We start from the raw sequence: 121,896 nt of genomic DNA on the forward strand, positions 1-121,896 counted from the left end.
TTTATTCAGTGCTGTTGGTTTATTGCACTCTTAATTGTTTTGATCTTGTATGCATTTAAGAAGTGGGAAATCTGTTCCACACTTAACGGATTTTAAAACTCGTACAAGGATGGCTAGACCACCCCCAAATAATCAAAACAATGACCTTCCAAATATGGAGGGGCAACCAACGCAGACATCTGTCAGTAATGCCAATATAAATTCTGGCATAGGAGCAATTCCTGAACAAACTGTTGGCACGATAAGTTCAACCGCTTCGACGGTTATGAATCAGACAGGGGTAACTTCTCCCATGACCAGCATGACGTTGGCAAGTTCGACCACGTCAGCGTCTGCTTTTGCCCCATGGAATAACCCCAGTTTAGGGAATCCCAGTGGAAGTCCTTTTCGACCGCTTCAAAACCCTCTATATGGCATGCCTACATCTTTGATGGCAGGGCTGCAAAACTCTCAACCAAATGTAGAGAATCTTAATATGTTCTCTCCATCAGGGTCTGTAGCGGGCAATCAAGGTAGGGTAATTCCTCAAAATTTAACCAATACATCCGTTTTGTCACTCTGACAACAAATGGATGAAAGTAACCATGATATGGTTAACATGTTAACACAACAAATAGGAACTGTCATTAACCCCTTAATTCAAAATACAAATGACAGTTACCAAATGTTAACAAATCAAATAAGTCGAATTGCTGACTTTTTTGGGGCACCACCCATACAGCAACCACCAATTCGACAGATCCAAATACAGGCGCCTGTCCAAGAGATACAGATGCCTAACAACCCAGGGATGCAAATGGCTCAAGCACCACAACCAGTGGCACGCATAGAGCCACCAGCCCAACAGGTCGAACCAAACCCTGGTATAGTATTGGTAAATAGAAACCAAAATGCTGATGAAGTAATAGGGAATGTTCAACAAAACCGTTTCGATAGGCAGAATAACCTGGCCCAAATGGTCGAAACAATTCTAGTACAGAATGGTTTGAACTTGGGCTTACACAGGCCCAATTTTGTGTCTCCACTATCTGAGTATGTGTTACAGACAGAATTACCAAGGGGTGTGAAAATCCCTAAGTTTACTAAGTTTGCAGGAGAGACAAATGAGTCCACTGTCGAACACGTTGCTAGATATTTGGTCGAGGCAGGGGACTTGGCTAATAATGAAAATTTAAGAATGAAATATTTCCCTAATTCCTTAACTAAAAATGCTTTCACATGGTTTACAACCCTTCCTCCTCATTCCATACATAATTGGAACCAATTGGAGAGGATTTTCCATGAGCAATTCTATATGGGACAGTCTAAGATAAGCCTTAAAGAGTTAGCCAGCGTTCGACGTAAGGCACCTGAATCAATTGATGATTATTTGAACAGATTCAGACTCTTAAAGGCAAGGTGTTTCACCCAAGTCCCTGAACATGAATTAGTCGAAATGGCTGCTGGTGGCCTAGATTATTCGATTAGAAAGAAATTAGATACCCAGTATTTAAGGGATATGGCTCAATTGGCTGATAGAGTTCGACAACTCGAACGATTGAAGGCTGAAAAGGCTAGAAATTCTAAGTTCCACAAGAAGGAAAAGGTTGCATATGTCGAAACCAATGACAGTGACCAGGAGTTCGATATTATTTATGAAGATATCGAAGACAATGAGGTTGATTTAGCAGAATTAAAACCTGGACCTCCTTATGTTTGTAAACTCCTTCGACCTTCCAATGGAAAAAACCCTGTTGAACCTAAAAATGATAAATTTGTGTCTAAAACTTATACATTTGACATAACTAAATGTGATGAAATATTTGATTTATTAGTCACAGATGGCCAAATTGTTGTTCCTAAGGGCTTGAAAGTACCCCCGATCGAACAACAGAAGAAAAGGGGTTATTGTAAATTTCATAATTTCCTTGGCCATAAAACCTCACGTTGTGTTCTTTTCAGGGATTTGGTTCAAAAGGATCTCAACGAAGGGAGGCTCAAATTTGGTGAGAAACCAAAGGTTGCCCAGGCAAATGCTGAAACATCCAAAGCTGCTGAAACTCTCTATGCAGAGCCCCAAGAAATAATGATGGTCGAAGCAATGGAGTTGTCTCAGGTGCAAGTTCAGGGCATATCTGAAGAGGATTACAACGAACAAATGAAGGTTGTGTATCCTCAGGCTGAGGAGGATCTAATTGATTTCTTGAACAGATGCAAACTCGAAGGCAAGAGTGTGATGCTCTGCCCTCGCTGCAGTGCAGTATGTGATTGGGAGGCTACTGAGGGCCTCAAAAAATACCAAGTTGTTAACAAGGGGGCAAAGCAGAACCAACGTTTCGATAAAGGCAAAAGGGTTATGATGCAGTCGAACAGTAATCAGAAGTCTGGTCGAAGGAATACTTTCGCTCCTCCTGGTTCAGTTCCGGTCGAAAAATGGATGCACCAGGGACTCATAAGGTTCAACAAAGGGGCCATGGAAGTAGGTGGTTCGAGTGGAACGAAGCAAATTGGCCCACAGGAGGCTAATAGGTACTCTTATAGGAACAATTACAAAGGAAAGAATCCTATGACGAGGACCCAATGGCGCAGGTTCCAGCGTCAGAAGAAATTGGCCCAACAGAATCTGCAAACGGGCCAGTATAAAGAAGTGTCTAGGAGGCCAGTAAAAGAGAGACTCCTGCCTCCAGTGGATGAAGATAAGATGGAGGATGAGGATCTACTGGATTCTGAACCAGACTTTGATGTCATCTGTGTGGTATCCATCTTGCCATCTGAATATGATGTCCAGTCTGAGGTTACTGAGATCGAAGGTGAGTTCGATCATTTTGATATGGCTGACCCAAAGCCAGTGTGCTATTATGTTATGAACAATGGCTGCGTGGAAGAACAATTAGCTTATTTCGAAAAGCCAGATTTTGGGATGAAAAGTCATCTCAAACCTCTTTTCATTAGGGCAAAAGTTGAGAATGTTGGAATCAACAAAGTGCTCATAGATGGAGGAGCGGCTGTCAACTTAATGCCTCAATCTATGCTCTACAAGATCGGGAAACATGACACTGATCTATCTGCCCACAACATTGTGCTCTCTAATTATGAGGGCAAAACTGGCTATTCTTTGGGAGCCATTCAAGTAGATGTTGCTGTAGGCAGTATAGTTCGACCAACTCTATTCCTGGTGATACAGTCCAAGGCTAATTTTAACTTGCTATTAGGAAGGGAATGGATCCATGGAGTTGGGGCTGTACCATCTACTCTCCACCAGAAACTCATTATCTGGAGGGAGGATGGGATTGTTGAAAATATAGAGGCAGATCAAAGCTTCTATAAGTCAGAGGTTGACAATGTTACTCCACAAACCTTTGACAAAAATTTGGCTAACATAGCACCTTGTGGTGACAAGGAGACTGCTTTTGAGCCAAGTGACAATGTTATCCACTCTGTCAAACTCCATCCTACCCATGGGTTTATATGGGAGAGGGAAGAAATTGATGTTGTTTCCTCTGAAGATGGAGTCATTCCACCAACTGGGTGGAATATATATTAAGATTAATATGCCTGAGGCCACTGCATGGGCCAGAATTACGGCTTATATGGCCGAAAATAGACTAAATACGGCCCTTGAGGCTGAATTCCAACAAAATATGGCAGTTGAAGCCAAGATCGAAGATCATGAAAACAAAGAAACAAAGGATCGAAGACTGGACTGCATTTATGATGATGAGCCACTGGGTTTTGAAAAAAATCCCATAAGTGAGGCGCCAAAGATGCAGGCTCAAGATCCTTTGGAGGAGATCGACATTGGAGATGGCTCGATAAAAAGGCCAACCTATATCAGTGCCAATATCACCTCAAGTCTAAAAGAAAAGCTGGTGCCTCTTCTTAGAGAATTTAAAGACTGCTTTGCTTGGGATTACCACGAAATGCCTAGGTTAAGCAGGGAAATGGTCGAACTGAAATTACCTATTAAGGAGGGAAAAAGACCAGTAAAACAACTACCAAGAAGATTCGCACCAGAAATCATGTCCAAGATTAAGGAAGAGATCGAAAGGCTGCTGAGGAGTAAATTCATCAGATCTGCCAGGTATGTTGAATGGTTAGCAAATATAGTCCCTGTCATTAAAAAGAATGGAACTCTTAGAGTATGCATAGATTTTAGGGATTTAAATAATGCTACACCTAAAGATGAATATGCTATGCCAGTAGCAGAAATGTTGGTAGATTCAGCAGCTGGCTTCGAATTTTTAAGCATGTTAGATGGTTATTCTGGTTATAACCAAATATTTATTGCTGAAAGTGATGTGTCAAAAACAGCATTTCGATGCCCTGGTGCTTTAGGCACTTATGAATGGGTAGTTATGCCTTTTGGGTTGAAAAATGCTGGGGCCACTTATCAAAGGGCCATGAATTCCATGTTTCATGATTTTATTGACACATTTATGCAAGTTTATATTGATGATATAATCATCAAATCCTCCTCGGAAGATAGCCATTTGGATTACCTTAGGCAATCTTTCGAACGAATGAGGAAACATGGATTAAAAATGAATCCATTAAAGTGTGCTTTTTGTGTGCATGCAGGAGATTTCCTTGGTTTTGTGGTGCATAAAAAAGGCATTGAGATAAATCAAAACAAGACAAAGGCTATTCTTGAGACGAAGCCTCCTTCGACCAAAAAACAGCTTCAGTCTTTGCTAGGAAAAATTAACTTCTTGAGGCGATTCATCTCGAATCTAAGTGGCAAAGCTCAAACTTTTTCGCCATTACTTCGACTCAAGAAAGATGAACCATTCAAATGGGATGAAGAGCATCAAAAGGCTTTCGATGAAATTAAAGAGTATCTGATCAAGCCTCCTGTGTTAATGCCTCCTAGTCGAAACAAGACTATGAAGTTGTATATTGCTGCGTCTGACAAGACCATTGGTAGCATGTTGGCTCAGGAATATGATGATGGCGTAGAGCATGCAATTTATTATCTTAGTCGTGTACTAAATGATGCAGAAACTAGATATACTGCCATAGAAAAACTTTGTCTTTGTTTGTATTTCTCTTGTGCAAAACTTAAGCAATATATAAAGCCTGTTGATGTTTATGTGTATTCTCATTATGATATTATTAAGCACATGTTGTCAAAACCTATTTTACACAGTAGAATTGGAAAATGGGCTTTAGCATTAACAGAATATTCTTTAACGTACAAGCCTTTGAAATCTGTTAAGGGTCAAATTGTGGCAGATTTTATTGTAGATCACTCAGTGATCGAAATGCCGCAAGACTATGTCGATATAGAGCCTTGGATTTTGTATTTCGATGGTTCGAAACACAAACACGGAACTGGAATTGGAGTTTTAATAATATCCCCCAATAAAGTTCCAACTAAATTCAAATATAAAATCAAAGGGCTTTGTTCTAATAATGAGGCTGAGTATGAGGCTCTAATTGCAGGCCTTGAAATTTTAATTAGCTTGGGGGCAAGAAATGTTAACATAAGGGGTGATTCAGAATTAGTGTTGAGGCAATTAACACAAGAATACAAATGTGTTAATGAACACTTAGCAAAATATTTTGTTATGGCAAGTTCTCTTCTGAATCATTTCGATTACATTAACATTGAACATATACCTCGACTAGAAAACCAAGAAGCAAATGATTTAGCCCAAATAGCTTCAGGGTACAAAATGTCGAAGGAAAAGTTAACTCAGTTGATCGAAATAAAAGATAAACTGGTGTTACCAGAGCCATTAAGCACTAAATTGCCAATGCCAAAACTTGTGGGGGCAAGTACACCACAAAATAATGAAGATGAAAGCATGGATGATCTCCAGGAAAAAATTCAAATTTTGGCCATTGACAATATGTTAGATAATGATTGGAGAAAGTCCATTGTTGAATATTTGGAAAATCCAATAGGCAATGTGGCTCGAAAGGTCAAATATAGGGCTTTAAATTACGTGGTTGTGGGAAATGATTTGTTTAAAAAGACTGCAGAAGGAGTGTTGCTAAAATGTCTAAGTGAATCAGAAGCATACTTGGCAGTTTCCCATGTTCACAGTGGGGCCTGTGGATCACATCAAGCAGGCCATAAAATGAAATGGCTTTTATTTCGACAAGGTTTGTATTGGCCTTCGATGTTAAAAGACTGCATAGAATTTGCTAAAGGCTGTCAGGAATGCCAAAAGCATGCAGGGATACAGCATGTACCTGCTAGTGAGTTACACTCCATAATCAAACCTTGGCCTTTCAGAGGATGGGCTTTGGACCTAATTGGTGAAATCAAGCCTGCTTCTTCTAAGAACCAGCGTTATATCATAGTTGGTGTCGATTACTTTACAAAATGGATCGAAGCAGTCCCTTTGCCAAATGTTGATCAGGAAACAGTAATTAGTTTCATTCAAAATCATATTATTTATAGGTATGGTATTCCTGAAACAATTACCACTGATCAAGGTTCAGTTTTTACTGGACGAAAAATGCAAGAATTTGCCCAAGAAACTGGCTTTCGATTATTAACCTCAACACCATATTACGCGCAAGCAAATGGTCAGGTCGAAGCAGCCAATAAGATTGTAATTAACTTGATTAAAAAACACATTGCCCAAAAGCCAAGAAATTGGAATAAAACGTTAGATCAAGTTCTATGGGCATGTAGAAATTCTCCTAAGGAATCAACTAATACTACCCCATTTCGACTGACTTATGGGCATGATGCTGTACTTCCGGTCGAAATACATTTGCAATCAGTCAGGGTACAAAAACAAATGGACATTCCAATCGACCATTATTGGAAAATGATGTCAGATGAATTGGTTGATTTAGATGAGGAGAGATTAAGAGCATTAGAAGTTTTGACTAAACAAAAAGAAAGAGTTGCTAAAACTTATAATAAGAAAGTGAAGTCAAAAACTTTTAATATTGGAGATTTAGTTTGGAAGGTTATCCTGCCCATGGATAGTAAGGATCGAGCCTTGGGCAAATGGTCCCCAAATTGGGAAGGACCGTTTAAAATAATTCAGATCTATTCGAATGGTGCTTATGAGTTGGAGGAGCTAACCCCTCAGAAACGTACTTTGAGTATAAATGGTAAGTATTTGAAAAAATATAAACCAACACTGCTCGAAGTTAAAATAAGCATAGAATAAGAGAAATACTGGAAACATAAAAATGGCGATAACAGTAAATTGCCACAAAAGGGCATTTGTCAATATTACATCAAAAGTAGAATCGAAATACAGAATTCGAAATAAAGAAATCACAAGTTCTACAAATTCTTGACCAAATCCCCATACAGCTTTTTCAAGGAGGCCATCTCTTTAGTTAAGACCTGGTCAGCACTCTCCATAACCTTTGCCTCATCTGCTACAGCCTGAGATGCGCTAAAGGCCTTCAGGCCTTCCCTCCCTTTTTCATCAACCAGTTTCTGGATCGAGTTAGCAGCCTTCTCTTGGAGTTCCTTGCGTTTGGCCTGCTCTGTCACAATTTTCTGCCTTAGATCATCGACATGAAACAGCAGATCCATAATAGTTGCCTCCCAGGAGGAGATGTTATCATCACAGTCTTTGATCTCAGAAGACCCTTCTTTCGCCTCTTTGGTGAGACGTTCGACTTCATGTTGAGCAGCTCGGGCTTTCTCGAGCAGAAGGGTATGTGCCTGTTTCTGGGCATCTAGTCTTGTGCCATTTTCGCGTTTTTTCTGCACAGCACTTGCAAACTGGTCAATGATGGCCTCGATTTGGATAACTTTGCCTAGAGTCTCATCAGAGGTAAGGGGGTTGTGCAATTTCTTCAAAAAGTTCAGGTGCCCAAAGGCAGCAGAGGGGTTCTCTTCAATGGATTTAAGCACATCTTTCAGTGCGTATTCCGTTGATAACTTCAAGAGCAGAGAATCTTGGCGTACTGAAGAGTTTATTTCAGCATCAGATGGGGTCGAAGCACCAGGAATTTTCTCACTTGAGGTGTTGGCTTGACTTGTGTTCAGCAGGAGTCGAAGGGCTGCAGCAGGGTCTTCATTTTGCATTTGAATGAATGTATCTTCTGCGATCCCTATGCTAGCGGAAAGTTTAGATGTTGAGGACACCGGGTAAATGTCTGAGCCTCCAGCTTCAGCCTCTTTTATGGCGTCTTCATCGAAAAAGTTTCCTTCAGATGAACTTTTCTGACTTGATTCATGAGGAATGGTATTATCTGACTGGTTCGGCTCATGATGGTCATCAACCTCTGCCCAACCATGAGGACTACTGGATCCAATGCCTTGACCTTCACCCCATTCCTCAACATTCACTGCATCCGCCTCAGGAGCGGGAGATGTTCGCGCCCATGAGGGTATTTCTTCTGCAGAAACATTTTGTTGCACCTGATTCGAATTGTCATGAAAAAAAAGGTTAACAACTGGTTTCGTATAAGCCATGATTAAAATCACATTAAGAGAATGATACCTCGACGACAGGTTGTTCTTGTGGTAAGTTCGGTTGCTCGATAGGGTTGCCCATCTCAGCAACAGAAGGAGCAGCTTCTACCTCAGTGCCGCCAATATCGGTCGAAGGTGGTTGGACGTCAACAGGTTGATTGTCACCTTGTTCTTTTGAAGACTTGGTCTTTTTCTTTTTCTTCTTGGCTGGCTCACCATCCTCGACAGCCACAGAAGGTTCAGGCTCGACCTGCTTCACTTTCTTTTTCTTCTTAGGCATTTGAGCCTGGGAATTGCCTGCCTCTGTTTGGTCAGCAGATTTGGTCGAAGTCGTAGGTAACTTTCTTTTTCTTATGAGAGGTCTCTCCTCTTCTTCCTGCATTACGAGGGTAAAGAAATGTCAGAATATAGACTTAAAAGAAAGCTATAATATTGACATTAGAAATAAAACTTGCATCTTTCTCTTCGTCTAATTCGACGCCCGCATGCTTCGAGCGTTTTGAAGTCGTGGTAGTCTCAGTGCTATCATCTTTCTTTTGACTCTGAAAAAATAAAGAAATATGAGGCAAGACGTTAAGATTAAAAGATAAGTTCGGAAGAGTTACCTTCTCTTCTTGTTTCCCTTCCTGGATTTTCACCCCAGTGGGTTTCTTGGGTCTCACGTCAGCTCGAGACGTTTCAGCACTCCTCTTCGTCATGGGTGCTTTGCCTGAAAGTAATAATATTAGAAAAGGCAAAAATACATATCAATTTAGAAAGTCAAAAGTAAGTAAATACCTCGAGCTTGAAGGCTTGAGCGAATATTCTCGACCGTTGGTTGCGCAAAGCCACTCTCAAGCCTGGAGATCATGGTAGTAGTGTCTCCAACCGAACGGGTCGAATAATATTTTTCCCACCAGGTAACAAACCCCATGGTGCAGAAGTGGGAATGGTTGAACTCAAAAGGATGCAAGTCATAGTTTTCATCAAGAGAAATCTTCAAAAACTTCTTGAAGGTCTTTTCCGAAAGATTGGCCCCTCTTATGACGTCTTGAGGATCTTCGAACAAGCTTTTAGGACGAATTTGCGAGAGGCCAAATTGTCTTGAAACCAAATTAGGCTGGTATCCAACCAAGCCTAAATAGTTCGATTGAACACCTGTACGACAAGACAGGATCTGTGGATTCAAGTAAAATGACCATATTTCGTTCACCTCTTCTTCATTGTCCGGATCGACAGTAGGGAAATAGTCAGTGAACCAGGCTGGGCCAACCTCTCGACTAATGAATGGAGCATGTTGGGGAAGAAACTTGTCAAAGCTCAGGAAAATCCTCATATACTTTAGGAACAGCTTTTGTGAGCTTGGATCCAAGGTCTTGGGCGTTAGTCGAAGTGCTCTCTGGCCTTCGATCGAGCGATTTGCAACTTCTTCAGCATAATCTTGTGGGATTATTAATCCCATTTCCTGTTCAAAAGTGGCATTAAGCCACAACTGGAGAAGCCACATAGGCCCAGACACTAAGAAGGAAGACCCATCCTTCGATTTCTTCAGATCATCGCATGCCTCACCAAGCGATTCGTATAGCACTGCTAACAAGAGGCGTCCAAATCCAAAGTTCTGACCTTCATGAATTTGTAATGCCATTGGAATAAATCTTTTGGCTACTTGCAAGGATTTCGTGCAGAAGACATAGTGAGATAGCCACAGGGTTAAGAAGGCTACATGCTCTTCATCAGAGACTTCCTCTTCGACCGGTCCTTTGTGTTCAACTATATATTTGGAAAAGGTGTTCTCCTTATATACTAGCTTGATATTATCACTAGAATTAGTGGGGTCGTAAGTTTCTCCGCTAGGCCTAAGGCCTGTGAGGGCAGCCACATCTAAGAGAGTGGGGGTCATCATCCCACACTTAAACTGAAAGGTGTTGGTAGAAGATTCGAAGAAGTGCATAGCTGCTATCAGCATTTCTGGTCGATATTCAGGACCAGATCGAGAGAATTGTATCAAATCGAAGATGCCATATGTCTTCCAGAAATCCTCATACGCTTGTTCGACTCGATCAAGCCAAGGCAGGTAATCCCTATGGGCTATTGACGGGGCGGATCGAAAGAGTTTGTTGGGTTTGCTTAAACAATTAAAGTTGTAAGGCTCACTATCAAAAATCCTAGGTTCGCAAGTTTGGTAGCAGGGAAATACCTTATTCATTTTACTCGAAAGTGATGCTTTGTCTGGCAGGGGTCCACCAAAAGCGTAAACTGTTCTTTCCACTGCAAAAGGGATCATCACCTCTGATTCCCAGGTTTCTGTCTGTTCTGCGTCACCATGTGGTTCTGGGACCACCTTTTCTCCATCATTCCTGACTGTAAAGTGTTGCCACTTCCCAGCAAACGGAACTGATTGTCCTTGCGACATCGTAAGAAATCTGAAAAGGGATGATTCTTGCGAAGGGTTTGGTAACTGGTAGAATTAGTGAGTAAAAGCTTGGATTCACGGAGAACAGTTGAAAAGTTCAGAGATACGGTGAGGTTGATGATGAAAGGAGTAACAAGTTGATATGAATATCTGAAAATAAGAAGGTTTCGCAGGAGGTAGTAGATACGAATTAGAAGAAGAAGGGTTTTGGAAGCAAAGAAACTGAAGGGGTTTTTTCTGGAGTTTTTGGTGCTATTTATGGAGTTTCACTTAAAAAAAAAAAAAAAAAAAAAAAACAATATAATAGTAATCAATTGTCAAAAATCAATCAAATCAGGTTTCCCTTCCGACTTCCCAGCGTGACACGTGTCCCACTCTGCCTAGAAAAGTGGAATTAATGATGGGTAGTGGGAGATCGAGGCGACGATTACACAGTAAACGTGCAATCATGACGCCATTTCAGGAAAACTGGTAGAAAAAGAGAAAAAATGTCAACTTCTAATCTTCCTTCGATCTCGAATCGAAGCAGACATTTTTTGGGGGCAATTTGTTAGCCCATATTTTTGATGAGCTAAAAATATGCTCTAAATACGCATTAGATGTCGTCTTGAATTTTGAAGCATATTAAAGAGCAAGAATCTTGTCAGATTCTGTTGAATCGAAAAGAAAGAAGATTCTATTGGAAAGGATTCACAGGTTCAAGGAAGTATTTACAAAATACAAGGCTAAGACAAGAAAGAGGGCTTCGAACCATTGGGCGAATCGAGCTGGCGTATGGTCGAATCAAAGTCAAGGCAACAAGATTTCTGGATTTAGCGCAATTTCTGACAAAACTTCACAAAATTAGTTCGACTTCGAGCAATATGGATAACCATTCTAAGGAGCAGTTATGTGCATGCAAGGTGTACGTAGCAGGACACTTGGCATTAGGATAGTGTTCGACCGTTAGGGCAGTTTATTTTCGAATGTCTATATATAGCAGTTTTTTAGTCAGATTTCGAGGTCGCAAATCATTTCTACAAATCCTTATACACTCAAAGTACCCAGCGCAGAGAGAAACGAGTACGCAAGGAGAATGTATGATTGTGAACCATTTTAAGTTTCTGTAAACTTTACATTTCAAGTGCAATGCAATTTACGTTTCACTTTATAATTCCTGTCTTTTAAATGGTTCATTCGATCGAATGAACTCGCTGATCCTTTAAATTCTGCAATTTACCTTTCCCTTGTCAATTTACTTCCAGCATTTCGTTTCTTTCAAAGAACTTTACTTTCTGCAAATCTCAAACCAATGAATGTTTGTTGCAACGATGAACATTAAAGGCTTTACATTTAATGAAAACACACAAATGGCATGCTCCTGAGATTCACTAGTTGATCTCGCAAGCAATTAACTTAGACTAGCGATTGTTTACCAAATTTTAGCGTAAACAAAGCATGGTTACTTTTGTGTAATGGGGTTAGTTCTTTTTTTATGCTAATGTTTATCCGTGGTTTTTTAATATAACCCATCTTCATTTTGCCAAATATATGACATTTGTGGCACCCTCTACCTCACACATATATGTACTAATAATAAAAGAAATAATTAAAAAAAATTAAACTTAATTCAAGTTTTTAAAACATATTTAAATACAAGCCTTTCAAGAGGGTAGCAGGCTCACATTCACCTTTCTAACACCATCATAAAACTTTTCTAAAATACATAATAAATTCACTTTGGCTCAAACAAGGTCGTCTATAAAATCCTATACCCCAATGTCACATCCTACCAGAGCGTTGTGTCCTAACGTCTTTCAGCACATGGTTCCTTAAAGCAATTCACCTAGTCATCTGCTCCCCCGAACACAAAGTTCAAGATCATCACAAGATCCAAACACAAACAACACACGGGGAGTGAGTTATCACATTCCTAACTAATAGAGAAACAAGACAACTAGATTACATGTCATATAAACCAAATAAAACTTAGTTACACGTAATTCACGTAATTCCACCACTTTGTCATTCAAAGTTCACTTTTCAATCATCAATCACATTACACAAGAATCACACGCTCTGATCAAGACATAATAACACATCAATTTCATAATAAACAATTAACAAGGGCATGAGACAGTTATGCTAAGACTCAAGCCTATATGCAATGTGGTACCATGTCAGTGAAAAACCACCATGGGGCGCTTAGGAGTACATAACAAGACGCACCAAACAATGGGTTTATCAGGTCACTCTCACTAAGTAAGATCATAGGGAGATCAGTTAGGGTCACGATGTTTTGCGAGAATGCTCCAACCATATGGGATCAGCATAGGTTTAAAGGAGCACTCAAACCCGGTGACCCCCAAGGCCTACACTCCGAAGAGTCTATCAGGGCCTCTCCCTCCTGATTCAGGTCCAACCCCTAAAATCATTTTAGCACACAGACACTGCTCGTGAATTATACAATACCCATGACCTCACACTCGTGTGTTAAACACGTACAACATATTACGCTACAATTTAACACTGGTTCCTAAATAGGAAACCTACACTTTCTCTTTAACACTGCGCATTTACACTTTTCTCAAGATAACATTGGTCAGATTATTGTACAATTCACAGCTTACAACACAAATAATGTCACATCAAGAGTTAATCACACACTTATTCACAACCAAAACTCATTCACAATTTCACATCTCATAATGTCACAATCCACCATCACATGTTTTCACGTATCTCACAATTCAACACATGTTCTACTTTACACTTTTACTCAATCCTAATAATAATATTATAATCTCAAGGCAACATATTATTCCATAATTCATCACATATTTCATTTATAAACACTGCTCATGAATTATACAATACCACGACCTCACACTCATGTTTCAAACATGTTTAACACAATTGCGCTACCATTTAACACTGGTTCCTAACTAGGAACCTACACTTTCTCTTTAACACTACGTATAAACACTGGTTGGATTATTGTATAATTTATAGCTCACAATATAATTAATGTAACATCAAGTGTTAAACACATCCACTTATTCATAATCGAATATCATGTCCACACTTTAATATCTCATAACATCACATCAACCATCTCATAACATTCCTAATGATATTCATAAGGTACAACACACACATGTGGATAAAATGAAAATTACAAAAACACCCCAAAACTCATTCCAATTGATATCTCTAAGGATCCCTACACATGTTCTCACTAATCCCCAATTGTGAATAACTCATCCCTTACCTCTGAGCGGACTCACGTGTCTCCAGCCAGCGATAGTAGCATCTTTAGCGGTTCCCTGAGATTCCTTCAGTTATTCCTCTGACTGCTCCGATAGAATTCTCAAACGTCAGAGAGATAGAGAAGAGATTGAAACCTCCACTTGTACTATCTTCATGCGATTCCTTTTTCTCCCTTCACGAATATTATCTCGCAAATCTCAACGGTGGAATTGTGTGCAATTGAATTTCGAACAACATATCCAAATTTCATAAAAATCCAACGGTTAACGAAACCGGGATCATAGTTTTACCGAGACAGTTTTGGGTTTCTGTGGGAAATTAAAAGGCTACAATGCGAAGGGTTTTCCTATAAGCTCATACATGATTTTGAAATTCCCAACGGTGAGAATTCTCAGAATTGGGTTTTGAACCTGGTGTTTAAATTTCACGACGATCCAACGGTGAATGAGTCTTAGATCGTCATTTTTCTGAGACAAGTTTAGTGAGCTGCGGAAAAAAGAAAGAGTTTTGAGGGGAGAAGGGGAAAAACGAAAATGAGAGGCTGAAGAGTCAGTCTAAAAAACCTAACATGTTGTTATTCATAACTTGGGACATTTACGACCTATTATTTACTCTATTTATTTATTTTTATTATTTTTACTAAAAAAAACTTTTTAAATTTATTTTTGAAAAAAAAAATGGGATGTTACAACATTGGTCCAGATTATTATTTTGGTTTCCATTATTTCCAACATACCTATTAAGCGTTAATAAATTTCATACTCATGAGGATATTCTGCTTTGAATGAGTATTGTTAAAGTGCTTATAAAAGTAAAATTGTAATTCAGTCAAGGAGAAAAGAGTGTCTAATTAAATATTAAACTTTTAAATCTGTTTCTAACATATTGATTATAATGATAAGTATAAATCATTAATAAAGAATAGATTTACTAATTCCAAATTCGACCAAAAGTTTTTGATTGTTAACGTGGCCCCTACTGCAAAGTTTTTGAGTGTTATTGGCTATCTTTTGAGTTCTATGTTTCATCATGGGGTTTGGTTCCATTATTTTTATATGTCTCGTTGCCGTGTTTACCAGTGTGAACCCAAGACAAATGAGAGCCACTGAATACACTCCAAAATCAAAAGTTCATCAATTTGTAACTTTTTAGAGAAGAAAAATGCTGTTGTGCTACGTTTTTTTTTAATATATTCTATTATTCATTGAAATTTATGTAGATTTTATTAAATGAAAAGTGAGAGTCATATGGGTTTTATTTATAATTAAAAAGAATATTTCATATCATTCATCTTTCAAACAAATTAATCTTAGATGCTGTGTGAAAAAATCTTTAATTATGTGATATATTGTAATTAATTTGTGTAAACAGAATGGTATACCGTAAGAACATTTTTTCTCGAGGGAAGGGAATTAATACATGTTCTTCGGCATTAATTAGAAATATTTTAAGAGGAAAATGGTTATATGTTGAAACTGTAAAAAAAAAATTACACAATCCACCAAAATAATTTTATTAATTTTTAAAATAAAAATCTTAAAATAATTCAAACGATAATTTATGATTAAATATAATATAAAATTATTTTACACGATTAATACATAAATATTAAACTCATATTTTAAAATCATTTCATATTAAGAAAAAAAGTTTTATAGAAATGATTAGACATTTTTATCTTCATTTTAGGATAGTCTTTGTTTAATATATAAAATTTAAATTATTATTATAATTAAATGTTGCAGGTCAATACTGAAAACATGATATATTTAGCAATAGATAATTTCGTTACCATAAAAATAGATATTATTAAATTACTAGTATAGCATGCATACTGTTAATCTCTAAAAAATATACTGTTAATCTAGAATAATAACTAATATACTGTTCATAATTGTTCCTACCAAAAATAAATATCCTAAAATTTTATTATGATATGATATTTTTAAAATGATTTTATTTTAAAACTAAAAATTGGAGATGAAACTAAAATTAAAAAAATATTGTTTTTAAATTTTTTTGAAACTCAACTAAAACCACTTGAAATGAGACCTATATTTTATTTAAAATTGAAAACGAGGCTTTAATTTCTACACCTAATTAGTGTAAAAAAAAAGCTTTTATATTGTCAATTAATATAAGAAATAAGCTTTTTGAGTTAATATTTGCTAAAAAAAATCCTATAAGAAGATCATATCTCTATTTTATTCACAAAATTAATAATAAATTTAGTTTTAAATTTATTATTTATTAAATAATTATTTTTAAAATTTAAATATTTAAATAATTATGTCAAGAAAAAATCCGACCCCTTTGATACACTTCTGGATTTGCCCCTTATATATATATATAACAATCTATGATACCAAATCACTGTAGCAAACTTTTAGACTCTCAATATATATATAAATTAAATAAATGAAGTTCCTCGTTAAGGATACGAGTTTTTTTCAGATGAGGTCATTTTTTCGCAAACAAAAGGAAGTTATTCAACAAGAACATCAGTACAAATCAAGAATACATATTTATGCTATGTTACATATGCTACACCCGATCTTGCTGTGGTTGCAGCTCCAAATTTGACATCTGATCAACATTTGAACCTGAAACTTGGCGCAGCAGCTGACTGATGTATTTGAAGAAGTAAACGACCAGCTGAGCAACTTGGTTGAAGAAGAAGAATTTGGCTAGGAGTAAAAGAAGCAAGTTGACCATACAGTAGCACATAAAGTCATGAATGAGAATCCACAGGAGTGTTTCACATCCAGTTATCCCTGAGATGTGAAATGTTATGATGATAATTTGTTTGGTCATATCAGCGGTGGATGCAAGGACATGGGAAAATATAGCAGTGAGGAAAAGCATAAGAAGGCTTGATTGTTGAAAAGGATTATTGGTGTTGGAGACTCCATACTTAATTCCAATACAAGTTAACTCCAAGGCTATAAGGACAAGGTACGCTTTGTGGATTTTCATACTGAAGTTGAGAAACAAATATAATTGTTTGTAGTTTAGAGAGAGAACTCAATTGTGAAGAGAGAACTGAATTGTGAAGAACTATTTATAGTCAAGTTGGGGGCAGGGAAGCTTCGTGATCTTATCAATTGTGTCAGGGGAGCTTTGTCGTTTTTCTTTTCTTCTTGTCTGTCTTTCCAGATTTGTCCCTAATCTTTTGTGTCAAGTCTGGGAGTTGTCTGCGTCTCTCACATTCCAAACAGATGCTTTTAGTTCAGTTCTCTTGGCACCCTATACAAGCTGCTCCAACCGAAACCGAAACCGAATGTTGATTGAATAAACATTTTAAAATATTCTTTTATAACAAAGAAGACACATGTCAAAAAGTGCTTGCTTTGTTCACCCAACCAACCAAAAAGAGAACAGAGCATATGTTTCTGCAAACTTGTCACTGCTGAATATTATTTACTTGAGTTTTAATGGGCACACAGACGAACTTCTGCATAAACATTAACAAACCCCAAACTCAGTCCTAAACTTAAGGATCTAACATCTTTTGCTGCTGGAATGTCTGTCACAAAATTTCCCACAATATATAAATACAACTCTTATCGAGGTTTATCCTTAAAAATGCAAGTTTTTTCATAAGATATTCAAGTGTATTTTTGGTTACAACCTTAATCATTATATGTGCTAACTGGTTTTCAGAGTTGCTATGAGCTAGACTAAGCCAGCCTTTTCTCTTTCTTAGATTAATGAAACTTAACTTTTATGTGCCTAGTCCTATCATGCTTGACTGGAGTGTTAGGGATGGCAATGGTTGACTTATGATGATCCCACGATAAAATAGCTTCATTTCAATTTTGTCTCAATTTTATTTTATTTTTCCTAGCCAAATACCTTGATTTGTTGCTAAGATATTTTCTATTTCAGCAGAGAATCAAGTTGAGCGTCACTATTTGTTTTTGTCTATCATATTTATTATCAAGTATCAACGAAGTGTTTCTTCATGGATCAAATGTGATGCATCTTGTATGACTTATCATTAAAAATATGGAGATTATAGTTTTTCAAGCATTTGACTCACTCAATAAGTTTGACTAATTCCAGGTACTAAAGAGTATCAATGTTTAGCTTTGCACCTGTTGAAGTCTCAACTACAATTTGTTCCTTTCCTTTGACATCAAGTATTCTCCATTACCCTTGGCCTCATGAAATTGTTTGCATGAGAAGCAATGATATTGGTGCTGCCTTTGTTTATTAGCCATGCATCCATGCTGCTCTTTATCATGCTCTTGATGTTCTTCAACTTATCTATATGTCCTTGCTGATTTTTGTTTTGTTTCGCTGACCTTCTCTACATCCTTGGGGATTGCGGGCAATGACATTTATTATATCAGTAAGGACAAGGAGGCAACTTTCCATTTCTCCTAACATCATTGTGCCTTTCACAATATTTTCTTCTTTATTTCTGTTTTGTCCAAGTTTCTTTCTTCAGTTGCAGGCAATTATATTGTTGTTGCATTAGTTGTAGCTTAGACTTCATAATTAAGCTATTAATGAATGTAGTTCTGAAATTTTCTTAGATCAGCTAAAATATTATAACAAACATTTATTCAATTAACTTTTTGTGAAGATGTTTCTTGTCTGATTCTGTATTTTCATTTCTTTCTCCCTTGGAAATGAAAGAATATACATACCATCTTTGCTTGAACTCTGCTCCATGTCAATCTGATCTTGCCATGGTCACTTCAGATTAGTAAATGAGGAACACTGCTGTGGAACTGAAAATGAATGAGCTTGTATTGGCACACTGCTTCTTACATGATGAAGAATCAGTTGTAGAGCAAATGTCTTGGTCAATGCTTGACATGCCAGTATCTTTGTTATGATTTTGAGAGTTATCCTTGTTCTTCCCCTCCTCTACCATATGTTTTGGCCTCTTCCGCCTAGGTGGTTCTGTTTTGGAATCCTGAAGTGCTGGCACCTTTTGATCATTAGCTGAAATAGTAGCTGATGGAGCCTTTCCTAGAACCACAACTTTTCGAGTGTCCAAATTTTCAACAGTGTTAGAGTTGTCTACAACAACTTCATCCCTTGGTTCAGAGTCAGATGCTTTTGTTGCTGCTTCAGATTCCCACATCTTGAATATAGCTTCAGTGAGTCTTTCTCTGGCCAAATCTATATCAATTATTTGTTGGGGAGATTCGAGGGGTACACCTGTGGACCACGAGCCACCACATAAGGGAAGCCTAACACCACACTCTAACCCAAAATCTTAAGGCTCAGGTTTATGGGTCTTCTCCTCACTTATATGGTGCTCAACCTTTCCACTTCTACCCGATGTGGGACTTCACTTCACACTTGTAACCCAACACATCTCCCCCTCAAGTGTGAGTCTCTTCCACATGGTAGTCTCCCCCTCGAGCGAAAGTCTTTATCATTCACGAGTATAGCCATGGCCACCTGCGATACTTGCCCTGCCCGCTAGCCATTCTGGCCACCTCGCTCCACCTGCGGGGCACGCTGTACCGCTGGCCATTCTGGCTACCTGCGGTACTTGCATACTCGTCTGAGTCGGTCACCAACTTGAACCATCGGCTCTAATATCAATTGTTGGGGAGATTCGAGGGGTACACCTGTGGATCACGAGCCACCACATAAGGAGACCTGACACCACACTCTAACCCAAAACCTTAAGGCTCTGATGCAAGTAACGTCACTTTGAAATTTTCTCTGACCTTTCCCTCTTGACTTTGATCTGCCTTGACCATTCTGACCCTTCTGGGTAGTCCTTCCCCTGCCTTCAGTATTCAATGCTGAATTGGAAACATGACTGGAAGATTCTCTTGAATCTCTCTTGCGAACATCTTCGCTTAAGATCAAGTCACGAATGTCACTAAGCTTTAATGTGTTCTCCAATGTAGAACTACTAACTGCAGTAACTGTTGCAGCTCAACTATCCGGTAGTCATGACAATAGAATCAATGCCTTCACCTCATCCTCAAATTTAATCTGCACAGATTCCAATTGGGCAAGAATAGTATTAAATTCATTAATATGATCAGTTATAGAGATACCTTTTCCCATCTTAAGGTTGAATCACTGGTGCATCAAGTATACTTTGTTGGCTGCTGACGGCTTCTCGTACATATCTGATAATGCCTTCATTAAGCCTGCAGTAGTCTTCTCGTTCACGATATTGAACGCGACGTTCTTGGCTAATGTCAATCTGATCACGCCAAGAGCCTGTCGATCTAGCAAGTTTCATTCTTCTTGCTTCATGTCTTTTGGCTTAACCCCTGATAAGGGCTGATACAACTTCTTCTAATATAGATAATCCTCTATCTGCATCTTCCAAAAGCTGAAATCTCTGCCATCGAACTTCTCGATCTTCACCTTCCCCTCTTCTAATGCCATTGCTCCCACTGCCTCCTCTAAACTGAGAATACTCCCACTAATTCCTTTAAACTAAGGAAATCCCGTGGAGTAACCAAAAGCTCTTGATACCAGTTGTTAGTATAGAGAAATAAAAGAAGAGAAAGAAATAAAGGGAAGAAAGAAAAAGACACAAAGTTTAACGTGGTTCAGCACACAATGTATGTGCCTACGTCCATGGCTACACTAGGAGAACTTTTTATTACTTGCACATAAAAGCTTACAAGGTGTCTCTATATATAACACTAATGAGACACAAGTTTTTACAAACCAAGCGATGTGGGACTAAGACCACACAAGTTTTATAGACCAAGCGATGTGGGACAAAGGAACTAAGACCACAAACTCTAACAATTCTCCCACTTGGGGTCTAAGTTCCAAACTCTAGCAGCTCCTTGTAAGCAATGAGTTCATCGACTCTTTACCTAGTGTAGCGCCTTCATCTTCAATTATCCTTGAAGGCCAACTAAGGCAATGCAAAGCCTCAGTTTGTCAGTTGTAATAGCTTTAGTCAACATATCTGCTGGATTCTCTGATCCTAAGATCTTCAATAAAGATAAGTCTCCATCATTTATCAACTCCCTGATAAAATGGTATCTTAATTGAATATGCTTGCATCTAGAATGGAAGACTGGATTCTTAGCAAGACTTATAGCACTTTGACTATCACTAAACATTGGAGCATTATCTTGTTCTTTCCCCAATTCATTGAGAAAATTCTTTAGCCAAATCATCTCCTTAGCTGCTTCTGAGATAGCTATGTACTCGGCTTCCGTGGTTGAGAGAGAAACTCTATCTTGAAGTTTAGACTTCCAACTCACAGCAGTACCTCCCAAGGTAAAAATGTAGTCTGTGGTGCTTTTCTTGGTATCAAAATCTCCTCCCAAGTCTGCATCTGAAAATCCCTATAAAGTGAGATTGCATTTTCTAAAACACAAACACATCTCTGAAGTACCCTTCAGATATCTGAGTATCCACTTTACGCCTTCCCAATGCTCCTTTGCTGGATTTGATAAGAACCTACTGACAACTCTCACTACATGTGCTATGTCAGGTTTGGTACACACCATAGCATACATCAAACTCCCAACTGCTGATGCATATGGTACTCTTGACATGTAACATTTTTCTTCATCTGTCTGCAAAGATTGCTTCTTTGAAAACTTCAAATGAGATCCTAAAGGGGTATTCCTGGTCTTAGAATCTCCAAGGTAAAACCTGTCAAGCAACTTGTGTATATATTTCTCCTGAGACAGCTTCAAAATTCCTTCTGATATGTTTCTAAGAATTCTCATACCAAGGATTTGTTTAGCTGGACCATGATCCTTCATTTCAAAGTTTTCTGCCAACTGCTGCTTCAACTTGTTAATTTCTGCCATACTAGATCCTGCAATCAACATGTCATCAACATACACGACAAGGATAACATAACTATTAGTATATTTTTTAACATAGCAGCAATGGTCCATGTCACATCTTTTGAATCCTAAGTTGCTCATAAACTCATTAAACTTCTTGTACCACTGCCTCGGTGCTTGTTTCAAGCCATATAAACTTTTGTGAAGCTTGCACACAAGATTCTCCTTGCCTGGTACTTCAAAACCTTCTAGTTGGGTCATATAAATGTCTTCCTCAGACGAGTATGCAAGTACCGCAGGTGGCCAGAATGGCTAGCGGTACAGCGTGCCCCGCAGGTGAAGCGGGGTGGCCAGAATGGCTAGCGGGCAGGGCAAGTACCGCAGGTGGCCATGGCTATACTCGTAGATGATAAAAGCTTCCGCTTGAGGGGAAGGCCACGATGTGGAAGAGACTCACACTTGAGGGGGAGATGTGTTGAGTACAAGTGTGAGGTGAAGTCCCACATCGGGTAGAAGTGGAAAGGTTGAGCACCATATAAGTGAGGAGAAGACCCATAAACCTGAGCCTTAAGGTTTTGGGTTAGAGTGTGGTGTCAGGTCTCCTTATGTGGCTCGTGGTCCATAGGTGTACCCCTCGAATCTCGCCAACATTATTGGCTTGGGATAACTCCTGCTGCTCTAAGCACAGGAAGCAGTGCGTCCGAAGGATGATAGATCCACTCGGTTGGCATTCTTGCCATCTCAGGTAGCCAATGCCTCACATATCCACCTTCTGGATCAAATTGAACCCCTTTAATTTGTCACCAAAATTAGAGATGTGAGACTGCTAACTTTTATTTTGATTATATTTTCAAAATTCTATTCCGGTGAACGACTCTAATGTGTTGGAGATAAGAAAGACCAAGGGGGTGAAGATTTTGAGGCGTAATTCTGCTCTAGGAGCTGCGAGTAGTGGTGGCTCTGTGGCATAATTCAAGCACTAGAGTTTGGACCTACTGTGAGATGGAGATAGTTGAAGTGGATGTTGCCCTGTCTCATGCGTTTGTTCTTGAAGAGTCTCAGCTAATGAGACAGAATATGGAAGAGTGAAACTGAGAACTGCAACAGGCTTAAAAGAACGCAACGATGGCCAACCAAGCAATGAAGTCGTTTGAGAATGTCATGAGCCATGGAATGTGGAGGGCTATGCATTGTATTCTAGGGATGCTGTCATTGTTTCAAGAGGATAATTTGTGGTCTGAGCAGAAGATTATTGGTGATATAATGTTGAAAGTTGGCCATGTGTTCTCCTCTCCAGTTTGATTAATAATGCAATGGAAATTGCAGAAAACGAAAAGGGAGGCTTTCGGTTAGAGATGAAACCTTTCATTCGATGATGAGGGAAGCTGCTTCCACTACCAAGTGCTTGTGTGTTTATGAAGGCTTTGGTTTTGAAATTGATGTCCAGAAGTCTTTGCCTGAAACAGTTATGGGTGATGAGGCAAGGGCTTTTCAAGAAATTTTACACATGATTGGCTATTTATTGAACATGAATGACAAAGGGACTCTCAATTTTTGAGTTTTTCTTGAAAGTGATGGTGGAGACAGGGATGATAAAAATATTGGAATCTGGAGATCAAGCAGTCAAAATGAGTATGTACATATAAAATTTGATTTTCAGATTACTAACCAACAAAGTCAAGTAGTGGGAGTTTGTACTTGTTTTTTTTTTTAGGTACTATCTATCAAAAACATCAAATTACATGCATTGCATAACTTCACTGCATCAGGATAACTCCAAAACATTTCACATACCACATCTTCATCCTTTAATCTATGCCAATGAACATATTGATCCCGCTCAAGAAGTTTCATTAGATATTTTATTTCAGTATCACTTCCTCTAATGGAAGACGATATGCACTTTTTGCATTGTATATTTATTTGATTGTTGTATAGCTATTGACACTGTGCTCCTTCAACGGCTCTTTCAACGTTAGCAGAATGTTTCTTGGTTTCACCATTGACTTGGTCTTATCAGCAATAATTGTCTTTTCATCCATAGTCAATCGCCCAACGTATGGATGTCCAACTAATGACTTGGCTAATTCATGATTTTGAATCCCACACATCAACTTCACCATCCAACCTTGCTCTCCAATCACTGGTTTCCCATGAAACTTGAAGGGACACCCACATTTCCTACTCCCAGTATCTCTTCTAACACAATCTTTCTTTCTACATCTATACTGACCACTCCTTTCACAACCAATTAACACAAATGAAGTCCTTCCTCTACTACCAGCTTGTGTGTCAGACCTCATAATGACTGCAACAAATCCATTTTCATGAGCAACTGATCAAGCCCACTACAAAACATCATCTCGGGTACCAAACACCTACAACGCAACCCAAACAATTTTAGTCTTCTACAACACATTCATTTTATCAAATCACTCACAATAATGAACATTGTTACCTGAGAAGTATTGAACGCATCCGAACTATCAATATGTTGTTCATTCACACCACATTCTTGTTTATTTTGATCATCCATATCAACTTCTTCAGACATTATACTGTCATACATCCATTGATCTTTGTCCATCTTAACAACAAATCAAAATTTTCCACATCATACAAAACTCTACATAATCTTTTAGTGCACACCATTTTATACAAACTACAATTCATAGTCATATATATCAATAAACAAAAACCCTATATCAATCCCTATACTTTATATTTTAATTCCATTTTAGTCCTTACCATCAAAATTTGATTAATATTATCAATAACAATTAACTATATAAATATTAGCAAGTAATTCGTAACTAATTTATCATAAGATAATTTGTAATGAAAAAATAATTGATAATTTATAATTAATTTGTAGCTAAATAATTAAATTATATACTAATAATATATATAATTTGTAATAAAAAATAATTCAGAATTTGTAATAAAATGTAAACTATAGGGACAAAAAAAACTACTATCAAACTATAGAGACTAAAAAGATAAGAATAATGAAACTATAGGGACCAAATGAATAATTTAACATATTAATAATTAAAAAAACATGTAACCAATACGGATCAAGTTCATCTGTATAAAGCATACGAATCAAGTTAATCTGTATGGTTTATACGGACGAACTTCATACTTATGGATCAACTTCATCCATATAATTCATACAGATCAAGGTTCAAATTTGCTTACAGATCACCACTCAGCCAGCAAAAGCGTACCTGGTGTACCTCTGATGAAAACGAACCAACAACCACAACAATCACCAACCGATAACACTTTCACCTCCACCGAAGCGCCACCTCTCTCAACAATGGAAAACCAACACGAAAGGGAGAAAGGGAAGCACAAAACCATAAACATGTGAAGAAAAACAACAAAAAAATAACTTAAAAAGAAATAAGAAGCTAAGGGCATTTTGGACATTAAAAAAATATTGGGTACACAAATAATAATGTTGGTGCACCTAGCATGTCCCTAATAATTAGTAATTAGTCATGAGTGATATTTTCAATTTTCTACAATAACCTACCCACAATTTTAAGAAAATGGAAGAAGGACCTTCAACTTTTTGTCTTCCCTTATAATGTGGTAATAAATTTCGTGAACATTGAAACTTATATGAAAAATTATAGTTATTATGATTTTGATGGTGGAATTTTATTTAAAGAATTAAAATTTGTTAGAGAATTTTTAACCATTCAATGAAAATGTAGCAGCATGATATTGAGTTGTTTAAATGCATAATATTAACTATTTTTTGTTACTATTCCATGTAAGAAAAGTTGTGGCGGAGCTTGGACGTGATACCTAGAAGTAGGGGTGGAAATGAGTCAAGTCAAGCCAAGTTTTACTAGACTTGAGCTTGGCTTGAGTTAAATACGCAAGACTTGAGCTTGACTCATTACCTGTTATAGGCTTTTTTTAAAGGCTCGGCTCAGTTTACATAAAAGTCTGGCTTGGCATACGAGCCTATTTAAAAGTCTGCTTAAAGACATCTTTAACCAATTAATTGTTTTAAAACCTAGTGAAATACTAACAAAAAAAAACTTATAAAATTTCGTATAAGTAATGTACAAATCCAAAAATAATTGATAAACAAAATCATATTGAATTCAAGTTATTAAAACACAAAGTATATCAAAAGAAAATGAAAAAAAAGAACATAATATTAAAAAATATATGGATTAGAGATGATTTATACTAATATAGCCAAATAAAAATATTTAAATTGTCTGAAAATATCTTTACAAAACATTTTTTTCTTTGGAAGTATTAATCTGGTTGCATTATCCTTTTAACTTAAGTCTTTTTCTTTTTGAAAATATTTCACATGCAAGTGAACTCTCTAAACACTTTATGTCACTTCATCCTGTCATTCATAATGCCATAAAAATGGTATAGATAATAGTTATTATTATTCTTCTTACTATTATTATTACTTAAACAAGCTGGCTTATCAAGCTTAACAAGCTTTTTTTATAGTTTGACTTTGGCTTTTTTATCTAAAAAAACTTTTTAAAAAGCTTGAGCTTGGGCTTTATAGTAAACAAGTCAAGCCGAGCCGAGCCTTAAATAGGCCGAGTCATAGGCCCTTGACAAGCGGTTCGGCTCATTTCCATCCCTACCTAAAAGTCATGGTTTTCCCAAAACTTTGTAGAAGTGCATACGCACATGTAATAAGATATGAATCGGTTTGGTCGGGATTTCAAGTGTTTTCTTTTTCCTAATTTGAACCAAATCAACCTTAGGAAAGTAAATTGGTTTGATTCTGGTGGCCGATATCCAACCAAGAAAACTAAAATAAAAAATTAATTTAAAAAAAACATGATTTTGTTTCTAATTTGATAAATAATGGTGTCATAAAATAATATAAGTAATATATTTGAATGTAATTGATTTATACCAACTAAATAATACAATATATTTTTAAAAAAACTGTGCATAATTAATTGATTAAATACTAAAACTCCATGTATTTATAGTTTCACTGTTCATAATTTAAAAAGTTGTAATTATAATTTTTTGGTAGAATTTGGAATTACTAAATATATTCTTTATTGATGATTTATAATTATCCATTATAATTAATATGTTAGAAGCAGATTTAAAAGTTGAACAGTTAAAGATACTCATTCATAGCAGAATATCCTGATGAGTATGAAATTTATTAACGCTTAATAGGTAATTGGAAATAATGGAAACCAAAATAATAATCTGGACCAATGTCACATATTTGGCAAAATGAAGATGCTTTGTATTAAAAAACCACTGATAAACATTAGCATAAAAAAGAACTAACCCCCATTACACACAGGTAACCATGCTTCGACCATGGTTAAAAATTGCTTCAATTGTATAGATCTAATAACAAGATAGGGAAATCTCAGCACTGCCGTCAATTCTCTCAATTAAAAATCACACGATACGGTTTATATTTCGCACGCACAGTGTAGGAACAGTTTCCAAACTTGATTCTTTGTTTGTTTAATTTTGTTGCAATGATTTTTGGTGCAGTGAATGGAAGCATCCACGAAAACCACAAGCATCCACGAAAAACGTTGTTGTAAGCGCTGGAACGATGTGGGCCCCAACGTTCCAAGGAAGAGAATTAATTTTATTTAAAAAGTACAAATATCGTTACACCTTTTCTCGCGTACTGGTTTTATTATTAAATAAAATTATACAATTGGTTTCAACTTTTTTGTGGTCCCGTGATTTTCCGATACAAAATTGCCTTACTAATTCACCCAATCTAATCTTATTGTATAACAATAAAATAATATTGTACAAGCTACTTAATTTGGTTGGCCATTGTTTTGGAATTGGATTGGATAAGCACCTAGGAGTAGTACTTTATTTAGAGAAAAATACAAATTGTTTTTTTTTAGTTATACTTTTTTTTTGTCATACTTCGGGGGTTTATTGTACTTTTCCATTTGTGGGGCATGAGGAGCCGCCTAAGACTACCACGCAACATAAAAGCTCGACAGAAAAAAAAATTAATATAAAACTGAGGTTTATTATATTTCTAAGCAACGCTAAATTTTGAAATTAATAGGATGTTTATTTCAAAATAACTAATATTAGTAACACTTGTATAGCAGACATTTTTATGACTTGTTAAGAAATTCAACTACTATAAAAATAAGAATACCAAAAGATATAAAGTATATTTGTTCTTTTCAAATTAATATTTTCTAAAAATATAATTTAAGTGACATGGTTTTTATATGCTTAATCCCGTGTTTACCTGTGATCTTGATGTTATATATGGTGGTGTGATTTTGAATAAAATGACTAAAAATATATAACCTTTTAAATAAAATATTTTTTATATTTTTATTTATTTATACCATTGACTTTTTTCATTCATGTGTGTTGTTAAAAAAAATACTATAAACTTGTATTATTTTTTTCTTATGACAGATAACATGAAGATTGGTACAAAATAACTACGATGAGTAAATACTATAAACGTGTGAAGACAAGGAACAAGTGTATTAATCTCTATCTCTATCTTATGTACAAAGAAGGTTCTGACTACCTGTTGTTTGTCCTGTTGATACCTGTCCAATAAAAAATAATAAACCCTTCAATCCTTCTTGCTCACTTCAGTCCAAGTTCAAGGCTTCCTCCTTTTCCCGCTTCAATTCTCAAGGTTTGTGTTTTAGAAGACTCATTCTCTCTTCCTTAGCGCCAGCTGTTGCAATTCTCTTTTTTTAATTTATTTATTTATTTATTACCCACAAAAATCCCTCCTCAGTGTCAGTTGTTGTAATTACGTTTTCCCTTCTCTTCTTTTTCTCTCTCTCATGAAATTATGTTTCCACTCTTTCTTTTCTGATCTTTCTTTTCTTTCTCTTTGTCTGTCATTACCTTTTCTCTCTCTCTTCCCCTTCCCATCTCTATTACTATTCAAAAAACTTTGTTGTGTGTGTTATGCCTTTTTTTTACGTCTTCGTTAATCTTCCGTTCCTCTCTCTTTCTTTTCCTCATCTTCTCCTCTTTTCTTTCGCTTAAGTGCCTTCTTTGTTAGATTTTTTTTCCACTTTGGTTTTTATATTACTTTGGACGGAAAAAAGGTGCGACCTTTGTCTTTTTTATTCCTTTTTTTGTCTAATTTTTTGTGGTGATTTTTGGGACAGGCTAACGACGATGCTGAAGGTCACGACGCGTTGCCCATGCAAGGGCCTTCTTTGTTCGGTTTTTTCCCCCTTTGGTTTTTATATTGCTTTGGATGGGAATCTGACGAGATTCCACGGAAAAAAGGTGTGACCTTTTGCAGCAATATGATTCACGGGGTAGTGTTAAAGAATAAAGGTTCCATTTTTATCTATTTTATTTCTTTTTTTTGTCTAATTTTTTGTGGTGATTCTTGGGACAGGCTAACGGCGGTTCTAAAGGTGACGGTGCTTTGTCATGCAAGGGCCTTCTTTGTTTGATTTTTTTCGCTTTGGTTTTAATACTGCTTTGGACGGGAAAAAGGTGTGACCTTTGTCTGATTCCGACGAGGTTCCACGCAAAAAAAGGTGTGACCTGATTCACGGGGCAGTGTTGAAGAATAAAGGTTCCATTTTTAACAATTTTATTTCTTTTTTTGTCTAATTTTTTGGACAAGCTAACGGCGGTGCTGAAGGTCACGGCGCTTTGCCCATGCAAGGGCCTTCTTTGTTCGATTTTTTTTCCGCTTTGGTTTTAATATTGCTTTGGACGGGAAAAAGGTGTGACCTTTGTCTGATTCCGACGAGGTTCCACGTAAAAAAAGTGTGACCTGATTCACGGGACAGTGTTGAAGAATAAAGGTTCCATTTTTATCTATTTTATTTCTTTTTTTGTCTAATTTTTTGTGGTGATTTTTGGGACAGGCTAACGGCGGTGCTGAAGGTCACGGCGCTTTGCCCATGCAAGGGCCTTCTTTGTTTGATTTTTTTTTTCGCTTTGGTTTTAATATTGCTTTGGACGGGAAAAAGCTGTGACCTTTGTCTGATTTCGACGAGGTTCCACGAATAAAAGGTGCGACCTTTTGCAACAATATCATTCACGGGGCCGTGTTGAAGAATAAAGGTTCCATTTTTATCTTCTTTTTTTTGCCTAATTTTTTGTGGTGATTTTTTGGACAGGCTAACAGCGGTGCTGAAGGTGACGGCGCTTTGCCATGCAAGGGCCTTCTTTGTTTGATTTTTTTTTGCCTTGGTTTTAATATTGCTTTGGATGGGAAAGAGGTGTGACCTTTGTATAATTCCGACGAGGTTCCATTTTTATCTATTTTCCCCTTGGACAGAAAAAAGGTGTGACCTTTCACAGCAATATGATTCACAGGTCAGTGTTAAAAAATAAAGGTTCCATTTATATCTATTTTATTCCTTTTTGTTGTCTAATTTTTTGTGGTGATTTTTGGGACAGGCTAACGGCAGTGCTAAAGGTGACGACGCTTTGCCATGCAAGGGCCTTCTTTGTTTGGTTTTTTTTTTTTTTTTGCTTTGGTTTTTATATTGCTTTGGACAGGAAAAAGGTGTGACCTTTGTCTGATTCTGATGAGGTTCCCTTTTTATCTATTTTCTCCTTGGACAGAAAAAAGGTGTGACCTTTCGCAACAATATAATTCACAGGGCAGTGTTGAAGAATAAAGGTTCCATTTTTATCTATTTTATTCGTTTTTTTGTCAAATTTTTTGTGGTGATTTTTGGGACAGGCTAATCGCGGTGCTGAAGGCGACGACACTTTGCTGGATTTGTTCTTTATTTCTGAGAATATTTGTGATTTTTCTTATTTCCCAGGAAACTCCTCTTTTTCTGGAAGACTAAAGGTGTCATTTTTATCTTCCACCACGAATCTATTCCAAGCACATTATTTTTCCTATTTTTCCCGAAACCTAATCAATTTTTTTGCCTCATTTTTCGTGGTCGATTTTTGGGACAGGCTGTAATGTTGTTGTAAATCTAACATGTTGAGGCAACCCTTCACAAGGCAATAAAACGTTGTCATCCAAACCTGTGTTGTTTCATACTCTGGCATAGCCTTTAGTGGTACCTTCTTTATTTCACTTTATTCTATGTCTTTGTGAATGTGTTAATGTTGCTGTCATAGTTGTAGTGTTTTGAATTGGTTAGTTTTTGTGATTTGTTACCCTTTTTTTTGTTTCATGAGCTCGATATTGTTGGTTTTGAATTTAACAATTTTTTTTTCAAAGTGGATTTTTGTTTCTGTTTCAGATTCTGTAGTGTGATAGTTTGTGGGAGATTTGGATTTTATTCGTTGTGATTTTCTTTATTAAAGTTCTTTTTTTCTTGCAATTTTTATTATAACCTTAGATTGTTTCTTACAGGATGGTGAAGCTGCATCTGAGAAGGTCTGAGACAAATAGAGTGATGATGACCCCATTTTGATTGATGAGAAATTTTTATGTTACTTTGTTTTAACAGTTTAAAGTTGTAATTTAATCATTATTGTTTTTGAGGCAATGCATTTTATTGTTTACAATTGGCTGAAAAACGTAAATTGAAAACACATTTTTAATATTACTTACACTGAGTTATTTAATATTAGTAATTTTATTGATTTCACTTTGATATAAAAATATTTTTTCCATTAAAAGTATGATATGATTTTTTCGTTTTGATAATAATGAAGTTACGAAAATTGATTCCAACATTATAAACTCTCTCATTCTATCTACTTCTAACAATTTTTCCTCTTTAAATTTAGAATCAATTGTGGGTAACATTTTCATAATTTTATGGATCATATACTTGAAAATATATTATTTATGGTATAATAATATTATTAAGCGTGCAATGATTGCTTATAAGAAATTGTTATTATATAAACAATTACTTCATATTATACACTTCAATAATAAATTAAAAAATTTAGTAACTTTATTCAACATTAAACAACTCATGTAAATATCCCATTAAAATTCCTCTAAGCAATCAACCCATATCTAAAATTAATAGCAAATTCGATTATATTAATGAGCCCATTTTTACATTATTTTGCACTGTATTGTACAATTCCTTTATTTGTGGGATTTATAGAATTGATTTTAGCCTATGTCTAGATCTTAGATAAATTAAAATTTTATTAATAAAACCTTTTCAATTGTGGCCAATATCTTATTACGAATAATTTCGATAATTTCAGGAGAAAAAAGGGCATTCAATTATTACAGGTATGATTTGATTCTCATAATCTATGTTTTGCCAATTGAGAAATTCTAATCCTATTATTTAATTTGAGCCCATCACCAATAACATACCTAGATTATAGATAAAAAGGGATATTTTTGGTAAAAGTAATTATTGATAATTTGTAATCAACGATTTTACTCTTACTACAAATCCTTTTGTTTGGATAAAACCCAGCTCACTAAAAATGAAACAAAAACGTTAGGAAAATTGAAAAAAACATTTCCATTAATAGGTACTTGCCAATTAATTTTAAATATTCATAACGGTCATGATATTCAAATTAGTAAGAGTATTCCGTTAGGATATGAAAATAATCATAATATTATGTTACTTAACAATCAACTTTAAATATTATAATGTCAATTTTAATATATTATTAAAACCAACTTCAATTTCGTATTCCTAATTATGTAGTCATTTTTCCTTTAATCAAACAAATCATTATAATAAATATATTATTCTAAAATTTGAATATTAACATAAAATTAATGTTTGAAACGGAAAAAAAATATAATTTAAATATATCAAAGATTAAAATCAAACTTTTAGAATTCAGTTTATTCAAATTAACCAAATAATTAGATTGATAAAGAATTATAGTGAACCAACTTCAATTCAGATTAGCAGGTACTTAGCAATCAATATTAAATATATTATTAAAATCAACTTCAATTTTATTGTTGTGTTTCCCGTGATCACAATCAATTTATTAACGTTTAATTAATAAGTATATTTTATTAGTGTTTTTGTTAATTTTTATTTTGAATTAATATCTACTTAACAATAAATTTTAAATGGTCTCCTATTAAGATATGGAAATAATCATGATTTTCAAATTACTAATCATATTCTATTAGCACATGAAAGAAATGATAACTTAGATGTTAACTTATTCCTAATTAGTATATATTAACAATTAATTTTAATTATTACACTATCAATTTTAATATGTTATTAAAATCAACTTTAATTTTATATTTTTTTTTACCATACTCATGTTCAATTTGTTAACATTTAATTAGTAAGCGTATTTTGTTCATATTTTTGCAAATTTACATTTAATTTGAAGTACAGTTTTCAACCAAAGATAAAGAATAACGTACAAAAATCAATTTGTTCCATTCTACAAAATAACTAGAAAATAATTATTACAATTGTTAATGTTAATGAATTTTATTGATTTTATTTCACATTTATTATTTAATATTAATATATTATTAAAACTAGCTCCAATTTTGTATTTGTTTTTGTCATAATCGCGGTCAATTTATTAACGCTTAATTAAAAAGCATATTTTATTTGTGCTTTTGTTAATTTTCATTTCAAGATAACAGGTGCTTAACAAACAATTGTAAATATTCTGTTAGCATAGGGAAATAATCATGATTTTTTAACTGATTAACATATTTTGTTAAGATATGAAAATAATGATAATTTAGACGTTGACTTATTTCTATTTAGTAAATACTTAACAATTAATTTTAAATATTACACTATCAATTTTAACATATTATTAAAACCACCTTTAATTTCGTATTTGTTTTTGTCATCATCATGGTCAATTTATGAACATTTAATTAAGAATTTTGGTTGCAGGGTTACAAAAAGTCAACATCTTTGTGTCGCCTTATTTTAAAATTAAAAATAATCCTTCAATTGTTTAAACATGTTCAATTTTATAATTTGATAAACACTTGAATTAAAGATCATTTTAAATATATTCAAATAATTAAATTATTATTTTTAATACTTTAGATAATATGAGCCACCAGTATTAATCTTTTAAATAGGAATGATTTTCAAACTTTCAAATCAAATGAATAACTTAAGTAAATTATTTAGAAAAGATAAATAGTCAGGTTGAAAAAATCAAATTCATCATTTATCTTTCTAACCAGCGGTTTGGTTACCTCTAAAAATTCATTTGCACATGAAATTTTAATTTTATAATAACAAGACTTCAATTACTTTTTCAAAAAATTAGAGGTTAGTTTAAGAACTTTAATAGAAATATATACAAATGATAAACAAACAGACTCTTCATCCTCTAATTAAAAGCAAATACTATTATTAATCCATGTATACTCTCTAAATTAATTTTAATAATTTAAGTTGCAAATGGTATTTTTTAAAATATGTTTGTTTGAAACATTTACACTAATCCTAATATTTTAGGAGACTTTGTACTAATTTTAAAGAATAAAAAATTACTCTTTTTAAAATAAAAAAAAAAGCTCATGTGATTTCTATCACAAATTAGGTAATAAATAATAATAAAATTAGGTTCATGTGATTTCTATCACAAATTTCATGACAACCTTAAAATCATACTTTATTCCTTAAATGCAACTCAATATTAATTTTTACGCTAATTTACTGACGTTCAATTAACAAACATATTTTATTGGTATTTTTATTAATTTTCATTTCAAATTAACAAGTGCTTAATAATCAATTTTAAATATTTTGTTAGGTATGAAAATTATCATAATTTCTAAATTAATTATCATATTCTGTTATGATATCAAAATGATGGCAATTTTGGTGTTGACTTATTTTTTTTTCTCTTTTTCTATTATCTCATAAATTATATTATATTTATATATATTTATTCTTTTTTTTAGGTGTCAAATAACATATTAAATGGTCATGTAACATTTTTTTATCATAAAATATGCACCATAACAATAAAAAAATCTAAAAAGATGAACGGGAAAAGAGATGCACGATTTGGGGAAATGGATGGGTATTTTATTTAATAAATGATTTTTTAATTAATATTTTATCCACATCTTAATATGAAATATTTTATAATTTTTTATACAAAGAGATACTTATTTTAGTTAATATTTTTTAAAAGTAACATTATTTAATAATATATTTTAAAATAAAGGACAATAATTTCTATATTAAATTTTGACTGTAAATAAAATATATTTTGAAATAAATCTCTCCATCTCTTTTAAGTATAAAATATAGGACATTAACCTATTAAGAATATTCTTTTATTTGACATATTTTTAATTAATAAAGTATATGAAAATGATATATTATTAAGGATTAGATGCATGTGTCTTATCATTTCCTATCACCTAATCCAATTATATGGTAATATGTGGTCTCCTTGGAAAATTGAACTAATCTATCAATTTAAAACAAAAAATTAAATCATCCTTTTCTTTGCCAATGTCTGCCATGACCCATTTTATTGAATCAAAAATATACTTTATGACCCCAATCATTATGCTTAAAAAATTGTGGTCCCAAGTTTCAATTGATACGCTATCAGATGTCAGCCCAGATGATATGCAATTTACTTTATTATGTTTTTTTCTCTTACATGCTTCCTATTATTTACCCAATCGTTACTACTCCGGGGATTTTAAACGAAAATCCATGGATATGAACTTCCACTTATTTGTCTTGCATTTGTTTTTATTTTTTCGTTGGGTGACCTTTGTGAACATGTTAATTTTGTTTTCCTGTTTTTCCCGTTATCCATTCCTTACTGATGCACAAAAATATGATAATACTAATGTTTATCTTTACACATTCATTCTATTGATTTTTTTATAACTTTTTTTATTTATTGTTTGAATCTATTTATTTTGATGGCCATCTTTGTTTTCAATTTTTATCTATTTTCTAGGTTTGTTTCATATTATTTTGTGTGATTTTTAAAAATTTGCAACACAATCAATAATTTTTACAAATAATTTACATAGTGTTTATATGACTTACAGCAAGATACCGCCCCGTGCATCGCACGGGCATTCAGCTAGTTTATAAGAATAAAAATCACCGACCTAATAACATGATTTTCGCTTGGGAATGGTGGTTCTCTTTCAACTTTGTAACACGAATCTTTGGGCATTTTCTTTTTTATTTTTTCCGCTCTTCCAATTTTTTAACGTTTTCTTCTTTCTTTTACGTTTTTTATATGTTTTATTTTTTATTTTTATGTTTTTTTATTTCTTTTATGGTTTTTCTTTATTACAAAATTTCTTTTACGTTTTACTCCTTTATTTTTTTTATAAGAAATTGGAATAATAAATTTAGTATGATGAAATAATTTTATACACTTAAATGTATAAAATTATCCATCTGTACATTTAAATTTCATATAAATTAATTAATGTTTTGTTGTTTAATGTTTCTTTCATTTTAAAAAATGAAAATTTAACTAAATATTTCCATAATTTCCATTAAATATTGTCACATCAAGTGTGGTTGCTTTCTTGCATGGCCTTGTGTGTGATCGAGGACGATGACTAAGGTTTAAGGTGGGTAAGGCAAATTCCTTTGCACAATGAGCAAGTTTGGATAGGTATGGTACATAGCACTAATTTGACCTGTACCGTAAGATGTGTATATTATAACAGTGCTGCTTCCTTAAGTTTGGATAGCTATGGTACATTGTAGGGCAAATTCCTTTCCCCTGATTTGATATTTTAACTGTGTTGTTTTCTTAAAGTGTATATTATGTAATTAATTATAATTCTAATTAGTATAAAATTTCTGAAAAATTAAAATTTTGGTTAGAATTATCTTTTATCATATAATTAATTATATATAATTCTAACTATTATAAATTTTTTAAAAAATCAAATTTTAGTTAGAGAGTCTTATTTTTTATTATATAATTAATTATAATTATAAATATTATAAATTTTTTTATAAAAAAATTGGTTTTCAACCGAACCAAATAATATTGTGTGATCTATATAGATAATTTTATTTAATGGAATAAGATTTTATTTTTATTGTTATTATTTATTGTATTATAAAATTTAAAAATTAAACTTGATATGAAATTCACAAGTTAAGATATAGTTACATTAATTTTATAATTTTATTTAAATAGATAAATATGATAAATAATTAAACCTATATATTAATATAATTAATTTATTGTTGCTAATTTAAAAGTTAGCATTATTTTATTTAAAATAATGTTAAAATGATTTTATTTGAATGCATCTCAACTAATAAATTAATATATAAAAAAAATGACTACTTTTTTTTTTCTCAGCAAAAAAATATATATCATTAATAAGGAATAGTACCAGGGGTACTAGGGTTATAGATATAGGGGTAGATATATAGCTGGTTCAAGTGTATACACGAGAGCAAGCTAATATATATGAAAATTCAGAATTACAACATCACTCCTCCCCTCCTAGTTACTAAATGCTTCTTTTATGTTAGAGGACCATTGGTTGCTTCTTTTATGTTAGAGGACCATTGGTTACTAAATGCTTCTTTTATGTTAGAGGACCATTGGTTGCTTCTTTTATGTTAGAGGACCATTGGTTGAAAGTGTCTGGCAAATTTTGCCATTCTCCATGGATTTGACCCACTTTCAGAGTAAGAAAGTTGTTTCATCCAATATTTTACTTCCAAACGAGTGATTTTGAAATCCTATTTTATTTCTGTGATTAATGACTACTACCGTACCTATGTAAAGCTAGCTACAACCATAGTTATGCAAACTTACACGCATGCGAATGAGTTTGACTTACGCACCCAGTCGTTGTTGTGATTGAGATATAAATACCCCATTCAACTTCTTGTGTCACACCCCTCCTCCTCCTTCTTCTTCTCAATCTTCTTCTTCCAGTATTTTCATCCTTCTGATCGACACACGCAATGGAAAATGGCATAGGCTTGTACGTTTTTCTGTTTACTTTGCTGTTAGGTTCAGTTCAAATTAAGTATACAGAGGCAGAGACCAATCCCTTCCTATCAACTCCAGCCATGCCCCTTTTCGTCGCCTCTATCACTTGCCATGTCCTGGCATCCATGTCTGACACGAACTTGCAAGCTCCATTCATAATATTCCACCTGTCAGGAATAGTTGGATGTGAGGTACTCATCTGGGTTCTTCTCACTGACATTTTCTGGTACTGTATGGTCAACATGCTTGCTTCACTGGTAGCTTTCTTATGCTTCTTCAGTAATCACATTCGTAACATCTTTGCTTATCATGAGATGCCAATTATAGAAATGCAGCCGCCGGAAGAAGAGGTGTAGTATTATTTGTAAGAAAAGCCTGGTGCATGTGTGCTTGTGTACGTTATGTTATGGTTCGTGTGTGACCCATCCAATAAATAAGTTGTGATTTTATTATTAGTTTTGCTCGTGGGTAGTTTTCTTTATATACATGTGTTTATATCTTGAAAAGTTTGGGTAGTTTTCTTTATATACATGTATTTATATTCTGAAAAGTTTGGGTAGTTTAAAACCTTGTTGTTGTATAAAATAGGAGTTATATATTTACTGTAAAAGACACCAGGCTTGTTAAGGCAAGGCCAGTTAGGCGCTTGTCTTTGGCCTATTAATTAATAATAAAGAGATTATTCATATTTATATATTCCTATTAGTTGAGGTCTGTCAGTGAATTGTGATGAAGATTTCAAATGACCAATTAATATGTTGGCATCCACTTATTAATTTTCTTATTCACGTTACTAAGCTTTTAAAGCTACTATTTTGGGTGAATTTTAATGTTTACGTACTTGATTGATTTTGGTCGATCCCTAGTCATTAAAATCTTGGATTCGTCCTTCCCAACGAATGTGTTATTGACTTTGTTGGGTTTCATTTTGTTGGAATTTGATGATTTTTCAACAAGATATCGAAGTCTATTTCAATGGTTATTATTTTTTGTTTTTTATTTTTCTGATCTTCCAGCATCTCAACTCTGCAGGCGCTTACAAGAAACATTGATCAACATGAAACTTAGGGTGTAAAAGCTTAGAAAGGTCTACTCAAATGGATGTATGTTAAGTTGATAAGTAAAAAAAAATGCAAAAAGTAGAAAATGCAGGATCATCACGTGCCCATTGATTCTTGGTTTCTAATATCAAATAATTAATAACAAGAAGAAATTCAATTAAATAATTTTTTGAAATCACCAAATTTAATTTCCTAATTTGATAAATCAAAGGCATTAATTATATAACTAAACCTTACCATGAAAAATTGGCATCATTATGTATCCTTCTACTCCTATTTTAAATTTTATTATATTGAACTTATATTTTTTTAGTCAACATTGCCAAGATGTGGATCAGGTTTGGCCTTCCAAAGACAATATCAATGATTTATAATAATTTATCAAATCATTTGATATTTTGATTTATAATAATTTAAGACAATATCAATGATTTATATTAATTTATACACTCTGATGAACTAAATCCCTTGACAAATAGTTAATGGTAGAAATTTGGGTTATAAAACAATTTGTAAGATTCTGAAGCTGAGAAAATAATGAAATTTAAAGAAATTTATAAGATAAAAGGTTAGGATTAGAAGAAAAAAGAAAATAGATAATATGATATTTTGATTGGTATATTTTAAAGATAAAAGGATTTAAAACTATTAAGTTAAAAGTTACATGAAATAATCATAATATTAACTTAATTTGCTAATGGCTGACTAGTCTCACTCACTGCCGGGGCCACTTGATTGACTTTGGAATAGATTAACAATAGCCAAAACTAATTTGACCGAATATTTTTCAAACACTCAAAGATCAACCCATGAACCAGTATTTTGATATTGTTAGAAATCCCTCAAGTTCATGTTGGTTAATTTGAAAATCGAGATAATACTGGATAAATCTGAAGTCGTATATAACACTTTCAGATTGAATCAAATTTCGGGGTTCAACCAAAATTGTTCAATCGGATAAAATCAGAAGATTATAATTCAAGAGTTTTGTTTTGGTCTTATATGTTTTGTCACCCATTATACTTTCTGAACCAGAATGATTATTTATGATCAAAGAACAGGTGGTTTTTGGCGGTTGATGAACATGTGGTTTTTGGCGGTTGATGGAAGTTTGATCTTTTTTTAAAAAATGTCTTTTCCTGAAAGTCACTTCCATGTAATTTCCAAAATTTGCCTAAACCGAACATCTCGTTATTACATTAAAACAAGCATGCACTCTTATTTTAACATAATAAAGAGATCAATTACACTAAAATGTCCAACAAACCTCCCCCATTTTAGTGTAATTACCGATCAAATCACCAAAGTCATAACATACCACAAACTACTGCATAGATGAAATATCGTGACGATTGAATTTCATCTTAGCAAATTACACGTTTCAAATATTCGAATATCAGGGTGTCACTAAGGATTGAACCCTTTCTATTCATAATGAATACATGAAGATAATCTACACAATAGTTTATAACATTACTCTTGCTCGACACTAGTTTACTAGCCTGTGTCCCTATCCTTCATAAGCATATCAAAGCCAAGTCCCAGCTTCTTGAAGCGGCTAAACTTCATGCTTATATAGGTAGTCATTTTCTTTCTTGCACCTGCAAATGCAATTTTTCAAAAGAACCATTGAGAAGTTATATTTCAACCTCCTTAACTTACAGAACCGAACACATACCTTTTGTGATACTTTCGATGATGTGTTCCAATCTCTACATGTTAAGCTTTTCACATTGAATTCAGCACCTAATGTCATATTAGATGGGAATTGGGTATCTTAACATAAGAGATTTCAGATGGACTTTAATCCTAATCCCACAGCCGACCTTTTCACGAGATCTCTACTTAACCCTTTGGTTAAATGATCGGCCAAATTATGCTGAGTTCTCACAAACTCCACTGATATCACACCATGCATGATTAACTCTCGAACCATGTTGTGTCTAACACCCAAGTGTCTAGACTTCCCATTATACACTTGATTGTATGCCTTAGCCAAAGTAGCCTGACTATCGCACCTACATCCCCAAATTTTGAGATAACTCAAATTTGGTATCTTTTTGTGCCAAAGTTCATATGGGGTAACCTTATTCCTTTTGTTAGGAATTCGGTTCAACAAGTAACAAGCTGTCAATATAGCCTCACCCCAAAATCCTTCACTTAAATCCGAATAGGATAACATGGAATTCACCATTTCTTTCAAGGTTCTATTCTTCCTTTCGGCTACACCATTCTGTTGTGGTGTATAGGGAGCTGTAGTTTGATGTATTATTCCAGTAGATTGAAAATAAATCGGATCATAATACTCACCTCCCCTATCCGTACGAAGAGTTTTGATTAGCCCATTTTGATGAAGTTCTACCTCTTTCTTATAAATTTTAAATTTATCAAGAGCTTCATCTTTTGTATTTAATAAATATACATAACAATACCTTGATGCATCATCAATAAAAGTAACAAGATATTTTTTATGACCTAATGATGGAGTAGCATGCAAATCACACAAATCACTATGAATAAGGTCTAAGACTTTAGTCTCACTTTTAACATCCTTAAAAGGTTTCCTAGTGATCTTGGTCAACATGCAAGTTTTGCATTTTTCAATGTTCATATCAAAAGGAGGAATCATACTTGTTTTTGACATATCTTTTAATCTTTTGTAATGAACATGTCCTAATCTAGCATGCCAAATTTCTGATTTTGTCATATTAGTTATAGAACTACACGAGGCCATACAAACAGATTCATGAACAAAAGGAACATCAATGTTTAATTTAAACATTCCATTACAACGATAACCAAATCCAACAAACGAACCATGTCTTGACAAGATGCACTTGCCACTTTCAAGTACTTGCTTGAAACCACAATTATTTAAAACCATACCAGACAATAAGTTCTTACGAATACCAAGTACAAATAAGACATTATCCAAATACAAACTTTTTCCGGAAGTAAAAACTAAATTCACACAACCTAATCCTAGGATTGGTTCAGTTGCAGCATTGCCCATCTTCACAATAGAGCCATCATCGATTGGTCTAAATTCCTTGAACCAACGACGATCTTTGCACACATGGCTTGTTGCTCCCAAATCAAACCACCAAGCATCGTCATCATCCTGCACATAGAATGCATTAGATATTAGTGATACATAATTTGAATTCGTATTCGAATTAAAATTATTCACTACAATCTGACCTTGTTGCTTTTCAGGATCATTAGACCCACTTGGACCAGCCTTGTTCTTTCCTTTGAACACCCGACAATCCCTCTTTAAATGGCCAGGTTTCCCACACTTCCAACATGACAATTTTGTCTATTTGTTTGGACCTTTGTTCTTATTTCCTTGAAATTTTCGTTTGTTACCTTTAGCATTGTAATTTTGTTTAACTGTTCCACTTTCCTCTACCATATTAACGGAAGAGGAACCTGCTACGTTTTTATCATTGGCTTTGTCAATTTCCTGAGCCCTCAGCGACTCCTCAATCATGAAATGACTACCGAATTGAACCAGAGTCAACTCTTCCTTCTTATGTTTCAAGGTATGCTTGAAGTCTTTCCAAGAAGAAGACAGTTTATCAATTATAGATGAAACTGCAATGCATTCATCCATTTTCAAATCATGTTGAGTAAACTGACCCAAAATCCGCAGCAGTTCATTATATTGTTCCATAACAGGCCTCGAATCAATCATTTTGTAATTAAAGAAATTACTAACTAAAAATTTGTTACTTGAGGCATTTTCTGCCATATACTTGGATTCAAGAGAGTCCCATAATTCCTTAGCAGACTCAACATTTTGATAAATATCAAAGAGAGAGTCAGACATACCGTTCAGAATGTGTCCACGACAAATGTAATCGTCGTTCTCCCATTTTGAACGCTTCCTTGTTTGATCCAGAGTTTCGTCTTCCATAAACACCGGCATTGGTGTACTCAGCACATACACCACCTTCAATGTTGTCAAGAGAAAGTGCATCTTCTTCTGCCATCTTCTGAAATCCTGCCCTTCAAACTTGTCCAACTTCGCAAACTTGCTTGTCATCTTCGAACTATCGTTCGTCATCTCGAAAAAATTTGATTCAATCTTTTGTTGGTTAATTTGAAAATCGAGATAATACTGGATAAATCTGAAGTCGTGTATAACACTTTCAGATTGAATCAAATTTCGGGGTTCAACCAAAATTGTTCAATCGGATAAAATCAGAAGATTATAATTCAAGAGTTTTGTTTTGGTCTTGTATGTTTTGTCACCCGTTATGCTTTCTGAACCGGAATTATTATTTATGATCAAAGAACAGGTGGTTTTTGGCGGTTTTTTTGCGGTTGATGAACAGGTGATTTTTAACGGTTGATGGAAGTTTTATCTTTTTTTAAAAACTGTCTTTTCCTGAAAGTCACTTCCATGTAATTTCCAAAATTTGCTTAAACCGAACATCTCGTTATTACATTAAAACAAGCGTGCACTCTTATTTTAACATAATAAAGAGATCAATTACACTAAAATGTCCAACGGTTCACAATACCGTTTTGAGCAACTTCAGAAAACTGAGTCACTCTTTCATTAGTAATTATAAAACACACGTTATTTTATTTTGTTTCTTATTTTCAAGAACTTGTTCTCAAAATAATAAAAGCATAACAATGCTTGAAAATAGGAAACTATAATAACATGACCTTTTTGTAATTACTAATGAAATCATATTTTCTTAAACCCAAGCATGCTTTCAAAAACTGTGCTTTCACCTGCTCTTTGTAGGATTGTTCTAAGTTCATCTGCTATCTGATGAAGTACGATAGGTTTTTGGATCAATCCATTCATTCCTGCAAGTAGGCATTTCTCCCTCACATGTTCTTCTGCGCTTGCTATAAGAGCTATAATCAAGGGCCAACTATGGCTATGGAACCTCCGGATTCTCTTTGCCACTTCAAAGCCATCCATTTCGGGCATGCGAAGATCCAACAGGATAATTCTGAATGAGTTACTAGCACCACTTATAGCACTCAGGCACTCCAACCCTGATGAAACAGAAATTACTTGACAACCAAGCTTCTCAAGTAGCTTCTTGGTCACGGTCCTGTTTACACCATCATCCTCGGTTAACACAACCTTAAGGCCTCTGAACTGTGAACTCGAATAATCTTTAGGTGCAAATATGGAGTTTTCAAGGGATGGCAACACCAGCTGTAACATGTCCCATAACAGACCCAAGAAGACAACTGAGAAGTCCATCCATTTACGTGATTACGTGTCCCATAACAGCTGGAGAATATCCCATCACGTATCATTCTATTACAACTACATATCATTCTATTATTGCCTTTTATCCATCCATTTCCGTTTTAACCGTTTCAGTGCAAGTTTGTTAGTCGTGTAGTGGTAGTTGGCCAATGTTGGGCCATAATCGTGGAATATGTTCAGCTATAAATATGCTATCAACAATATCAATAAACAGAGATTATGAAATACCTGTCTAGTGTAGTTAGCATAGTATAGTGTAGTTATGTTCCTAACAGAAACTTGAGAAGAAGGTCATGCCTTGCACCAAACCAAGGGTGTTCGGAGACATCCATATATTACCTTGCATCATCTACATATTATTCCACATTGTAAAGTCAGAGTTACGAAAACAATCATACAATAATGAATTAAAAAATATTACATAAGGTTCATTTGCTGAACAAATTAGCAGATAGGCAAGTTCAGAGAAAGAAATTTGGGTTTGCGGCAAAACACTTCAGCATTTTGCTAGAGCTATTCACCCACTTAACCCCAAAATGCATGAACCTTCTTATTGGTCACCTAATCCTACCAATGAAAGAAAAACAGAGTTTTTTCTAGTCGAGTTTATGGTAGGAAAATTCTATAAACAATTGGATGATCTTACAAATTAAAAAAACGGTAATCACTCCGAAGGACATCATGACTTGAGTTGGATTATGACAGAAACAGCATGCCAGCTCTTAGATGAATCCCGCCCGTAAGGAGAGAAATCTATGCAAAATTGTGTCAAATATAAGTAATCAACAATTCCGTATTAACAGATTGCCCATAGTTACACTTTCCGAATGAATTGTTAGAACAAACAAAACTAACAAATACTTTCACTAAAGTTGAAGTTATCATATTAATTCATAAAATTTTAATGAAAACAATAGAAGCAAAAGTGATAGATCAGTGCATGGTCGATTTGGAGTAGATGATCCCCTTTGAGCATCCTAGGGTGCCAATATTATTCAGCAACATATGAGCCAAATTAAGCTTAATGCAAACATGAAAAGCAAGGAACAATGCTTCCACTACTGAGCACCATGCTCTATATATAACTTCCAAATGCTAAGGTGATAACCAAAACTTTTAAGGCTTGTAGAAGGTGAAAAGGTTGTGGGTTCAAGTTTAATGCATTGAATCTCAAATTCATCTCTAGAAAATAAAAGGTTGTATAGGCACCAAAAATCATTGAAGTGAAACAGATGTCAATAGCCGTTTTAGAACTGGAATTCAACTCAATATCCCCATAATTATTCCCCCCACCCCCAATAGAACTAAAAGCAGAATCTGACAAGAGGCAAACCAACTTTCAAAGCAAAATTGTGTTTTGTAACACCGAAGCAACATGATAATATGCATACTGGTTAGAACATAACCAAGACATAAGGGCATAAAGGGACTAAAACTTAAGAAACATAGTAAAAGCAGGGGCCAATGTGTACTAACAAGTAATAAGAGCGTATATGGACTATAACTTCAATTTTTTTTTATACAGGAACTGATTCATAAAGGAGTGTTTCCAATAAGGACCAATTTTCAACTTATAGATAATGATGCATCTATCTGTACCAACTTTTTTGCACATGCTGAAGCTCAGCCCCTTCTTAGTTTCATTGTTGTAGTACTGCCTCCTACCAGTATAATGTATTGTTGAAATTGCTTCATCTGTCTGAGAACTCTGAGTAATTTGAAAATCAAATTTTATATGTACCTACTCATTTTGACTGTTTGATCTCCAGATTCCAATATTTTTATCATCCCTGTCTCCACCATCACTTTCAAGAAAAACTCAAAAATTGAGAGTCCCTTTGTCATTCATGTTCAATAAATAGCCAATCATGTGTAAAATTTCTTGAAAAGCCCTAGCCTCATCACCCATAACTGTTTCAGGCAAAGACTTCTGGACATCAATTTCAAAACCAAAGCCTTCATAAACACACAAGCACTTGGCAGTGGAAGCAGCTTCCCTCATCATCGAATGCAGAAGGAAAGGTTTCATCTCTAACCGGAAGCCTCCCTTTTCATTTTCTGCAATTTCCATTACATCATTAATCAAACTGGAGAGGAGAACACATGGCCAACTTTCAACATTATATCACCAACAATCTTCTGCTCAGACCTCAAATTATCCTCTTGAAACAATGACAGCATCCCCATAATACAATGTATAGCCCTCCACATTCCATGGCTCATGACATTCTGTAACGACTTCCTTGCCTGGCTGGCCATCATTGCATTCTTTTAAGCCTGTTGCAGTTCTCAGTTTGGCTCTTCCATATTCTGTCTCATTAGCTGAGACTATTCAAGAACAGACGCATGAGACAGGGCAACAGCCACTTCAACTATCTCCATCTCACGGTAGGTCCAAACTCTAGTGCTTGAACTTTGAAATTTGATACATGAAGGAACGGCATGTGAATAGCTGCCACAGCACCCAACTCCACGGAGCCACCATTACTCGCAGCTCCTAGAGCAGAATTAGCCTCAAAATCTTCACCCCCTTGGTCTTTCTTATCTCCTACACATCAGAGTCGTTCACCAGAATAGAATTTTGAAAATATAATCAAAATAAAAGTTAGCAGTCTCACATCTCTAATTTTGGTGACAAATTAAAGGGGTTCAATTTGATCCAGGAGGTGAATATGTGAGGCAATGGCTACCTGAGATGGCAAGAATGCCAACTGAGTGGATCCATCATCCTTCGGACGCACCGCTTCCTGTGCTTAGAGCAGCAGGAGTTATCCCAAGCCAATAATTGATATAGATTTGGCCAGAGAAACTCACTGAAGCTATATTCAAGATGTGGGAATCTGAAGCAGAAGCAAAAGCTGCTGGCTCTGAAACAAGGGATGAAGTTGTTGTAGACAACTCTAACACTGTTGAAAGTTTGGACACTCGAAAAGTTGTGGTTCTGGGAAAGGCTCCATCAGCTACTATTTCAGCTAATGATCAAAAGGTGCCAGCACTTCAGGATTCCAAAACTGAACCACCTACGCGGAAGAGGCCAAAAACTACGGTAGAGGAGGGGAAGAACCAGGATAACTCTCAAAATCATAACAAAGAAGATACTGGCATGTCAAGCATTGACCAAGACATTTGCTCTACAGCTGATTCTTCATCATGTAAGAAGCAGTGTGCCAGTACAAGCTCATTCATTTTCAGTTCCACAGCAGTGTTCCTCATCTACTCATCTGAAGTGGCCATGGCAAGATCAGATTGACATGAAGCAGAGTTCAAGCAAAGATGGTATGTATATTCTTTCATTTCCAAGGGAAAAAGGAAATGAAAATACAGAATCAGACAAGAAACATCTTCACAAAAAGTTAATTGAATAATTGTTTGTTATAATATTTTAGCTGATCTAAGAAAATTTCAGAACTACATTCATTAATAGCGTAATTATTAAGTCTAAGTTGCGGCTGAATGCAACAGCAATATAATTGCCTGCAACTGAAGGAAGAAACTTGGACAAAACAGAAATAAAGAAGAAAATATTGTGAAAGGCATAATGATGTTAGGAGAAATGGAAAGTGTCCTCCTTGTCCTTGCTGATATAATAAATGTCATTGCCTGCAATCCCCAAGGATGTAGAGAAGGTCTGCAAAACAAAACGAAAATCAGCTAGGACATATAGATAAGTTGAACAACATCAAGAGCATGATAAAGAGCAGCATGGATGCATGGCTAATAAACAAAGGCAGCACCAATATCATTACTTCTCATGCAAACAATTTCATGAGACCAAGGGTAATGGAGAATACTTGACGTCAAAGGAAAGGAACAAATTGTAGTTGAGACTTCAACAGGTGCAAAGCTAAACATTGATACTCTTTTAGTACCTGGAATTAGTCAAACTTATTGAGTGAGTCAGATGCTTCAAAAACTATAATCTCCACATTTTTAATGATAAGTCATACAAGATGCATCATATTTGATGCATGTAGAAACACTTCGTTGATACTTGATAGTAAATTTGATAGACAAAAACAAGTAGTGGTGCGCAACTCAATTCTCTGCGGAAATAGAAAATATCTTAGCAACAAATCAAGGTATTTGGCTAGGAAAAATAAAATAAAATTGAGACAAAATTGAAATGAAGCTATTTTATCGTGGGATCATCATAAGTCAACCATTGCCATCCCTAACACTCCAGTCAAGCATGATAGGACTAGGCACATAAAAGTTATGTTTCATTAATCTAAGAAAGAGAAAAGGCTGGCTTAGTCTAGCTCATAGCAACTCTGAGAACCAGTTAGCACATATAATGACCAAGGTTGTAACCAAAAGTACACTTGAATATCTTATGAAAAAACTTGCATTTTTAAGGATAAACCACGAGAAGAGTTGTATTCATATATTGTGGGAAATTTTGTGACAGACATTCCGGCAGCAAAAGATGTTAGATCCTTAAGTTTAGGACTGAGTTTGGGGTTTGTTAATGTTTATGCAGAAATTCGTCTATGTGCCCATTAAAACTTAAATAAATGATATTCAGCCGTGACAGAAATGTATGATTGACAAGTTTGCAGAAACATATGCTCTGTTCTCTTTTTAGCATCAATCTAATTTACCAGGATTATTTATTTTTCGATTTATAATTACCCTAACACCAGAGCCAAACCAATTGTAGGCATCTACTATTAGTTGAGCCTTCTGTAGTCCATCAGCAACATTATGAAGCACAAACAGAAACAAAAAAAAGTAGTTGCCCAACTAAATCATCTGCTGAAACATAAAATATCTCAGTAGGAACAACATCGTAACAAGCCTGTGGACAGGAAAGCTTAAGTTAATAAAATTCATTCATGGCAGTTCTAAGTACAAGTCCTTGCTCTTTTTAGTTTGCTGCAACAGCAGGTGTTTTTAATTTAGTTCAGTTCTCTTGGCATCCTGGCATCCTACTATTGATGACAGTCGTAATTACTTTAGTCCATCAACATCATCAAGGATCCTCAGCCTTTTTCTTCCTACGAAGGGAATTCTTTTGTAAATGTTGCCTTATTCAATATGCTTTTACAATCATGAATATTTTGTGGAACACGAGTAAGAAAACTTACACCCTTAGATTGACCAACAATAAGTTATATAGAACTTTTACAATCAATTGGTCTGTGTTACGAACAGTCCCGAGTTTAGTTACTGTTGAGACTAACTAAATGATAGTGCATATCGAATTAATCCAACTTTTACAGAAAATCAAAGTAAAACTAAAACAGTCTGGTTTAATTTGCTGTCAATAACCACACGATTTTGGGATTAGTCTAACCCCTTAAACATTAGAAATTTAAAAAAGAACTAGCACAGCAACAGAACAAAACAGAACATATCTTCGGAGAAAAATAAGACTATATAATACGAGTAAAAAGGTAGAAACACAACTCATAACCTATATATAGATATATTGATGATACCAGACTATGTTGCATATGCTACACCTGATCTTCCTGGGGTTGCAGCTCCAGATTTGGCATGTGATCAACATTTGAACATGAATAATGGAGCAGCAGCTGACTGATATATTTGAAGAAGTCAACGAGCAGCTGAGCGACGTGGTTGAAGAAGAATTTGGCTAGCAGTAAAAGAAGCAAGTTGACCATAAAGTAGCACATAAAGTCATGAATGAGACTCCACAGCAGTGTTTCACATCCAGTTATCCCTGAGATGTGAAATATTATGATGATAATTTGTTTGGTCATGTCAGCATGCAAGGACATGGGAAAATATAGCAGTGAGGAAAAGCAGAAGGCTTGATTGTTGAAAGGGATTATTGGTGTTGGAAACTCCATACTTAATTCCAATACAAGTTAACTCCAAGGCTATAAGAAAAAGGTAGGCTTTTTGGCTTTTCATACTTAGAAACAAATATAATTGTTTGTCGTTTAGAGAGGGAACTCGACTAGGAGGTATCCAACAAGAAGGAATTGGAGATATTTATACAGGAATAGTATAGAAAGGGTTGGAAGCTAGTGACAAACGTGTCATGATAACAAAAGTAGCTGACTTGTTAAAAGTTTTGGATGACTTTATAATAACCAAAGTTTTTAAACCCACAATTTAGAGACATATTAAAAGTCTTGGAATATAGCTACATCTCTTTTCAGCCTGATTACTAGACCCACAATTTAGAGACATCTTAAAAGGAACTTTTACCGGTGTTTTAGGAAACTATTTAAAGAATTAAAAGGAATAATTTTTTATTAAAATATATAAAACTGCATTGTTTATAATTCTTTTATATTTTTATAATTTTCATAACACATATTTTTTCAATCAACGCAAAAATGGTTAGTAAGACTTAGAAGTAAATAACGTGTTACAGTGAGAGTGTATGTGATTGACTGGTTTATCTATTATCTATTTTATTTATTTATATTGAAATATGATTTAAAAAAATTGATTGTTACACATTTAATTTTTAACTATTTGTATTTACAGAGTATTTATCTACACAAATCATTAAAAAAATTTACTCGATTATTTCTCGTCAAAATCAAGACAAATTTAAATGGATGTATGAGTTTCATTGTCATACCTAATTTCATCCATTAAACTTGTCGTGTTAATTTACCATACTAACTTAATCAACTTGATAATATATAATAAATTGTGTGAGATGTGATGTTAATTAAAATGGATTTTGGTAATGTCAAAAGTTAAAAAAAAATAATTCGACATATATAGAATTAAAGTAAAACTTTTAAACTCATGGAATAAATTAAAAAAAAAAACAAAAATATACTTTAGTATTATTTTTTTTAAAAAAAATTCTCCTCCAAACAAATCATTGTACTTATCAAGAAACAAACTTGGTGAAAAGAGAATTTGAAAAAAATAAGTGACTAATCGTAAAAGTTACGTGAACGCGAGATTAAAATAATTATGTTCTGATATGAAATTAATTTCTATAAATATATTTATTATTTTTTTCAAGTTATAAATTATATATTTTAAAATAATAAAAAACATTATTCACACATAATTTGTGTGGTGCATCGCACATACACACCTTATAAACTAATGAGAGTTGAAAAAGATAAAATTATAATGATATAAATCTTTTTTAGCGCCTATTTTTTCATTCACAAAACCAATATTGATATCTTTTATTAAAGTTCTTTTGCTATATGGATCACCAAGTATTTTCGTGCTGTTGTCGTCATGTCCTAGAGTGGCATGGGGGAGTTTTGGCCTCGCTTCCAAACCCACAATTTAGACACATATTGAGAGAGGATTAAAAGTAAATATGTTTTTTTTATAAAAAAAAAAAACAAAATATACTTATAATTTCCAATTAAAAATAATATAATATCCCTTTATTTAATTATTCAGAATTACTTAAGGAAATGGATTTTGCATATATGATATACTAAATATTTATTTTTAATAAGAAAACTTCACTTCAATATTTATTTGGAGGTAATTAATCATTACTTAGCAATATCTTCTTGGTTGCAATTCTGGTTTTAAGTAAAAACTGATCCATCTTATCCTAGTCTCCAAATCTTTAGCATGGTTCCTTCTTATATTGCTCAGTTGATTACGAATGAAAAAGTATGATTCTATTTCTGTACAAAAAAAAAAGTTTGAATTTGTTATGTATTTGATTGTTTGGATTGTAGATTCTACTATGAAGATGAAAACAAACGATCTCAACCTCAAGGCAACAGAGCTCAAAATGGGGATGCCAGGAATGAAATAAAGTGAGGAAAATGCACTGTCTGGATTTGTTAATTAGAACAAACTTGAGATGAGTGTGATACAGAGGGTCTAATAATGCTCAGCATGTGGAAACTGATGCAGTTCGTCCTGCCAAGTTTAATTAACATATTTTTATTTTTCATGTTGTTTATGAGTTTGGGTTAATATTTATGTGTGTTTATAAATTGTATTTATAGTTTTTTTAATTATATCAATATAAAAACAATTTGAGGATAAACTACTTAAGACAAAAAAAATGAAGTTAAAAAATATATTAAAAAGCTCAATAAATAAAAAATAATTAATATAAAAGTGAGGCTTTTTATATTTCTAAGCAACACTAAATTTTGAAAGTAATAGGATGTTTATTTCAAAATAAATAATATTAGTAACACTTATATAGCAGACATTTTTATGAATTGTTAAGAAATTCAACTAGTAGAAATATATTGTATAAAAATAAGAATTACAAAAGATATAAAGTATATTTGTTCTTTTCAAATTTAATATTTTCTAGAAATATAATTTAACCGACATGGTTTTTATACCCGTGTTTACCTGTTGATCTTGATGTTATGGTGGTGTGACTTTAAATAAAATAACCAAAAATATATAACCTTTTAAATAAATTATTTTTATATTTTTATTTATTTATGCCATTGACTTTTCATTCATGTGTTGTTAAAAAAATACTATAAACTTGTATTATTTTCTTCTTATCACAGACAACATGAGGATTGGTATAGAATAACTATGATGAGTAAATTAAAGTCTTTAAAACATTTCTAAAATGTATTATTTCTACTGGCACAAAAAGTTCTTAACAACGTTCACTATATTTTTGTCGGTAATAAAATTTTAGAGTTGATACAAAATCTATAATTTGGAGGTAAGATACAACTTTAAAGAAGGAGTCATTCATAAATTTCAATTTGAAGCTTCTTTTTCTTCTCTTTTATGCATTCCTTTACCATTTCCTGCGCAAAATGGTTCTCATGGGACAAATGTGACACTCAAATTGGTTTTTTATAGTATTGGTTATATGGAAATGCATAAATTCAATGATATTTTGGGACAGATCCTCAGAGCTAGATGACCTCACGGACAAAGTGAGTTCAAGTTTGGCATTGGTTGCTTCAATATGCCCTATATAATTGGTTTAATTCTCCCAAGGGAATGCATAAATGTACTTTAATGGACACTCTCAGTTGGAGTGGTATACTAGCTTGCTGCCAAAATCTTCGGTTAACAAATTAAATGAAAATATAAACATTTAAAATGATGTGGTGGTTTTAATTAATATATCAAATCATCATCCTAACTTGCCTTTTATCATTCACGTTAGATTTATCCGTTAACAAATTTAATAATGCGGCTAAAAAGGACCCAAAATCAAACCTTTGACCAAACCCACGTTGATATTTTGTATGAACTTAAATTCTTTTGCCATATGGATCACCAAGTATTTTCCTGCTGTTCACGTCATATTGTGGAGTGGGGGAGTTTTCGCCAGCTGGTTTCCAAACCCACAATTTAGAGACATATAATTCAGAGGATTAAAAGTAAATATGTTTTTTAAAAAATTAAAACAAAGTATGTGTCATACCCTAATTTCGTCCGGGGACTATTGTTTGATGGCATGTAACCTTTGATTGATCGCTTTGAAGTACTTAACACCTTTTGTTGCACAATATGTGAAGTCCCGAGACGTGACAGAAATCAAAAGAAAGCATGGTTACACGATCCGTGAAATTCCGTAATATGGCGGAAACCAAAAAAAATATTGTTACGCAATCTGTGAGTTTTCGTAATTTCTTCGAAAGCTAAAAAAGAGTAAATACATGATCCGTAAGGTTCCATAGCCTTACGAAAAGAAAATAAGTATCGTTATGAAATTCGTAAAGTTTCATAACGTTACGGAAAAAGAATCACCAAAAAAGTAAAGGAGGTGTATTTAGTAAAAAAAAAGGGTGCAAATAGCAATCAGGCCCACTTGGGCCTTCCAGATTCTTCCTCCAGAAGGCGGTTGCTTCTGGAGGAAGCAACCTGACTCGCCTAGGCGAGCTGGGTGGCAAGCTCCTCCCCTATTTTGCTATAAATAGGGGGAGGAATGAAGAAGGAAAGGGTTCAGCCTTCGTGGCACTTCGTATTCTCTTGAAATTGTTGAGGAAAATTATTTCCGTAAAGAAAATCCAAGCCGAGACGCTTCCGTAACGTTTTCGTGGGTAATTACGCGAAGATTTTCAACCGTTCTTCGACATTCATCGTTCGTTCTTCGTTTTCTTCAGTCTTCAACCGGTAAGTACCCCAAATCGAGCTTTTCAATTCATTCTATGTACCCGTGGTGGTCCCCATTTGTTTCATGTACTTTTATTCTTGTTTTCATTTACTTTTCGTACCCCTTTTGACGTGCTTCAGTCATTTATTTAAGTCATTTCTCGCCTAATCAAAAAATAAAATAAATTTCCACCAATCATTTGATTTGTAATATCCGTTAATTTCTGTTCAAATGAATTCCGACCATTCGGTCGTGTTGTAACCACATTGGAAATAAAAAAAAGAGGTAAAATAATAATATAATAATCAAAAATACCTTTTAGTAAAATAAAGCGAAAAATCAATCGGACGCTTTCTCTTTGGGATTTTTCATTCTTAATTGAATTGACTAATAACTAAAGTGAAACTAAGGCTAAAATCAACCGGCCAAGTCAAGCTCGTCCATAAAAAATCACTAAAAAAGGATTTGAAAGTTTATTATCTCAGTCTTTCTTACCAAGTAAATAGATCATTTTTAAGGTCCAACGCCTTTAAATGATCACCTTTCAAGTAAAAAGAAATTGTGTGATTCACCCTTAAGAAAGAACTACGTTGGTCTGATTTCCTCTTCGATGGAAGGTACGTAGGAGCGAAAGTCCCGCTTTTGTCGACCTCAAAAATAAAAAAGAAATAAAAGGTAAGATAACACAATTTCACAATTCTAAAAAATAGGTTGTTGTCCTTTGACACAAACGTGAGAGGTGTTAATACCTTCCTCAAACGTAAATACAACTCCCGAACTTAGAATTTTTGTTTTGACCGGTTTCCTTCGATTTTTCCGACGTTTTTCACAAATAAACGTTGATAGCGACTCTGCGCATCTTTCCTCCTTTGGAAAGCGCACCCATGAGTCTCGCCTCGTTCGCCCGCAAAAGAGTATGTTGCGACAGTATGCTTATAACTTCCAATTAAAAATAATATAATATCCCTTTATTTAATTATTCAGAATTACTTAAGGAAATGGATTTTGCATATATGATATAATAAATATTTATTTTTAATAAGAAAATTTCACTTCAATATTTATTTGGAGGTAATATATCAATCAATTAAATTAATTGATTGTTAACGTGGCCCCTACTGCAAAGTTTTTGAGTGTTATTGGCTATCTTTTGAGTTCTATGTTTCATCATGGGGTTTGGTTCCATTATTTTTATATGTCTCGTTGCCGTGTTTACCAGTGTGAACCCAAGACAAATGAGAGCCACTGAAGCAGTACACTCCAAAATCAAAAGTTCATCAATTTGTAACTTTTTAGAGAAGAAAAATGCTGTTGTGCTACGTTTTTTTTTTAATATATTCTATTATTCATTGAAATTTATGTAGATTTTATTAAATGAAAAGTGAGAGTCATATGGGTTTTATTTATAATTAAAAAGAATATTTCATATCATTCATCTTTCAAACAAATTAATCTTAGATGCTGTGTGAAAATATCTTTAATTATGTGATATATTGTAATTAATTTGTGTAAACAGAATGGTATACCGTAAGAACATTTTTTCTCGAGGGAAGGGAATTAATACATGTTCTTCGGCATTAATTAGAAATATTTTAAGAGGAAAATGGTTATATGTTGAAACTATAAAAAAAAATTTACACAATCCACCAAAATAATTTTATTAACTTTTAAAATAAAAATCTTAAAATAATTCAAATAATAATTTATAATTAAATATAATGTAAAATTATTTTACACCGTTAATACATAAATATTAAACTCATATTTTAAAATGAGTTCATATTAAGAAAAAAGTTTTATAAATATTAAACTCATATTTTAAAATGAGTTCATATTAAGAAAAAAGTTTTATAGAAATGATTAGACATTTTTATCTTCATTCTAGGATAGTCTTTGTTTAATATATAAAATTTAAATTATTATTATAATTAAATGTTGCAGGTCAATACTGAAAACATGATATATTTAGCAATAGATAATTTCGTTACCATAAAAATAGATATTATTAAATTACTAGTATAGCATGCATACTGTTAATCTCTAAAATATATACTGTTAATCTATACTGTTCATCATTGTTCCTACTAAAACAAATATCCTAAGATTTCATTATGATGTGATATTTTTAAAATAATTTTATTTTAAAACTAAAAATTGGAGATGAAACTAAAATTAAAAAATTGTTTTAAATTTTTTTTGAAACTCACAACTAAAACCACTTGAAATGAGACCTATATTTTCTGTAAAATTGAAAACGAGGCTTTAATTTCTACACCTAATTAGTGTAAAAAAAAAAGCTTTTATATTGTCAATTAATATAAGAAATAAGCTTTTTGAGTTAATATTTGCTAAAAAAAACCTATAAGAAGATTAGATCTCTATTTTATTCACAAAATTAATAATAAATTTAGTTTTAAATTTATTATTTATTAAATAATTATTTTTAAAATTTAAATAATTATGTCAAGACAAAATCCGACCCCTTTAATACACTTCTGGATTTGCCCCTTATATATATATAAAACACAATCTATGATACCAAATCACTGTAGCAAACTTTTAGACTCTCAATATATATAAATTAAATAAATCAAGTTCCTCGTTAAGGATAGGAGTTTTTTTCAAATGAGGTCATTTTTTTCGCAAACAACAGGAATTTATTCAACAAGAACATCAGTACAAATCAAGAATACATATTTATGCTATGTTACATATGCTACACCTGATCTTGCTGTGGTTGCAGCTCCAAATTTGGCATCTGATCAACATTTGAACCTGAAACTTGGCGCAGCAGCTGACTGATGTATTTGAAGAAGTAAACGACCAGCTGAGCGACTTGGTTGAAGAAGAAGAATTTGACTAGGAGTAAAAGAAGCAAGTTGACCATACAGTAGCACATAAAGTCATGAATGAGAATCCACAGGAGTGTTTCACATCCAGTTATCCCTGAGATGTGAAATGTTATGATGATAATTTGTTTGGTCATATCAGCGGTGGATGCAAGGACATGGGAAAATATAGCAGTGAGGAAAAGCAGAAGGCTTGATTGTTGAAAAGGATTATTGGTGTTGGAGACTCAATACTTAATTCCAATACAAGTTAACTCCAAGCCTATAAGGACAAGGTACGCTTTGTGGATTTTCATACTGAAGTTGAGATTCAAATATAAGGGTGTGAAATGTGAAGGGATTAGTTGATTAGAATAGAAGGTTTTTGTTGCGGGGAGCGATTATGGAGATGGGTGGATTAGTGAGAGTGTTCACTCATCCCTGGATTTTCTGGCATAGCAAATGAACCACACTGGTATGTGTTTATAGAAAAACATGGGTCGTGTAGCAAATGAACCACACCGTTGATTTAAAATCAATAAAATCTAATGGTTGTGATCACATTGTGATAACTTTCACGCGTTTTGGCACCCTAATCTTTGCCTAAGAAATAATGAGTTGTGGGCATTTTGATCTAACTGGGTCACTTTTACAAACTTAATGCCAATATAGGTCTCTTTTTAAACTATTTCAAAGGTCGGTCTGTTTTTTACGTAGTCATGCAAAGCCATGTAAGTGTATCGTCAGTATGAATGACGAAATCTGCAAGCCGTTGACACGTGGAATGATATCGCCAGTAAAACCGACGATATCGGTGTAGATACCGCCATTGGAGATGGCGATTTTGCTGTGGCAAGTTCTCGCCACTCTGAGTGGCGACTTGGCCTTGCGTGCTTCGAGGGGATAACTGGGGGGACACCTGAGGGACGCAGGCTATAGGAACAGCTTCAAAGTTCAAACACATTATAGGTTAGGTCATTTTTACACCTCAAACTTGCATTTGGCTTTAGCTCCCCGTAATCATGTCTATACATTTCTTCTACTTATACAGAACATCTTTGCTTTCCAAATAATATAATACTTCTTCTCAAATGCTTTAAAGAAGTATAAAAATAAAAATGATGTAAAAACAAATAATATAACAATCTCCCTCTGGTGCATGTCAGCCAAAAGATCACTTCCCAACAAAAATCACACATATCTGATTTAAAATTCATTTTCATTTCAAATATTATTAGCATATGATGTGTATAAATAATTTCCCAATTGAAAAAAAAAATGATAGCAGTAGCATGATGTGTGCGACAACCAGCTTGAATTTTTCAATTTGCTGAACTACACCTATTCACTTCAAAGACACGTAGCCACCATGTGTCCTAAAGACATCAAAGTTGGGTTGTTACGTGGCTCAACAACATTTCATGGTTCATATGAGTCACAGTGGTAATTAAGTAGTAACAACAAAACTCTATCATAATAATAATAACAATAATAATTAATAAAAATATACCTCAAAAGCACAATAATAATGATATTTTCACATATATAGAGAAGAAGAGGGAAAGGATTCTGAATGATACTTTGTGAAATTCGCATGGCCAAATTTTATATAGTTTGTAATAATAGTTTTAGGTATTGTATTAATTTTACAAATGTTAGGCACGTTCATCTCGCAACACACATTGGCGAGACCTTCCTGTGCATAGCCTGCACGCGCGCAAGGCCAAGTCGCCACTCAGAGTGGCGAGAACTTGCCACAGCAAAATCGCCATCTCCAATGACGGTATCTACACCGATATCGCCGACTCCACTGGCGGTATCATTCCACGTGTCAACGGCTTGTGGATTTCGCCATTCATACTGGCGATACACTTACATGGCTTTGCATGGCTACGTAAAAAACAGACCCACCTTTGAAATAGTTTAAAAAGAGACCTATATTGGGAATAAGTTTGTAAAAGTGACCCAGTTAGGTCAAAATGCCATGAGTTGTGAATAGAACACGTGATTTAACTTTCCAGGCGTTTTGGCACCCTAATCTCAGCAGCTTGTATCACCGTTAGATTAAATGGACAGGTCAAGAAGGCTTAAGTGGAGTAGTGTCATTTACCATTAGATTAAATGGACAGCTTAGATTCTATTTCGTTTTTCAAGAAGGCTTAGATTCACGCGCTTTGGAAGAAGGTTGAAGTGGGCCTACACGACCCATGTTTTTCTATAAACTAGTCTTTTGTCCGTGTCGACGCCTGAGCTCATACTCCTATTTGAATATTACCAACACATGGGCAAAGTTCAATAAGGATGTTTATTTGTATGATCATAATGTTAAGCTATGTTTAGAAAAAGTAACATAAAGTAAAAATACAAACAAACTCAATGCTATTGTAGATTGTTGGATGATGTTGTTCTAGTAATGAAAGAGAAGTTGCACAATAAAGAAAGATAAATAAATATATACATCAATATTCACCTGAAAAGTAGACATTTAAAATCAATATACTTTAGTGGATGTGATATAATAACAAACATTTAACAGTTGTCTTAGTTATGTGATATTGTAACATAAAGAAACCGTTTATAGTAATATTTGAGATTTTTTAAATGTTAAATATTACTAATATTTAAGAATATATAAAAAAATTAACTTGTATATTTAAGAAAATAACAAATAACCATATAGTCTAGTAATATGGTTCAGATTACAAAAATGGAACTTTGTCTGATAAGACTGATTAATGGAATTACAATTCAAAGTACTATGACAAACATATAATATATTCACAAACAAACAATTATAAAAAAAACGTAAGAGAGGTCTCATGACGTCAACCTGAAAAGTAATCATGTTTGTCCCATGCGTCATCCATATTTATTGCTGGTCATATAATGATCATCTTTTTCACTTCCCATGATAATCTTTTGCACCTCAGTAAACATTTAGTCTATTAGTCCATATATATACTCTAATAATGTAATTAGTATATTAAGCACTAACCTTTTACTGTTTCGGTGCGTCATCCATATTTATTGCTGATCAGTATAATGATAATATTTTTCACTTCTCGTGCTGGAAGAAATATCATGAATACGATTGTATATTTATTGCGAGGCTATTACACTTCCCATAATCGTTAATATTTATTTTCTTTATTAGAGGCTATGTAAAAAAATATTTTAAAGATTAAAAAGATAAACATAAAAAATACGAAAGTCAATAAATCTTGTAATAACATATACCATAAGCGAAAAAATCATAAATCTTAATAACATATTACTTTATAATATGTACCACCACAATTAAATTGTTCTTAGTAATGTATATTTATTTTATTGAATAATAAATATTTTCACACAAAGAAAAATGTTTAAAAATACTTACAGTTACTATTTATAAAAAAAATAATGGAGATCTCAACATATTCATGAACAGATACAATGATGGAGAAGTTTCATAAACATATATAATGAACAAAAATGAAAGCATGTCAAAATAGTACAACACCCGAGTATAAAAACTTAAAACTCCTCGAATATTGTTCAATAGTTGGGGAGGTGAACAACTATAATGAATAGTTAATAATGTACTTAGTATATTAAGTGCTAGGCTTTTACTGTGCATAATCCATATTTATTGCTGATCAGTGCATATTACTGTATCACAATGATAATTTTTTTCACTTCCCGTGCTAGACTTTTATTATGAAAATATTGTTGTATATTTATCAATAGTGTTAAAATTCATTATGGAATGACTACAAATTTAGTTTATTTGGATAACAATAATGTTTAAGTATTGGCAGAAAAATACATTAAATAAAATATGAATTTGAAACATGCGTCAAGGTGTAGACTTGTTAATTGTATTTCAAATGAAGTAGTTCCAATTAGTTTGAATGGTCATGGAGAATCAGAAGGAGACATACTCGTTTTTGGCAATAAATGTTGATTGACATTGATGAATTTGATTTATTTTGATGATGATTGACATTAAATTATATTTATTAATTATTTATTGATTTTTCGTTTGAAACATTAATCTGATGTTAACAATAATCTTATTTTTTAACTAACATAATAAAAATATCTAACTCTTCAATAAAAATTTGAAATATCTACTCTTTGATTCAAGTATGAAACTTATTTTTTTTATTTTTTTTAAATATATAAATTATTTTACGCTATTAGTGTGAGTTATTCTATACTTAAAGATTTTTAACATTATAACTTATAAAAGAAATTACATGTAATTTTTCTATTAAATAGTTTGACGATGTCATATGCTATTGAAATGTTAAAGTGATTGTGACACTATCAATTAACTTTTTACTCATCAATTCACTTGTTACTCCATATTAAAGACTAAAGTTATTAACAAAAGGAAAAGGATAAGAACCAAAGAAAGGAACCCAAACATGCAACACAAAAAAGATAAAAATAGGTAGCGAATGAAAGTAAAGAACATAGTTTAATGATTTTTCACTTGAAAAATCTTACCTACAATTGATTCTAAATTTGAAGAGGAAAAACGGTTAGAAGTAAATAGAATGAGAGAGTTTATAATACTGGAATCAATTTTCGTAACTTCGTTATTATCAAAACGAAAAGATCATATCATACTTTTAATGGAAAAAATATTTTTATACGAAAGTGAAATTAATATAATTACTAATATTAAATAACTCACTGTAACTAATATTAAAAATGTGTTTTCAATTTACGTTTTTTAGCAAATTGTAAACAATAAAATGCATTGCCTGGAAATCATAATTATTAAATTACAACTTTAAACGGTTAAAACAAAGTAACATAAAAATTTCTCCATCAATCAAAATGAGATCATCATCACTCTAATTTTCTCAAAAAAATATGCTTGATTGTTAAGTACTTATTAATTTGAAATGAAAATTAACAAAAATATAAATAAAATATGCTTATTAATTAAAAGTTAATAAGTTGACAATGATTACGGCAAAAACAAATACAAAATTGAAGTTGTTTTAATAATATGTTAAAATTGATACTGTAATATTTAAAATTAATTGTTAAGTACCTACTAATTATGAATAAGTCATCGACTAAATTATGATTATTTTCATATTCTAACAGAATATGGTTGTTAATTTGAAAATTATGATTATTTTTATATCCTAACATAATATTTAAAATTGATGGTTAAATATCTATTAATTTGAAATGAAAATTAACAAAAATAAGAATAAAATATGTTTATTAATTAAACGTCAATAAATTTACAGTGATCACGGTAAAAAAAAAAACAAAATCGAAGTTGTTTTAATAATATATTAAAATTGACACTGTAATATTTAAAATTGATTGTTAAGTATCTATTAATTTGAAATAAAAATTAACAAAAATACAAATAAAATATATTTATTAATTAAACATGAATAAAATATGTAACGTTTAATATTTAAAAGGAAAGTTTTCTCTTCTATAAAAGTTTTCTCAATTGTGAAGAAAGAAGTGGATTGTGAAGAACTCGACTGAATATTTATAGAAGGCTTTTTGGAAACACGTGTTTTTAAATGTGTTTCCCAAAATTATATTTTAACCTAAAAATTACAAAAGAGTCTTTTGTCCCAAAAAAGTAGTTTAATTATATGCGTATTCAATAAAATTTTGTTGTCTAATTAAAAACTGACATATATGATAAAGTTATTAATTTTAATGATTAATGCATTAAATGTTATATTATTATAATTTTTATTAATGAAAAATATAAACACTTATTTACATGATTTTAAAAAGTAAAATATTAGTAATCTCTGTTAAACGCATCCCTCTGTATAATGGGAGGGTATGAATTATAGAAACGAAATCCCGCGCGTGAAGGCCAGAATGAAAAGTTGAATAATAATGCTTTTCCACTTGACATTGCGAATTCAACACATTAAATTAATGAGTGAACACTATATACCGTTAGATTCAATGGACAGCTTAGATTTTTTTTCCTTTTTGCATTTTTTCTTTTCTTCTTTTCTGTCTTTCCAGATTTGTCCCTACTCTTTCTCTCACATTCCAATTCAAACAACTCCCCTCAATACAGCGGAGACGGCGAGGAAGCCGCCGCCGTAGGTCCGGTGGTTTCCGCCAGCGAGGCGGCGAATCACTCTCGGCCTCTCGGAAGCCCAGCGGCGGGGGCGGCACCTCCATCGTCGCAGCAGCAGGGACTCTGGTTCTTCCTCCGCTTCCACAATGCGCCACGTGTTCACACCCTCGCGCATCTCCTCCAGACTTGTCCCTCGTTTATTTTCTCTCTCATCTCTTCTTCTTCCACTCAGATCTGAGTTGCCTTCCTCGTCATGGACTCTTCCTCTACGAAACCCACCACCGTGAGGCCTTGAGAACGATTTCAGGAGTGACGCAGGGGCAATCGACTTCGACCATGTTCTCTTCCAGGACGAAGTGTTGGCGCCAGAACGAGAGCACGTTGGACTTGACGGAGCAGCCGGGAGGGCCGTAGTCGAATAGGCCGGCGACGCCGCGGTAGATCTTGAAGGAGGGGATGTAGAAGAGGCGCCGTTCAAGGGTGTTCACCACGGACTGACGGAAGGCCTTGCGGCAGTCGGAGCCGCCGAGGAGGGAGCGCTCGATGGAGCTTTTTTCGAGCTTCAGCGCGTTTAGGGCTTCGATTGCGGCGTCGATTTCTGGTTGGGCGGCTTTGGAGGCCTTGAGGGCGCGGACGGTGTTGCCTTGGGCTTCCACCGCGGGGGAGGGGAGGAGCTAGACGTCGAGGGAGGAGGGGGAGGGGGGAGGGCAGATGGTGGGTGTAAATTAGGAAAAGTAAGAAAAAAGAAAATAAATAAAATAAAAAAGAAAGAAAATTTTGAACCGTTGATTTAAAATCAATAAAATCTAATGATGGTTGTGAACACGTAAGAAACACGGTAAGAAACACGGAAAGAAACGCTATTAGCAGCTTGATTCGTAAGAGCCGAGGGTATACAGGGATTCCTGGTCCACAGCGGCGGACCCCAACCAACCAAAAATTGCTTTGGCCCTCCTATCCATTTTAAAAGAAAATTATATGTATACATTTTAACTTTTTATACAAAAAAAAATATGTACTTTTACAATATATTCATGAAAAATAATATTTGAACATCTAATATGTCAAGTGACACCCGGTGAAATTAGAAAGAAATGAAGGTAATTGGAAGAGAAATATAGAAAAAAAAATTGTCTCATTTGTTCAACAGTGAATAACAACAATAACAATGGTAACATTTCCATCAACCATCAAAATTCTTCATTAATTATCTCATTTGTTCAACTGATTCACATCTTCGTCTCACCTCATTACCTAACAACCCACTACTACTTTTCTTCTTTTCTTGATAGCTTTTTTCTCTCTCTCCAGCCAGCAGGTCTCTTCTTTCCTCCATAAGCTTCCCCTCTCCTCCTCTCTATCTTCTTCCTCCCCTCCATGGCCACATTCCTTTAACGAGTATATATGTTCCTTGTTCTGTTTAGCCATTCCTTTAACGAGTATATATGTTCCTTGTTCAGTTCCTTGATAGTTTTATTTTCTCTTGTCTTCCAGCTCAGAAAATCAGAAAATCAATTTTTTATTATTTAGATAGTTGTTACGTCTCAGAAAATTATTTTTTAATTGCTAGGTATGCTTTGTTAGATAAGAAAGCTATGAAGGAACACGTCAACCTGTTCCACGTCGAACGCGCCCTGCCACGTCAACCCGTTCCACGCTATCTGATGCAAGAGAAAAATAGAGCCCCCATACAACTTGATCAGTTTTATAAATACGTATCCAAAACTTCGAACTTCTTGTGACTAACCCTTTCTTCTTCTTCTTCTTCTTACGGCAAAGGCATGTACGTTATTCCGTTTACTTTGCTGTTAGCTTCAGTTCAAATTAAGTATACAGAGGCAGTGACCAATCCCTTCCTATCAACTCCAGCCATGCCCCTTTTGATCGCCTCTATCACTTGCCATGGCCTGGCATCCATGGCAGACACGAACTTGCGGGCTCCATTCATAATATTCCACCTGTCAGGAATAGTTGGATGTGAGGTACTCATCTGGGTTATTCTCACTGACATTTTCTGGTACTGTATGGTCAACATGCTTGCTTCACTGGTAGCTTTCTTATGCTTCTTCAATAATCATATTCCTAACATCTTTGCTGATCATGAGATGCCAATTATAGAAATGCAGCCGCCGAAAGAAGAGGTGTAGTAGTATTTGTAAGAAAAGCCTGGTGCATGTGTGCTTGTGTACTCATGTTTTGGTTCGTGTGTGACGTCCCATCCAATAAATAAGTTGTGATTTTATTATTAGTTTTGCTCGTGGGTAGTTTTCTTTACATACATGCATTTATATTCTGAAAAGTTTGGGTAGTTTAAAACCTTGTTATTGTTGTATAAAATAGGAGTTATATATTTACTGTAAAAGACACCAGGCTTGTTAAGGCAAGGCCAGTTAGGCGCTTGGCTTTGGCCTATTAATTAATAATACAGAGATTATATATATATATATATATATATATATATATTCCTATTAGTTGAGGACTGTCATTAATTATCTGAAGAGTGAATTTTCATGAAGATTTCAAATGACCAATTAATATGTTGGCATCCACTTATTAATTTTCTTATTCACGTTACTAATACCATGACAGACTAAGCTTTTAAAGCTACTATTTTGGGTGAATTTTAATGTTTACGTATTTGATTGATTTTGGTCTATCCCTAGTCATTAAAATCTTGGATTCGTCCTTCGTAACGAATGTGTTATTGATTTTGTTGAGTTTCATTTTGTTGGAATTTGATGATTTTTCAACAAGATATCGAAGTCGATCTATTTCAATGGTTATTATTTTTTGTTTTTTATTTTTCTGATCTTCCAGCATCTCACCTCTGCAGGCGCTTACAAGAAACATTGATCAACATGAAACTTAGGGTATAAAAGCTTAGAAAGGTCTACTCAAATGGATGTATGTTAAGTTGATGAGTAAATAAAAAATGCAAAAAGTAGAAAATGCAGGATCATTACTTGCCCATTGATTCTTGGTTTCTAATATCAAATAATTGAGAACAAGAAGAAATTCAATTAAATAATTTTTTGAAATCACCAAATTAAATTTCCTAATTTGATAAATCAAAGGCATTAATTATATAACTAAACCTACAGTTTTTTACCATGAAAAATTGGCATCATTATGTATCTTTCTACTCCTATTTTAAATTTTATTATATTGAACTTATATTTTTTTTAATTCAACATGGCCAAGATGTGGATCAGGTTTGGCCTTCCAAAGACAATATCAATTATTTATAATAGTTATTATAAATCATTTGATATTTTGATTTATAATATTTTAAGACAATATCAATGATTTATATTAAATCTGATCTGTTAGCAATATCACCCAAGCACAAGATTTGTTGAGGCATTGACTAAATAGAAAGCTTCCTAAGTATTATTAAATCTGATCTGTTAGCAATATCACCCAATCTAACTTATTATGATAGTTTCACCACCCATTCCAAATATCATAAACAATTCCACATTGGACAATTATGAAAATTCAGATCAGCAAGCAAATTTGTCAAACCAAAGATCATCCTATTACCTATAAGCATAAAATGTAGTGAGCTAACAAAACATTTGGTCCTTACAGGTGACACTCACTTAAGAATCAGTCCTTGTATGAAAAAAAGCTTAAGTTTTAGTCTCTATAAGGCTATAAGGGCATATAGGGACTACAACTTAAGAGACATAGTAAAAGCAGGGGCCAATGTGTACTAATAAGTAATAAGAGCGTATATGGACTATAACTTCAATTTTTTTCATACAGGAACTGATTCATAAATGAGTGTTGCCAATAAGAACCAAATGATTAGTTTACCAATGTAATTCTAATGTCTAAAGCTAACTGTTAACAATTTATACAGGGATGATCACATAAATTCACTAGAGAGGAGGAGGAATGTGTCCTTTATAAGGTACTGCTAAAAAGTTAACAGGGAAATTATACATCTGACTATAATCAAATAGACGATGATGATACACAAATTAGATATAGATAATGATGCATCTACCTGTACCAACTTTTTTGCACATGCTGAAGCTCAGCCCCTCCTTAGTTTCATTATTGTAGTACTGCCTCCTACCAGTATAATGTATTGTTGAAATTGCTTCATCTGGCTGAGAACTAGTAATCTGATAATCAAATTTTATATGTACATACTCATTTTGACTGCTTGATCTCCAGATTCAAATATTGTATCATCCCTGTCTCCACCATCAATTTCAAGAAAAACTCAAAAATTGAGAGTCCCTTTGTCATTCATGTTCAATAAATAGCCAATCATGTGTAAAATTTCTTGAAAAGCCCTTGCCTCATCACCCATAACTGTTTCAGGGAAAGACTTCTGGACATCAATTTCAAAACCAAAGCCTTCATAAACACACAAGCACTTGACAGTGGAAGCAGTTTCCCTCATCATCGAATGCAGAAGGAAAGGTTTCATCTCTAACGGGAAGCCTCCCTTTTCATTTTCTGCAATTTCCATTACATCATTAATCAAACTGGAGAGGAGAACACATGGCCAACTTTCAACATTATATCACCAATAATCTTATTCTCAGACCTCAAATTATCCTCTTGAAACAATGACAGCATCCCCAGAATACAATGCATAGCCCTCCACATTCCATGGCTCATGACATTCTGAAACGACTTCCTTGCCTGGCTGGCCATCATTGGATTCTTTTAAACCTGTTGCAGTTCTCAGTTTCGCTCTTCCATATTCTGTCTCATTAGCAGAGACTCTTCAAGAACAGACGCATGAGACAGGGCAACAGCCACTTTATCTCCATCTCACGGTAGGGCCAAACTCTAGTGCTTGAACTTTGAAATTTGATACATGAAGGAACGGAATGTGAATGGCTGCCACAGCACCCAACTCCACAGAGCTACCACTACTCGCAGCTCCTGGAGCAGAATTAGGCCTCAAAATCATCACCCCCATGGTCTTTCTTATCTCCAACACATCAGAGTAGTTCACCGGAATAGAATTCTGAAAATATAATCAAAATAAAAGTTAGCAGTCTCACATCTCTAATTTTGGTGACAAATTAAAGGGGTTCAATTTGATCCAGAAGGTGAATATATGAGGCAATGGCTACCTGAGATGGCAAGAAAGCCAACTGAGTGGATCCATCATCCTTCAGACGCACCGCTTCCTGTGCTTAGAGCAGAAGGAGTTATGCCAAGCCAAGAATTGATATAGATTTGGCCAGAGAAAGACTCACTGAAGCTATATTCAAGATGTGGGAATCTGAAGCAGCAGCAAAAAGCTGCTGGCTCTGAACCAAGGGATGAAGTTGTTGTAGACAACTCTAACACTCTTGAAAATTTGGACACTCGAAAAGTTGTGGTTCTGGGAAAGGCTCCATCAGCTACTATTTTAGCTAATGATAAAAAGGTGCCAGCACTTCAGGATTCCAAAACTGAACCACCTACGCGGAAGAGGCAAAAACATATGGTAGAGGAGGGGAAGAACCAGGATAACTCTCAAAATCATAACAAAGATACTGGCATGTCAAGCATTGACCAAGACATTTGCTCTACAGCTGATTCTTCATCATGTAAGAAGCAGTGTGCCAGTACAAGCTCATTCATTTTCAGTTCCACTGCAGTATTCCTCATCTTCTAATCTGAAGTGGCACGGCAAGATCAGATTGACATGGAGCAGAGTTCAAGCGAAGATGGTATGTATATTCTCTCATTTCCAAGGGAAAAAAGAAATGAAAGTACAGAATCAGACAAGAAACATCTTCACAAAAAGTTAATTGAATAAATGTTTGTTATATTATTTTAGCTGATCTAAGAAAATTTCAGAACTACATTCATTAATAGCTTAATTATTAAGTCTAAGCTACGACTGAATGCAACAGCAATATAATTGCCTGCAACTGAAGGAAGAAACTTGGACAAAACGGAAATAAAGAAAAAAATATTGTGAAAGGCATAATGATGTTAGGAGAAATGGAAAGTGTCCTCCTTGTCCATACTGATATAATAAATGCCATTTCCTGCAATCCCGAAGGATGTAGAGAAGGTCTGTGAAACAAAACGAAAATCAGCAAGGACATATAGATAAGTTGAAGAACATCAAGAGCATGATAAAGAGCAGCATGGATGCATGCTAATAAACAAAGGCAGCACCAATATCATTGCTTCTCATGCAAATAATTTCATTGGACCAAGGGTAATGGAGAATACTTGACGTCAAAGGAAAGGAACAAATTGTAGTTGAGACTTCAACAGGTGCAAAGCTAAAACATTGATACTCTTTTAGTACTTGGAATTAGTCAAACTTATTGAGTGAGTAAATGCTTGAAAAACTATAATCTCCACATTTTTAATGATAAGTCATACAAGATGCATCATATTTGATCCATGAAGAAACACTTCGTTGATACTTGATAGTAAATATGATAGACAAAAACAAGTAGTGGCGCTCAACTCAATTCTTTGCTGAAATAGAAATTAACTTAGCAACAAATCAAGCTATTTGGCTAGAAAAAATAAAAAAATAAAATATAGACAAAATTGAAATGAAGCTATTTTATCGTGGGATCATCATAAGTCAACCATTGCCATCCCTAACACTCCAGTCAAGCATGATAGGACTAGGCACACAAAAGTTAAGTTTCATGCAATCTAAGAAAGAGAAAAAGCTGGCTTAGTCTAGCTCATAGCAACTCTGAAAACCAGTTAGCACTATAATGACCAAGGTTGTTACCAAAAATACATTTGAATATCTTATGAAAAAACTTGCATTTTTAAGGATAAACCTCGAGAAGAGAGAAGAGTTATATTCATATATTGTGGGAAATTTTGTGACAGACATTCCGGCAGCAAAAGATGTTAGATCCTTAAGTTTAGGACTGAGTTTGGGGTTTGTTAATGTTTATGCAGAAGTTCGTCTGTGTGCCCATTAAAACTTAAGTAAATGATATTCAGCAATGGCAGAAATGTATGATTCACAAGTTTACAGAAACATATGCTCTGTTCTCTTTTTAGCATCAATCTAATTTACCAGGATTATTTATTTTTCGATTTATAATTACCCTAACACCCAAACCAATTGTAGGCTTCTACTATTAGTTGTACCTTCTGTAGTCCATCAACAACATTACGAAGCACAAACCAAAAGAATCCTGTTATGGAGAAATCTATTTTTTCACTCCTTATTAAATATTGGCCGACAGTACACAATATGATTTTCCCTAATACTATCAACGTAAACAATTTCTTAGAGCAGAAATCGACTTCATATAATTGAATTTTACCCAACATTAGTCAGAAAACTTACGACCTCAATTGATCAAAACAGATGCATCAGATTTGATTCATGCTGAGGCAAAGTGATGATAGTAAATATGATAAACAGAAACAAAACAAAAAAGAGTGGTTGTTCAACTCAATCCTCTGCTGAAACATAAAATATCTCAGTGGGAACAACACCATAACAAGCTAGTACCATCTCTAATAATGTTTAAAAAGATATATTATTTACATTTTATGACTGACACTCTAACCAAGAACACAATTGAATCTCTTAGGACTAAACTTGGATGTTCAAGGATAAATCTCAAGCAGTTTATATGCTGAGATATTTTGGGCAGACTTTTTTTGCAGTTGTGACTTTGAAGTTAAGGACTGAGTTTTGTGCTTGGTATTTTGTTGAAGTTGGTGTGCGTGTGACCAGGAAAGCTTAAGTTAATAAAATTCATTCATGGCAGAAAGCTTCTAAATACAAGTCCTTGCTCTATTTAGTAGTTTTCTTTTGGTGTCCAATCTTCCGATGACAGTTGTAACTACTCTAGTCCATCAACATCATCAAGAATCCTCTTACGGGGAAGACTTTTTTTTCTTCCTACCATAGGAATTCTTTTGTAAATGTTGCCCTATCCAACACGAGCAAGAAAACTTCACCCTTAAATTGATCAATAATCAAGTCATATAGAACTTTTACAATCATGAGTTACGTATCCCAATTGGCCCATGATTAGTTTAGCTACTGTTGAGTCCAACAAAATGATAATGTGTATATCGAATTAAACCAACTTTTATAGAAAATCAAAGTAAAACTAAAATAGCCTGGTTTATTTTGCTGTCAATAACCACACGATCTTAGGATTAGTCTAACCCCTTTATCATTAGAAATTTAAAAAAGAAACTAGCACGGCAGAACATATCTTTGTAGAAAAATAAGACTAAATAATATGAACAAAAAGGTAGAAACACAACTCATAACCTATATATAGATATATTGATGAGACCAGACTATGTTACGTATGCTACACCTGATCTTGCTCTTGCTGTGGTTGCAGCTCCAAATTTGGCATCTGATTTGAACATGAAAGATGGAGCAGCAGCTGACTGATATATTTGAAGAAGTAAACGAGCAGCTGAGCGACGTGGTTGAAGAAGACGAATTTGGCCAGCAGTAAAAGAAGCAAGTTGACCATACAGTAGCACATAAAGTCATTAATGAGAATCCACAGGAGTGTTTCACATCCAGTTATCCCTGACATGTGAAATGTTATGATGATAATTTGTTTGGTCATATCAGCGGAGGATGCAAGGACATGGGAAAATATAGCAGTGAGGAAAAGCAGAAGGCTTGATTGTTGAAAGGGATTATTGGTGTTGGAGACTCCATACTTAATTCCAATACAAGTTAACTCCAAGGCTACAAGAACAAGGTAGGCTTTGTGGATTTTCACACTGAAGTTGAGAAACAAATATATGTTGCAGCTTCCAATGTATCCAAAAAGAAGGAATTGGAGATATTTATAGGAATAAAAGAAAATGCTTGGAAGCCAATGAGAAAGTCAAAACACGGAAATCATGATAACTAAAGTGGCTGACTTATTAAAAGTTTTAATTTGGATGACTTTATAATAACTAAGTTTTTAAACCCACAATTTAGAGACATATTAAAAGTCTTGGAATATAGCTACGTCTCTTTTCCGCGTGATTTCTAAACCCACAATTTACAGACATATTGAAAGGAACGTTTACCGGTGTTTTTAGGAAATTATTTAAAGAATTAAAAGGAATAATTTTTTATTACAATATATAAAACTGCATTGTTTATAATTCTTTTATAATTTTCATAATAAATATTTTTTTCAATCAACGCAAAAAATAACTGGTTAGTAAGACTTTTAGAATTAAATAACGTGTTACAGTGAAATTGTATGTGATTGACTGGTTATCTATCATCTATTTTATTTATTTACTCTACTGTAAGTCCTGCCAAATGTCAACATTCAACAAGTGTGCCACGTAGCAGTACTTTTTAACTTTTTGTTTTACCTTTTTTTTTTCCTTCTCAGGTTTGTTCTTTTTCAATTTTTTTCTTTTCTCTTCTTACAACTTTTTTAACGTTTTCTTCTTTCTTTTCTCTTCTTAATGTTTTTGTCAAGAAATTCAACTAGTAGAAATATATTGTATAAAAACAAGAATTCTAAAAGATATAAACTATATTTGTTCTTTTCAATTTTTTTCTTTTATCTTCTTACAATTTTTTTAACGTCTTCTTCTTTCTTTTACTTTTTTTATATGTTTTGTTTTTATTTTTTCTTTTTATGTTTTTTATTTTTTATGGTTTCTCTTTATAATAAATTTTATTTAATCCTTTACTTTTTATAAGAAATTGGAATAATAAAATTTAGTATGATAAAATAATCGAATAGTAAATTTATTTATTACACTCTTTTACTTTTTATTATTTTAAAAAATATATATAAGTCATTAAACATAAATGCATTGTATTTTTTTCTTATTTCTTCCTTTTAACCAACTTGATCACTCCGTGAATTAAATGATATTAAAATGTTAAAATAAAATTTTGATTCCTTATTTATATTTTTTGTTTTGATTTAATCTCTTAAATTTAAAGGATTTCAACTTGATCATTAAATTTTAGATCAAATTTATCATTATGTTAATTTACTATACTAACTTAATCAACTTGATAATATATAATAAATTGTGAGATGTCATGTTAATTAAAATGGATGTTGACAGTGTCAAAAGTTAAAAGAAGAATCAATTAGACATTTCAAAGACATATGTAAAATTAAAGTGAAACTTTTAAACTCAAGGAATAAATTGAAAAAAAATTAAACCAAAAATATACTTTAGTATTATAATTTGGTGAAAAGAGAATTTGAAAAAAAAAATAAGTGAGTAACTGTACAAGTTACGAGGACGCGAGATTAAAATAATTATGTTCTGATGTGAAATTAATTTCTATAAATATATTTATTATTCTTTTCAAGTTATAAATTATATATTTTAAAATAATAAAAAACATTATTCACACATAATTTGTGTGGTGCATCGCACGCATATACACACCATTATAAACTAATGAGAGTTGAAAAAGATAAAATTATAATGATATAAATATTTTTTAGCGCCTATTTTTTCATTCACAAAACCAATATTGATATCTTGTATTAACTTATGTTCTTTTGCTATATGAATCACCAAGTATTTTCGTGCTGTTGACGTCATGTCTGTCGTAGAGTGGGGGACTTTTGGCCTGACTTCCAAACCCACAATTTAGAGTCATATTGAGAGGATTTAAAGTAAATATGTTTTTAAAAAAAAACAAAATATACTTATAATTGCCAATTAAAAATAATATAATATCCCTTTATTTAATTATTCAGAATTACTTAAGGAAATGGATTTTGCATATATGATATAATAAATATTTATTTTTAATAAGAAAATTTCACTTCAATATTTATTTGGAGGTAATTAATCTTTACTTAGCAATATCTTCTTGGTTGCAACTCTGGTTTTAAGTAAAAACCGGTCCATCTTATCCTATTCTCCAAACCTTTAGCATGGTTCCTTCTTATATTGCTCAGTTGATTATGAATGAAAAAGTATGATTCTATTTCTGTGGGAAAAAAAAAAGTTTGAATTTGTTATGTATTTGATTGTTTGGATTGTAGATTCTACTATGAAGATGTAAACAAACGATCTCAACCTCAAGGCAACAGAGCTCAAAATGGGGCTGCCAGGAATGAAATAAAGTGAGGAAAATGCACTGTCTGGATTTGTTAATTAGAACATACTTATGATGAGTGTGATACAGAGGGTCTAATGCTCAGCATGTGGAAACTGATGCAGTTCCTCCTGCCAAGTTTAATTAACATATTTTTATTTTTCATGTTGTTTATGAGTTTGGGTTAATATTTATGTGTGTTTATAAATTGTATTTATAGTTTTTTTATTATATCAATATAAAAACAATTTGAGGATAAACTACTTAAGACAAAAAAATGAAGTTAAAAAATATATTAAAAAGCTCAATAAATAAAAAATAATTAATATAAAAGTGAGATTTTTTATATTTATAAGCAACACTAAATTTTGAAATTAATAGGATGTTTATTTCAAAATAATTAATATTAGTAACACTTATATAGCAGACATTTTTATGAATTGTTAAGAAATTCAACTACTAGAAATATATTGTATAAAAATAAGAATTCCAAAAGATATAAAAGTATATTTGTTCTTTTCAAATTTAATATTTTCTAAGAATATAATTTAAGTGACATGGTTTGGTTTTTACATGCCTATTCTACCTGTTAATCTTGATGTTATGGTGGTGTGATTTTGAATAAAATGACCAAAAATATATAACCTTTTAAATAAAATATTTTTATATTTTTATTTATTTATACCATTGACTTTTCATTCATGTGTTAAAAAAATTATAAATTTCTACGATCTTATATATTGATCACATTCTAGAAGAAATATTTAGTCATATTTATAAGTCACCAACTAACTTATTAATAATGATTTTTTAATTTTGTCCTTTATATTATTCTCAACACTTCCTTACTAGAAAAAGTCTATTTTCCACGCACCAAACACCCACTCTTTCACCTGATGCAATTAATGAAAATATGAGTACTTATTCAAATATTTCATTCTCTTTCTGTCTCCCTTATTACCTTTTCTCTCATATCACCTGTACTTTTTGTTTTCTTTCTCAATTGAAACTGAAACATTTTTCTCTCCATGAATGTGTAATTATGTTAGTGTATAAATGAAAACTTATTTTATTTTCAGACATATTTAATGACTTAATTTTCCTACCTTAGTCTTGATGATTCGGTTGAAGATGGCTAATATATAGGATCGGAGGGAAAAAAGTATCATTTTCTTCTTATGATAGGCAACATGAAGATTGGTATAGAATAATTATGATGATTAAGGGGGTATTTGATTTGGTTGTTTCCTGTTTTCATTTTCACTAAAATAAAAAATGGTGATGGAAATGTGTTTGGATGGATTTTTGATAACATTTTCAGTGAAAATATTTTCCCAAATGAACTAGAAAATGGAAATAATAATATCTCATTTTCAATATTTTCAGTTGAAAACAAGAATCTCGTAAAATGAAAACACGGTGATAATAAATGTAATTTTAAGCAAATATAAAAATACAAGAAGACAAGAAAATCAATATATCATAAATTTTTAGTGTATTTATTTCCTGGAAACAAAAAATAAGAAATCATATCAAATATATTTTCAGAATTCTTATCTTTTGAAAATAAAAACAATTTTCAAAAAATAAAAACAAAAAATGAAAATGCAAATCAAAAACACCCTAAAATAAAGTCTTTAAAACATTTCCAAAATGTATTATTTCTACTGGCATAAAAAGTTAACAATGTGCACTATATTTTTGTCGGTAATAAAATTTTAGAGTTGATACAACATCTATAATTTGGAGGTAAGATACAACTTTAAAAAATGAGTCATTCATAAATTTCAATTTGAAGCTTCTTTTTCTTCTCTTTTATGCATTCCTTTACCATTTCCTGCTCAAAATGGTTCTCCTGGGACAAATGTGACACTCAAATTGGTTTTTGATAGTATTGGTTATATGGAATTGGATAAATTCAATGATATTTTCGGACAGATCCTCAGAGCTAGATGACCTCACGGACAAAGTGAGTTCAAGTTTGGCATTGGTTGCTTCAATATGCTCTATATCATTGGTTTAATTCTCCCAAGGGAATGCATAAATGGGCTTTAATGGAAACTCTCAGTGGGAGTGGTATACTTGCTTGCTGCCAAAATCTTCCGTTAACAAATTAGATGAAAATATAACCATTTAAAAGATGTGGTTTTGATTAATATATCAAATTATCATCCTAATTAGCCTTTTAACATACATGTTAGATTTATCTGTTAACAAATTTAACAATTCGGCTAAAAAGGACCCAAAATCAAACCTTTGACCAAAATAAGACTTTTAGGTTACATAACAGTCGCACAAGCACACTCCGAAGTCCAAACCCTCACCAAAATCCTAAACTCTGAAAGCCTCTTTCTCCCTCTCACCATCTTCGCCGTTTCTACCATGGTGGAGTTGAAACTCTATGAGAGCTGCGACCTGACCTGACCCACATTGAGTGTGTGGGCACACACTCCCACATCCCAGTTTGCGTTGATGATCTTTTGAATACAAGGTATTTAGTGAATATATCACTGATTTTAATATTTTGCCCCATTTATACTTTTAAAATGAAAATCAATTAGTATTTTTAATTTTTTAAATAAATAATTTTGCAATAATTGTTTAATGTGTTTTTTGTTTACTTCTCAACTTCTAGTAAGTGTCTATTTTCATCCATATTTTTTATGTTTATTTAAAATTCTATAAATATTGGATGATAAAAAAAAGTCAAAAAATATTGATAATAATGTACTTTTTGTTTAATTTTAAAAAAATAAAATTATCAAAGATACCCTAAACTTTCTACCTGATTCATAGATCTATGAACTAATTAAAAGCACATTATTTGGAGTAAAGGAATTTTTATCTACTTCTTTAATTTCCTATTGCTTTCTATTATTTTTTTTAGATTTGTTCTCTTGCACGTTACTCTTAATTAAGCTTGAAAGGCTATCACAAGTCATTTTGTTTTGAATATAAAGTCTTTATTCACTTTGCTATCTAATTAACAAAATTTCCTTGCACAAGAGAAGTGAATTGGAGGATGGGAAGCAACTAGCAAGGGTACCTTCATTCTTGTGTTGCTTGTGGCACGGGCAGGTATGATAGAATTCAATTGATTGTTTCTTCTAAGTTTATTTGCTTGGGAGGTGTTACTTCCAATTTTGTTCATTTTTTATTAGGAGATGTTACAATCTTTCTAAAGTCTTTCAATGATTTCTTAGGCTCAAATAATATTAGTATATATTTATATCATTACCATTTTCTTTTAATTATTCTTGGTTATCATTTACCAATTCTACAAAATTATAGATAATGGATACAATTATACCAAGAAAGTAATTTTATGACATTCAATTTAATTACATTTAAAATTAGTTTTAAATTTAAAATTAGACATAAAATATGTAAAAATTATTGTTACAAAATAATAACAATTTTAATGTGTTAGAGTCCATATAAAATCCTGGATGGATATAAATTTTTTATCGTCGGTCATAGATGAGAGAGATAATATTTAGGAATAAAAAATGAAGAATAACATACAATTTCGTGATGTGTTTTATTGTCATGCTTATCATATCCATCATTTATATAATTTTTTAAAATTATATATAAACATTAGATTAAATACTATTTTATTTTATTTTATTTTTTATTTTTTGGATTTAATTTTATTTTATAAATTTTTAAAAAATAATTTGATTTGTTCTCGTGTTTTTATTAAATCATTTATCACATGACATTGTTCTTTAATATTCTAAATTAGTTTTACTATTGTTCTTCAATATATTTATCAAGAATGCCTTCAATACCTTAACCGTATTAGATTTTTATTTTATAGATTAATTTTTTGCAAATAATATACTAATAACATATTTGACTACAATGACTTTAATAAAACTAAAATATGTATTTCATTGTTTATAAAATTTTAAAACATGAAAAACAATAAATATCATCAAAGTTAGATAGACAATGTTATTTTATCAAATATATTATATATTTTAATTTTATTAGTTTTTTTTCTCATTTAATAAATTATGCATAGTTACAATTAAATGTATGTATATAATTATATGTATACATTTCTACTCTACATTTAATCATGCAAAAAATGGAGGAGCCAACACCTATGTGTATTGGTTGGTTATGCTTATAATGTTTCGGCAAACAATCTTTTTGTCTAACTTATCATATTGTTGATACAAATTATTATACATTTGATTTTCAACTTAGTTGCTTGATTTATAAATATTTAGTAACATGTGAAATATTGTATGTATGGTGTGATTTGTTTGATTTTCAACTCAGTTTTAATATTTTCATGTAAAACATTATATGTTATATTAATTTTAGTTTTCTTTTACTAAGTTTTGTAAAATTATAATTAAACATACATAATTACTATACATCTAATTTTGCAGTCTAGCGATCCCGGCATTGATATAGTTACATGCTGAAGCAGTAACTTAAGTGTCGCACAAGCGCACTCCGAAGTCCAAACCTTCATCAAAACCCTAAACAAACCCCGAAAGCCTCTTTCTCCCTCGCACCATCTTCGCCGTTTCTATCATGGCGGAGCTGAAACTCTCTGAGAGCCGCGACCTGACCCGCATTGAGCGCGTGGGCGCGCACTCCCATATTCGCGGCCTTGGCCTTGACTCCTCCCTGGAGCCACGCGCCGTCTCGGACGGCATGGTCGGCCAAACTGCCGCCCGCAAGGCCGCCGGCGTGATCCTCCAGATGATTAAAGATGGCAAGATCGCCGGCCGCGCGGTCCTCCTCGCCGGCCAGCCCGGCACCGGCAAGACCGCCATCGCCATGGGCATGGCCAAGTCCCTCGGCCTCGAAACCCCCTTTGCCATGATCGCTGCCAGCGAAATCTTCTCATTGGAAATGTCCAAAACCGAAGCCCTCACCCAGGCCTTCCGCAAGGCCATCGGCGTCCGCATCAAGGAAGAAGCCGAAGTCATTGAAGGGGAAGTGGTCGAGGTCCAGATCGACCGCCCTGCGGTGTCTGGCGCCGCTGCGAAGACCGGGAAGCTGACGCTCAAGACGACCGAGATGGAAACGGTTTACGACCTCGGCGCTAAGATGATCGAGGCGTTGGGGAAGGAGAAGGTGAGCAGCGGCGATGTTATTGCGATTGATAAGGCGTCCGGGAAGATTACGAAGCTTGGACGGTCGTTTTCGCGGTCGAGGGACTTCGACGCTATGGGGCCGCAGGTGAAGTTCGTGCAGTGTCCCGATGGAGAGTTACAGAAGAGGAAGGAGGTTGTGCATTGTGTTACTCTTCACGAGATTGATGTTATTAATAGCAGGTTGCTCTTCTCTCTCTGAATTTTGTGATTATTTCAGACCATCATGATTCGGTTATCTTTTTATTACTTATAGAAGTTACAGGGTTTGTTTGGAAAAAAAAAAATGAAATAAGCTTAGCTTCAAGTACAAGTTCAAAATCAGATTTTGGAGAAGTTAATACGACAAAGCTTCAACCAATTAGCTTATGCATAAGCTAATTTTAGCTTATGGAGAAGTTTATTAATTTTTTTTCATATAAGTACTTAAGGAGAAGTTTATCTAAATAGAACCTATATAGTCTAGGTTTTATCCTGAACCTGGTCATTTTTAAAACCTTGATTGAGTAATTAATTATAATATAGGCAGTGGCTACATCATGGAACTGGGGAATTCATATAACTAGTAATTAAATAAAAATATTGCTGTGTGCTTATGACCTTGAATAGTGGATCCTCTATGCTAAAGCTGTTGTGTGTTTTTTATTCCCCATTTTGTATACTACTAGTGGAGGATCGAATTTCTCAAGAATAATATGGGGATTTACATTGATGCTTCTAATGTGCATGGTGTGGAAATGGAGTTGGAATTTAGACTTGTCAAGAGGGTAGATGGTCAATTTTTTGTGTGGAGATCAATATGGTCCTTGTTAAAGCAAGTAGTGCACTATTCGCTTTATTCAGTTAATCGAGATTTTGTGTTTGTTGAATTTGGTATTGAAAACTTTGATACATGAGTGTTGGGTGCTTTGCAGTTAATGATTTGATGGTGGAGTGCCATTTTCCCCCCAATTTTTAATACATTCTGAACAGATATGAAACTTTTGATCAAGTTTTCCAACTTATCTGTATGGCATTTATTAGCAGTTTACCTCCTTTTTTGTAGAAGGATATATACTCTTAACTTGTTAATTAGGCTTATAAATTGCCTTACAGGTTGCATTTTAGTTCTTCCCATCATCTAATTCTGTTATGGTTGATTTCAGAACACAGGGATTTCTGGCTCTTTTCACTGGAGATACGGGTGAAATTCGTGCTGAAGTCAGAGAGCAAATTGACACCAAAGTGGCAGAGTGGAGAGAAGAAGGAAAGGCAGAGATCGTGCCTGGTGTCCTTTTCATTGATGAGGTGCACATGCTTGACATAGAGTGCTTTTCATTCCTCAATCGGGCGCTGGAGAATGATATGGCTCCCATATTAGTTGTTGCTACCAACAGAGGCATCACGACTATTAGAGGCACAAATTACAAATCCCCACATGGGATCCCCATTGATCTTCTGGATCGACTACTCATCATCTCTACTCAGCCTTACACGGAGGATGAGATTCGCAAGATTCTGGATATCAGATGCCAAGAGGAAGACGTAGACATGAGTGAAGGTGCAAAGTGTTTGTTAACCAAAATAGGTGTAGAAACATCTTTGAGATATGCTATTCATCTAATCACAGCAGCTGCATTGGCATGCCAAAAGCAAAAGGGGAAGACCGTGGAGTTGGATGATATAAATCGGGTTTATAATCTGTTTTTGGATGTCAAAAGATCAACACAGTACCTAATGGAGTATCAAAGTCAGTACATGTTCAATGAAACAGGAGAAGCTGATGAAGATGAAGCCAATGCCATGGTCTCTTAGATTTACAATAATCAGTTAGAGAATTTGTAATTATCTGGTTAGTCTTTCTATAAGTTGCAGCATTTTGTTCCATGATCTGGTTGGTCAATGCGCTTCAAATTATGTTTGATATAGATCACCAGAAGTTTCCCGTGGTTGAACTGTGCACAGGAGTTTGCAACTTATATACTATGATTCATGAACATGAGAAGCTGTACCGAATTTCTGTTACTACTGAGCATTTACCCCCTTGTTTTTTTTTTTGCTGTATCATGCATTGCACAATCATCAATAGAGTAGCTTTATCAGTAACTTATTAGACGTGGTTTGCTGTAGGCGGTCATATTATTGAGATGAAATTCTAATTTTGATTGAAAAATAATATGCAAAATATTTAAAAAATTGCATCTAAATTATGGTCACTGTCTTTGATAGAAAGGCTCTTCTTATCTTTGAAAATGTCTTGACATTTGTTAAATAACAGTTTTAATGCCTGTTAAAACCTGTGCTATCCTTTGAAGCATGTCATGCCCCAAAAATTTGTTGACTTGTGTGGGAATGCACGTATCGTTTTATAACTTGATGGGAATTTCAGGTCTTTGTGAATAAGGAGCAAGTAAAACGTAGTTTATAGTTATACTGTGATAACAACAATGAGTTCATACACAATTTGGTTTTAACTTAAAAGTGACAACCTGTGTTGTTTTCGTCTTCTAAAATATTTGCCTATACAAATTATTTTTTAAGGGGTGAAATTATTTACAACTTAAGTTGGTATGGTAAACTTGCTATTAAAGAATATATATATATATATATATATATATATATATATATATATATATATATATATATGCACGTTCAAAGAACAATATAGTTTACGCTGTTACTTTGAAGACTAAACTATATTTTGACTTTAAAACTAAATGGCTATCTTATTATTATAAACCTGTCCTCTTTATCTAATCTTGATTCGAATTAGTTATTATTATTGTATTTAAACCAGTAGTCTTAACAAAATATCATGGGTTAGTTAGTTTATGCAGTTTTTATGTTCTTATGTTTCGGCACCGGATGGAATGAAAAACACACCACAAGCACCTGAAATGAAATGATATATCATATTGCAAAGAAACTGAACAATTACGAAAATGTTGAAGTAAGCGTAAAGTGACAGACGTAGTATGCTTTATGCGCAATTTGTTTTTTACCCTTTTATTTTGATTGGAAGCTAAGCCATTGCGTAATACTACTATCAAGAGTGGATTTTCGAAGCGTTTGATATATATCCATAATGATTCTTTTTCTGAATAAAATTACAGTCTTAATGTATTGGTAGGTATTATTTGCACTACAACTAGTTTTAGGCCACTTTTATTTTTTTAATATATTTTTGCAAATGCATGTACCACATTTGTGAGATTATCTTGTATATTTTAGCCATAAAGATTAATTAGTATATTGAGCTGATTTTGTTGTCTTCCTCTTGCTATGACACAATTGAAAATTCTAAATATCTTAATCATGATGTTATGATTCACTCTCACCTCGTTCACTAAATAAAGGGGAGTAAATTTGCGTTTTGTTAAAAGAAAAATAAACGGGCTTTTATATTTTACTTTTCTCTGTATTTGTTATAAGTTACATAAAGATGTTTTCTAGAGTGCTATATCATTGTTAAAATTATGAAATATCATAGGAATGTTTATTTTCTCTAAATTGTTTGTCGTTTTCTTTAATATAAGGCCGTATCTAAAAATTTATAATATCAACTTCAAGGGAGTTGTTTGTTATTACGTATTTTTCATCAGAATTGTACAAGAACATTTTCTTATAATTACGCAAGAACAGATTTGGGCAGTAATTAATATTTCGTCCTTTTTAAATGAATTCCATACTTTAATATGGAACGATGTTTATCAAGTTTTCTAATATTTCGTTTATATTACAAATGTATTAATGATTATTTAAAAATTTATTTAGGTATTATAAAATATAAATCTCAAAGCAAGTTTTAAGGATATGTTTTAAAATTGCTTATCAGAACTTGTGCTAGTATCACTTTTTAGTTTTGGAATAACTTGTTGATTTGTCGAAAATCTACCCAACGATGCTCGCAGTCTCCATCGAAAGGATGGAAAAACTAAAGATTGACGTCAAAAGTAATATTTTAAATTACACACACACATATATTGGATACTATTTTTAAAATAAAATATAATAAAATGATTTAATTATTATTTTTTCTCAATTTTTTAAGGTTCAAGTAGATGTTTAAATTTTTTAAAATAATTTAATTAAGTTCTCTAATTTTTTTTTAATATGATTCATTTAGTTCCTCTTGTTTTGACAATAACAACTTAATTGAATCATTTAAAAAAATAAAAAGGACACTCATAATATAAAATTATTTTATTATATCATTTAATCTTAACCTATTATTTATAGTAACTTTGTTGACTTTTATAAAACTATCTTAAAAATCATGCAAATTGTGATATGTGATTGGATGAATTATACTGGATTAGATCTAAAGTAAATAAAATTCAATTTGATCATATTTAATTGACTTTGTTTAATTAGGGTTTTGATTTTTTCTTTGTTCAACTTAAAACAAACCAATTCAATGTGAATGAGTCTAATTTAATTGGTTGAACAAAATGCATAATAACTTATTGTAAATTTTCTAATATTATTTTTGATTTCCATAAATAAATAAAAAAACAAACTAATCCAATTGAGTTAGTTTGGTTCGAATAATTAGGTTATGATAAAAAAAATATTAAGATTTTTAAAGTTTTTATCTCCTCCTATTTGCTATTCAATATAAAAAATTTATTTTATATTAATGCAAAATATAAAAAAAAATACTTTTTAATGACTAGTTTTTTTTTATTGTATTTAATGTTTAGTATTTTTATAATTATCATTGCACATACAACGGTCTAACTTCTTTCAAATATATATGAGCACCAAATCGATTGTTTTTTGTCTAGGTATATTTGTCACCCAATATCTAAGTCTATAAAGCAAATTGAGATATAACCCTAGAAAAATGAAGGGCATGGGAAAGATGAAAAGATCCATCAACTACTTCAACACATGGGTGAAGGATCTAATTATCCCCCATGATCAAATTGTCATTGGACATTAGCATTAAAATTTAACAAATGATCCAAAAGGAACTCATGTGTAGATGGTGTTGACAAGGTTTAAATTGTCAAGCAAGTCCAAGCAATATTGATCTTCTAAATAGATAACATAATACACTAGTGCACGAATACAACAAGCATAAATTAATGTCCAATCTACACGAGAACACTTATATTCTTCCTAAGTTGCCTCTAGCTTCTTGAATAAATAAAGGCTTGTACCTAAGTGAGTCCCAAAACTCGTCCTATTTGAGAAAAATGACAATGTTTCAAATACCGTAAAAATGGAGGGATGATGACTCTTAATGATACAATAAAATGTCTTTTAGTTGAATGACGAATAGCTTCATTCTCAAATATTCTAAGAGATAATGATAATCATGAAACATATTCATAGTAATATTCTAGGAGAGAGAATGAGGCAAGGCCTATATTGAGAAGTGCAAGGAATATTTGGAGCAGGTTCCAAGCTTGAATCAAGTTGTTGTTCTTTGTGTGTGTTAAGGACAACTTCCATGTCATTAACATCAAGGGTGAGAGTGTAACAACTTTGGGTTACTGGGATAATATTAAGGCATGTGGGCTGTCTAGAAGGTAGGGTACGTATTGAATGTGTTTTTGGCTAAAGGTTGTTTATGACCAATCTTAGGTTTTGCAACTGTGTTTTTAAAGAGTTGCAAGGCTAGGTCATCAAACTCCTTGCATGGGCGATTGTTTTTTTCCAAGAAATCTAGCTAGGTTGATTTTGTAGGTTAGAGGTAGTAGGAATTATTGGTGCAAACCCTTAAAAAATTGAAGGCACGACCTGATTGTGATAATTGGCATTAAAGCCAACAACTTTCTTTCTCGTAATAAAATCCTAGATTAATTTGGCTTCAGTTAGCTGGGCTTCCTTTGCATTTATTGGATACTTAACCTTGTGTTTAACAACGAGCCATTTTCCATGCAAAGGCTAGTCGTCAATTTTTGTTGCACTCTCATTTGTAACGTTTGTAACCATCTCCTTTGATTATGGTCTTACATTACATGAACTTGTTGCTACTTCCATCATGCTAAAGTTAGGAATATTTGCAACCACGTTAGGATCATGGCTTGTGGCATTAATCTCAATCGTACAAATCTCTAGACAAATGGCCATAGCATCCACATGTTGAACAAATCCAATGTGACCTTCATACTTTATGTGATACCAAAAGCCTTTTGAGCTGAACTCTATCAACAGGATTAGTCAAATCAATTTTGATAGAAAGCACCGGCCAACCAATCCATACATGAATCTTTGGTATACTTTGATAAGCTTCCCTAAAGATGTAGTAAGGGTAAGCAAAATAATTTCATCTATATTATTAGCAAAGGAAATATTTCTTTTGGGGTCCACATATTTTAAATAATTATATCCTTTTTTTATTTTTAAACTTTTACTACTCTCTTTTAATAATTACTCATTATTCTCATGTTGTTAGTTATATTTTATTAGTTTTATTTTTTAACTTCTAATTTTTTTCCTTTCCTTTTATTTTTATTTAAAATATGTAAAGGGGTATAAAGTGTATCTCTCTCCCCCTAATCATAATAATAAAGATACAATCTTAGGTCTAAGTGATGTCAAAACTTGAAATGAGTTTCCATATTTTGGTGAACTTGTCTCTTATAACATGAAATTCAATATTCTTTCTTAGCAACTTAAAAATCAAAGCATCATGTCAAGGTGCATATAAGCTATTAAAAAATGAGTTTACAATGGAACCATAGGTTTAAGAGGATTGTCATGTTCATATTCAATTTGAATTGGATTTTATTCTAACAAATCAATCTTTAGACGTTTAAGGTTAAAAACTTTGTTGCATAATTTTTTTTTTAATTTTGATCGTCCAAAGATACTAGAGCTGAACTATTAATCAAACTTGTAGAAAAAGTAAAATCTTTGAACTAAGCCTAATGCATCCATCTCTCCTTTTAATTAATTTGAATTGTGTAATGGAGGGATGCTCTAGACATTTTCATGATCATCATTAGGGAGAAAAGGGAAAAAAAAAAAAAGAGGCCATAAATTCAAATATTTCTCCCTAGTATTTTTAACAAAATTAATAAATTAATATTTATTGATTCCAATAAATCATCATCAATTGAGTATATTAGAGAATGTAATCTTAATATTTCTCGTAATAAAAATATAAAATGAACCTCACACCCTGAAAGTGACCATATATTATACTAATATATTAAAATAATAAAAATATATACTATTATATAACACAAAAAACAAAATTAGAAAATTAGAAAATAAAAAAATAAAAAAACTCTGTTCTGGCTCCTTTCTCTTCTCTCTTCCATCGTTTCGTAAGTTAACATCTCCTCCACCTTGCACGAGCTTCCACCACCGTCATCGCCGTCGTTGACAATCTCCGCCGCCATGCCTACACCGTCCGCATCCTCCGATCCAATCCTTGACCGCCTCGCCTCGTCCGATTGCGCGGTGAAATTCAAAGCCATCCGCGAGGTGAAGAACCACATCATCGGAAACCGAACGAAGAAGCACTCCTACATCAAGCTTGGGGCCGTCCCCGTCGTCGCCGCCGCACTCGCCGACTCCGACCCCAACCTCATTGTCCAATCCGCCGCCGCGCTCGGCAGCTTCGCCTGTGGCGTCGACGACGGCGTCCGCGCCGTCCTCGACGCCGGAGCTTTTCCTCGTTTGATCGGGCTCCTCTCCGCTCATGACGAGAAGGTGAATTCAAATGTTCAATTGTTTGCAACAGTTTTTTTATAACTTTTTTAATGTTTGGTTTGTCGGAAAATTGACCCATGCTGTGATCAGTGCTATTGGTTTAAGTTTTAGAAAGAAAATGAAACGTGGATTGTTTGATTCATGATTTGTTTGGTATTTTCTTCGTCGTAATCCAATGAAACTGAAAATTATAACTCTTAACTGTTACGATTATTTTTCGTTTCAAAATAGGTAATCTCTCTGCCACGTGCTTTTTTGGAATTCAATTACCTTTTCTGGAGTTTAGTTATGGTTTTGGTAATATGATTTATGCTTCCCTGTTCTTGTTCGATGCTATAAATGTTGGACTATTTTTATGTATTTATTTTTCCTCCTACTGATTTGTGAAAAAGGATGTAGTCTTGGAATTATTCGATGTTTTTGTTTAGTAATGAGTTATTGATGTATTCTATCTTGTCTGTGGTTAGAATGCTTATTGGTGTTTGGTATACTTGTTACTCGTGTGGTCATGCCACGGAGAAGAATTTTTACATTTTCTCAGTGATTGAGACTTGGGATTAGGGAAATGTGGCGTGGTAATGGAAGCAAAAACTGAAGCAGTAGAGTAATGGCAGTACTTTGTTAGAAAGATGTAAATAGGAAATGTTGACTTCATTAGTTCGTTATTTATTATTTTTCTCTTTTTTAATGCTATTTTCATTTGGAATGCTATTTAATTGCCTGTTCTCTCGTTATCAGGTTGTGGATGCTGCTGCTCGTTCTTTACGAATGATTTATCAATCAATGCTAGCTCCAAAGTATGACTTTTTTCAAGAGGAAAACATGCAATTTCTTCTTTCATTATTGAAAAGTGAGAATGAAAATCTTACTGGGCTAGGTGCTGGCATTGTTATTCATTCTTGCAAGACAATTGGCGAACAAAACATATTATGCCATGCTGGTGTTTTAGAGAAACTTACTAGCCTTCTTGAAGGTTCTCTAAGTCAGCGAGATGCTAGTCTAGAGTCCTTAGCTGCAATTATTAGAGACAACCCAGTGTCTGTCTCTGAATTTGTGGAACTTCATAGTGGAAGAGCTTTACATTCTGTAACAGAATTAACTAAAGACAGATATCCTCGAACAAGGTTACTAGCCTGCTTGTGCTTGATTTCTGTGAAGAATTCTTCGACATGCTACCTCCAAGACGTAGGAATCAAAACCAAATTGGTATACATTTTGCTTGAGCTCCTCGATGATTCTGGTCAAGTTGGAGATGAAGCTTCTTTTGCTTTCTCAAGATTAATTGCAGAGAAGGAAGATTTGCAGAAGTTAGCATTTGAGGCAAATGCTATTAATAAGTTCAACTGTCTCTTGCAAAAGCGTCCTGTACATCCTAAACGACTTGAAGGGGTATTTCTGGCCTTGGCTGATCTTTGCTCAAAATTGGAGTGCTGCAGGTCTAGTTTTCTTTCATTGCAGGTCTGTTGCTTGTGTCCATGTTTTTGTTTTATGAACACATGCATGGTTATCTTTGCTGCAAAATTGAGACATGAAAGTTATAATGAAAAAGCTTCACTCAGCCATTTTTATAGTCATTCATTATGTTTAGAGTTGTGTGTTCATTATGTTTAGAGTTGTGGGTTCTTAACTTCTTACCATTTTTATAACACTATAGGTGAGGGTGCATGAAAGGATGTAAGGTAACTAGAGGTGTATGGTTGGAGAAATGTAATAGATAATGGGGGCTGGATGCAAATTAAGAATCCTGAAAGTAATAGGCTTGCCAGTAACCTTTTCCATATTTTTTTCCTGCTCTCCTTTTCTTGTGGCATCTTTTCATTTTGGAGTATTTGTGTTTGCATGCAGTTTCTTGCATGTCTTTATGTATTGCATTTGTTTTCTAGAACAATATTAGTTTAACTGAAATAATTTTTAATTTATTTAGCTCATATTATTTTCTTACTAGAAGCAACATTTGCTCAGGCTGTGTATGGGATTTTACATGTAAATATACTTTTGCTGATATATTCAGATGTAAAAGTATTTCAGCAGAAACAACTTATTAGGGATATCATTTTTATTTTATGAACCATTAAGTTGATTGATTACCTTGCAAGTGGCAACTCAATTACTAATTGTTATGTGTATCCCAAAGTCTGCCATACAACAACAACAACAACAAAGCCTTGTCCCACTAGGTGAATCCCAAAGTCTGGCATAAATATTGAAATTTTAGCACCCCTATAAATGGACTGTTGACAAAGTGTCATGGTGCTTGCTTTAATTATTTATAGGTGTTAATGAATTTGGACATTTATTGTTGTTGACATAATGTTCTATACCACTCCATGTTCCCATTTATGAACATGCTTGAATCAGTGCTAAGCCGTATTTCTTCCTGATAGATGACCAGAGCCAATTCTGGTGTTTCTTCTCAATCTCAAAATGAATGAAGTTATAATAAGGCTTGCACCAATAAACTATGTATGGATAAAGTTATAATAAGACTTGCACCAGTAAACTATGTTTTCAGATCCCAAGTTCACTTTCAACTTCTAATACATTTTTGTGTTACAGGTCTTAAACCTGGTAGTTGATGCCTTAACTCATGAGGATGCCAGTGTACGCACTGCAGCTTGCATTTGCTTAAGAAGTGTCTCTCGCTCAATCAAGGTCTGTTAAATGAGATGACATCTGACACTTGAAGTGTTTTATGCTATTGTTATGTAAAATTTAATTCTCATAAAACTCTGTTCAGAATTTGAGTGCAGGTCGTTTTATGAATGAAAGGGTTGTTTTTCCTCTGGTTCAGCTTCTCTCTGATCTTTCTACTTCTGTCCAGGTATTTCAATTGCATCTATAATTTTTAATTTTCTGATTATGTTACATTGAGTAATTTCTAGGTTTGGAAAAGGAACATGCCTATCATACTAAAGAGTGGGCTTCTAAACTTTAGAAATTGAGGGGTACATAGAAAAAAAAATTTGAATTATCTGTTCCTTCCATAAATTTATGTGACTATGTGTATACCATTGTGATGATAACTCTGATGCTATTCTGTATTGATCTAAATTTGAAATATTTATGTTGTCCCTTAAACATAAAAAAAGGCTGTGTTACAAGAAGCACTGCATATTAAATGAGGTTATCTCAAAGGGATATGTTATCCTATTGTTGATCACTATTATAAGCTTACCTGTTATTTCACCCATATTGTATGTTGCACTTGAAGGATATGAGGTTATCACAAGGGCAATAGTATATGTTATCATATTATTAATCATAATTTGAAGCTTGCCTTTAATTAGACTCAATTCATAAATCATAATGACCTCTTCTACCTAAGACTTTATGTTGGGAAAATATTATATTGATTAATTGTAATTAAACAGATGTGGCCTCATAAATTTTCTTGAAGTTTGGTAAGGCAGACCTTTCTGTTTTATCTTCCAGGTTGCAGCCCTTGGTGCCATCAGCAATATAGTGGTTGACTTTATGCCACATAAATCAACATTCATACAATGTGGGGGCATTAAAGAGCTTGTGCAATTGACGAAGTCGATGGATTCATCTTTAAGGCTTAATGCTGTATGGGCCTTGAGGAACATGGTATTCCTGGCAGATAAGATATGCAAGGAAGGAATTTTCGTGGAGTTAACAGCATCTTCAATGGCTAGCCTTATCTGTGGTATTTATTGGCACTTTGGATTTTTTCTATTCTGTTAGTACCCATTTCCAAAAAAGTTGCCCTTGATTGTGTATACTTTGCAGATCCTGAGCCTTCTGTTCAAGAACAAGCTCTGGCCCTTGTTCGCAATTTTGTTGATGGATGTGTGTACTCAGTTGAACATGCTTTTGCTGAAGATGGTATCATACTAGATGCTGTTGGAAGACAATTACAAAAATCTTCAAAAATTGAAATTGGGATACAGGTTGGAGTTAAGTTTTGAAATTAATTATTTTTGTATAGAATGATGATATAGAACTCCAACAACAACAACAACAACGCCTTATCCCACTAGGTGGGGTCGGCTACATGGATCAACTTCCGCCATAATGTTCTATCAAGTACCATACTTCTATCCAAACCATTAATTTCGAGATCCTTTTTGATAACCTCTCTTATAGTCTTTTTGGGTCTTCCTCTGCCTCGAATTGTTTGTCTTCTCTCCATCTGGTCTACTCTCCTCACTACAGAGTCTACCGGTCTTCTCTCTACATGCCCAAACCACCTAAGTCTATTTTCCACCATCTTCTCTACAATAGGCGCTACTCCAACCCTCTCTCTAATAGCTTCGTTTCTAATTTTATCCTGTCGAGTCTTACCACACATCCACCGCAACATCCTCATCTCCGCTACACCTACTTTATTCTCATGTTGGCTCTTGACCGCCCAACATTCTGTTCCGTACAAAATCGCCGGTCTTACCGCAGTCCGATAAAACTTTCCCTTTAGCTTGATCGGTACCTTTGCATCACATAACACCCCCGATGCTTTTCTCCATTTCATCCATCCTGCTTGAATGCGATGATTCACATCCCCGTCAATTTCCCCATCATCCTGTATTACAGACCCAAGATATTTAAACCGTGTGACTTGAGGGATAATATGGTCTCCTATTTTCACCTCTGAGTTAGAAACCCTCCTTCTTTTGTTGAACTTACATTCCATATACTCCGATTTGCTTCTGGTTAGGCGAAAGCCATGTGTTTCTAGAGCCATGATGATATAGAACTCCACACTCTAAAAATCATTCTGAGTTGTTTATTTATTATGTCTTTTGGTTTTATTTTCCATGCAGGGGATGTATGTTCTCAACAATATTGCTAGTGGCAATGAGTTTCATAAGGAAGCAGTAATGCAGCTACTATTCCCTCAAGATGAGAATGGGTCTCACTCTTTCTTTGAGCAGTTTTTGCAGAGTCATGACAGTCGCTTACGCACAGCTGCAGTTTGGGTCATAGTAAACCTCACTTTTCCAGCTAGTCCTGGTGCATTTGGTCGGATTGTAAATCTGCGTAGTTTTGGCATTGTTTCTCGAATAAAGAAGATGTCCAATGATTCTTGCATGGATGTGAAGGTCCTTTAATCTTCATCCTTAATCTTTTATGTTCTGTACTATTAAGTAGTTTGTTTTGTAAATGTTCTTCTATTGATGCAGCTTCGTGCAAGACTTGCACTTGGGCAGATTCTTACTTTTGGTGATAGTCAAATGCAATAAAATTCTCTGTTCCAAGTCCTTTGGCTACAGACAAAGTCTCAAGATAGGGGATATTGATAGAATTTATTTCTCGTGTTCACTCTTTGTATACAATGTGTCTCCTGCCTTCTGCATCAGCTTTCAATGTGGTATGTTTCAACAGATGTTCTTCAATGTTTTTTTCCCTTTCACCTAGCATTGTTTGCCATACCCGGTACTAGTTTACCAATATTATGTGTTTCCCCTGAAGTTTCTTGACTAAAGGGTATTGCTGTTCTAATGTATCAAATTGCTGTTCTTTTGGTTTTGTTTGCAGGTGTATCAATTTGCTTTAGTTTATCTTTGAGTAAACTCCTAAGTTTGTCTTCCATAGATTCCGGTGTGACCTCATAAGCCCTCCGAAGATTTTTGTCAATATATTCCCTCAAAAGATCTTAAAATGTCACCACATGACCAATGGTGATACAAAAAAGACAAATTTGGTTACTGTTTTAGATTTTTGAATAGATTATTTCGGTGACAAAAATCTTTAGAGGACTTATGTGGTAACACATTAGTCTTTTGAGAACCAATGTAGGGGTTTACTCTTCTTTTAACCTGTCAGAGCAGTGTGAGAGCATTTTGGTTCTGTAAGCACTCTTGACCAGGTTATGTTACCCTCAAAATCTCATTTTTCTTACTCTTGTGTACAATATGTATTAATTTTTGTAAATCAGATGATCATAGACTCAGTAGATTTACAGGCTTTAGTGTTGTAAGATATGAGTAGTAAATGTCAATTTTAGAACTGAGTTTCAATTTAATTCTGGCATTGATGCGTGCCTTCTAATTTTCATTTTTTTTATTCTAGTTTATGAATTACTTGATCTACGGTTAGTAAAGCTCGTAGCTCACTTAGTTTCGACAATGTTTCTCATGAATGTTATATGCCAATACTTTGTATAAGAACAATTTCTTAAGGAAGCTTAGTCTTATTTTCAAAGTATTTCCTCAATTTAGAAAGAAAAGTTCATAAATATTTATCGGGGGATGACCATGACAATGATGGTGATCATGGAGGTAGTGGCTATATTTGGTGAGCGTGCAGGGACAAGTCATGAATGGTATGCTTTCTTTTTATTATTATTTTTACTTTTTGCATTCTGTTCTTGAATTTGGAAAAGAGGGGCCCCACCCCACCCACTCCAATCCCTCAGAACGTTTTTACGTCTCAAAGGGCTTGAAAATATTTCGCAATTATGTTGTGTTGAGCATATTCTGTTCAGCTGCAAGCACATGACATGTACAGATTGTACATAACAAATTGGCCATTGAACTGAGAATGAAGCCTCATTTCAGCCATTGCCAAAAAGGCAGAATAAGCTACTTTTTGTTCATTCATCATTTTCTTCCGTCGTATTGGTTTTGTCCCAATAGCAGACATACTGATAGGATAGGACTGTTTTTTATTTTTTATTTTCAAATAGCATATTGATAGGACTGTTAATACCCAAATTTTGCTTCCTGGAATTGTTGTCGATGTAAAATGGGTTGTATTTTGAGTTTCTTTTTCGTTCTTTTTTTCTTTTTTGATTGCTTGAGTTTCTTTTTATGATGGAAGTTTGTGCTCAATCCATTGAAACGGACTGAATTGAAAAAAATAAAAAAAACATTTAGACGGGAAAATAAATTACAATGGAGTACAAAAATGATACCCTCTCATTTTCCATAAGTTACAAATAATTACTATGATATATTGGTTTTTTGGTCCATCAGTGATGGAATGTTTGACGCCACCATTTATGGCCATGTCGGTTACTTGGTTTGGATTGGGTTGTCATGGAAAAAGCAAATTCAATTTTGCATTGAGTATTTATACTTTTTTTATATATAAAAAAATCGTGCATAGTTTCATCTGAGAAACTTTAAAAATTTAGTCAACAATTGACGCTGAGTATGGGTAGGATTCAATTTTAGGACCTTGACTATATTAATCTGTGGCAGTGTTTCCTGGCTGAAATGGCTGGCGCAAATCGATATCCTAATTTTTTTTAGCATATATTGAACGAAAATACTAGTTCTGATTGTCATACTAATTTTGAGGTTGCAGTAACTCCCCAAAAATCCATTTCAGAAAAGAAATATTTAAAAAGGTAATGATATACAACTATACATACAAACCATGGCTATTTTATTGGCATATATGGGAAATTGAATCGATAGGGAAACATGAAATCTGCTATATTTCTTCTTTTTTCTTGGCATGTAATTTTAAAAACATGAACTGAATTTTTGAATTACAAAAATTATACATAAAGTTAAAATCTACTAATATGTACTTATAAATAATTTTATTCATAAAAATTTAAATTATTTAATTAACAAAATATATATTTAAGGACTAATTTTACCAACTATATGTATATTTAGCATAAAAAATAATTAGATAATGTATTTTTATCCATAGAAAAGAAATTATATGTGGAATCACATGTGCATGCCATTGTATTGTTGTGATCACATGTTATTTAATAAAAATATTTAAAATTAAATAAATAAAAATGATATTTAGTTTTTGAAATGAAAAATAATTTAATATAAATTAAAGTATATAAAGTAATAATTATTTTAAAATAAATAGTATATATCAATAGATGAAATTTATATTAAAAAAGTATTTGAAAATATCTTCTATGTCATTAAGTATTTTATTAATTAGTTCCGTCGTTAATTTTATCAAACACTTCAAATTAAACCAGTTAACTTATCCACTATCAACTTCAGCCTAATTTTTACCAAACATTTCCTTAATTAAGTAAAACAATCTTACAAGTCAATCAAATGTTACAAGTTAATTGAAATCACCTTTAATACACTAAGCCACTATCCCTTATGATATGTAAGATCACTTTCAAAGAATTCGGAAGCTGACATGGCTTATGATTGGCCTAAAATTCATCTGAAACTAGCGATATATAATGGATTGTGTATTTAACAAGGTACAAATATATACATAATTTACATAACGTAAAACTGAGAATCCTATCAAAGGAAAATGACACAAATGACAATTTTGGAAACAAAACAGATTGATATTGAAACAAAAAATATACCTAGACTAGGAAGAGGTTGAAGACAGAAAGTAAAAATTTGAGATGAATTATCAGCCAATCTTTTCTGTGTTTGTGTCATCTGAGGGCCATATTACTGTCTCCATGAGCCGTTCCCTCATTAACTCCAAGTTTTCATCAGAGATTTCTTGATATATCTCAGCATGATTACATTTCTGCACAAAATGATAGAGATGAAGAATGGTTATAAACATAAGACATCTTCACAAAATATTTTGCATGCTTAGGATATCTGAGAGAGAGTTATTGAATTCTATTACCTTGACCCATTTTCCATAAAGGTGAAGCCGAGTTACCATCACTCTTTCAGCAAGCTCTTGTTGCTCCTATCAAATGGGAAGATATATGACATCATTGGCAATGCCATGATGTAACACGTTATGAAAATTACATCAAGTAAATCATATTTTCATATGAAATTTGAAAATGATCAATTATGTGAATAAAATAGGGTGTAATTGTGTAACGGTGTTAAATTTAGACATGAAAGTCAGAGGAATGAATGGAGATATAGCAAGACTGAATAGCATATTATAGTATGCTTTGAGTAATTGGTAAGAAATTATTCCCTGCATTTATATGACTGAATTGTTTTCAGCATTGAGAAAAGACCATAACATGCTTATAATTAAGGATGGATTTTTTTTCAAATCAGTGTGTTGAAAAAACATTGTGTCGCAGTTTGACAGTCCTTAACATTTGGCATAAGAAGAAAATAAACAGAAGTAGCTTGTCATAACAACACTTGAGCTTCATATGTTAAAATAATAAATAATAAAAGCAATGTTTTCAACACAATTTGTTGGAAATTCCACATTAGCGATATGGCTAAAATAGTATTAGAAGTAAGGAGCATCCTTCACCCTATGAACTAGATTTTGGTTTTTTTTTTTGGTCGGCCAAATAGAGCAAATATATTATAAAAGGGGTACCACTGGTACCAAGATACAAATCACTGAATTCTACTAGGACAAGACTGATTTTATTAAGTTCATACTTGAAAAGGGGAATGATGGACACCCTCTCTGATAGAAGGAAGGGGTATAAGTATAACCGATCAAAACTAATAAATAAGCCCTTCAGTTTATTTATTTTTCTTAATAAATGATTCACTATAAAAATAATTATTTTAGGGAATATGTCAGAGATAATTACTCCTTTTTTTTTTTGTAAAAAGGAAGAAACAGAAATTTACAGATGGATTGAAGATCAATGTATATGTCAAGTATAAATGGATTAAATAGAAAAGGCACTTGAAATTTTGAGTATAGTAATTTGTTTACAGAAGCCAGAATAACATGCTTTATGTGTTTACTGAAAATTTTCAACAAATGAAATAACTAACTAGGACAAAAAGACTACCTTCCCAAGGGATCGAATAAAACGTTTCCCATCTGCTGGTTTGTTTGAAGCAACAAAACTGCCAACAAAGAAAAACACAACAAACAATTATCTAAATAATTATGAAATAGATATTGAATCACCATATTCTAGTTTAGTAATCATACTGAACTATTTAAATTGCTCAAATTTCCTCAACAATCGCTAATTACTGGCAAGTTTAGAGAGAGAAAAAAATATTCAATGAGTTCAAGTTATATACGTAACAGATTCAGGGTCATTTGGTTTGGTTTTTGTTTTCAGTTGACATTTTTAACTAATAATTGAAAAAAGTCACATTGTTTTATTCATTTTTTTATCAGTACTTTGTTTTATTCTATTTCATATTTTCAAGAATTTCCAAAGGAAATAAAGAAAAAAACAAAATATTGTTTTCACCACTTGGTTCACAACATCAAGTAAAAATAAGGTGATTTTGGGTAATTAACTAATTGTAATTAATAAATGAAAACATACTAACTAAAAATGAAAACAAAACCAAATGCACTCTAAACCTGAGACTTCATAGAAAACATCATTTCAAACTAAAATAACTACAAGGGGCATATAATTTTTTGTTGAAACATTCTTCCTGTATTTAATAGAGACTTAACTTACTTATAGAACCACGTGTATTTAGGTGGATTCATCTCATACAACTGATGAAGAACAGTCCTCACAGCCTTGTATGTGAAATAGTTGAGCATTTGCTGTTTCCAAAGATGAGATCAGTTAGATTTGCATACAACACTTAGTGCATTAGTATCATAGCAGACAGATTGGTGACGATTAGAGGCAGATATGTCAAAAAAATTCATATTCACATTCAATATAAAAGACTCATAATGAGTGAAAATGATCCTCCTCTTATTTAGGAATGCAAGCTGGTTTTGTAATTTGTAGTGTTGTACTATTTGCATGAGTTCATTTATTGACGAGCTAGTTCGAAAATTATTGTAGCGAATGTCAACATTACCGATAATATTTAAAAGGAAACAGCTCTTATCTTTGTAATGGAGAGAATTTCAAAGCAGCATTTTTGAGAAAATAAGCATATGCATGTTAAGATTGAAACTGAAGAAAAACGGAAGGATACTGCCACATTTCTCACATACAATTTGAAATCTTTATTATTATATATCTATGCTACTCTTTCAGGTACCTCTTGTTCCTTCTTAACATATTTCATAATGAGCTAAAAAATGTTGCATGATTCCATATGATGTAAGCAAGAAAAGGAAAGGGACTCATGATAAAATTGTGTAGAGGGTAAATAATTTTAGAGCTTCCAAGGACTCCTATTGCAAGCTATAACTTACAATAATCTAACAAATGGCATCTTTTCCATAATGATACAATTTTCAAAAGCTCTGCTTAAATGTCTTAGAAATTAGAATTAGAATATGTTACAAAGCACAGACTCCTTAAAAAGAGTAAAACAAAGCAAATGTTAAGAATAAAACTATAACCAAATAAAAAAGGTGTTATTAAGGCTATGTTTGATTTTCATTGGGAGATCTCCAACGTCCATTCAAAAAGTAAAACTAAAAAATGTCTCTTAGTGTGATTTTCAGTTAAATCCGATTGTAAACTGAGCTTTGTCTCAATTTTTTCTTAAAACATTGAAATGAAAGAAAAAGAAGGGTTACTTAGCAATCTCAGTTTGTAAAATGAATTCATTCTAACCTAAGTTTACAAACTTTAATCAAAACATGCACTAAAACATCGGATCTAAGTCTTTTTGCTATTTATTTTTATAATCACAACTTTTCAACCACAAGATATTAAACACGTTACCGCTTTAACATCTTCAAAAGTGTCCTCATATTGTCCTCCAAGTTCATTAACAATGGTCACTCTCCTATCCTTGCGCTGCCTCTTGCAACTTTTGCTAACAAAGAGCCTCCACTCTCTTCCAGGATCAACAAATGAACTGCTCAACTTCATGGTCCCACCACCATGCTTCACCAAATTATGCTTCCTTCCCATCAAATTCTTGCACAAAACATCTCCACCACTCTTGAGATTAACACTAGTTGTTGGGAGAGCATCAACACACAAACAAGGGCCAGTGTGAGAGTCCATCACTGATGAACCCACAACAGATAGAGCACCCACCATTCTCTCACTCACAAACCCAACCTCAACAAAACAACACAAAAAAACTCTCCGAAACACACAACTAAGGTTGAAAATTGCCTCAAGAGACAATGGAACTTTATATTAAGTAGAGAGATACCCTTTAACACAAACAACACCAAGGGAGGAATAGCAATAGAGGGTGTCCAAAAAGATTGGAAATTGAAGAAGCAGTTGTGGTCAAAGACGCATGCAGTGTTTGTGGGAAGGTTGAACAAGAGAAAGAGGAGGAGGCTTTTGGGTGCAAGGAAAAGTAAACTAGGAACTATAGAGGGTCAGATTTTTGAAGGGTGTGAGTGAATCTTAACCTTACAATTTTTTGAGGTTCAAATTTGTCCAACAGAAAAAAGAAAAAAGTGAAGGATTCTACTTGACAATGGAATCTTTTTGGATTTTCACACACACGTTTTGGAATTATTTTAGATAAATTAAATTGATTTTAACTAAAATTGAGTCTAAACTCTAAAAGTAACATGATTTATCTTTGATTTTCTTTTTAAAAGTAAATTAGTATAAGATGATCAATTTTTGTGTTAGAAAAGTTTGTTGATGAGAGCTTCCCTGTCAAGTATGTTATTATCCTCCATAGGACTCAAATCTTAGATACTATTACCTAAGAAATCAAAATACAATTTTAGAACAGAAATAACTTTTAAAAATTTATTAATTTTGTTGGTGACTAAATCATATATTAAAAGGACAAAAATCATATTTTCAAAAACTAAATGACTGATTTCATTTCATCAATTTAAAAATACGAATTAAAAGTAAATTTAACCGAAAATATTAAAAAAAAAACATTTTTTCCATTTATAATCTAACAACAAATAGTACACATACCAAATTCGTCAACCGAAGTTACCTGTGTGTGGGGGGAGTTGATTTGATGAGTTTGGTGAAAGTGAAGCCACGTGGTTGTGAATCTTTGTCGCCCTTGAAATTTGTAACACATGTTAGATGCAGCATGAATGAACATGAGTGACAAGTGTCCCATTCCAACCACCCTCAATGCACCTTCCACATGTGTTTCTCCTTTTCCCACTTCTGGGTTCCAAGTTCCCAACTCAACCAATGTAGCTCAAATTTTGGATCCCATTTACATTTCCCATTGCTCTTTTGGTAACCAAATTTCATGTACAACATAAAATTCTAGATATGCAGGTGTTATTACAAAACATGTGAATTAATTGACGTCAAAGAATTATTTTAATTTAATCAGAGATTTTAAGTTCAAATCTTGATCAGTATAATCTTATTTGATTTGAAAAACATTACTTATAATAAAATATTTATGTGGTAAAAAAAATATGCAAGCATAATAAGCTTGTAAATTTTATAATTTTTTCAACTTAGACAGTTATTTAATGGTGTTTTATTAAAGTATAAAATAATAAATAAATTTATTGTAGGACAAAGAATAGTGATTAAAATAGAATTGAGTCACATTTTAAATTTTAGTTCCAGTTTAATCCTTCATTTAAAAAAAATTCACTTTATTCGCTTAAAGTGTCTTGTGTTACCAATTTTTTTGCATTAACAATGTTTATTTTAAATAACGTAACATTTTGTTTTATAATTTGTCATGCGTTATCAAAATAATGAAATATATAAATCGAAGAAAATATTTAATAAGATTCTCCCAGTGTCAAATAAAAAAGTACTAACTATTAATATATTTTTTTCATCAACTTACGATCCCCCGAGTGTGATACTTGTGATTTTTTAAACATGTAGAAAGTAATTTAGTAATATGTTTTCTTATAGTATATATAGTACAGTAAGTAAATAAGATGAGGAATGTAGAAAAATCATAATTGATAACACCGATATTTTGTTATATTTGCACAAAATATAACTATTTTCCTTATAAAATATTTTTGAGGTGGCAGAGTAGACTATTCCACTCCATTGTCAGCCCTTTAGAGGAAAAAAAAGATGACTATTTATCAATTTTTAAAAGTAAGATAGGGGTGTCAACTTGTCTCATTTTAAGATAAATTAGTGAAATTGCTTGCTTAAATAACATAAAATATAAAAAATATATATATAAAAAATTACAAATTTTTAAAAATATGAAAGTGTGAATGAGAGTATGATGAATTAAAAAATTAGTAATTCATTAAGGTCGGTTTAGTGACCAGGGTTTAGATAATTGATGAATTGTGTGTTGTGGAAAATTAGTTGTAAAAAAAGATGTGTAAATATTTTGCTTTGTCGTTGCTATCTGCACCCCATAAATTTCCACTTGCACCTCCATAATTTATAATATTCCATACCCTTCCCATTTTATAAGTTATTGTTTGATCCTTTTTCCTCCTACAGTCGTCCTTAACAGCTCTCGTGCTTCCATCTGTATCTCCATCTCCATTGGTGTCTCTCTTCCTCTGTCATTCTCTGACTCATTGTATGAAGTAGAAAAAAAAAACAAAGTTGTGAATTACAGGTCATTTTCTTTTAATAGAAATACATGTTTGACGTGATTTTTTTATTTGATTATTTTCTAGAATGTCCAATCCGTAACACAAACATTGGTGTACCCTTTCAGATTACTTGATCCAGAATTAGCATAGATTAGTTCCAAATTTGCAAATCTGAAAACGTATACCAAGCTTTTTGTGTTACGAAATCATCAGTCCATAACTTATGTATCGTTATTTCGGATTAAATAATGCAGACAACATAATATTTTTCAGATTACTTAATCCATAATTTGCAAACACAACGTTTTGGATTAACATTTATGTAAATCTACATAATTTGCAAACCTAGTGGGCTTTGTGTTCTGGATTTACACATCAACACTTGAAGCTTTTATCAATTGGCATACAAGACAAACATTGATAAGTCCCTCACAATCCCACCTGTCTTTTTTCCTTTTGCTTGGTGTCTCTCACTCCCTTTGACCATTGTTCCTTCTGTTTAAAATGTAATTGGAACAACATCTTCTGAAAAGTGTGGTGGTAGGCATTGCAACAACAAGTGGGTCACAGGGACAGCTAAGGGCATTTTTGCCCATTCATATGCGGTGCATGTGAAAATTTATTGGGTGCAGAAGTATCTACCTTTTGCATCCTAACCCGAGAAGTTCATAAATGAAGTTGGGTCTGGTTTGTTAGCCCAATCCATTTTACTTAAAGCACTTTCAGGTTGTCCATTTCAATTTTAGACTGAGGCTAAAATTTCACAAGCTTCTTTGATGATAACATTTTTTTAAAATAAAAAATTAATAAATATTAAATTCAATTTAAAACATTGTTTAATACTAATATATAATATATAATTTATATTATTTATACATATAAATTGTACACAAATGTGCATATATTTATGAAAAAATATTTTTAAAACACACCTTTATATAATTAAATCAAAAAAAATTCTCTCTCCTATCTGACCAGCATTAAATTTTTATTTACATATTAAAGGAACTAAATCAAATTAATATAAAAATGTTGAATATGAAAATAAACGCATCTTTTTTTTTTTTTACAGCAAAATAAACGTAACTAAACAGTTCCTTTTATAACTTTTGTTAACTAATTTTTTTATTATATTATTTTATGCACTCAAATAATTATTGTGAATTTTTTTAATTAGTAATCGATATATTTTTTTATTGTAATCTCCCTTATTTTGGATATTATAATAAAAATACCAACAAAAACCCGCTCCAATTCACATTATTTTTCTGTATAAAAATTGTTAACTTTTCAAATTCATTTAAGTTAAATAATTATTATTATTATTTTAATAAATGTGAACCAATTTCTCAATAATTGTTTAACCTAGATTTCATTTTTCTTATTATTTAGATTTACTTTAGAGGAGAGAGTAAAGAGATGCAAAAAATTTAATGAAATAAAAGATGAGAAAAGAAAGAAAATTTGAAAATTTAATGCCGCTGAATTAGGAGAGAGAAACTTTTTTTTAATTCAATTATAATTACTATAGTATTCTTAAATTATTTTGAGTAAAACAAATCAGCTTGTTAATTTTTTGTCTAAATTTTATGATATTAGTTATTAATGCACTCATATATATAGATAATTTTCTCATACACTTTTCCTTTCTTTTTTAATTTTAACTGGTTTCAAATAAAAAAATCATATATATATATATATATATATATATATATATATATATATATATATATATATATATATATATATATGGGATAGAATATATATGTGTGGAGTATGGCTTGTTATATTAATAACTTTTTTTACATAACACAAATATATGAATATGTATTAATATTTATAATTATTTATTTACATTTTTAAAAAAGTATACATATGTAAACTAAAAGAAATGATTGTTAATATCATTTTATTATAAAAAGTAACAAATTTAATGATACTTTTGTGATTAAATATCTATTTAAAATTGTTTTAGTATCCATAACCTATCTTAATCCATGAAAAAAGTTGGAGTTGAATAAGGAAGAGCATCTCTAATGAAAAAAATTAATTGGATTTTTTAAGTTATTTTTTTAATTCCTACAGTGATAATATGTTATTGTAAAAAATTTATACATAATTTTATTTTAATAATAAGAAAATAAAAAAACTTATATTTTTATATTTTTATTTTTATTTAATTATAATTTAATTATGATACTTTTATATATCAGATAAATATTTTTTTATTAATTCTTTTAGAAGATATAAATCTCATTTCTAAATGTTTTTTTCTTAATACATAAATTTATTTCAATGTAAAAGAAACTTGAAGAAGTAAAAAAAAAAAACATAGTTTCTTCATTTGAGAAATCCATCATCATCATGAGATGCGATTGGATATATGCAACTTAAATAACATTGGGTATACGAAACGAAGAGCATTTACATTCATACAGAGAGGGAAGCAGCGAAACCAAGACAAAAGTGGCATCCTTGTTGTTCGCTTCAAATTCAATGTTCTACAGAGGGTACCACTCTTTCTACCTCCTTTTTCCCCTTTCTTCGCTACAAATCTTAGGTTTAATTCATAATCTCACATATTGGATATCTTCTCTTCTTTTCTTTTCTGTTCTGTTTAATTCTCGTTATGACGTATGGAAATTTTCATTTAATTTGTCAAAGTCTTGAAACCTTAACAATTTTCGTTATCTTTTTTAATTTTACGAATTCTGAATTATCTTCGAACTGGGTGAGGACGAAATCTGAACTATCTTAAAACAAAATAAATAATTGGAATTATTAGAAGTAAAACCCTAAATAAATAGAAAAAGATGTGTTGTCCACTATCCCCCTAATATCTAGTCTAAAACAGAACATCTAAGAGTAGGTTTATATAAGAAAGTTGAGAGGATGGAAGCAATTGGCTTGCTGTTAGTTGTAGGCTTGTGGTTACATGTTATTAGTCGTTTGTGGGCATCTGCGAAAGAGTTTTAGTAGTTGAATGCTGGTAAACCTTGTACAATATTTTAGTTTCTGGGGATACTATGCATGCATTTATATTTAATCTGTGTATCATTATTTGAGTAATTAAATGAAATTAAGGGCAGTTTGGGTGAAAGAACTGTCTGGATTTGGTGTTAATCCTTGTGTTTGTTTGTGCTTCATATTCAATGAGAATAACTATTATTAAAGGTCTTGTGTAGCTTTGGTGTTGATCTTTGTGTTTGTTGATGCTTCAATATAGATGTTTAGTCCCTGTTTGGTCTTAAGGAAATGTTCTCTGTTTTCATTTATTATTTTCACTAATAATTACAATCTTCCATCTTGTTTTCAGAAAAATCTTTGAAAACTGGAAACAAGTGAAAACAATGTGGATTTTTTGTAGTCGGTGAAAATTGAAAACCCTTAAACCAGATAAGTCCTTGGCAACTTAAGCTAGTTGATCCTCTAATTTAGACTGGTTATGATAATAACCTCTGTAGGAGTTGGGTGAAAGAAAAGATTCTTATTGATTGAAGGTTATTGAACAGAACAAGGGGAAGAATTCTTGTCCAATGATTTCCCCTTTCTTACATATTTTTTTATGCTCTTAATGTCTCTTCCATCTTTATTCTCCCTTATTTGGCTAACTAGTCCCCTCTAATTAACTAACAGCTCTAACTTTCCCTAACTATTTCCCTCTCCCTTATATCATAACAATAACATGCACTCTGAAATTCAATCTTGTCATCTAGGTAGAAATTGGGGATTCCCCTTGCATGAGAATTCCTACTAGTCATCTCCCCCTTGAGTTTGGACAATCTCCCTGTCCTAAGCCATGTCTTCATCTTCAGGCAAGAATGCAAGATCATAACTCCCATACCTTTTTCTGGGCATTTGTCCACAGGGCCAAATGGCTGGCCACAATGAAAAACATCTTCCTTGGCTTTTGACATACTCCTCATAGGGAAGCTGTCAAGCTCCAGTTTCTTGGTGGAAAGGTGCTTGTGGTGCTGGACTTTGCTGCTGACTAAGTCGAAGCTATATTCTCACCTTGCACACTCATCTAAGAAATGGGTTGGACCAAAGGTGCTCCTGATTGGCCAGGACAATTAATCAAGCTATTTAAGCTTACTGGAGTGGTTCCCCCAAGTGAAACATTGCTCCCTCCACCATGATAACGAAAATCAGCATCTGTGGGTCAAAATTGCAAACCCACCATCCCTTGTATAGTATGTAACTCCTCAACAGCCTCTATAGAACCATAGCCATGTTCATAAATACATCTGTGGGCATGGGGCATGGGTCTGATTCTACACTTCATGTCTTAGCCTCCAGCCACCATAGAAATACCTTCATAACTGTTTCTCTGATGAGGTCAAAATGTGCACCACCAATGCTTCGAATTCTTCAATTTACTCCAGAGCCTATTTACCTTTCATTTGTGTTTCATACACATTTCCAATACATCCAATCCCACCACCATAATGCTGGATGAGCTCGGAAATAAGTCCTTCCAATGTCAATTCTGGTGTTTTCTTCTGTAAGAATGGTAAACAGTGTGCTACCCTTCATACTGATGAAATCCATCTGAATCTTTGAAGGCTTGACCTTGCAGACCTGTTGCACTTAAAAAGCTGAGAGTTGTATTTGCTCCACAATTAGTTGCTTCTACATCCACTTTCCCAGCATCTGTTTGTTGCTATTAATTTGCTCCACACTCTTCTTGATCTCCAAAAGCTGAGAGTTGTATTTGCTGGTCACCCACTTTAAGAACTCCACTGAATTCTCCAAGGCTTTCATTTGTGACCCCACTTGTTGATCCCCAGGTTGGCCCAATTGATAGAAACCTCTGGAGTTGGTGAAAGAAAAGGTGATTCTTATTTATTTAGTGAAGCTGAACAGAACAAGGAGAAAGAATTCACCTTCAAGGGTTTTTCCCACTTACAATTTTTCTATTTCTTTGAATGCCCCTTCTGTCCGTTTTCTCCCTTATTTATTTAACTAATCCTCTATAGCTAACTGACTAGCTGTCCCTAATTAATTTCCCTTTCCCTTCAATCTCAAAAGCTTAATAGATAGCATATTAATCAACTGCTGTGTTTTGTGGCACAATCATGTCCGTGCATGCATTGTGTTGCATTTTAACAAATTGGCCATTGTGATTTGAAATGGTGTCAAATTACTGTCCCATTGCGGCATCTCATTTTGGGTAATTTTTTTTGTTTTTTATTTTTGAGCATTTATGTATGTAGTATAAAAAATGTATTTTTTGTTCATAATCTTTGGTACAGTAGTCAACTACTTCATCCTACTATTTACTATCCTGCTATAGCTTTGGAATGGTCACTCTGTGCAGCTATCCAAAATTGATAAATTAGAATAAAACTAGACTGACATTTGGGTGGATGACTACTGTTAAGGTTACAGTTGACTCATGAGAAAGAGGTTCTTGAGTTCTTTTATGTTTATGGGTGAATATTGCAGTAAATTTGCCGATGGTGGTGATGGGCGTGAAATGGCTGCAAAACGCCAGCGCACTGTTGATCCAGGATCTTCATTCTATGGTGCTTCCACGGGTTCCAATTTTATGTACAATCCATCTCCTTACGGATATGTCAGCCAACCTCCTCCTCCTCCACCTTTTCCTGTTGTTCGACTGCGTGGCCTTCCTTTTGATTGTACTGAAACTGATGTGGCTGAGTTCTTCCATGGGCTAGACATAGTCGATGTCCTTTTTGTTCACAAAGGTGGCAAGTTCACTGGGGAAGGCTTCTGTGTTCTGGGGTATCCTCTTCAAGTTGACTTTGCTCTTCAAAGAAACAGGCAGAACATGGGTAGAAGATATGTTGAAGTTTTCAGAAGTAAGAGGCAGGAATACTACAAGGCAATTGCAAATGAGGTTTCAGATGCTCGAGGTGGTTCACCTCGTCGAAGTGCTTCCCGGGCTAAATCATATGATGAAGGAAAAGAATCAGCTGAGCACACCGGGGTGTTGCGACTAAGGGGATTGCCATTTTCTGCAAGTAAGGATGACATAATGGAATTCTTCAAGGATTTTGGGCTGCCAGAGGATTCTATTCATATTATAATGAATTCAGAGGGAAGACCTTCTGGGGAGGCTTATGCAGAATTCGAAAGTGCTGAAGATTCAAAAGCAGCAATGATAAAGGATAGGATGACACTTGGCAGTCGCTACATAGAGTTATTTCCTTCATCACACGGTGAGATGGAAGAAGCAATTTCAAGAGGACGATGATTCCTTGGTGGGATCTCTGATTTTCTCTTCTGTAGTTATACTTGTTAGCTTGATCTTATAATTAAAGATTTTGGTCAAGGATATATTTTGTTGCTGTATTTGTTTTAGGATCAATATATTTTTTTAATATGCAGATGAGAAAAATGAGCAGCTGCTAAGATTGAATTATGTGGATTTATTTATTTTTGGTCGTCCAGCATCATTTTTTCTTCTGACTTGTTTATTTAGGATGCAAAAAAAGAATTATATATAATGTTATGGTGCCTTAGTGCAATGAGTGAGATTTGGCAGGGTGGCACCGAAGCAAGTTGTTTAGGTCTGGCTTTTGATTTTCTTAGCATGGTTCTAATGCTGCGGCTTACTAAGAATGGGTAGGTGAATATTTATTGATTAGGCAAATACTGCAGCTTACTTGGTGCTTTACGAAACAAAAGTTTAACGTATTCATCAAGTGTTGCTAATACTTATATGCTCTCTAGTCTCAATGGAGCTTGAGCCATGTTTTATTTCTAAGTATTTGCAAATTTGTTAGGCCTTTTGAGAAATATTTATGAATTAAATCAACTGATTACATGCAGTACTGTCTCTAATCTCCAATGTCATTTCTAAGAAAATATTGATGAATGTTTTCTTAGTATATAGTATGTTCTTTTTTAAAAATTATTGTTCATTTAAAACTCAAGATAAGAAGATTTAACGATGTCAAAAGGGAAGGGTGAATTATAGTTAGGAGCTTGGGGTTGACGTGTGCATTACTTTACAATTAGCCATTGAAACGACTAATTTGCTCTTTATGTAATTATGTCAAAGTCTGCTGATCATTCTACACTGTTCTAAACAAAATTGAAAATCGAGAAACAACTTAAATGTTTTTGTCCCTTTCTTGTAATCTTGTTAGGCACTCCAAAAAAATTTCAAAAGATCCAGCTTCCTTTGTCATATTGTTTGCCACCATATTCTTAAATCTTAAATGCTCATTTGCAACTTTGAATACCTCAATGAAAGCTCAGCAGAGTACGTAGTATTGTGCTATTTAATGCTAGATAGTTTTCCCTCCTTTTTACATTTGACGCGTGAAAATACGAGATTGCACAGTAATTTTAGATGTTCGGTTGGAAATTTTAGACATTTATTTCACGGTATAATTTTGCATTTCCAAAAAGATTATACTTAAAAATGTTAATCTCATAGACATGTTTGGCTAGTATTTAGTAATTTTAGAAAAAAAAATATATTTAATGAAAAAGTTCAAAAAGTAAAAGTAAAACAGAAATGTAAAAATAATGTAATAAAAATAGGTAGTTATTATATAAAATAATCATTCTCACAAGAATGAGTTACCCACCTCTTCATAGAAATATAATCTGCTTAAAACGTGAGAATGTAACTTCTCTGAAAATAAAACATACATGAAATATATTTTCATAACATTCTAAAAGAAACATGAAAATATTTATTAGCACCTTAAATTCCTAGGAATAAAAAAATGACGCGAACCAAATGCAAATGAACTCTGATGCTTTTACTTGTCTCTTCCTAAGAATCATAAATGGATTAGGGAAAAATAAAAAGAATAAAATTTCCACCATTTGGAAATTACCACGTAGCCCCTCCAAATATTAACAACCTATTATTTCCCAACAGTGTACTCAAGATTCCCAACTGTACATATAGTCATCATGCTAATGTAGTAATCTTCTCAGTACAGTTTCAATCTTATCATATGTATACGTACCTGAAGAAGGGACATGGCAGGATTGGAAAGTTTTGGCTGGATGTGCAAATGTGGTCCAAGTGCAATCTGGACTGTCTGGTGGCGTGGACTATCAAGTGTGAATGTAATCTAGCTAGCTAAGAATGTCTTTGCCGGGTGTACTTTGAAACTTCATCTATGTTTAGAATGCTCATTAAACCTTCCTAATTACACTTTTGAGAATTCCATCACTAGTAGCTAGGATCTCTATAAACATGGTTTCATCCATTTACACATGTGTTTCACCTAATAATGTTCAATTTATGCTTATCCACCTGCATGTGCAATTCTTTGTTTTTGTAGGAGAGTGGATTTTCTTGTATGAGATTTTACACAAAGATATCATATTAAGTCTTAAGATAGAGCATTCAGAAAAAAAAAAATATTAAGATGGAGATAAAAAAAAACATAAAACAAGATTAGTATCTCAATGTTTATTTCTTTTATTTATACATGTGATCTTATAGTATAAAAATCTCACATGAGATGACTTATTTTTTTAATGTTAATGATATCATAGTTTACTAATGCGGCATTTTATACTCCTCTGTCCTAAAATAACTATTTTATAATGACAAAAAAAATATAAATAAATAAAAAAAGAAATAATTTTATAAAATTAATCTTATATCATCATTAATATATTTATAGATTTTGTAATTCATCATTAGTATAAGAGATATAAGTAGAAAAAATTAATTAATATTATATTAAAAAACTAAAATGACAATTATTTTTGAATAATTTTTTTTCTTACATGACAATTATTTTGAGAGAGACAAAGAGAGTAAAATATTAAATGAAAAAGAATCTTGAAAAGATGAATTACCATAATTTCTTATTTCATTTAATAAGAGAATTTATTGAAAGATGCCATAGGAAGACTTAGAATTATTCCTTCTCAAAGACAGATTGATGGTGAAGCTCTTTGCACCAAAGATATTTTTCGTTTGATAAATGCTAGCCAGTGTCTTAAATATTGGTCAAATAACAAAGAAAAAAAATTATTAGAATGTACAAAGTTGTCTATAATTTTTTTTATATTCTTGTAAGATCTTTACAATAAATATTTTCTTATTTTTATTATTTAATCAATGTTCTAAGATGATTTGTTTGCTAACAACATCCTTTTACTTTTTGCTCATTCTAATAAATGATGAAGTAATTTTGACATGAGTTTTAGGGATGTGCATGGTTATCACCATAAGCAAGTCAACCTTGTGCTCAATGCAAAGATTCTGTCAATCCCGAGCTCATCAGACATGCAAGCATGCCACGATAAATGAGTTACCTTAAATTCTTAAAACCATCTCCTTGTTGTTTGTTGCTGCACACTATTCAAAGTTTACTCCTTTTTTAAAAAAAAAATAAAAAAATCTTTCACATTTTTTTTCTTTTTTAGTTATGCAAGAGGAGCAAAACTATTTCCTTCTATAAATCTTACTACTACTATATTATAAGAAAAATATTAAAAGAAAAGTAATTACATTTGACGTATTAAAAATATAAAAATCATTCAATATTTTTTTTTTAAAAATTTAGTAGTAACTAGGAAGATTCAGAATTATTTATTTAAAGGGAGTATGAACAATATTTTGTGCAAGTATTTTCTTGTACTAGTTGTCATCACTGATCATCATTGTTTAACCACATATATTGTAGTATACTACTATATTATTGTAGGGACAGACTCATCGGATTCTCCCAATGTTCAAATAAAAAGTGAAGGGACGCAAAGCATTTTATAATCCCATGTTTAATGGCCATTATTTTTAGTGTTTTCTTAATACTTTTTTATTTTAAGTTCTACGTTGTTTTGTGTACTAATAGCCAATCATTCTTTTTAAAATTTGTGATATCTGAATTCATATATATATTTTGAAAACATTGACAGCTATCTTTATAAAATACCTTAAAAAATACTTTTCTATATAAAAAAAATTGAAACAAAGGTATCTTGTGTAATGGTGCGTGGATGCTGATGCATCTAGAATTTGAGCCAATAATTTTGCTTCAAATGATATCAGTGACCGGTAACAATGAATTGAAGTTTTTTTTTTTTTACGATTAAAGTTTAGATAAGTTAAATCTAGAGATTTATAGGACAAATTTTAAGATTCAAATAATACTTAAGGAGATATTTATAGAACTCATATCCTTTTAAAAGATGAGTTTATTTCTTGTCAATGGAATCAATTTTGATTGGTTGAATTGAAGTTTGGTGAATAGATATACTTAAAATATTCAACTTATAGCTGGTTCCAGAAAAGACAATAAGTGCATAGTTGTCCACTTTTTTTTTTATTATGTCTCTACTTCACTTCTTTTGTCACCTTCAAATATACTCGATTGCATTGTGGAGTACAAGTTGGGGGTTAGCGTTGATATATACGGAATGGTGTCTAAATGCAAATTTAGTTTGCATGAAAAGAAAGGCATAAATATGGGTCCTGTAAGTTAAGGGTTTTTTTTTAATGTAAGTTTATTTTTCTAATTCTTATTTATGTAAGTTTGAATTTTTTTTTAACCCTGATTCTGGTAAAATATTTTATTCCTTTTTAATTCATATAAATTTGTATTTTTTTAATTTTGATTCTGGTAAACACTTGCTTGTGAGGATTATAAAAAAATAGAAACTTAAAAGAATTAAATTTAAGGAAAAAAATACAAACTTATAAGAATTAAAAATAAAAAAAATTACGAGGACCAAAATTGTAAAAACATCCACTTATAAAAACCAAATTAACATTAGAAAAAAATATCAGGAAAAAATAAAGAAAAAGGTACTAACTTACAGAAATAAAAATATATTTAAGAAAAAAAACACCAGTAGTTATGGAGTTTGAGAAATAAACAAGAGAAAAATTACTAAAAAGTCCCCTTTTAATATCAAGTATATATCTTATAAGAAATATGTATTTACTGTCAGTTAAAATTCAAGTGAAATATTAAATAAAAGCAAATTTTATTTTATTTAATAAGTTTTACATAAACTTCAATTAATAATTAAAGTATATCTAAGTGTTTTTGCCGCCATTTCTTATCATGTAATTTACATATGATGCATATATAGGGTGCAACCTGACATGTGGTTCTTCGTAACTCAAGGGGACAACCGACCCCTACTCTCTCTATTTACTATTTAAATTTTGCATAAGTGGCTGTGGACCAAGGGGGCATGCATGGTCATTTGTCTTTCATGGTAGTTACCAATCATCAAAACAGTAAGATTAAAAAGCTTCAATATGAGATTATATGTATTTTGTTTGTTGAGAGCCCCGTGAATATGGTACTTCGATTCATTTTATGGGCACATTTGGGAGATTAAGAAGATTATAATATGTAAGTATTTGGTTTTATCTATGGGCATGCAGCTTGCACATGTATATGTTTACACTTTTGATTTTCATTTATCACCTACTGGCTACTGCTCTTCTAGACAGATATACACACGTGACAAATGAGAATTATTCTCATGCATGCAGCTCAAGTATCACGCCGCAAATGTGAGAATGATGTGTGGTAATTAAATGGAGTAATTAAACAAAGAATTATACACTTATTAGGTGTATAAATATTGTTCAAGTATTATATTGTGTAAACAACTGGTGTAGGTGTAGACAGCTGTATTGTGTACTAGCTGTATCTTTGTAAGATTAGTCTTGACAGGTTTAGAAAAGGTTTTTTTAGTGTGAATTCTGAAAAGTCTAAGTAGGAGCAGGTTCTCAGTCTGAACCTGTCTTTTCTTCTTTCTTGTTGTACTTTTTCTGTTTTATATAAATATATACAATGTGTGGCTGAGTAAAGTAACTCAACACTTCTCTAATGTAATGTGTATCTTAAACCCTTCAACAATGTAGTCCTTAACTTCAACATGGTATCAGAGCGGGTACAATCCCATTCTGACTGTCTTTGGCGTCGCCACCGTCCGCTGTTGTCTCCAGCCACCATCAGCCATTGTCTCCGGCCATCGTCGTCGTCTTTTCTTCCGGCGAACCCAGGGTTAGGTGTGCCTTGAAGAGCGCAACCCATCCTTGGAAGTCACATGGCCTAAATCTCTGCCATGCACCATCACAATTCCGTGCCAGATCTGGCGCGTGAAGCTCACGCGTCGTCCTCCGGTGATCGGAATCTTACCGGACCAGTCCCAGTAGCTTCGTATGTTCCTTCTGGGCACGTTCCAGTCCTTGTTTTCATTTTTGACGCACTTGATCGTTCCAACTGAATCTCGTCATCTACCACTGTCAGCCACTGTCTCTGCTGGGCAGGTGTGATCCTGTTCCACAGTCTCTGTTGCTTCTCGTCGTCTACCACTGTCAGCCACCGTCGTTAACTGCTCAAACCTCTTCTTTTGGCCCTTCTTCTTTGTCTACAGAACTATGGCGCGTTCTGGTCTTGTTTAAGGCCTCGCCTGGTTTCTTGGCTCTCTATTTTGTTACAAACGAAAACATTGTTACCAGGCCAGAGAGTACCCATTGCTTTGGCTTCCTCAAAAGCAGTTGCTCAGTTTGGTATGGTTTTGAATGTTGCCAAGGCTCCCCTTCCAGCTACCTTCGAAGTTTCATTGTGTTCTGGTTCTGAAAAATGTCAACTTCAGGCCCTGTTCTTTCTATTTCTGAGACATCCTCTATTGGACCTTTGAAGAAAGATTGGTAGGGATGCTACTGTTTTTAAGTTCTTTTGTAGTTTGGCAAGAAGTGCTCACAAGGTTTTTTGTGCATATTCCTCTTTGAAGAAAAATTTGAGTTTGTTCAGTTTGGGTTTGGAGTTTCTACCATGCTTGCAAGATGTTTGAGATTATTCCCTCCTCATTTGTCTCTCTTAACCCTTTGCTGTGCAGCTTCATTGTCTCTTGTCCTTCTATTCATCTGTTGTGTGGTCTGCTGTTTAATATCACTGTCCCCTTCATTCATCAAGAGGGTCTCAAGTGTTTATATTAAAAAAAAGAGTCATTTGTTGATCATGTTGTCTAGCAACTTCTTCCTTGTCTTTGTCCTTGAAGCAATTGCTATCCCCAGGGTTCGATCTAGTCAAGAACCCCTACTATATATTAAAAAAAAATCATTAAGCTTATATTCATGGTGGTTAAGCATTGATGTCAAGCTTCTACCATGGATGGTTAAACATTGGTGTGATGCTTCTGCCTTTATGGTGGTTAAGCATTCAAAAATTATGTCTTGCTTCTGTCTTGAGTGGTTAAGCACCATGTTTAGCTTCTGCTCTTGATGGTTAAGCTTTGCTGATTCTACCTATATGATGGTTAAGTACTTGTTGTTGGCTTGCTTATATCTTGAGTGGTTAAGCATCATACGTAGCTTCTGCTCTTGATGATTAATTTGGTCTACTTCTACCTTTTAGGTGGTTAAGTGTGTTTGCTTCTGTTAAGTGGTTAAGCATTGTGTTGTGGCTTCTACTTAATGGTTCAGCATATTCCAATTGTCTTTGAATGTTTTCAATCATTTTCAATTTGTTGCCAATGTATTTCCGACATGTTTCATTGTCTATTTTTCTACTTGTATTGTTCATCCCAAGCTGGAAGGTGGAGTCAGCTGGAAGTGTTGACTCCACCTTCCATCTTATGAGGGGGAGTGTGTTGGTTGTCTCCTAATCAGTACTAATCATTTTGAAGGCCAGCTCCATTGTGTTGTTACTTGAATTTGAAGATCCCTTCTTGTTTTGGTCTGAGGAAGTTAATCATGGCTCAACATCTGAGTTTTAGTCATGGGTTTCAATCAAGCTTCACCACATCATCTCACTTAGAAGAAGAATCTTTCTGATGCTTCAGCTCATGTTCCAAGCTTGGAGCATTTAATTTATATGCCCCCATCTTGAGGAGGAGTGCTAAAGTATTATATTGTGTAAACAACTGTATTGTGTAGATAGTTGGTGTAGATGTAGACAACTGTATTGTGTACTAGTTATATCTTTGTAAGAGTAGTCTTGACAGGTTTAGAAAAGACTGTTTTTAGTGTGAATTTTGAAAAACCTAAGTAGAAGCAGGTTTCCCAGTCTAAACCCGTCTTTTCTTCTTTCTTATTGTACTCTTTCTATTTTATATAAATATATACAATGTGTGGCTGAGTAAAGTAACTCAACACTTCTCTAATGTAATGTGTATCTCAAACCCTTCAACAATGTAGTCCTTAACTTCAACAAATATACTAATATATATATAAAAGAAGTAAAAGATATATAGCAGGTAATGCAATGTGATTAAAAAGAGTGATAAAAAAAAAGTAAAAGTGAATGAAGGTATTGTATAAGTGTATAAATATTGTTGTTAATTTGTTAACAACGTGGTTAATATAGTGGAATAGATTAGTCTCCCATAATGTGGTGAATCAAGATTTAAGTCTCCCTTAAGAAAAAAATATTTACACGTTTAATGATCGATTGTATCTTAAACAAGATTGTTCTCAAAGGACGTGAAAAACCAAAAACTAAAAATAAATATCATTGATGTTAAACTAATTTATCAGACACTTTATTGTTCCTATGTTGTCATATATTAGTAGTAATTTTAGTTAAGGTTATGTTCCAATAAAATTATATAAGAAAGTTAGTTGAAAATTAAAAAGTTAGTTGGTAGTTGGAAATAGAAAAGGTAACTCATTAGATTTTAAATATTTGATAAATTTAACAATTGAAGTAGTTGAAAAATATAAAATGACGTAAAAAATGGGTATGTTGATTTTGCAACACCAGCCAACGGTAAGTAAAGCTTGGTAAATATGTTTTTTTTTTTAAAAAAAAGGATAGAACGTGACATTTGAATTTTATTTTTGGTGCCTGTTCAAAATGTTCAAAATGTATAATAGAACAAGATATTGTATGAGATTAAAAAGGTATTCATTTTAACTCCATTTAAAGTGACAGAACCTAAAAAGATAGAATCGTTTTATTTCTCTTCACATGTCAAACACTCTTATAAGAAAAGAGGATACATTAAATCCCCAAAGAAAGGAAGTTAAAGACTTTCACAAACCTGTTATCGAAAAAAAAAAGACTTTCACAAACACTATATGTTAAAATGATTATTGTTGTTTTAAGCTCAAACGTTATATTTACAAAGAGAGTACATTGATATATTCGTTAGAACTTAGAAGTACATAATTAAGGATGAAGGTTGTTGTTTTTTTGTCAACTAATATTTTAATCTTTTTTCCTTTTCACCTTATATCTATCCTCTCTTCACCTCTAATAAGAGATTTACAACATGCCTCTTTGATAGGGTTTTATAGAGTGGGTTAACTATTTAAGAAAATAGTAAATTGCTTATATGCAATTAAATTATTTAGATCATTATAATTGACAATTGGAGTAAAATATTGGCGTGTTGTGTATAAAAAAAAGTTTAATGTCAATACACTTTTAGTATGAAATAATTTTACATTACTATTAAATCCTAAATTAATATTTAAATTATTTTAAAATAATTATTTTACAAGTTAACAAATTTATCATAGTAAATTATGATTAAATAACGGTAAAAAAAATTATACTATCTGTATATAACTCTTACTCTAAAAGAAAAATCCTAAATAGAAGACTTAATTAAGACTGTATTTATAGATGTTGGGAGGTAGCATGCATGTTTGGTTGTGAAGTAGTGCTACTCTATCATGGATCGTCAAAGGAATGATTGGAAGAGAAGTTTATTTTAAGTGTTTTCTTCACACAAGACTCATAAATTTCATGGTAACTAAAGAACTTCTAAATCTTTATACTCAATTGAACAACAAGTCACGTTCGAGTAGAGTTGTCTGAATGACGAAAACAATATGTATCTTGTATGTTGTTAATTTATATACTCTTTAAGATTGTTCAAATAAATGTACGTTGTAAAAAAAAAAAAAGATTGTTCAAATAAAATAAATAGTACAAATTGTCTTTTTACCTTTTTTTGTCTTTACCTAACTTTCTACTACCTTTAAATGTGATATTACTCTTAGATATTGAAATTATTTATAGCTTTATAAATTTTGTACTGTAGGCGTATTTGGTTAAGTATTTCAACTAAACACTTATTCAACAATTTTTTTTTTATAAAAAAAATGCCTATTCATAAGTCTAATTATAAATTTGACTGAAAAAAATTAAAATAACTTACTTTCGATAAATTTCTTTTAGATGTTTATTAAAATAAATATTAGTTATTATCCTCATAGAATCACACTCAGTGGAAATTTTTTTTTTGGAACTATGAGTGTAATCTTTTTTTTCCTAAATCACTAATATTTTTAATTCACTATATCAGAAAAAGATTAATCTCACTGACTATTGTTGGTTCTAAATTTTTTTCAGATGACAACTAAACATTAATTTTATTACTAAATAAATAATTTCTCACGTTTAAATCCAATAGGATATTAGGTACCTGAGTCAACAACCATTTGATTGATTACTGTGCATAGTCTAATTAGTACGGTATTGCTATCAACTCCATACTTTGTCATACACCAGGTCCAATAATATCACATCCTTATCTTCAATTACTCTTTATACACAAACATTTTGAGTCAAAATATGTGTCTCATGACCTTAATAGTAGATGTGCTAATTCTCCTCACCCAAAATTCTTGTGTCCCTCGACTCTATCCTAAAGAATCGTCATTAATTAGCAACTCTAATTAAACTAATTTGACTTGTGTTTATCCAAAATAATAATGCAATTCCAAAATCGAAAAATTCTTTGGTGGTAAAACGTGTCAGGAAATTTGTCTATTGCATTACATGAGTGAACCTGGGTGAAAAACGGAGCAATCGAATAATACAGGTGTAGAAAACCCCCTCCTAGGATCCTATGAGGGAACAATAGAAAAACAATTTTTAGGAGTCTGATTCTGATAAGGTGTAGCTATAATTTAGGGCTAAAAGACAAAATAATAGGGCTAGAAGACAAGATGCTGCAACCCCTCCTATATTTCAACTCCTAAATTAAATCAATGTTACCAAACAAACATATCAATTAGTGGGTGCACGCTTAGAAATAATATTTTTAATGTATCAATGAGCAAATGAGAATCTCAACTATTAACTGTTCCTCGGGCAACGGGCACTTCTCCTCCATCTACAAACAATATGTACTATGATCAATTACCTAGGATTTTAAATGCAGTTTAGAGTTTAGAAGTAGTTACTGGTTAATCATCATCATCATATCCATTAATTGAAAGAAGTAAAACATTACTTATACATATACTATCTACTTAAAATTGCATACAATTAACGGGGAATTTTTCGTGATTTGAATAGAAAGAATATACCAAAAAATAATATTTTGTTTAAAATTTATAAATGAATTAATGATGATATAAGATTAATTTTATAAGATTATTATTATTTTTATTTATTTATTATTTTTCTATATATATATATATATATATATATATATATATATATATATATATATATAATAAGCAAGGACAATAATTATTTTGGAAAAAAAATATAAATTACACATTACATTGGTTACAATTGCGGGTAATTATGGCATTGTGTACATAACATTATAGTTAAAAGGTTATTTTTGTGACATTACAATTAAATGATAAATGTTAACAAATGTTTTAAGGATATTAATTAAAAAAATTAAAGTAAAATATTTTTTTGGAAGACAAATTTTTTTTATTATTTATAATCTTTTTTATGTTTACTTATATTTTACAGACTGAATATTTTTTTTTCTAATTCTTTAAACAATATCCTAACAACAGTGATTAGCCATATTCGTATTAAATAAACAAATATTGTAACGAAGATTTCATCGAAAATGAATGTAGATAGATCCTAATTACCTAGTACCGAAATTTGAATGTAAGGTAGCCCATGCACAGTGCATTTGAATGTTAGATAACGCGTAAAAAAAAACTATCATATGTGATTAAAAATAAAAACTAAAAAGAAAAGAAGATTCTGAGTGGTTAATTACCAACCCCTTTAACGCTTTTGGTAATTGATGAAATCCCAGAAATTCAAGTGAAGAGACGCCCATCAATAAAGTTCTATTAGAAGGTCCCCATTATTTGAATGAGTCTCTCTCCCTCTCTAACTCCTTTTGACTGCTACGGGCAGCCCTGCCCCGCTGCCCATGATATTTCTAACCATAATATAAATAACCCCAAAGAAGGTCCTCACAAGTGTAAAATACTAACCATAGGGTTAAAATTTGTAACCATAGTGTTAATGTAAAATTTGGGGTTCCTTAAGTTATGTCATTAATTATTCTTCTCCTAAGTCCAATGGTCATGGCAGGGTTTGTAATTATGATATGGTTGGAAACTTAGGTTTGTGTAAGCACACCTCTTCACAATTCCAAAATGGGGTGTTTAAAAAGCACTTGATGTCCCTTTTAAGAAACCTTGTCTTAGGAGATTCCTTGCTCCACTCTCATTTTAGTGTGCTACTAGTGATGTCAGTTATATAAGGGTGGTGAAGGGGATAGTTCCCACTTGTGAATCATCATTACCAAACTTCTCTACAAAACAAAACCAACCCCCCCCTCCTTAAGGCCTTAACTTTTGAGTCAAAATTTATCATTTCAAAGCACTCTCCAATAGAGATAAGTTTGATTCATCCATCCCAGTTGGTTGGTTGTAACCCGGCTCTGGCACTGTTAAAGGTTTCAATCTCTCATTGTTGCCAGCTTTTGTGTACATGCCAGTTTATAGCAACCTTTACCACTTCTTTTAAACCAAAACAATAAGCTTTTTTCCCCTCATTGTTGTCTCAGAAAAAAAATGGCCCCTTCTGGAAGGACAACAACAGCGTCAACAAGGACAACCTCAAAGACGACAACAACAACAAGAAGAACAAGACAGCAGAGAAGAACAACAGCAACAACAACAAACTTCAAGAAGAAGCAGCATAACACAAAGAGCAACAACAAAAAACAACAAGAACAGGTTCTTGTTCCAACTGTTTTGCCCTCTAGCTGCAGCTCCTCCTCCATAAGCTCACAAGACTCTTCTAATTCAAAGGAAGTGGACAACAACATGCATGGTTCTGCCGAGGTGATTGATGTTGTTTGCAACAGCAACACCAACAGTCCATGTTCCACACCAAAGGGTCAGAAATTCAGGATTCCTGAGATTTCAACATGCCCTCCAGCACCAAAGAAGCCAAGGGTTCTCTCCAATTGCTCTTTGCGTAGGTCTCCACTCTCATTCTTTGCACCCCCTGACTTGGAGCACTTCTTCTTTGTGGCACTTAGAGATGTCTCGGTTTGATTTTGTGTGTTAATAGAAGATTAAGAAAGATACATGTGTTATAGTAATAAGATCATAACACTTTAGAAGATGGACTTTTGAAGTGGTTTTTTAGTATATTATTATGTACCTCTAGCAAATCACAGAGGTATGTATGCTTTGAGAACTTTAGATGTTGGTGTGTGTTCATCTTAGGAAAATAGTTACTCTTTAATTTCTGCTAATTTTAACAATTTCTAGGGTTTGCCAGTCACTAAATTTAGCTGGGGTGGCTCTCCAACTAAATTTGGATTTTAAGCTTACTTATTTTCTCCCTTTTCCTCTTATAGAAGACATGTTCTGACCTTTAAGTGTGTGCTGAGTGCAAATGTAATGGGTTTGGTTTAAGGTTTGTGAGTGTTCAAGCTTGCAACTCTACAAAGCTTCAGTTGTCAATTAGAGAAAGTAAAGTCATACACTTTCCTTTTGTATGCAAAAATCTCTTTTTTATTTTCTCTTCTTCTACTTCTCTCTACTGCATCACTTGTTGGTAGTGATTAATGATTATTTTAGTTTTAACAGTTTGGTGTCTTTTGTTTCTATGCTACTGGTTAGAAACACTTATGGGGATTTATTCATGGCTACAACAAGTTAGGTAATGATTAACAACAATCCATTCTCTGCATCACTAAAATAAAAATTATTTCAGAACTAGTACTCTGTAATCTGCAGTTCCATACACACAAATTGGTATAAGAAATTCAAATTATATCATCTTCAATTTGATATCATGATTAGACACGGCTGTAATTAAGAGTTTAATTTTTATTTTGTAGTAGATGGTAGGCCTAAACCCCACTAACCATAATACAGTGCCACTATAGTTTGTCTTCAACGTCATTTGATTAAATTAAAATAAAATAGTGTATACTATAGTCAAACCTAGGGTCCACCACATGCCCTTATACAAGAAACGGCACTGTGTTAGATGTCACCCCCCACCCCTCAAAAACAAAAAACAAAACTCTCTCAATTATTTTTCAGAGAAGGCCCTTCTAACCAGTATGTTATATTGTTACTCCTAATTTGGATCACATGAGGCTATAGGGATTCCACAAGGCTACAAAACACAAATCTTTGAGAAATGTTTTTGCAACTTGGCCTCGAAACAATCTTCAAGTGGAACTAGTGAAGACATAACTACATAGCTGCTGTTAAGACAGTTTTTAGCCCTTTGTGTCCAACTTGGAAGAACATGAAGGCTCGAGATGGATGTATTTGGTCTCGAGTTTCACAATTTATAGTTTATACATTAAAAAGTTTAACATCTCACGTGATATTATACATACAATTATTTTATTTTAATTAAATAGTACATATCTCAACTGTGTAAAAAAAACTATCATTTTTTTATAATCATTTTAATAATATAAAATATTTATCAATTTTATTTATCATTGGAAAAATGCACAGGTGTTATAGCTAATGGAGTAGCTCTCGAAGCATGTGTGCAGGCCCAAAATGAAGGATGGGATCTTGGTTGTGAAGTTAATGAAATTATCCTTGAAATCAGCAGATGGAGTCCAATTAGTTGTTGCTTGCGAAGTATGGAAGTAAATATCAAAAAAAAAAAATTGATTAACTATCATTCAATTACACCAGGATTTATTACCACAAAGTAAGGGTTAATGGTACTATTCATACCACCAAATGAAATTAATTCTTTCAGGCATTTGAAATGTCTTCTTAAAAATAAATGAAATAAATGGTTCATAAAAGAATGACCTATTCAATTATATAAGCACCATTCGATGTGAAACTCGTAATATTTATCGAAAATTTTAGTTGATTGACAGTATT

At 33.0% G+C, this 121,896-nt stretch overlaps 5 protein-coding genes, 1 long non-coding RNA gene and 1 pseudogene across 7 annotated transcripts; 4 read left to right on the plus strand and 3 right to left on the minus strand.

The window, feature by feature from the left end:
* Positions 1 to 43,106: 43,106 nt before the first annotated feature.
* On the minus strand, positions 43,107 to 46,541 carry LOC100798121 (protein EIN4-like; annotated as a pseudogene).
* Positions 46,542 to 66,752: 20,211 nt separating this feature from the next.
* On the minus strand, positions 66,753 to 69,140 carry LOC102667089 (uncharacterized). The gene is made up of 2 exons (XR_419358.4): positions 67,964 to 69,140; positions 66,753 to 67,854 (listed from the first exon to the last, which is right to left on the minus strand). It is a non-coding gene; the product is annotated as an uncharacterized lncRNA (long non-coding RNA).
* Positions 69,141 to 76,863: 7,723 nt separating this feature from the next.
* Positions 76,864 to 81,002, plus strand: LOC100799329 (ruvB-like 2). The gene is made up of 3 exons (XM_014771184.3): positions 76,864 to 76,956; positions 78,285 to 79,181; positions 80,144 to 81,002. Exons 2-3 carry the CDS (start codon positions 78,433 to 78,435, stop codon positions 80,790 to 80,792), a joined length of 1,398 nt encoding a protein of 465 aa, XP_014626670.1. The 5' UTR covers positions 76,864 to 76,956; positions 78,285 to 78,432; the 3' UTR covers positions 80,793 to 81,002.
* Positions 81,003 to 85,899: 4,897 nt separating this feature from the next.
* On the plus strand, positions 85,900 to 92,631 carry LOC100799170 (armadillo repeat-containing protein 8). 2 transcript variants are annotated; one of them, XR_005889715.1, is made up of 9 exons: positions 85,901 to 86,648; positions 87,387 to 88,106; positions 89,205 to 89,300; positions 89,386 to 89,469; positions 90,081 to 90,315; positions 90,399 to 90,559; positions 91,430 to 91,708; positions 91,790 to 91,977; positions 92,145 to 92,631. XR_005889715.1 is itself a non-coding variant. In XM_041012092.1 (8 exons), the coding sequence occupies exons 1-8, from the start codon at positions 86,334 to 86,336 to the stop codon at positions 91,847 to 91,849; spliced, it is 1,950 nt and encodes a 649-aa protein (XP_040868026.1). In that variant the 5' UTR covers positions 85,900 to 86,333; the 3' UTR covers positions 91,850 to 91,962. The 2 variants fall into 2 exon arrangements, 1 of the variants encoding a protein (XP_040868026.1); XM_041012092.1 differs by lacking the exon at positions 92,145 to 92,631 and having other exon boundaries at positions 85,900 to 86,648; positions 91,790 to 91,962.
* A 2,099-nt stretch (positions 92,632 to 94,730) lies between these two features.
* LOC100526969 (RbcX domain-containing protein) lies at positions 94,731 to 98,492 on the minus strand. Its single transcript, NM_001249711.2, has 5 exons — positions 98,116 to 98,492; positions 96,937 to 97,028; positions 96,301 to 96,358; positions 95,199 to 95,264; positions 94,731 to 95,093 (listed from the first exon to the last, which is right to left on the minus strand). Exons 1-5 carry the CDS (start codon positions 98,437 to 98,439, stop codon positions 94,971 to 94,973), a joined length of 663 nt encoding a protein of 220 aa, NP_001236640.2. The 5' UTR covers positions 98,440 to 98,492; the 3' UTR covers positions 94,731 to 94,970.
* A 4,695-nt stretch (positions 98,493 to 103,187) lies between these two features.
* On the plus strand, positions 103,188 to 107,341 carry LOC100805177 (G-rich sequence factor 1-like). Its single transcript, NM_001253010.3, has 2 exons — positions 103,188 to 103,387; positions 106,326 to 107,341. Exons 1-2 carry the CDS (start codon positions 103,374 to 103,376, stop codon positions 107,095 to 107,097), a joined length of 786 nt encoding a protein of 261 aa, NP_001239939.1. The 5' UTR covers positions 103,188 to 103,373; the 3' UTR covers positions 107,098 to 107,341.
* An 11,869-nt stretch (positions 107,342 to 119,210) lies between these two features.
* Positions 119,211 to 120,535, plus strand: LOC100806243 (uncharacterized). The gene has a single exon (NM_001253235.2). It carries the CDS (start codon positions 119,590 to 119,592, stop codon positions 120,076 to 120,078), a length of 489 nt encoding a protein of 162 aa, NP_001240164.1. The 5' UTR covers positions 119,211 to 119,589; the 3' UTR covers positions 120,079 to 120,535.
* The last annotated feature ends 1,361 nt before the right edge of the window (positions 120,536 to 121,896 follow it).

Source organism: Glycine max, chromosome 18, assembly GCF_000004515.6.
Source record: "Glycine max cultivar Williams 82 chromosome 18, Glycine_max_v4.0, whole genome shotgun sequence".
NCBI classification, from domain to species: domain Eukaryota; kingdom Viridiplantae; phylum Streptophyta; class Magnoliopsida; order Fabales; family Fabaceae; genus Glycine; species Glycine max.

Coding starts and splice junctions, on each gene's coding strand:
- LOC100806243 (NM_001253235.2), top strand. CDS start 119,590: ATGGCCCCTTCTGGAAGGACAACAACAGCGTCAACAAGGACAACCTCA.
- LOC100799329 (XM_014771184.3), top strand. CDS start 78,433: ATGGCGGAGCTGAAACTCTCTGAGAGCCGCGACCTGACCCGCATTGAG. Junction 79,182..80,143: donor ATTGATGTTATTAATAGCAG/GTTGCTCTTCTC, acceptor GGTTGATTTCAG/AACACAGGGATTTCTGGCTC.
- LOC100526969 (NM_001249711.2), bottom strand. CDS start 98,439: ATGGTGGGTGCTCTATCTGTTGTGGGTTCATCAGTGATGGACTCTCAC. Junction 97,029..98,115: donor CTTTTGAAGATGTTAAAGCG/GTAACGTGTTTA, acceptor CTTTGGAAACAG/CAAATGCTCAACTATTTCAC. Junction 95,265..96,300: donor TTATTCGATCCCTTGGGAAG/GTAGTCTTTTTG, acceptor CCCATTTGATAG/GAGCAACAAGAGCTTGCTGA.
- LOC100799170 (XM_041012092.1), top strand. CDS start 86,334: ATGCCTACACCGTCCGCATCCTCCGATCCAATCCTTGACCGCCTCGCC. Junction 86,649..87,386: donor TCTCCGCTCATGACGAGAAG/GTGAATTCAAAT, acceptor TCTCGTTATCAG/GTTGTGGATGCTGCTGCTCG. Junction 90,316..90,398: donor AATGGCTAGCCTTATCTGTG/GTATTTATTGGC, acceptor TATACTTTGCAG/ATCCTGAGCCTTCTGTTCAA.